Source organism: Cherax quadricarinatus, chromosome 33 (assembly GCF_038502225.1).
Source record: "Cherax quadricarinatus isolate ZL_2023a chromosome 33, ASM3850222v1, whole genome shotgun sequence".
Lineage (NCBI taxonomy): Eukaryota > Metazoa > Arthropoda > Malacostraca > Decapoda > Parastacidae > Cherax > Cherax quadricarinatus.
In genome coordinates, this window is record NC_091324.1 from 17,902,532 (window position 1) to 18,017,531 (window position 115,000).

At 39.2% G+C, this 115,000-nt stretch overlaps 2 protein-coding genes across 14 annotated transcripts; both read right to left on the reverse strand.

The window, feature by feature from the left end:
* Positions 1 to 17,570: 17,570 nt before the first annotated feature.
* Mettl2 (methyltransferase-like protein) lies at positions 17,571 to 36,568 on the reverse strand. 4 transcript variants are annotated; one of them, XM_070090879.1, is made up of 8 exons: positions 36,359 to 36,568; positions 34,532 to 34,907; positions 34,029 to 34,194; positions 31,225 to 31,377; positions 29,603 to 30,130; positions 27,383 to 27,496; positions 24,333 to 24,505; positions 17,571 to 23,147 (listed from the first exon to the last, which is right to left on the reverse strand). In XM_070090879.1, exons 3-8 carry the CDS (start codon positions 34,169 to 34,171, stop codon positions 22,987 to 22,989), a joined length of 1,272 nt encoding a protein of 423 aa, XP_069946980.1. In that variant the 5' UTR covers positions 34,172 to 34,194; positions 34,532 to 34,907; positions 36,359 to 36,568; the 3' UTR covers positions 17,571 to 22,986. The 4 variants fall into 4 exon arrangements, with proteins under 4 accessions (XP_069946980.1, XP_053639965.1, XP_069946981.1 ...); XM_053783990.2 differs by having other exon boundaries at positions 36,489 to 36,554; XM_070090880.1 differs by lacking the exon at positions 34,029 to 34,194.
* Positions 36,569 to 50,827: 14,259 nt separating this feature from the next.
* Positions 50,828 to 98,560, reverse strand: LOC128694014 (vacuolar protein-sorting-associated protein 36). Of its 10 annotated transcripts, none has more exons than XM_053783989.2 (4): positions 98,242 to 98,363; positions 71,975 to 72,161; positions 54,902 to 55,024; positions 50,828 to 51,279 (listed from the first exon to the last, which is right to left on the reverse strand). In XM_053783989.2, the coding sequence occupies exons 2-4, from the start codon at positions 72,146 to 72,148 to the stop codon at positions 51,259 to 51,261; spliced, it is 318 nt and encodes a 105-aa protein (XP_053639964.1). In that variant the 5' UTR covers positions 72,149 to 72,161; positions 98,242 to 98,363; the 3' UTR covers positions 50,828 to 51,258. The 10 variants fall into 10 exon arrangements, 8 of the variants coding, with proteins under 8 accessions (XP_053639964.1, XP_053639962.2, XP_053639963.2 ...); XM_053783987.2 differs by having other exon boundaries at positions 51,121 to 51,279; positions 98,155 to 98,283; XM_053783988.2 differs by lacking the exon at positions 98,242 to 98,363 and adding an exon at positions 97,804 to 97,950 and having other exon boundaries at positions 51,121 to 51,279.
* Between the last annotated feature and the right edge of the window lie 16,440 nt (positions 98,561 to 115,000).

Genomic DNA, 115,000 nt, shown 5'->3' on the forward strand with positions numbered 1-115,000 from the left:
TTACCATCATGGTGCCTAGAGACGATCATCATTTGCGTTTTCTCAGGTGCAAATGTTATTTGCCATCTATTTCCCCAAGCTGGTATAGCTCTCAGCTGGTGATTGATGTAGCTTAGAGCAACTGGCATTTCTTCTCTTGGATAAGTGAATGTCAGTGTACAGTCGTCTGCATATGCATGTGATTCTGGGATGAGATGAAGAAGGTCGTTGAAGTAGACATTCCATAACAATGGACCCAGCACGCTTCCTTGTGGAACACTTGCCCCAATAGGATGTCTTGCTGATTCCGTTCCATTGAAAACTACACTTAGAGATCTACCATGAAGGTAATCAATGAGGAGACATAGCGTAGAGCCTGCAATTCCCAGTGCTTGAAGTTTTGCTAAGAGGCCCTGGTGCCACACCCGGTCGAAAGCGTCAGCAATGTCCAGTGCTACCACACAGCTGACTTTGGATTCATCCAGTGACTGGTGCCACTTAGTGGAGAGGTTTAACAACAGATCAGCAGCAGAGTAACCTTTCCTGAAGCCATATTGACGATCACAAAGTAGTGAGTGGTAGTCAAAAAACTCTGTCATTTGTCTTGAGATTATTGTCTCAAGGACCTTACAAGTGATTGACAGGAGTGACACTGGTCTGTAGTTGCTGATTTCTGCTCTGCTCTTCTTTTTGTGAACAGAGACTACATTTGCCTCTTTCCATAGAGAGGGCCATTTACACTGTACTAGGCATATAAAAGAAAATTTCAGGAAGGACTTAATTTTAAATGAGTTCTTGCTGATTGACCAGTTTTACATATTCCCCTCTTTGGAGGCAAAGAGGGGAATGTATGAGAGTATAGTTTTACCAACGCTCTTATATGGGTGTGAAGCATGGGTGATGAATGTTGCAGCGAGGAGAAGGCTGGAGGCAGTGGAGATGTCATGTCTGAGGGCAATGTGTGGTGTGAATATAATGCAGAGAATTCGTAGTTTGGAAGTTAGGAGGAGGTGCGGGATTACCAAAACTGTTGTCCAGAGGGCTGAGGAAGGGTTGTTGAGGTGGTTCGGACATGTAGAGAGAATGGAGCGAAACAGAATGACTTCAAGAGTGTATCAGTCTGTAGTGGAAGGAAGGCGGGGTAGGGGTCGGCCTAGGAAAGTTTGGAGAGAGGGGGTAAAGGAGGTTTTGTGTGCGAGGGGCTTGAACTTCCAGCAGGCATGCGTGAGCGTGTTTGATAGGAGTGAATGGAGACAAATGGTTTTTAATACTTGACGTGCTGTTGGAGTGTGAGCAAAGTAACATTTATGAAGGGGTTCAGGGAAAACGGCAGGCCGGACTTGAGTCATGGAGATGGGAAGTGCAGTGCCTGCACTCTGAAGGAGGGGTGTTGCAGTTTAAAAACTGTAGTGTAAAGCACCCTTCTGGCAAGACAGTGATGGAGTGAATGATGGTGAAAGTTTTTCTTTTTTCGGGCCACCCTGCCTTGGTGGGAATCGGCCAGTGTGATAATAATAAAAAAAATATATATATGTCGTGCCGAATAGGCAGAACTTGCGATCTTGGCTTAAATAGCAACGCTCATCTTGCCATATAGGACAAGTGAAAATTTGTATATGCAATAATTTCGTCAAAATCATTCTGAACCTAACGAAAAAAAATATATTTCACTGTGTTTGTTTAGTATTAAATTATTGTAAACAAATCTAAAATATATTTAGTTGGGTTAGGCTAAAATAAATTGTTCTTGCTATAATAAGGTTAGGTAAGTTTTCTAAGTTCCTTTTGGTGCAAAATTATAAATTTGTACATCAATATTAATGAAAAAAAATATATCTTTAAACGTATAATAGAAAATTTTAGAAAGGACTTAATTTTAAATGAGTTCTTGCTAATTGACCAGTTTTACATATTCGGCACGACATATATATATATATATATATATATATATATATATATATATATATATATATATATATATATATATATATATATATATATATGTCGTGCCGAATATGTAAAACTGGTCAATTAGCAAGAACTCATTTAAAATTAAGTCCTTTCTGAAATTTTCTCTTATACGTTTAAAGATGTATTTTTTTCATTAAAGTTCATGTAAAAAAATTTAATTTCGCACCAAAAGAATCTTAGAAAACTTACCTAACCTTATTATAACAAGTACAATTTATTTTAGCCTAACCCAACTAAATATATTTTAAATACGTTTACAATAATTTAATACTAAACAAACACAATCAAATGTATTTTTTTCGTTAGGTTCAGAATGATTTTGGCGAAATTATTGCATACACAAATTTTCACTTGTCCTATATGGCAAGATGAGCGTTGCTATTTAAGCCAAGATGGCAAGTTCTGCCTATTCGGCACGACATATATATATATATATATATATATATATATATATATATATATATATATATATATATATATATATATATATATATATATATATAAACACATCGACAGTTTCCCACCGAAGCAAGGTGACCCAAAAAGAAAGAAAAATACTTTCATCATTCAACACTTTCACTATCACTCATACATAATCACTGTCTCTGCAGAGGCGCTCAGAGATGACAGTTTAGAAGTCCCTCCAAACTGCCAGTATCCTAACCTCCTCCTTAAAAGTGAAGGCATTGCACTTCCCATTTCCAGGAATCAAGTCCGGCTAACTGGTTTCCCTGAATCCCTTCACAAAATGTTACCCTGCTCACATTCCAACAGCTTGTCAGGTCCCAAAAACCATTCGTCTCCATTCACTATCTAAAACGCTTACGCATGCTTGCTGGAAGTCCAAGCCCCTCGCCCATAAAACCTACTTTACCCCCCCTCCCTCCAACCTTTTCAAGTACGACCCCTACCCCGCCTTCCTTCCCCTTACAGATTTATATGCTCTCCAAGTCACTCTACTTTGTTCCATTCTCTCTGACCAAACCACCTGAACAACCCCTCTTCAGCCCTCTAATACTTTTAGTAACTCCACACTTCCTAATTTCCACGTTCAAAATTCTCTGCATAATATTTACACCACACATTGCCCTTAGACAGGACATCTCCACTGCCTCCAGGCGCCTCCTCGCTGCCGCGTTTACAACCCAAGCTTCACACCCATATAAGAGTGTGGTACCACTATACTTTCGTACATTCCCTTCTTTCCCTCCATGAATAACGTTTTTTTGTCTCCACAGATACCTCAACGCACCACTCACTGGCTCCCTCTCTGTGATTGTAAATGGTCCATGTCGGACCGAAACGTCGTCGTAAACCTCTCTCTCTCCCCCATGTGCGGGTTGTGTATATATATAATGTATGTGTGTGTGTTATAATACTCCTAGAATTAATGACAATATTCACTTAAAAAATTTCTGTGAGTGTGGCAAGTCAATCAGTGGACGCTTTAACTAAACATAGTTTCGAAGAGATTAAAAAAATATAACATAAATGGTGTATTATCTATTATTGACAGGTACATAAATTAAGTTTGAAAATATTTCATTTGACGGCTTATGATTACTACCAACTCAGTCAAGTGTATTAATGATGAAGTGGACGCACTTAAAGCCTACTCTTTCAGATTCATCATTAGCATTACAGTGTACAAGTGAATCGCGCGCAATTATTCCGAAGTGTTTGAATATATTAACATTTCTCTTTAAGGTTCAACATCGCACTTAATATCTCAAAACTGATGGCGTGTGCATTGCTAGCAAAATATTATTTTTACTATGATTATTTTTATTTTATTTACGAGAAGCGCTAAATCCAAACGGTTTATACAACACATGAAAATTAAATGGATAAACATTATAAATAATTACATGCGGAAATGAATGGAATGAATTTTACTCCTTACATATCTGTAAACTATTATTTATTCACGGAGAAGCGCTAAACCTGTAGGAGTCACAGTTCATGGGGAATGGGAAGTAATCAGGTTTAACTGTGAGGGTAGCTCCAATTCCTTGGATGAAAAGCCCTTAACCCAATACATCTGCAAGGAATCCGTGGCTAACATATTCATTATCGTAGCGTCTGTTTAATGACTCCCAGGTATGACTGAGAAATGGGCCATCATATTACTCCACAATTTTGAGTGCGAGTGTGTCTATGTGTGTGTGTGTGAGAGATAGATATATAAATAGATAGATAGATAGATAGATAGATAGATAGATAGAGAGAGAGAGAGAGAGAGAGAGAGAGAGAGAGAGAGAGAGAGAGAGAGAGAGAGAGAGAGAGAGTGAGTGAGTTTATCATTGCATACAATTTTCTAATTTTGCTCCAAAACTAATTTAACATCCCACCCTAATTAAAATAAACTTGATATAATTTACATTAATCCAAGGAAGGGAAGGGTACATAAAGTTCACCAGCTGAAGAGGCTTTCACCATCAAGGAACTCCCTAGAATGATAGCCACCAATAGACTTGGCCACGGTGTCCCGTGGCCTGGTGGCAAAAACTCTTGCTTCACACGGTGAGGATCCGGGTTTGATCCCCGGCGAAGGGGTGGAAACATTTAATCAACTACAGAAACGCAAGACTTAACGCCAGAGAAAACAACACTCAATACCGAAGAATCCTGGAATCATCACCTATCTGTATATCCAACAACTTCAGCCAGAACAACGGCTTTACAACAAAGCTGAACCCCTTGCAAAGCAATTTCTTCATCGCTATCCCACATAAGTGTTCAGTGGTCAGTCGTCACGTGAGGTCACAGACCCTGAGCTGCTTTGGGGATTAGCGTGGACGGTTACAAAGCATGGCTTGCTTCTGCAGTGTTTTAAAATCTGAGGTTGGAGAGTTGAAGGAGGAGGTCTTGCTTCTCCAGGAGGAGATTAGGAGGCTGAAGGTCCACCTCAATGGGCCTGGGAGAGAGTGTGAGGTGGTTGGAGATGTGGGGAATGAGGCTTCTAGCAGTGAGGTGCAGTCTGTCTCTCACTGTGAGGAGGCTGTAGGTGGGGAGGTAGCAACGGCTACCAGCAGTGAGGTGCAGTCCAGCACCTGCTACAAGTGGCGAGTTGTTCACAGTAATGGGAGGCGCATCAGAGTAAGGAAAGTTAAGAGTGAAGATCTGAAGGTAGGAAATCGCTTCTCTGTTCTCCAGGATGAATGTACTTCAGTGGCCAGTGAAGGTAAGGGTACTACTGCCCCTGCTAATGAAGGTAAGCGCATTCTTGTGGTTGGTGACTCTCAGGTAAGATATGTTGACCGTGCTTTTTGTAATAGGAATAAGAAGATGAGAGATAGAGTGTGCTTCCCTGGAGCTGGTGTTGGGGACATTGTCAACAGGCTGGATAATATCATGTCAGGTAATGGGAACAAGCCCATTATCTGTCTCAGTGCTGGTGGAAATGATATTGGGAAGGGTAGGAGAGAAGAGCTGCTAGATAAGTACAGGTCAGCTATAGATTTCATTAAGTCTAAGGGAGGGATCCCAATCATATGTAGCATCTTGCCTAGAAGGGGAGTAGGAAATGAATGGTTGTCTAGGGCAATTGGTGTAAATTGCTGGCTAGACAGATACTGCAAGGAACTTGCAATCCCATTCATTGACAACTGGAACAACTTTTATGGCAAACATGATATGTATGCAAGGGATGGGGTACATCTCTCTGGGGCAGGGGTGGTAGCACTTGCAGACTCGACTGAGAAGGCCATTGGTGAAATGCCTATGATTTTAAACTGATGGAAGATAGAGGTATGGGTGTGTGTGGGAAACAAGCAGGTTGCAACACTAGGGTTGGAAACAGTAAATGTATAAAAGGCATTCAGCATGAAGTTATAAATAAAGACAATAGAACAGGTCAGCAAACAAAGGGGGACAGCAGAGGGCAGCAAGGGACTAGCTCCCTTAAGGTTTACTATACTAATAGCAGGAGTGTTCGAAATAAGATAGATGAGCTAAGATTAATTGCAAGTGCAGGAAACATAGATATTATTGCTATAACAGAGACCTGGCTCAATCTGAAAGATAGAGAGATGCCCTCTGAATGTCACATACAAGGCTATAAATTATTCCACACTGACAGGGTCAACAGGAAAGGTGGTGGAGTAGCGATGTATGTCAGAGACAATCTAAATTGTTGTGTTAGACAAGATATTAAATTAGAAGCGTCAGCCACTGAATCTGTTTGGTTACAGCTTCTCGAGGGCCGAGAAAAACTAATTTTGGGTGTGATTTACAGGGCCCCAAATCTTGATAGGGAGTGCAGTAAACTTCTATGGGACGAAATTCGTAAGGCATCTACACACGAAAATGTTGTGCTAATGGGAGATTTCAACTATAGACAGATTGACTGGAGCAATTTGACAGGAAATTTAGAGTCGGGTGACTTTCTTGATACGATCCAGGATTGTTTTTTAAAACAGTTTGTGACAGAGCCAACTAGGGGAAATAACCTCCTTGACTTGGTTCTTGCCAGTAGGGAAACACTAATTAATAATCTTGAGGTTAATGATGAGCTTGGGGAGAGTGATCACAAATCACTCAGTTTTAACATATCATGGAATTCCCCTAATAATGGCAATCAAGTCTCCGTCCCTGACTTTCGCTTGGCTGATTTCATAGGACTGAAAAATTACTTAGGTGGGCTGAACTGGAATGACCTGACTAAGGGTCAGGTAGGTGGTGATGGTTGCCGATATGATGCTTTCCAGGGCATAGTTCTAGCTGCTCAGTCAAATTATGTTCCAAATAGGGAAATCAGATCAAACAAAAATGATCCTAAATGGATGAACAATAGATTAAAATATCTGATTGGTCAAAAGAGAGGCATATATAGGCAAATCAAAAGAGGAGAGGGGCAATTAAGAAATCGATATATTCAGTTAAAGAGAGAAATAAAAAAGGGAATTAGAAAAGCAAAAAGAGATTATGAGGTTAAAGTTGCAAGAGAATCGAAGACTAACCCAAAAGGATTCTTTCAGGTATACAGAAGTAAGATCAGGGACAAGATAGGCCCACTCAAAAGTTCCTCGGGTCAGCTCACTGACAGTGATAAGGAAATGTGTAGAATTTTTAACACATACTTCCTCTCAGTTTTTACACAGGAGGATACCAGCGATATTCCAGTAATGACAAATTATGTAGAACAGGACGATAATAAACTGTGCACTATTAGGGTCACAAGTGACATGGTCCTTAGGCAAATAGATAAATTAAAACCTAACAAATCCCCAGGCCCTGATGAACTGTATGCAAGGGTTCTAAAGGAATGTAAAGAGGAGCTTAGCACACCTTTGGCTAATCTTTTCAACATATCACTACAAACTGGCATGGTGCCAGATAAGTGGAAAATGGCAAATGTGATACCTATTTTCAAAACAGGTGACAGGTCCTTAGCTTCGAACTATAGACCAATAAGCCTAACCTCCATAGTGGGAAAATTTATGGAATCAATAATTGCCGAGGCAGTTCGTAGCCACCTTGAAAAGCATAAATTAATCAACGAATCTCAGCATGGTTTTACAAAGGGGCGTTCCTGCCTTACAAATTTATTAACTTTTTTCACTAAGGTATTTGAGGAGGTAGATCATGGTAATGAATATGATATTGTGTATATGGACTTCAGTAAGGCTTTTGACAGGGTCCCACATCAGAGACTATTGAGGAAAATTAAAGCACATGGAATAGGAGGAGAAATTTTTTCCTGGATAGAGGCATGGTTGACAAATAGGCAGCAGAGAGTTTGCATAAATGGGGAGAAATCAGAGTGGGGAAGCGTCACGAGCGGTGTTCCACAGGGGTCAGTGTTGGGCCCCCTGCTGTTCACAATCTACATAAACGACATAGATGAGGGCATAAAGAGCGACATCGGCAAGTTTGCCGACGACACCAAAATAGGCCGTCGAATTCATTCTGACGAGGACATTCGAGCACTCCAGGAAGATTTGAATAGACTGATGCAGTGGTCGGAGAAGTGGCAGATGCAGTTTAATATAGACAAATGCAAAGTTCTAAATGTTGGACAGGACAATAACCATGCCACATATAAACTAAATAATGTAGATCTTAATATTACGGATTGCGAAAAAGATTTAGGAGTTCTGGTTAGCAGTAATCTGAAACCAAGACAACAGTGCATAAGTGTTCGCAATAAAGCTAATAGAATCCTTGGCTTCATATCAAGAAGCATAAATAACAGGAGTCCTCAGGTTGTTCTTCAACTCTATACATCCTTGGTTAGGCCTCATTTAGATTATGCTGCACAGTTTTGGTCACCGTATTACAGAATGGATATAAATTCTCTGGAAAATGTACAAAGGAGGATGACAAAGATGATCCCTTGTATCAGAAACCTTCCCTATGAGGATAGACTAAGGGCCCTGAAACTGCACTCTCTAGAAAGACGTAGAATTAGGGGGGATATGATTGAGGTGTATAAGTGGAAGACAGGAATAAATAAAGGGGATGTAAATAGTGTGCTGAAAATATCTAGCCTAGACAGGACTCGCAGCAATGGTTTTAAGTTGGAAAAATTCAGATTCAGGAAGGATATAGGAAAGTACTGGTTTGGTAATAGAGTTGTGGATGAGTGGAACAAACTCCCAAGTACCGTTATAGAGGCCAGAACGTTGTGTAGCTTTAAAAATAGGTTGGATAAATACATGAGTAGATGTGGGTGGGTGTGAGTTAGACCTGATAGCTTGTGCTAACAGGTCGGTTGCCGTGTTCCTCCCTTAAGTCAATGTGACCTGACCTGTCTAGGTTGGGTGCATTGGCTTAAGCCGGTAGGAGACTTGGACCTGCCTCGCATGGGCCAGTAGGCCTTCTGCAGTGTTCCTTCGTTCTTATGTTCTTATAAGAATGGAGGAACACTGCAGAAGGTCTGCTCACATACTTATCTAATCTCTCTTCAAAGCTACCCAAGGTATTAGTTTCTATGACCCTACTCGGTAGACTGTCACATGCAGCATTCTCCACCTGACCCAGCATTCTCAACCTGACTTCATCCTATAAATACTCACATACTTTCTATCCAGGAAGAGCTGTTTGTGACTTGATAAAGCCTTCTGTGTGGGCGAAACGTTGTCAAAGGATTGTGTTTATATTTCCATAAAGCACCCTAGTGGGCGAAGGTTTCTCAATGAAGATATCCAGGTGTCAACTTGTCAGTAAAATATACCCTTGATCTAAAGATCGGCAGTGGATTCCACCTCAGACGAGTGATTCCGCTAATCTCCCCCAAGAAGACAACTATCACAAGTGTGCGCTTGTTTCCTCCTTTATCTCTCGACTTTCCCCAACTTAAGGTTTGAGAAACCCTACTAAGCCCTTCACTCGACCCAGTGAGATGTGCTTCAATATCGTGAAGTGTATCTCAAAGAGGAGCATAAAATTGGTGCCAATTAAAAAAATACTTTTCCAGAGCCTCCCTTTCCCCTAATGCTGGCGTCCTTCGCCCAATGGGTTGCATCTGCCCTAACACCAAGGCTCGAAGGGAGAGAAAAAGAATAAAGCATTAAAAGCGTGATGTTGCTCAGTGTTACACAGAGGCAAGTACCTCACCCATGACACACCCATGCATTTCACACTATCTTTTAACTTTACAGCTGGGCGTTAATGTAGTCCTCCCTCCCTCTTCCCACCTCTCTCTTCTTCACTATCTTGCATCCCTTTCCTCCCTCACCACCTAACATATTATATTCCTTTGAAGCGCTAAACCCGTTGGGGTCATAGTGCCTGAGAGCAATGGGAAGCTATCAGCCCCTCATCAGCGATAAGGAACCTTCCTTGAAAGGACGACCTTGCATAGGGGTATCACGTAGGAAGGCCCCAGGTTCGATTCCTTGGCACGGAGAAATATATGGACTAGTTTCCTTACACTCCGTGCCACCTAGTAGTGAAAATGGGTACCTATGGGAAAGCCGATCGATAGCTCTAGTCCTTTTGGAATGTCGTATTTTATAGGAAATCAGATCAAACAAAAATTGTCCTAAATGGATGAACAATAGATTAAAACGTCTCACTGGTCAAAAGAGATATATAAAGGCGAATCAAAAGGAGAGGGGCAATTAAGAAATCAATATATTCAGTTAAAGAGAGAAATAAAAAAAGGAATAAGAAAAGCAAAAAGAGATTATGAGGTTAAAGTTGCAAGAGAATCGAAGACTAACCCAAAAGGATTCTTTCAGGTATACAGAAGTAAGATTAGGGACAAGATAGGCCCACTCAAAAGTTACTCGGGGCAGCTCACGGACAATGATAAGGAAATGTGTAGAATTCTTAACACATACTTCCTCTCAGTTTTTACACAGGAAGATACTAGCGATATTCCAGAAATAATAAATTATGTAGAACAGGACGATAGTAAACTAAGCACGATTAGGGTCACAAGTGACATAGTCCTTAGACAAATAGATCAATTAAAACCTAACAAATCTCCAGGCCCTGATGAATTGTATGCAAGGGTTCTAGAGGAATGTAATGAGGAGCTTAGCGAACCTTTTCAACATATCACTACAAACTGGCATGGTGCCAGATAAGTGGAAAATGGCAACTCTAATACCTATTTTCAAAGCAGGTGACAGGACCTTAGCTTCTAACTATAGACCAATATGCCTAACCTCCACAGTGGGAAAATTTATGGAATCAATAATTGCCGAGGCAATTCGTTGCCATCTTGAAAAGCATAAATTAATCAACGAATCTCAGCACGGTTTTACAAAAGGCCGTTCCTGCCTTGCAGTAATCTAAAACCAAGACAACAGTGCATATGTGTTTGCAATAAAGCGAACAGAATCCTCAGCTTCATATCAAGCATAAATAATAGGAGTCCTCAGGTTGTTCTTCAACTCTATACATGTATATCCTTGGTTAGGCCTCATCTGGATCGTGCTGCGCAGTTTTGGTCACCTTATTACAGAATGGATATAAATGCTCTGGAAAACGTACAAGGGGGATGACAAAGTTGATCCCAAGTATCAGAAATCTTGAACATTAAAATGTTTATAAGAAAGTACAGTACGTACGTAAATAGGTTTTCTGTAAGCTTAACGTACATTTGGAAATTTCTATGCGTAATGCCCCTTTGTAAGCTGCAAAAGTTAGCAAGTGATGCTGATGCAGAAGGCTCGAGCTGATTCTCCCAGGCTTACAAATGGCTCTTGCAATAAACTCCAATTGCTGCTGCTGACGTGAGAATGTACAAAACGTAGAATTAACTCACTTGGTGGCATGGAGTTCGATGATCTCTGACCCTCAGTACACCACATACGGAGAACGTCGGCCGATTAACAGATAGGATTATTATTATAATCAAAAAGAAGTGCCGGCTGTCTGGTTGTACACTCGTCGCGCCCACTCCGCATCGTGATTGAGTAACAACTGAACTATCCAGAGAATTCTGACAGTCCGAATTTTGAATCACTGGCTACTATCTATACCTACTATATTTTGACCTATTTCTAACTATCCTAGGTCCTATAACGATGTTATTATCTCACAAGTTTATTATCTACTCTGTGCAACTACTTAAATCTGTCTAAAATGTCAAATATTATATACAAGTGGTTATGTTAAGGGTTCCTTATGCTTACACTATAAAACGTTTCGTGGAATAAGTTTTCACAGTACATAACATATAAATTGTTAACAATGGTCTTCAGGGGATACAGATGTTATTGGCACATAAAAACATTAAAGGTGATTCAACCTAGGATAACCTAATAAAGGCAAGCAATAACTTATTTTTGATAGGAGGCATTCTCAAATTATTTAACAGAACCCAATTTGAATAATAAAATTGGCACATAATAAATCAGCATAAAAATTTATAGTTGACCAGAAATTGCATTTTCCAGTTATTGCGCAGAGTCCAACAAAATTTGTCAACACAAACTCATGAAACGTTCCATCCATTTCATACTATCCATCATCCATGGAAAATTGATACGGATTACAAGTATATTTTAATTAAAAAAAAAACGTTAAACTCTAAGCAAGAGTGATATAAGGCCAGTTCCTTGGATCAAGAGCCCCTCACCAACAAGGCAAAATAATAATAAGGTACAATAATACCCATGCAGTTAAATATTAGCACTTTAAATTAGAAGTGGCAAAATGGCATCTACACTCTCCGTTAAATATACCAATCTTTTAAGATTAAGACACTTATGCAACATGGGAATCTTTATTGAGGAAACGTTTCGCCACACAGTTTACCTGGAGAGTTTACCTGGAGAGAGTTCCGGGGGTCAACGCCCCCGCGGCCCGGTCTGAGACCAGGCCTCCTGGTGGATCAGAGCCTGATCAACCAGGCTGTTGCTGCTGGCTGCACGCAAACCAACATACGAGCCACAGCCCGGCTGATCCGGAACAAAGCCACTGTGTGGCGAAACGTTTCCTCAAAGATTCCCATATGTTGCATAAGTGTCTCAATCTTCAACTTGTCGGTTTTTTAAACCATTTATCACACCAGTCTTTTAAAGAGGATACACCAATGTTGAAATTTTGAAGCCGATAAAAGGAGCCTATCTCCACCTATCACACGGAAGCCAAGTTTGAGAATGGACTATGTAGCATTGCGCACAGAGCACGCACCCATGAAAATAGTCCCATGAATACTGCCTAAAATACATTACACAAGCGTTAGGAATACAAATTCAACACTATTTCACACATTTTTTTTGTTCAAATCTGTACCTATACATTTCAGTTTCACTCTCCACCGTCGTATAATTTTTTGGCACTTTTTTTTTTGATCTTTTGAAGACAGGATTTGGTTATCCGAGCCATACCAGGAGGATGGGAAGGGTTCAACTTGTTATAGGGCACGTGAATATGCCAGTTATTCCAAGAATTTGGCACTCGTTACTGTACACAAGTATTGAAAATCTGAGCTGATTGGATGAGACATTCTCTAGTTATAAGCAAAATAAAATCGGTAAGTTGGAGGAACAAGAAAATAAAAACTCAGCCATCTTAAAGATACCCTTTCGGGAATACTTTTAATAAGACACGAAAAAATAAGAACGCCAAGCTATTTTATCGATCATACTATATTTTTTTATTAAATTTCTACATCATTACTGGTTTCCATGTCTTCTGCCTGTTATACTTGATTAAACAAATTGAGAGAGTGAAATGAACCTTAATGATGGGCAGCCTTGCAGTATGGACTGTGGTCAGTAAGGGGCTACACAGGTGGACAAGGGGACAGAGGCATGCTGAGCCAGTTAACCCCGAGTCAATAGCGAGAGATCATGGCTGGCCATTACGGGGTTAATGAAAAGCTGGTCCACACGTCTGGTCAGCACCAAGATGAAACTCACGTCTGGCCAGCACCAAGATGAAATTCACGTCTGGCCAGCACCAAGATGAAATTCACGTCTGGTCAGCACCAAGATGAAATTCACGTCTGGCCAGCAACAAATAGGCACTTACGTCTGGTCAGCACCAAGATGAAACTCACGTCTGCTCAGCACCAAGCAGGCCATCACGAATAGTCAGCACACTACAGAATCACTAGACCCACTACAGAATCACCACAAACTTGCTACAGAGTCACTTCAGAACCACTACAAACCCACTACATAATCACTTTAAACCCCCTACAAAATCACTACAGAATCACTTCAGACCCACTACAGAATCACTACAGAAGCATTACAGACCCACTACTGAATCACTACAGACTCACTGCAGAATCACTACCGACCCACTACTGAATCACTTCAGACCCATTGCAGAATCACTACACGGTAGAGTCGGTAGACCCACCATGCACCTAGACTCACTACAAACCCACTACAGAACCATGCATTCCTTACCCAACAAAAACAGACCTACAGTATTACAGAATCACTACAGAATGGCTACAGAAGTTTCGAACCACTACAAATCTGCCACAACCAGCAGACCCTAACAGAACCCTTCAGAACCACCAGACCAACTACAGAAATACCAGAGATCCACTTCAGAACCACCAGTCTTGCTACAGAACCAGTAAAAACCCACTACAAAACTACTGATATTAAAAAGCCCTATAAAATTGGTAAAAAGCTCTACAAAACCTCTGAAGAGCCCTACAGTCCCATAACAGAATAAAGAATAATTACAATCCCACAACTTAATTACCCACCACAAAACCATTGCAGAACACTCGGACCACAACAGACCCACTACACTCGCTACAGAACCACCTACCCACTCCAAAACTACTGCAGTCTCACTACAGAACCACTACAGCCTCACTATAGAACCACAGGACTCGCTACAGAACCACCACAGAACTACTGAAAACCCACTAGACACTTCAGAATCACTACAGACCCGTTAAAAAACCACTACAGAAGCAACAGAACCACTCAGGCTCATCACAAAACCACTGTTGACCCACTACAATGGATCTACAACCCATTATAGATCCACTACAGAACCAGTGATGACTCACTACAGACCATCCATGGAACCAGTACAGACCCAATGAAGATCCACTACAGAACAATTACAAACCCACTACAGAGCCATTACATATCCAATACAGAAACCATTACAGTACTACCAAACCACTCAGACCCACTGCATATCAAGAGCCTTGTAATATAAAGGACTCCCCTTGAAGATTATTCATTATTTTTATCATTCACGGAACACTAAACCCAAATATCACTCCTGGAAAATGAGAGGCAATCTAAGTTTGATCCAAGAAAGGCAGAGCCTGGTCCAACTTTTTTGGATCAGAAATCCCTCACCAGCATCAGGCACCTGCCATGAGGAGTGTTGAAGGAGATTCATGGAAAATCTATCATTAAAAAAACATTCTTCTGAAAAAATCTAGCTGATATATGTAACATTTCATTACAATTACTGTATAGCCTAAATTAAATACCAAGCAATGACATTAAAAAAAGTGAGTGCCAAGGGAGTTGGCAGGTAGAAAGGATGTGGCTGGTTAGGGGGGGGGGGGGGGATAAAGGCTACTGACTACATGAGGGTCATTAAGATTCCATGTTATGTTCAAAATTAGATGATCATAACAGATGGATGGTGCGAACTATTTTTGGAGAAATTAAATTCTGTGAGAAATGATTTATAAATGAATTTAAGTATCTTGAGTCTCACTGCACTGACTTGAACTGAATTTCAGAAGCAAAAGTTCGAATTTGAAAGCATTCTAACTGTATTTATTTGGATAAAGCCACTCACAATGAGCCATCAAATCAATCTGGTAACTGAAGCAAGCAGTGCTACACTTCATGTTGAAGAGGAATCATATCAAAAGCGTCATCAATGACAATGAACAGATACGAGTTATTTTTTGTTATTAACATATTAGCCGTTTCCCACCAAGGCAAGGTGGCCAAAAAAAGAAAAACTTTCATCATCATTCACACCATCACTGTCTTGCCAGAGGCACACTTTTACTAGTTATAAAACTGCAATATTAACACCCCTCCTTCATTAACACCCATCCTTCAGAGTGCAGGCCCTGTACTTCCCACCTCCATGACTCAAGTCTGGCCTGCCAGTTTCCCTGAATTCCTTCATAAATTTACCCTGCTCACACTCCAACAGCACGTCCAGTCCTAAAAACCATTTGTCTCCATTTGCTCCTAACACGCTCATGCATGCTTGCTGGAAGTCCAATCCCCTCGGACACAAAGCCTCCTTTACCCCTCCTAATATTTCCTCAGAGTTGCAAATTACTTTGTAATGGATACCATGCAGCATTACAGAATTCATGTTTTCTTTGTCATCAATGATTTTATTCTTATATGTTGATTTGGACACCATATCCTTATTTTACTATAGTATTAACTTTCTTACAATGACGGTCCCAATAACAGTTTTTTAATGCTTGCTGTAAACTTAGATATGTTAAGTCACATTTGGTTGGTTTAGGTTACAAAAACCTACAAAACATATATCTAACAATAAGGAAATTAAAAAAAAAAGATAATACATCTGCCAACAAAGTGGCCAAAAATGTACAGAATATACTCAAATATGTATGACTATCACTTGCAGTGTGAGAATAGGCCAATTTGAATCACAACATTTAACCCTTAAACTGTAAAAGGATAGAAGCCACAACAGTTCTGCAGTGGGTAGTTAAAAAGAAAGCTTGCAATTATAGAGCTCTGAAAATGAGCTAACTACAAGAGGTATACTTTTGTGTGTTGAAGTTTGATATATTAAAGCCTGGTCATGATGGAAGACAAAAGCTAATTTTTTTTTCAATTTGTTTTCACTATGAATTTGCACTATTTACAAGTTTCACATATTAGATATGATTCAGTATGTGGTAATTCACAAAGCATGAACAAATACAGTGCAACATCCTACATCTTGCAGCATTGTTACAGCATTAGTGTGTGTTTGTGTTGTCTTGGTTTTCTGAATGAAAGACTGCACAAATAACATAGTTTATCTGGGCATTTTTCTCTCTCCTTTGATGCCAGATATGATACTGGACTTATGTCTCTCATGATGCATCGCAAAGATTTTCTTCTATGAGGAAACAGGATGCACTTGACATCAAGCTGTTTGAAGGCCTAAAATGATTTCTGTGTGAGCCAGTTAGACATCTACTGTATATATATGTACATTGATAACAGTTTAAGGGTTAATATGCATTCTTCTTAGGTTCCTCTAGCAGCTGAACATACTTATGAGTGGTATCCAGGTGACCATGAGAGGTATCCCTTGCCATTGATATATTCATGGGGAAGTGGTAATGCTGTCAGTCACACAAAGATTTGACACTAATAACCCCAGCCTCACAATATTCATTGTGCTATTGGCCAAGAAGCTGTCACTTAAAAAGACCCAGATATAACACATTCTAAAGTGGCCCATTAACTGCAGCGCAACACACTAGAGAGATCCAGTAGTTCTAGTTCAATATCCTCAAAAGGCCCAGGAGTTGTAGCTCAAAATTATTTTTTTTCAAATTCTCACTGCCAAACTCATGAAGAAGTTTTTTTAATTGTTTTTGTTCTTTTTCTGGAAGGGTTCACAGAATTCATTAAATCAGATTAAAAAAACAGACAGAATACAGCACCAAATATAAGGGTCACATCCTGGAAGCTAATAGGTTTTTCTGTATTAGAATTCATCACCTAAGGTTTTCTTAGCAAGTACAGAACAATTAATTTTAACATACAATAACTTTTGCTTTCTTACCTGTGAATATTTACTATTATCATCTTATGTTTCTTAGCAAGCTGCTACAGTAGCTGCTTACAACTCCAGCATTACTGTTATATTTACGGGGAAGAATGAAATCATAGGGGTAATACAGTGCCTAGGGGAGGCAATCAGGTTTGATTCAAGTGGAAAAGTAGTTATAATTCTGTGGATCAAGTGCCCTTCAGCATCAAGGCATCCCCATCAAGAGTAGAACTCAAGGAAAAGTTAACAAATGATAGAAAGTCGGATAAATCCCTTCCCTGCTCCTCTTCTAAGTATGCCCTGGTCACTGGTACCTAAGACCATCACTGACCAATTATCTATGGAAGATCCAGGAGATGCCACTATGGTCTGAAAAAATTTGTTTTGCTAGTATATTAAGAGGCTGTAAAATAATGACCAATTTTGATACTCAGTATCAATGAAACACAAGAAAAGCTGAAAATTTAATTTTACACTGAATAGTACATTTTTTTTATTGCTACAGTATATTCCTTAGAATAAAAAAATAGCTCTTTTAAGTGCTGTAACAGTAACATGATACAATTAATTTTTCCTTAACAGAATTAATACCAAATTTCTGCTTGTAAAACTACTTAAGATATACTGTACTATTTGAAATATCGTAAAAAATTCTTTTGCACCTTTGTATATTGACTTTCTTATTAAAAATTTTACTGTATATGTATATCATTTTTAAGTACGAAAAACTACTTTTTGTGTAAGGTTCGATGAACCACATATGATTACAACTTCTCTAGTTTTACTGCCCTTGTGTCAGTTTTGGTTCATTCTATCTCTTTTAGTTCAGTATGTGTTTTACCATTTTTTTAATTAAGGAACCTCATTTTCTTTCAATAACTTAACTCCAGTTCTCAAGCTGTGGATTCCCTTACAAACAAAAAAATCTGGAGAACTGACATAAAAGTTGGTGCTCCTTGTGGTTCAGCAAAACCAACATAGAAAATACCTTCTCACAGTGCACTTCAAAGTGATGTATGTATTCTCTGTCTGGATTCCCTTACTTGGAACAGATGTATCAGTACGCAGTGGCACATGATGTTTGGGAGGAGCAAACTGTGTAAGACCATCATCCATCACATGTCCTTGGCAATCAAACCCTTCATTATAATCTTTGAGGTGCAAAATTTCAGACATGACTATGCCGAAGGGACAAGTAGCACCATTAGAAGGCCTTATACATTAAACAAAACCTGTAGTTATCCTCGTCAACCAGCTTTGCAGAGCATAAAGGCTTGCTATGGGCTCTATTACTTTAAAAGATACAATCATCTTGAAAGACTGCCAACTCCTATTAGCAGTCTTGGAAGTTCTCATATTAAAAAAGAGAAACAAAATGCATGGGCACTCAAGAATCTAGTTGTTGACTGGTGCTCTTCAGCAGAGGACGCTGGAACTGTTATTGAATGAAAATGATTAATTTGATATTACAGTGGACCCCCGGTATTCGATATTAATCTGTTCCTGAGAGCTCATCGAATATCGAAAAGCGAATCAATTTTCCCCATAAGGAATAATGGAAATCAAATTAATCCGTGCAAGACACCCAAAAGTATGAAAAAAAAATTTTACCACATGAAATATTAAGTTTAATGCAATAGAATAATTACAATAACAAAAATATCAATAGAATAATAGCAATAGAATAACTGACACTTACCTTTAATGAAGATCTGGTGATGATTGATGGGATGGGAGGAGGGGAGAGTGTTGAAGTTCTTACTGTTTAGAAGGGGAATCCCCTTCCATTAGGACTTGAGGTAGCAAGTCCTTTTCTGGGGTTACTTCCCTTCTTTTAATGCCACTAGGACCAACTTGAGAGTCACTGGACTTCTGTCGCACAACATATCTGTCCATAGAGGCCTGTACCTCTCGTTCATTTATGACTTTCCTGAAGTGGTTCACAACATTGTCATTGTACAGGTTGCCAACACAGCTTGCAGTAGCTGTGTCAGGGTGATTTTCATCAAAAAAGGTTTGCACTTCAAGCCACTTTGCACACATTTCCTTGAATTCCTTCACATATTTTTCAGCTGCTTTTTGGTCCGAACTGGCAGCCTCACCATGCCTAATCACACTATGTATGCCACTACGATTCTTAAATCTTCCAAACCAACCTTTGCTAGCCTTAAATTCACTCACATCAGCACTCGTTGCAGGCAATTTCTTTACCAAATCGTCATGCAACTGCCTAGCCTTTTCACAAATGATCGCTTGAGAGATGCTATCTCCTGCTATCTGTTTTTCATTTATCAACACCAATAACAGTCTCTCAACATCTAACACTTGTGGTCGCTGTTTCGTAATCACAGTTGCACCTTTTGCAAGAACAGCTTCCTTGATTGCCGTTTTCCTGGTCACTATAGTAGAGATGGCTGATTGGGGTTTACTATACAACCTGGCCAGCTCCGACACAATCACTCCACTTTCGTACTTTGCAATTATCTCTTTCTTCATTTCAATAGTCATTAGCACCTTTTTTCTCGAAGGGTTGGCACTAGAAGCTTTCTTGGGGCCCATGGTGACTTATTTTGCAGAAACAAGCACCAAAAACAGCGATAATATGGAATGTACCGAGTGTATCCTTAGATGCGCGCACATTGCCTGGCTTGTAAACACTGGCACACACGGGGCAGTTCAGGCCACACGTGGACACGTCTCGTATGAATCGCATCGCATCGAATACTGGGTTTTCGATCGGATACCAAGGCGAAATTTTTGTGTTAAAATGCATCGAATACCGGATTTATCGGATACCGATGCCATCGAATACCGGGGGTCCACTGTATTAGAATTATTACTAAATGCTAAAATTCACTTGATAGAAAACAGAAGGTAGAGTGATACTGAGCTAAAAGTGGAAGGTTTATTCTGAACTGTTATCTTTTAACCCTTTGACTGTCGCGGCCGTACATATACGTCTTACGAGGTACCGTGTTTGACGTATATATACTCATAAATTCTAGCGGCTTCAAATCAAGCAGGAGAAAGCTGGTAGGCCCACATGTGAGAGAATGGGTCTGTGTGGTCAGTGTGCACCATATAAAAAAAATCCTGGAGCACACAGTGCATAATGAGAAAAAAAAAAACTCCGACCGTTCTTTTTAATTAAAATGCCGACTTTGTGGTCTATTTTCGTATAGTATTTATGGTTGTATTCTCGTTTTCTTGGTCTCATTTGATAGAATGGAAAACATATTGTAGAAATTGAGGTGATTTTGATTGATTTTACTATAAAAAGAACCTAGAAATGGAGCTCAAAGTAGGGGAAATGTTTGATTTTTGCCAATGTTCAAAAGTAAACAAATGATGCCATTGTCCAATAAATGTCCAACTAGCCATTCTAATATGCAGTCATGAATGGGTTGATGTTATTTATACAATTATTTCAGTATTGCAGTAGTCTGCATAATAGTAAGTCTTCTATTTTTTGTTTGAATAAAAATTCAAAATGGAAAGCAAGAGTAATATCAGAGGCGCCTGGAGACATGACTGATGAACAAAGAAAATGTTGTTTTAGAGCCAGGAATGTCTGCATTGTTCATTCTGGACCTTATTTTGAAATTGCCATATTTTTTAGTTTTTGTAAAATTGGCCAAATTGCAAATTTCTGACCACATTATTAGGTAGTTGTAATCGGTAAATGGGCAGTTTCTTATACTCAATCGATAGAAAACATGGAGTTCTAATGAAATAGCTATGAGTTTGGGCGACTGGAACAATGGAATTAGCCGAAAATAGGGCTCAAAGTGGGCGAAATCGCCGATTTGTAAAGAGCGCCGAAGTCGCTAACTTCGCAAGAGCATAATTCCGTCAGTTTTCCATCAAATTTCGTTTTTTGATGTCATTACAATCAGGAAAAGATTCTCTATCATTTTATAAGAATTTTTATTTTTTTTTTTTTTTAAATTTTGCGACACCAGGAGACACCTCAGGATTGAGGGTTGCGACAGTCAAAGGGTTAATCTTTCTAGAGATCATCACTGTGGCCTAGGCTTGAAACAAGCCTTCTAAACTTGATAGGAAACATTACAGAAATAAAAACTATTAAGATATACAGGAATATACAGAGTATGCTGAATTTTCATAACATTTACCTGCCTTCTTCATGTTTATGAAACACAAGAAGAGGTAAAAGCTCAGAACTTTTGTTTGAGATACATGAAAACATTTCTAATCTTATATAACCTGTCACTTCTGTCAGGCCTGGTTTTGTCAGAGAAGTGCAACATACGTAAGAGTAAGATAAACCTGTTCACTGGGATGATTTCACTGAAGACCGGGGTAGAAATTAGCCGATCTGTGGACCAGTATTCTTTTATATTATGCTTATAGACATGAGGCATAAGCATTATTGTTGCAAAAAGCAAATACATTTCTGCAACAGTTGTCTCTTTCCACCTGTGTAGTCTTGACTGTGGTGATATGATCGTATTTGCCATGGTGTACTCAAAATACTTATTACTTTCCCTGACAATAGTTTCCAACAATGGCTGGTCAAAGAATAATTCAAAGAATTCCAGTTCATTGGCCGTGGTTCCAAAGGGACAAGTAGGTAGAATTCCACTTTGAGAGTCATCAAAGTGGTGAGGCTTGGGAACAAAACTGGGATTTTGCTGCCAATCCCACATACGGTTTGCTGGTGGATACTGGACATCATAGGCTGGTTGTGCGGGTGGTTGTGGTTGTGGTGGGCTGGTGGCTGACGCTCCGCTTTGTCCTTGAACTGACGAGTCAGCAGCGTGGGTCCCAGCGTGGGCTGGTGAGTCACGCATGGCGGTGCCACTACCATCACCACTACCACCATCCACTGATGCCTGTGGTCTATCCATGCCAAGTGTAGCCACATCATCCTCACTATCACTACCTAAAACTGGTGTAGGGCCACAGGATGTACTCCGGGATGTACTCCGGGATGTACTCCGTCCCCTGGGCACAGCATAGGGTACACTACCCGAGCGCATGTGGCGGCGAACATACCGACGCTTCACTGGTGAATATGATTCCTCACTATCACTACTCGAATGATCGTCGAGCACAATAAAATCACAATCCACGTCACTATCATCATCATTACTGAAGTCAGAGGCCTGGCCACGCGAAAATATTAGTTTTCTCTTGTGTTGAAGCACAACCGACCGTGAGTCATGAGTGCACACACCAGAGGTAGAAGGTTGAGGATCGTCAGGGGTTTCTGCACTATTATCGATATCCTGGTCATTCCTTTCGGTCACTAACTGATCAAAGCCGTAGAATTCGTCTTCATTTCCACTTCCATCAGTGTCAGAACTATCAGATAGGAAGAGGAGAGTCCCAATTTTCCGGGGAGTGAGAGCTGACTTGCAACGAGGCATGGTGAACAAGGGTAACTGAGCCGGCGTTCCCACAATGCTATGCGGGCGCCTAGAATTTTTGTTTATGGTGCACACCCACCATGCAGACCCGTTCTCTCACATGTAGGCCTATGAGCGCTTTCGCGCTAAATTTGACAGCGGTAGAATTTTGGCGTAGATCTACGGTTTGGACACTCAATGTGAAGCCGTAGATCTACGGGATGGACCCTGAAAGGGTTAAAAAGACACGTGAGCAAATACTGTACTAGGAAATATTTATTAGAAAATGTTTCAGTCCTGAGACCTTGACTAAAACATTTTCTAATAAATATGCCCTAGTGTTTGCTCACATATCTTTAAAACAATTTATTGTATCAATTACCAAAGTTTACGAAAAGGAGTTAAACTGGGTTGATCAAAGGAATGGGTAGCTTCTTTCCTCGATTCAAGAGCCCTTCACCAGCAGTAAGACACCCTCTTCAAAGGGTAATAGGTTTCATGTAAGGGGTTGGTCAATGATGATTGGTTTGCGATATTTGGCTTGAACCCACACTCTATACATGGTCAGCTGCTTTCCTCTGTTTACCTGCAAGCGGCGATCTACCAGATTCTGAACTTCCTCCAATCCAGACTCAGTCATCAGATTTCGAACTTCCTCTGCAATTGTAAGTGTAAACAGGTTCTTGAGGATACGCAACAATTATCTAAAAGTTACTTTATTATAAACGACTCAAAAAAATTACAATACAGTGAACCCTTAATTTAATGGACTAATAGGGAAGAAGGGCTGTCCATTAAATCCAAATTATGAGATTTTTCCCATAATCAGAATAATGAATTTACTTAAAGAATCTCAATAACAGACAATTCTGGATTTAATGGACTTTGATGAAGATTAAGACACATGTGCAATTCCATGATGTTGCAGTGTCTGACAAGTCGTACAAGAATGGTATACAACACCGACAAGATGAAAATTAATGGACTTTGTTTGTTAAATCCAAAATCAGTTTACCTAGGGGATAGTAAAAATGACAATGCTGAACGTAACATACTCTGTCGATTTCCAGATGTACAGCCACAAAATTTGTCCCTTAAACCCAAAATATCTTAAAATCAGGGTCCACTACATCGAGGTATTACTTTTCACCTGAATTTCACAAAAATGGCTTATTTATTGGAAAATACCACAGGTCCATTTTATATCATTCATTTTCAAATACTGAAGCCATTACAATCTAAACACATTAAATGTAAATACTGTAAACTGTGGTGAGAAGAGCCCACACCCATATTTACTCCCCAATACTGAAATTTTCCCACCCAGTTTAGCTTTGTTTTGCTTACAGGTAGTCACCCAACTACTTTTCATTCATAATATTCACAATTAATTCTTTCTTCTCATCTGTACTACACCTACACACATTCAAACAACCCAACTTCCAAAATTTCCTTCTTTTTCTTTAGGTCATCTATTATGATACAAATTACTTATGGAGGAAGCATTCTACTCCACTTCCCCATGTATGTAAAAAAGAATAATGGAAGACTGCTATCATAGGGAATATACATCATGTTTACTCTACTCTCTATATTAGAAATTAAAATATTCTTGACTGGTGGTGTACAAGTTAGATGCAACCTATATGACAAGAAATTAGAGAAAGCTACTATGAAAATGTGCTTCCAGTTTTTAACACATTATCCATGTCCTACCAAGGCAGAGTGATGCCAAAAGGAAACATATTTACCATCATTCATTCTCTAGTTCTTCCATAAGTGCACAGACATCACATTAAATTATCTTGCAGAAAATGGCAAATCACAATTTTTTATATATACCTTGAGTAAAGAAGTAGCACCTTGTCCCATCTCCACGAACATAGAAATTGTCTGAAAGGCATCTTCCCTTCTTATATCGGAGTTGTGCCATATCATAGCGACCATAATCACGAAAAAGCAGAATCCCTCCAGGACGAAGATAATCTGACATATTCCTCACAACTTGTTGTAATCTGAAAAGAAAAGTGAAACAATATTATGACAAAAATCTGAGACAAATAATGAAAAATTAAAGCTGGCTAATACCCTCGTTTTTTGCTTCATGGGGCTAATTAATACGCTTAAAAAATGCATACCAGCACTGCTAACACCAAAGTGGTAAACTGAGTTTGCAATGCTTTGCTCAATTGCTAGCGCACTCACCTCACACAATGAGGTCTGGAGGTCGATCCCTGGTATGGCTGGGAAACATCAGGACATGTTTCTGTAAGATACCTGGGTGTCCATGTTCACCCATCAGTAAAATGGGTACCTGAGTGTTAGTTGACTGGTGTGGGTCACATCCTGGGACAAAATTGACCTAATTTGCCTGAAGTGCTCTGCATAACAAGAGGCTTTCTATTTTCTTTATTATTATGAAAAATAGGAAGGTTACATGAGTTCCATTTCTTCACACAAATTCTGAGTGTTCTTTTAAAGTTTAAGCAAACAGCTTCAAAAATAAACTAATGAATCATTTGATGTATTGCTTTGTGGCCCATGGAGAATATATTCGCCATTTTTTCCAGTTGAAATATACAGCATAGTTAGATTTTATTTGTCAGCCAACTTTAGTATTACACAGTACCATATCACACCTTACAGCAGTATACAAAACAGTATACTGTACATGGTATGGTTTTTCTTGTTACAGTAGCACAGTTATTACGGGGACAGAGCTATACAGTAAACCTTCAAATTAATTTAGTAATATGGGGAGGGGGAGGAGGATATACATTATTGCTGATTGTCTACTGTTTCAGAATTAAATGACCCACCAAATTTTGTCTCAGATTTCTGAAGTCCATTAACTCAAAGTCCACTAAAGTAAAGATTTATTGTATTTTTATTTTTTTATTAACACATCAGTTGATTCCCACCAAGGCAGGGTGGCCCGAAAAAGAAAAACTTTCACCAACATTCACTCCATCACTGTTTTGCCAGAGGGGTGCTTTACACTACAGTTACAAAACTGCAACATTAACACCCCTCCTTCAGAGTGTAGACACTGTACTTCCCATCTCCAGGACTCAAGTCCGGCCTCCTGGTTTCCCTGAATCCCAGACCCAATAAGCTGAGAAGAGGTTGACCTGCTACAGGTGGGGGCTGCCAGAATGTAAAGCAAGTCATACTTTATATTACATTACTCTAATTTTTAAGAAATTTTTTTATGAGGTGAGTTTACATTGATATTTTTAACCTAATTATATTTTCTCATTTGCTATTCACTTAATGGAATTAAATTTATGACATATGTGCATGTATATGTATGTGTGGGGGAAGAGGGGGGGTTCAGAATACAGTGGAACCTTGGTTTTCATGATTAATCCATTTGAAAAAGTCTGACGATAAATCAAATTGTATGAAAACAGAAGCAATATTTCCCATAAGAAATAATGTAAATCCAATTTCTCTGTTCCAGACACCCAAAAATACTAACAAGAAATATATTTTATAGAGAATAACTATAGTTTTACATACAAACTAGGGCATACAAAAACCGAGGTTCCACTGTATAACCATCACACTAAGTAAAGGCTGACTGTAGCTAATTAAAAAATAGCATAAGATAACTAAGCAATCACTGTACAGTGTATATTAACCAGTTTGTGGCTTGCTGCATTAAATGATCCACACAGGTTTAGCACTTCATGAAATACCCAGTACAATGCAAAGCATATTGTCATTTCTTCATCTGAGTGTCTTGGAACCTTTATGGGTCGCTTTCACAGGATTTTTCAAGAATGCAACCCATATGGAGAAAGAATAGATTTTCTACATTACCATTCATATTTTGTAAGGAAATAAATGATGAATAAAATGACACCATAATAATCTCTTCTATTTTTTACATGAAATATTTTGAGATGAGTCCCTCAAGCAAACTGGTAGTAAATATGCATGACACAGGCTTGCACACTGTAAAATTACACCCCAAACCCAAAACAAAACCAAAAACCAAAAAAGGAAACAATATAACATGCCACTGATAATGTTTGACACTACTGTTGCTCCATCAAACGGATGCTGTTTGTAACGGGTCGACAAAGCTCCTGAAGAGCGAAACGTTGCCACAATAAAATGTCACATTAGTTGCACTTGTGTCCTTTTACTTTACATACAAAATAAATACATACAAATATAGTGAAGTCTACATAAAGTTTTTCACCATCAAATGTCTTTTCATTTTTTCTTTATTTTTTACACATCAGTTTTACATGCTAAGAGCTGTTATTCTCTCAGTTCATTTCAAAGCCCAGTCCTATCTAAGGCATACTAACACTCCCCAGGACGTGAACCACAACAGTCGACTAACACCCTAGGTACCTACTTACTGCTAGGTGAACAGGAGCAGAAGGTGTAAGGAAACATGCCCAACGTTTCCACCCTTACTAAGAATGAACCCCAGATATGCAGTAGGTAAGCTGACTGCACTGCCAACCAAGCCATAGGTTACATTTTACTCAATCTTATGAAAGGCATTAAGGGCCACACATAAAGGATCACACACAGCTGGTGGACTGTTGGTTGTGTAAATATGGTGTACAGTATTGACTATTTACTGACTCTCCAGCTATTTTTTTTTTTTTTCAACAAGTCGGCCGTCTCCCACCGAGGCAGGGTGACCCAAAGAGAAAGAAAATCCCCAAAAAGAAAATACTTTCATCACCATTCAACACTTTCACCTAACTCATACATAATCACTGTTTTTGCAGAGGTGCCCAGAATACAACAGTTTAGAAGTATATATGTATAAAAATACACAATATATCTCTCCAAACTGCAACTCTCCAGCTATATACTAGTAAAATACTGAATATGCACAGAGCAAAGAATAGTACATAACTTACTTGTCAGGAAGAAGTGAAGAGAGGACAAATATACACACAATAACATCTAAGCTTGCCTTTGGGAAAGGTGTCTGCCACTCTTCACTTGTCACATCACATACAAAAGCATGGCATCTGACAACAGAAAGGTCTGTAATTAAAATTGCTTGTATAAGGAAAACATATTCTTGTGTAAAAAAGAGCTAGTATATCAGCTGAGGTAATTCTGACTGATGACAATTCATAGTAATATCCATCCTTTTAAATGACTATTATATTTCTTTACATCCACATTCCCCTTGTCATTACTGATTTCATTAGATAGGCAAGGGTAACACTATGCTAACAAGGATCATCCAGCACCTGAAGAATAAGAGGTAATCCAATGAAGAAAGGATATTCCTAATTTTTTGGAACAAGAGCCCTTTGCTAATATCAAGGAACCCCTTTTGAAAGGTATACTGCCCTTGATTATTGTTTTCATTCTTTTTATCCCTATTCTCCCTTTACCTGTGCCTGTCTGTCTTAATGAAAAAATCACAATACAACAACTGGAGCAACTCACTACTAACCCAAAATTTGGAGAGTAATCTTTAAAAGACATTTTTTTGTTTGTCATATAAAGTTTCCTTTCCAAATTGTGGTTTAGTTGCATCTTGTGTCTCTTCCTAGTTTTTCCAGAAATGGATTTATGGAGCACACAGGTGCACACACATTGCTCCCTTAAGCTGTGAGCTTCATTTCATAATGACACTACAAAATCATGCATTTCCACACATAATTACTTTCATTAACTAACAAATAAATGCAAGGAAAGTGTGTAGCACACAAAAAGACATATCACTATTTATAATTGTAGTATATTGCTCATTACACAATGTGATGAATCTCAGTGTGAAATGTTACTACTGCCCACATGCTGTTTCCACCATTAACAGAGAAAAATAATTAAACATACCATAAAATAGTTACAGAATTTTGGAAGTGTGCTTGTGTCTGTGTGAGAGATCCATTTTGAGGTTCATTGACAAGTATGGCAATTTAAGTAAAAGGATACAAGAGCAACTAATGAGACATTTAATACACAAATTGTTCACTCTCCAAGAGCTTTATCAAGGCTTGACAAAGTTCCTAGAGAATGATAAATGGCTGTAATTTCTCTTTAGTTGCTCTTGTGGATTTTTTTTTTTCAAGTCAGCCATCTCCCACCGAGGAAGGGTGACCCAAAAAGAAAGAAAATCCCCAAAAAGAAAATACTTTCATCATTCAACACTTTCACCGCACTCATACATAATCACTGTTTTTGCAGAGGTGCCCAGAACACAACAGTTTAGAAGCATATATGTATAAAGATATACTACATATCCCTCCAAACTGCCAATATCCCAACCCCTCCTTTAGAATGAAGGCATTGTACTTCCCATATCCAGTACTCAAGTCTGGCTATATAAAAATAACCGGTTTCCCTGACTCTCTTCACTAAATATTACCCTGCTCACACTCCAACAGCCTGTCAGGTCTCAAATAACATTCGTCTCCATTCACTCCTATCTAACACGCTCATGCATGCTTGCTGGAAGTCGAAGCCCCTTGCCCACAAAACCTCCTTTACCCCCTCCCTCCAACCTTTTCGAGGACGACCCCTAGCCCGTCTTCCTTCCCCTGCAGATTTATACACTCTCCATGTCATTCTACTTTGATCCATTCTATCTAAATGACCAAACCACCTCAACAACCCCTCTTCAGCCCTCTGACTAACACTTTTATTATCTCCACACCTTCTCCTGATGACGGTTAGTTTCTGAGATTGCTGCTTGTGTATGTCAGCAAACAAAGATGTGGAAAAATTATGTTTTCTTCCTGTTCGTCTTCCTTGAAATATAGAGTTAATAGCTGATGGGATGCTGATAAATCGTTTGCTGTTACTGTGCAATTTCTGAATAATAATGAGTCTGAATTTTATACAGAAAAATGTGTGTCTAAGTGGGTTGAAATAATTAGTTTTATTTGACTGGTGCAGTGGCATTAAAAAAAAATGCTAACAAAAAATCGAAGTATGTACTTGATAAAAAAAAATGGGGGTCGGGGAGGTTATTCAACTCAACAACACACACTGATGAATGTTCACAGCTGCTGAGTGATATCTGTAAAACAATTATTTTTGCAAATACTGTTGCTCATAACTTGAGGACTCTCCTGTACTTGTTACATGCTAATAATGACTACATTTACATCACCTACCTTTTTTCTTCATAATCTGGGGACTCTTTAATTAAGTCAATAGCTGTGCTAGAAAAATCACAGCAGTAGACAAACAGGCCTTCATTATTGTTAGTTTGAAGAATTGGAAAGACTGTATTGCCCACACCACATCCTACTTCAAGAATACGAAATGTAGCACTTTCTCCAGGGTATGCTTCCTCCATTTCTATATTTGCATTTGTAATATTTGTTCGGTATTTAAAATAAGTTTCATCTAATGCAAAATTTTCAACTTTTGTATCTTCTGATTCACTTCTTGTATTATCAATAGAGTGTTCTATTTCAAAAGAATTTTCTTTATCCATAAAATCTCTGTCCTCTCTTGTTATTACGGGTGTTTCAGACTGACTATTTGCACCTGCCTGCTGATGACAAACAGGAAGATGCTCCTTTTGTGCTATTTGTGTTGGTGCTTCAGATGAATTAAGCTTCACTGGGAAAGTATGTGCCAAATGTGGTGCCAACTCTGGAAATTCTGTGAATAGCCAGTGTCTATCTTTGAAGAACCTGAAACGACAAAGAACATTTTACATTTTATTATTACCAAAAATGTACACCCTACAACCAGAAAAACATCTTTATTTATTGTTGGTTCATTTGAAATATTTCTTCTTTCAACGCACCGGCCATATCCCACTGAGGCAGGGTGGCCCAAAAAGAAAAACAAAAGTTTCTCTTTTTAAATTTAGTAATGTATACAGGAGAAGGGGTTACTAGCCCCTTGCTCCTGGCATTTTAGTCACCACTTATGACATGCATGGCTTAAGGAAGAAGAATTCTGTTCCACTTCCCCATGGAGGTAAGAGGAAATGAACAAGAACTAGTAAGAAAAGGGAAGAAAACCCAGAGGGGTGTGTATATATATGCTTGTTCATGCATGTGCAAAGTGACCTAAGTGTAAGTAGAAGTAGCAAGACGTACCTGAAATCTTGCATGTTTAATAAACAGACTTATCTTTAGCTTTAAGCATTAACCTTAATTCAGTGAAAAAGCCACAGGGAGTAGACTTTTATTCTAGAAAACATTTGGACTTGCAGGACTTTTATCAGATAATGTTTACTCTATGTAATGTTTCCATTACATCACTGTCAGTATGTACTGTGTGCATTTGTCTACACAGCCTGACTGAACTGGAACTTGGACATAGTAATGGCTTAGTTTCCTCTTGAAAGCTTCCATTTGTTTTTTAGCATCTGCTAATAACAGGTTGAAATACCATTTGCCAATGATGTTCACATAGTGTTCTCTTAATGTACTATACAGTACAGTACTACTAATGGAACCCTTGCTTTTCACTGGGTTAATTCTACACTTCCTCCCCATATCATTCACTCAAGTTGTGGCAGTGTGTAGATTGGGGACCTTGTGTTGTTGGATTTTTAGTCAGGTATATACCCAAGAAAACAAGTGTTTCCTTAGAGAGGCCATTCCCAAGTGAGAGTCACTAAAACTTCACTGTGGTGTTTACAAGACCAAAAAAATGAGAAATTTTATCTGGGAGATTTTGGTTACTTACTTTACTTTAAGTGCCAAAAGCACCTTTGTTACAGTGCTTTTGAATTTGGAGCATTCAAAAATTTTAATTTCTTTCTCTACTTTACCTGTTTTGGTGAATACTGTAGAAACTGTTCCACTGCTCTGCTGCATTCTGCTCCAGCCTTGCAATTTCTTCAGCACTTAGTGTTACTTCAGAGTTCTCCAAAACCTTGGCTTGAGCAACAGCCTCTTGATTCTCATCCCAAACAACATTATCCCTAGAAAGTAGACAAAATGATGTATCTTTCAATTTTTTTTTACAAAAAGGCAGAGAACGTTGTCCCTTAATTTGTGTGATAGAGTAAAACATCGAAATCTCAGCTCTATCAGGGCTGAAGACTGTCTGAGACTTCCAAATGCCAAAGACCTGTAATGATAAAAAGTATATGGGGCAGTTTCAAGAAGAGAAAAAAATCTAAGTGTATAAAATAAAAATAGAAATCGATAATTGCTGTTATCTTTTTCCTCTTGTAATATGTCTATTGTAGAAAGTATATACAATGGAACTTCGGTTTTCATTACTTCGTTCCAGAAAGTCTGATGAAAACCGAATTTGACGATAACTGAAGCAATATTTCCCGTAAGAAATAATGTAAATCCAATTAATCTGTTCCAGACACCCAAAAGTATTAACAAAAATACATTTTATAGAGAATAACTATTGTTTTACACACAGAAAACATTGAGAAATAAATATAAAAGACTACTGAAATGGATAAATGAACACATAATATCACTTTTACCTTTATTGAAGACTTGTTGGCGTATGGAAGCGTATGGAAGAGGGAGGAGGAGAGGTTATTGGTTGGAAGGGGAATCCCCCTCCATAAGGACTTCAGGTATCAAGTCCCTATCCAGGGTTACTTCTTTTCTTTGTCTTTTACTGGCACTAAACCCCTGTCGCAAAAAAAAAATCTGTCCAGGGTGGTCTGTTTCTGGTATCTCTTTAAGATTTGCCTAAAATGGGACAAGGCATTGTCACTGAACATGTTGCAGACATGGCTTGCAACAGCTTTGTTAGGGTAATATTTCTCCACAAAACTCTGCAACTCACTCCACTGTGTACACATGTCCTTAATCACTGAAGAAGGCACATTCTCCCCTCTTTCTTCTTCCTCCTCTGAAGCAATTTCTTCAGCTGCAATCTGTTGCTGTTCCAGTTAAGATGTTGCAGCTCTTTGTCAGCACATTTACCCCTTTTGCAACATCAGATTCCTTGATTTCTCTTTTCTTCACCAGGATGGAACTGATCATTGATGAGGACTTCCCATACACCCTGGCGGGATCAACCACACTTATGCCACTTTCATATTTTGCTATGAGTTCTTTCTTGAATTCTATCATGTTTCTCGCCTTTTTTATCAAAGGGCTGGCACTCGGAACTTTCTTTGGCCCCATGGTGGCTTATTTAGCAGTCACACTCAATAAACAAGCACAAAAAGCAATGGATTATTATGAAATGTTTCAGATGAATGCTTAGGGTAATGCTCACTCGATGAGAAACAAAGCCAGATTGACTCAGAACGCGTGGGATACTTTGTGTGGGTGTGAGCAGGTGGACACGTTTGGTACAGCAGACTGATGAAAACCGAAAGCTGGGACAAAATTTTGATGAAAAAAGTTGTTGAAAACTGAAGTCAACGAAAACCAGGGCAAACAAAAACTCAGGTTCCACTGTATGTACATGATCTAAGCATCTTGCTCAGCTGAACATGATGCATCTGCATTATGGAGAGGAGAAATGGGGTGGGGTTCAGGCATTGCAGTGTGGGAGGGAACATGGGGTTGAGACAAGAAAGAAGGGAAAAGAGGGGTGGGATAGAAATGTGGGAAGGTAGTAGTGAGTACAACTGTGAGAGGGAGGGTGCAAGGTTAAGTCATGTATCTTTCATACTGAATATGTCCAGTACGCTGAAGCAGCTGCTACTACAGCCCAACCAACCAATGTAATTATTAAATATGTAATGTACTTAACTAATCTTTGCTCCCCCCCAGAGAAAACGTCCCAAAATATACATAAAGAATATGTTCAAAATAACAATGCATTTGGTAAAAAACTAACCAAGAAAAAAATATTTACAATTTAACCCAGTAATGCTTGACTGATCTTTACCCAACAAATATCAGCTCTTTATTCGTGCATAAAAACAACATTCACAAAGTGTGAATGCATTTGCAATGAAAAAATAGAGAAAAAATCAGATATGCAAACAAATGTGAGCTCTCTGTACACATAAAAAGATCATAAAAAACAAGAAAAAAAATTTATTCATTCATTTACAGTAAAACTAATTCTTAATCAGCAAGGACTGGATGTCTTCATGGAACATCAAGCATATTTTCTTCTTTAAAAATTTATGTCAGGACAGGAATTTTTTTTTTTTCAAAAAAACTTGTCTCATCTACATTTAATATTTAATGAGCACTGTAAGTACCCTGTATAATGTTGTCAAACTTTTTCACAAATGCATCTGTTGCTTGCACATTGGTACTAGTAAACTTGGCATGCAAAAACACAGTAAATATAAGGTAAGGAGTGAACAAAGGTAGGAAAATGTTTACTACTAGCTATAACTCCTCCTTCCGCCACCCACATCCTTTATGGCTCTGCCATTACAAGTAGTCTGCTGCTGTAAGGGCAAGTCCTCATTCCTAAGGAATTAACTGGTTCTAGGGTGCCAATATCATAAGTGTCATAAACTGGAATGTAATAAATTAGGCCCCCACCTTTATGTTCAATTAAATGGACAGTGTTGTTACCATAATATGTTTGTGGCAGTATTTAATAATCACAGTTTTATCTGCAAGAAAACATGCAAGTTACCACAACTCGCACTATACCCCAAGAGTTATTTACAGATTTCCTTACCAATTGTTATATTTGAAAACCATTTTCCAATCCTTCAGTTCCCTCCCTCCCCCCTGTGGCCGTTGTCGTCCAATTGCTTTAGTGGTCACACATCGACCCAGCAGATAAGAGGTTTTACTCCATAATTTTAACATCTTATTCATTGTGCCAACACCATGTCAAAGATCTGAAAAAGTGCAAAAGAGGTTTTTTTTTTTCCAGCATAATGCTGACAGTGTAATATGAATCCTCTTAACTTACAGTACAGAATTGCAGTATTTAAATACAAGAATAACCTGCAGGTACAGCTTAAAACATTGCACCAATTACTCATATACTTTCCAGTGTGAATGAAGTTCAGTGTACAGTACTAAAAATGCTTGCTGTAGAATTTTACTGGACAGTTTGTGTATCAGATAGGAAAAGCAGTTAATGCACATGTGACATAAAATAAAAGAGTGGTGAATATTGCCTTGGCAATATGTATATATCAATACTATTCTAATTTGGATAAAAACACTTACCAGGCATTATGTTCAAACATATTTTTCTTGTCTTTCAAGAACCTGGTTCCAAACTGTGGTCGTTTCCCCGGACAATCATGCCCACTTGTTTCTGACATCTTTGGTTCTCAATACTGTAGTACTGTTTATTACAGTCTGAGAGTAGCACCTCCTGTTTTATTTTGAATGACGGTCGAGGTTAATATTTTTCTCTTGTTCACTATCTCAATTATGGAATCTGCCTTATTGGTTCTTGTTTGAAGGTTTTAGTCCTGTAGCTTTTAGCCTATCATGGAAGAAAAGAAAGCTTCAGATCTGGTGTGATGTCTTGTTACACTGCCTAGAACTTTTCCGGTGATGAAATCCATCTAAAATATGTGATCTCCATGCTATAATCCTGTAAATAAAATAATAAATTATTCACTGGTCAAGGTGAAGTTTATTTAGTTGTAATAAATCTTTCCTACTACAGTATCCACCTTTCCAGTGATGATCTCTAGCTACAGACCAAGGTGTGCCACTGACATGCTGTCTGTAAAGGGTTCCTTAAATGTAAGTGGTAAAGCTATACAGGAATAACTGGCCCTAAATGTGCAAGCATATGAATTCAAGGTCACAGTGCTATACTAAAATACTGTAGATTAAGCAATGCCTTGTAGGCAGGAAACAGTGTCTCTACACAGGGATGAATCGGACTTGGCAACGTTTTAAGTAGGGTGCAACAAGGTTCCATTTTGGGACCTACTCTGTCTATGTAAAATAATGTACAGCATGGTATTTGTACTTGAATTTCAAGAAGAGGCAAATCCATGAATGGATAATTCAGCACAATGAATTGTGAAGGCTAAATCTTAAGTCCTATAATTGTTAAATGCAATACCCATGTGAAATGCAAGACTTTATGGTACAAGTATAGTACTCCGCTGAAAATAGTCCTTGAGGTATCCCCAGAAGAGGGATACCTAGAGTGGTTCACTGAGCAACTTACTCTTCTACCCATTTCCATGTGGTAACTTTATCAAGACTGCATCTTCAATTTAACCTGAAACTTTCAACATTTGCATACCTTGGTAAATCAAAGGTTAGTATTCTTATCAGACAGCTAGCTCACTAATTACCAATTTTGTAACTAATTTTTTGGTTCTATACTCATCCTTTTACAGCAACACAAAACAGCGGTAAATTAAACTCATGAAAGGTTTTCCTACCTGTACCAGACACTAATTGTTTGGCAATAGACTGGGTGATAATTCATACTGTCACTTTTTGTTGACTTATTATTGGCTTAAGGTGATTTGTTGTGGTGAATCCCGAGGCACAAACTGCATAGGTGAAGTAGGAACAGATTAAAGTAGTATAATACAAGCAGTAATGCTGATTCGACCTAGATTCAATCTAGGAAGGGAAGATATCCACTTCCATAGATCAAGAGCTCCTCACCAGCATCAAGACACACCACCCTTGAGATTAATAAGTTTATTCAGGTATATTACACAAATTTAGATTTTTGCAATGGAAATGTCTCCTTGTCTGATTTTATTTGGTTATCCTAGATAATTTACACTATGTATAACTGTACCTATCTGTACCTGTTCTTAAATAAACATACTTAAGAGTATGCATTATTATTATTATAATAAAAAAGAAGCGCTAAGCCACAAGGGCTATACAACGCTGATTAAGAGTATGCAAATAGCGTTAACTCCCCCCGGTGGTTGTTTTGCATAATTAAGAGTAAAATGCATGTATATTACCTAATTATTACATTCATAGCGAAGCGTTAAACCTCGTATGAGTCATACAGCACTTTGGTTTCAATCTAAGGAAGGGAAGCAGAAGGTAAATTACCTATAGTACAACAGTGGCATTTTCATTGGGAATTATGTACCATCAGGCTGGTTAGTTACACGCTGGGAGTCTATCTGTCCTATTATGCCAACATCTACGCTTCACCCATGCATCACTATCTTCTACCTACATCAAATATTTACGAAAATATTTTCAGACAGGTATAGGACAATGTGGGCATAATTTACACTCATTTTCTTTACCTTGTTGTTGTTGTTGATGTTTTAAAGGCTACCAAAGTTTTTGCCGTATCGAACCCGGCTTCCCGGTGGTCGGGAAATTATTACGGCCAAAGCTAGTCAAATTCAAATTCAAATTCAAGTCGATGAAAGGAAAGAATAAAGAAAAAGGATAAAGATTTTATTTCTTTGTAAAGGTTACAATGTGTAATTACAACTTTGGTTTGCTAAGTACAAAGAAAGCCATTATCATGCCGGGGCACTTCGGGCAGACTAAACCTAGTTCATAATAACCACTTAAATCTAGACAAGATAAGAGTGGTTAACTCTTATTAAAATCTTTATTTAATCTTAATACTAATGCGAGGTAGTCAAGGTGTAAGTAAGTTTACTCAGTTACACAGATTATCATACACAGCAGCATGTGTAGAGAACCTAGGGTAACCCAATAAAAAGTGACTGATTTCCATTGGGATGGAGGTTTATAAGAATAATAATCTTGAAGGGAACAGGAGTTTCCCTTGCAAACTAAAACAGGAACCAAAAGTTCTCAGTTAAGTCTGGTGTGCCTTTTCCCTTATAAGCCCCAGCAGTGCCTAACACCTACACCCTCGCGTGAGTTCAGCAACCAGTTTTCCACCAAAACCGTAAATTATACGCAGAAAGGAAACATGGAACTGATGAACAGTGGCCAGGATATTAATGTGCCTATCAGGTACAATAAAAAAACAAGCGTCCCAGTTAGAATGGCAAAAAAATTTCACCGATGCTCAGGCGAGAGGGTAACGTCTGCACACCACTAAGGTTGGTACTCACCTAGTTGTATTCACCTAGTTGTGGTTGCGGGGGTCGATTCACAGCTCCTGGCCCCGCCTCTTCACCTGGCCGCTACCCGGTTACTTCCCGCTCCGTGAGCTTTATCATACCTCTTCTTAAAGCTATGTATGGATCCTGCCTCCACTACATCACTACCCAGGCTATTCCACTTCCTAAAAACTCTGTGACTGAAGAAATACTTCCTAACATCCCTGTGGTTCATCTAAGTCTTCAGCTTCCAACTGTGACCCCTAGTTGCTGTGTCCCATTTCTGGAACATTCTGTCTCTGTCCAACTTGTCTATAGCTCTCAGTATTTTATATCTTTATCATATCCCCCCTAACTCTCATCTCTTCCATGTCGTCAGGTCGATTTCCCTTAACCTCTCTTCGTATGACATATCCCTTAGCTCCGGGAATAGTCTTGTTGCAAACCTTTACACTTTCTCTAGTTTCCTTACATGCTTGGCTAGGTGAGGGTTCCAACCTGGCGCTGCATATTCCAATATGGGCCTAACGTACACAGTGGTGGCTCAGAAGTAATGCTGCTGGGACTTTTGGGTTTCGAGGGCCACCACAGTTTACGACCTACTTCCTAGTTTCTGTGGTAGAGGCCAAAGTTAGCCGGGAATTGGGAAAATACAATTGTTCCCTTGTTGTTTCTATGCCCTTCTGGAATAGAAACGAGAACAAAAAGTTTGCATTAAGGTCAAGTGAACCCCGCGCCTAAAGCCCAGAAGAGCCAGATTCCCATACTCAACATGGTTGCTAATTGCCTTCCTCCATGCCTTAGAGATCCGTAGTACAGTTAAGTATGTTTATTGAGATATACACAAATACAGTTACATAGATTATCATACATAGCAGCATGTGTGTAGAGAACCTAGGATAACCCAAAAAAATCAGTGACTTATTTCCATTGGGGTCCTTGTGACAAGTATTATATACTTACTAAAAACAAGTATCTTAATTAACTAAGTAAAAGCAGTTACAATAAAATTATTATAAAAATCAAATAAAGTGCTAAACTGACAAGGGTCATATAGTACTGTGGGGCAGAAAGTAGTGCCGGGGCTATAAACAGCTAGGTGGAGAAGGGATCAGAGGTGAGGGAAGGAAAGGGCTGGAAGGGACGCTAGGGGCTGTGTGTCAGAGTACGTATAGTGAAGCAGCTGCTGACAAAAAGACGAAGTCAAAAAGTGATCGTTAAGTTAAAGGCAGGGCCGTCTGCAAGAAAGGAAGATAAGGTAAGACTAATAAAGTTGGTAGAATTACCGACAATATGTAAAGTAAAAGGACACAAGTGCAACTAATGTGACATTTTATTGTGGCAACGTTTCGCTCTCCAGGAGCTTTGTCAAGCCGTTACAAACAGTACATGGACACAGAGGGTATATATAGGCTCAGAGTGAGGTGCAATACTAGTGGTAGTAGTAATAGTAGTAATACAGTATGTTAGAACAATTAACTTGTACATGAGTACAAGTTACTACTACTACTACATGAGTACAAGTTAATTGTTCTATTATATTACTACTACTACTACTACTACCACCACCATTAGTATTGCTCCTCACTCTGAGCCTATATATACCCTCTGTGTCCATGTACTGTTTGTAACGGCTTGACAAAGCTCCTGGAGAGCGAAACGTTGCCACAATAAAATGTCACATTAGTTGCACTTGTGTCCTTTTACTTTACACAAGGTAAGACTGGTAGGGTGGCGGTGTAAGTGGAGGTAAATCCTGCGAGCTCGCTGGTAAACTGGACAATCCATAAGAAAGTGAAGAACTGAAATAAGGACCCGACAAACCTCACAGAGAGGAATAGGGCGTCGTTCCATGAGATACCTATGGGTAAGGTGAGTATGGCCGATTCAGACAGGAGAGTGCAGCCTAAGTACAGCCTCCCGAGTACAGCAATGGTGGTAAGAAGATGGCCACAAACCTAAAAGCAGTTTAATAGAGTGCAATTTGTTATGGTGCATGTCCAACCACTGTTGTTGCCAAAGGCTGCAAAGACGGGGCAGAGAGAACTGTAAAATAACCCCTGAACAGAATACCTCTGTAGGAAACCGGAAGATCACGTACCACTGACTGTGCAGCAGTATCTGCCTGTTCATTGCCCTGCACATCAACATGTCCAGGGACCCAACAGAAAACGACGTCTTTGTTTTTGCTAGCCACAAGGCACAACCATAGTCGAATACGAAGGACCAGTGGATGAGGGGAAACAAATTGTTGAATGGAACACCACCGCAAACCCAACACCATCAGATTTAGAACCGTCTGTATAAACAGTGATGGCATGAGCATGTGACCAGTAGTGATCAAGAAAAAGAGAGCGAGAAGCAGCCATAGGTAGAAGAGCTTTGACGCATGGCAGTAAGCTTCCCTACTGCCGTGCACCAAAGCTCTCCTACAGACACAAACCGTCGGAACCTCCCAAGGGGGAAGGGAAAAGGCAGACACTATATGAACATACAAGGGAGGCAACTGGAGAGAAGACCAGAGTGAGTGAAGAGAGAGAAAACGGTCGGAGTAAGCAGGAGCGCCGAACAAATAATGGGCTTCTACTAGAGTTTGAGACCAACCTATATGTAGAAGAAACACGAAGGTCATGAGAGCGGACAAAGTAACGAAGGCAATGAGCATCACGATGATCGGCTAAGGAACATTCGCCTCAGCATAGAGGCTTTCGTATCCTACAACGTACTCAACCCTTGTCAGTTTGGGTTCAGACGGAAAAAAAGTACTAATGATGCTATTATATATATATATGCTTGAACTAATATACTCTGCACTTGAGAAAAACGAATTTCCCCTGGGACTTTTCATAGACTTACGAAAAGCTTTTGATAAAGCTGACCATGACTCTCGATTACCTAAAATCTTATCTTAACAATAGAACCCAGTATGTATACACATATGGAGCCAGTTCCACTGCACAACCTGTTCTTGTTGGAGTCCTACAGGGGTGTTCTTGGGCCACTTCTCTTTCAATGACCTACCAGACACGTCTAATCTCCTAAATCCATTTTAATTGCAGATGACACAACTTATGCCTTTTCTCACCCAAACCCAACCATAAATAACAAAAAAGGCACAATACCGTGACTGGAACGATACAAACCCAAACCCAACCATAGTAACATACAGTAAATGTTAAACTGCTAAAAATATCTGCTTGGATGATTACCAACAAACTTACTCTCAATATAGACAAAACCTACTTCATATGCCTTTTTGAGATCAAAAAAGACTGCTAGTACGGAGTGTTTATTAGCAAAGGCATTTTGCACCTACGTATCTAAGTGGATCAAGGAGTCCAAAGTAGAGCGACCCTTGCGAAAGCCATATTGGCGAGGAGAAGAAAGACTTGAGTTTCCAAATACCATATCAGACATCTATTCGTAAATCATTCCATCACCTTGCAGACTACACTGGTCAGAGCAATGGGATGATAGTAATATAATATAATAATCTTTATTTACTACAAGTACATGTACAAGGTATACAGCCCTAGCTGACAACAATGACATACTACTACATAGAAAGCCACTTGTTATGTTAGGTAAGACACATATGCAACAGTTAGGTATCTTTATTTCGAAACGTTTCGCCTACACAGTAGGCTTCTTCAGTCGAGTACAGAAAAGTTGATAGAAGCAGAAGAGACTTGAAGACGATGTAATCAGTCCATCACCCTTAAAGTTTTGAGGTGGTCAGTCCCTCAGTCTGGAGAAGAGCATTGTTTCATAGTCTGAAACAATATGGAGTTGAAGTGACAGGATGGAGCCTTATATAGCGCCAGGAGGTGAGACGTAGGTCACTAGTGGAAGTAAGAACGCAGATGTTGGGAGGTCAGGTCCCTCTCAAATCCAGCCGTTCTCACTAGTAGAGGTTGTCGAAGTTGATTGCAGGTCTGTACCAAGATACCCTTGTGTTGCAGTGTCTGACAGATTGAACATTAAAATGGTATAAAATACACTGCAACACAAGGGTATCTTGGTACAGACCTGCAATCAACTTCGACAACCTCTACTAGTGAGAACGGCTGGATTTGAGAGGGACCTGACCTCCCAACATCTGCGTTCTTACTTCCACTAGTGACCTACGTCTCACCTCCTGGCGCTATATAAGGCTCCATCCTGTCACTTCAACTCCATAGACAGGATTCTGCTGTTGACTCTCGCCCTGGCAGGTCATAGCAGCTCTCCTTACTTGCACAGTATCCCTACGATCCCCGTTGGGGAGGGGAACCTCTACCATCTCCACGATGTCTCATCGTGTGAGAATTAAGCCCAAGTCTGCTGTCGTCGATGACGCCACGAAGCTTGAGCTTGCAGCTTCTCTCAACACTTGTCTGCATGCAAAGTTCTCCAAGATCACGTCACTGAAGGAAGCTTTCATCGTCACTTTTCTCGATGATACTGAAGCTGACAAGGTGCTTACACCTACTGCCATGAAGACCTTAGAAGACCGAGGCTTTACCATTTCTACGTCACCATACATGCTTGCAAAACGTTCAGTGTTTATGAAACGTCTTGACAAGCTGATCACGAACATGACCATCCAAGAAATTACTACATCACTTGAAGACCTCAACACCTAGGCCAAGATTGACACTGTAGTAAAGATTCCAAACGCTTCCTCAATGCTCAAGGTCACATTCCTGGACGTTACCATGGCGACCAGAGCACTGTCTGATGGCCTGGCCATCTCTTACTACTACATCAACCCTCGACAGATTGAACCTGAACGCTTCACGTACATAACACCTTGCTGGACATGTTACTCGTACAGTCACTCTACTGCCGACTGCCACGTGAAGAATAAGAAGATATGTTCCACCTGTGGGTCTGCAGGACACGATTTTCGTTCTTGCACTTTCACTGCTGCTCCCACTTGCATCAACTGTAAGAGTGATCACCATACTCTTGCAGCCAAGTGTCCAGTGCGAAAGGATATCCTTTCTAAGAAAATAAAGGACGAAACAAAGAAGTCATCTGGAACCTCTCCTACATACGCTGCAATTGCCAAGATTCAATCTACAACATCCAAGATTCTACAAGCTACTCAACGGTCGTCTCTACCACCTCTCACTACCCAGCCTCCACCTGATGATATTTCCACCAAATTCTATTACTGCATGATGTTTGCCCACATGCAAAACGCTGCAAAACCTGGCTCTTTCAACACGACTATCAATGAACTTCTTGCACTCAACAACATGCCATCATTTAACTTCCCTGCAAGTCCACCATCAGCTGAAATTTTGAAAATAATCCCGAAGATCGTCAGTTTTGACGCGCCAGATGACTTGAAGGAATTAATAATTGACAATGACGACGCATCCATTTTTGAATCCTCCAATCAACGTTCACCTGATAACATCCAAGTCAGAACTACGCCTCCTATTCGTCGATCGCCTCCTACTCGTCGATTGGCTCGTCGTGGCGGCGTACCTCCTTCACCTCCACTCACCACTACTCATATGGACCAATCAGAAGCCACGATTCTACCACAGTCTTCTACACACTCTCTAGCAGAGACACCAACATTGAAAGAACCTTCAATGCTGCACCCACCAACAAAAACCTCTCCAGCCATCACTCGACGTATTAATACAGAAGACCAACGTCGAGATCAATACCTGCACTGGAAGGATATAACTTTTTATACTACTCCTGACCAAGAACCCACCATGAATGTCGACACTTTGTACGAGAAAATACACGACAGAACAGTCAAGTTTACAAATCGTAAAGGATCCCACTGCTCCTTCACTACACTCAAGATGACCCTTGACCAGTTACAAGCCGACCCAGCATTTCGACCCAAGATTACAAGACTACTCATCGTTTCCTTCCAACAACTGCACAACATAAGGAATGCCTCCAACACTGAAGAACTGAAGTAACTTCTGACTCACACTTTAACGACACCTGACCAATCAAGAAGCTAGCCTCCCTTGACCACACCTCCAGCTTCTGCCAGCCGCCAATCAACATCAAGCTGCAGCAATCTTCCATCCAGCAAGTTGCAGTCAGCACCCGCAGAGTCCTGTTGTCTTCTATGTCGTCTTCGTTATTGTTTATCCAGGCTTAGCAGTTGGGTCTAGTCCAGACTCTTTTCTCTTCGACTCAAGACATTCTCTGTTGACCCCCGGAACTCTCTCCAGGTAAACTCCAGGTAAACTCACCGTCTATTCTTCGCACTGTCCCCACTTGCCCCTCGCCCCTCGTGGGTCCTTACCTGTGAGTCCGATCTGATCTGATCAACTCCATGTTGTTTCAGACTATGAAACAATGCTCTTCTCCAGACTGAGGGACTGACCACCTCAAAACTTTAAGGGTGATGGACTGATTACATCGTCTTCAAGTCTCTTCTGCTTCTATCAACTTTTCTGTACTCGACTGAAGAAGCCTACTGTGTAGGCGAAACGTTTCGAAATAAAGATACCTAACTGTTGCATATGTGTCTTACCTAACAACCTGTCGGTATTTTATACCATTTTAGTGTTCAGCCACTTGTTATGCTGAGCATGTCGGGCAAATTAGGTCAGTGTCCCAGGATGCGACCCACACCAGTCGACTAACACCCAGGTACCCATTTTACTGATGGGGAACATAGACAACAGGTGGAAAGAAACACGCCCAATGCTTCTACTCTGGCTGGGAATCGAACCCAGGCCCTCGCCGTGTGAAGCGAGAGCGTTAACCACCAGGCTCCGAGGTGCCTGGTTTGCAAAATGGTACTCCAGTGGCAGATTTCCATTGTTGAAGAAGAACTCCTCGTGTCCAAATAAGATTGAAAAGACGTGAAAGGACTGTAAGGGGTCGAGAATGCAGATGCTGTAGCATACGGATATGAATATCATCAGGCCCAGCTGCCGGTGACCGGCAAGCGGAAAGTGTGGACTCTAGTAGCTCTAGGAGAGTGAATGGTACGTTATACAGCTCCATTCCATTAGAAGAGAAATCCAAGGGCGATTACTACCTGGTAGATTTAGATGCAAGAAACGAGAGACAGAGGTGAAGCACTTGGGAGACACAGACAAGATAGTTCTCGATTTCCATGGTAACTTCAAGAGGTTCCACAACACTAACACTAGCAACCCGCAAAACGGGAGCTGGGTCCAGAGTGTACTTACTAGTTACAATAAAAGGCAGGGAGAGGTAAAATTAATTATGTATTTTCATACAAGAAATCACTCTCCTCCCTTTCTGTAGCCTTATTCATGAGGTACATTTTGGCTCTTTTTTTGAACTGGCTTGTGGAAAATTTCATAGGGGTGATTACCTTTATGTACCTCAACATTATATACATACAAGTAATCTCATTGGGAGACAACCATATATTGTTTATCGTAGTCACCCCGTGTAGATATGTGAGAAAACTTCACCACCTCTGGTCGCTGGAGGTGGGCCTTCGACCTCACAATCTTATCCATATCTATCCGAGACCAGTATAGATTGGATAGCACCCACAAGTACGGCGCTACTAATTAACTGTGGACTGTATAGATTATATTGGTGTAACTGAATGAAGGGGGGGGGGTAGGTTACACATGGATATATCCATCAAAGAAATACATTTGTATATAATCCCACCACTTACCAGATATTCTCTGGGGGTCACTTGATGTAGCTGGATCACCCATAACCTATCCAATTACAACATACCTAACTGGCCAGTATCAGTCTGCTATAACTAGAAGGGTTACTTAACTGTGGGTGATTGATACTCCTTATTTCCTCCATTCACCATCTCATTTCGATGTCCTGCTACACCGACACGGTTCTCATTCCAGCAGGACGAGGTATCCGTTGGTTTGTCCCGGTTTAGAAGTCGTGACTCAATGAACTTCACTTTCCTCGTGACGGGAACAACGTGGTCTAGCGTGTTCACTTGGAGCAAGGCGACTTATTTCACTTCACGCATTCTCTTAACTTAGCGCTATTATCATTAATTACATTACAATTCACAAGACGATTTAATGTCTCATAATTATTATACACATTAGAGATCGCTCCATTAAGATCTGAGACCGATGAGTCATGATTAAACCAAGGGTAATTTTCCCCGGGACACAGTCCATGGCGAAGCACCAGTCACCCGGTCCTACCCTTATTCACTCATTTTACCACTCTATTACGGTGGTTCCCGTAAATCACGTTCCCTCACTCTCCACCAGGAACAGTTACGACACTTCCTATTATGAAATGAGGCCTATATTAATCCTTAGGCCGCCGTGAATGCCAATTTCCTGGTTCCATGCTTTCCCAGCCTCCTCACTACATTCAAAACACTGCCGCCTCTCCCATGCCCCGAGTCGACCTCTACCCCCGCACATCCGCGCATGCGCAAAGGGAACTTTTGGTTCTATCCTATTGTCAAATACATTTTTGACTCATATCGACACATTAAACACCTATTAGGCGCTATAGCTACGGAAAATTAAAATATTTTCCACATGGCTCATGCTATGACAGGCTTTCACATGTGCAGGCAGTTTGTTCCACTCTTTAATGGCTGTACAGAAGCCTGACCACTGACTACTGTAATAACTACACCCTGCAGTTGCAACTGCATTAAGTCTACCCTGCAGTTGCTAATGTTTTAGCTATGCCCTGCAGTTACTACTGTATTAACTATGCCCTGCATTTACTACTGTATAACTACACCCTGTACTGCTACTGTATTAACTGCATCCAGCAGTTGCTAAAGTATTCACTACACCTTTCAGTTGCCGCTGGTCTATGGCCAGCCAGACCACTTACCCAAGATATCGTGTATAAGGAGATAAATGTCCTGGAAAGATAATGGGAAAATGTGTCACCAATTAAAATGACTGTTCAGAGCAATTAGTCCATACTCGACCAAGGCCATTGCAGGAATCCTTCTATATCTTTGTCCTTCTGGTTGGCGGGTTATAGGGCCACCAAGAAGGCTGATGCTGTACTGAACATACATACTCCAGGTATATTGAAAGGAAATACAGCATAAACCTGTATGGTAATAAAAAAAAGAAGTTATTATTAAGAATAAAACATTGCACAGTCATAGTCTTCGTCCTGTATGTCCGTATCTGCAGCAGTGAAATCCTTGAAGAATGTGATTTCACTGAACAAATATTTTCTAAGCCTCTCTATCCTCGTCACTTCATCAGAGATTGCTAATGCCAGGCATGTAAATATCTTCAACTCACCTGAATGTGATACAACCAAAAAAAGATGCATAATCCACCCTACAAACTTCATTGCTAAATGTCTCCAACGTTCTTTCCAAACTGAATTCCAAGTACTGTAACTACCACTGTATTCACTATAAACAAAGACATCACCAGTAAGGGGCACTAACAGTTTCAATCCTCTGCAGGGGAATACACAATCTCTTGAACTACTGTAACCAAATACATGTGAGTAAGACATCCAGAGACCTCCAAACATCTATTTCTGAACACCAATACACCAGCAGAGCGAACAACTTGAAAGAACACCAGTGTTTTACACCAAAACTCCCACAACCATTTTCTTACAGAACAGTAATTACAAAGATGAACAACTCATTGCCAAGGAGGAAGACACTCAGAGACTTAAGATCTTGGAAACATCACTTATCTGTATGCCCAACAATTTTAACCAGCACAACAGCTTCTAAAATATTGCTGAGGCTCTTGCCAGGGAACTTTTTCATTATCCAACATAGCAACAGGCATGTAGGAACACTGCAGCAGGCCTACTGGCCTGTGCTGGTTAGGTGTTTCTCGGTTATTGTTATAATCAAAACTAAGCACTAAATATCTTTCTCAAATCCAACTTTTTCTCAGTCACACATTTGTCCACCCTGTCATTAGTCTACCCAAGAAATTAACTTTATAATGCTTCCTATATATACACACATCCTCTCTCCCCAGATAGATGGTTGTGATGATAAAGCCCACTGTGTAGGTGAAATGTTGTAATTAAAAAATTGCATTATACTGCATTTCTTTTACTGTCATCTTGTTATTTTATGCCATTTGTCTCCTCTACTATACATGTTAACATTATTTGATAGAAACCATAAATCCCAATTTGCCAATTTTATTCAACACGTTGGGAAAGTTGCTGGAAAGTTTATACAGGTTTTTAATTATAAATTTGGAAAAATGCTGTGCTGCAGAATATTTTTTTTTTTTTTTTTTTGCACAGAGCTGCCATTTGTTTCATGAAGATCAGTCTACTGGTTTCTGTGATAATTATGAGTGAGACCTACATCCTTTGAAAACCATTACAATATTGTAATCTCTCTCTTCCTTAATGCAGTGCAAAACTCTATGGACATCACCCTAGTTTCATCTGACTGGTCTCATTTCAAGTTTCAAATCGATTATTGCATTCATTTTTCAATATTTATCGAAACCCTCAAGATGCTCAGCTCCTGGACTTCTTGAGGGTTTCAATAAATATTCTGTTGGTCTCATCTGTGATTGTATTTTACTCCCTCACCAATGAGAACTTGAACAATGACAGACAGAAAGTGGCACCTTCCCGAAACTACTCAAGATGGCAAGGGTTACACCAATACATAAAGGTGGTGACCCTACAGACTTAAACAACTATAGGCCAATATCAAACTTACCATTGCTATCCAAAATCTTTGAGAAACTCGTGCACAGGAGACTATATTCATTTACAACGGCACAAAACATACTCAACCCCTGCCAATTTGGATTCAGGAAAAATAAAAGCACTAATGATGCAATCATAAAAATGCTAGATCTGCTTTACACAGCATTGGAAAATAAGGAATATCCACTAGGAATTTTTATTGACCTAAGAAGAGCTTTCGACACAGTAGACCACGACATCCTACTCCACAAACTTGACCATTATGGTATAAGAGGCCATGCGCTTGCTTATTTCAAATCTTACCTTACTAATAGGTATCAGTATGTCACCATTAAAGACACAGCATCAACAGCATGGCCACTTGATACTGGAGTTCCGCAGGGAAGTGTCCTTGGTCCCCTGCTCTTCCTCATATACATCAATGATCTTCCAAACGTATCCCAACACCTGAAACCCATTCTCTTTGCTGACGACACAACTTATGTCATCTCTCACCCTAATCTTGCCACCCTCGACACCATTGTTAACGAGGAGCTGATCAAAATATCGACTTGGATGACAGCCAATAAACTTACGCTTAACACTGACAAAACCTACTATGTTTGGTAGCAGAGCAGGAGATGCACAAATTAACATTAAGATCGACAACACTCTAATTACCAGACATAATGAGGGCAAATTCCTAGGCCTATACCTTGACAACAACCTGAATTTCAGCACCCATATCCAACACATAACCAAAAAAGTATCCAAAACGATTGCGATCCTCTCCAAGATACGATACTACTTGCCGCAAAATGCCCTTCTCACACTATACCACTCATTTATCCATACCTCACCTATGCTATTTGTGCTTGGGGGATCAACTGCAGCAACACACCTAAAGCCAATAATAACCCAACAAAAAGCTGCAGTAAGAATAATCACTAAATCCCATCCCTGGCAACACACCCCCCCACTCTTCATAGATCTAAACTTACTCCCTGTTTAGTACATCCACACTTACTACTGTGCAATCTACATCTACAGGACCTTAAACTCCAATATCAACCTTGACCTAAAATGCTTTCTTGATAGTTGTGACAGAACCCACAGGTATAACACTAGACACAAACATCTCTACGACATTCCCCGTGTCCGACTAAACCTTTACAAAAATTCAATGTATGTCAAAGGCCCTAAAATCTGGAACACCCTACCTAAGAACTCTAGAACTGCAGATACATTCATCACCTTCAAAACTACCATTAGAAAACATCTTATCTCCCTGATACACCCCGTCAACTAACTACACAAATACCACCTGGTGGTTCACACTTTCACTCACCCATTTGACCATAAACAGAAATATTAATCTCAATCTTAAAATAATGAATCCTGTGATACTCCAATACTGAAACTATGTACTGTGCCAAAACAAAAGCATTCACATTGCTAAACTCACAAACTAGTATTTAGTCACTTAGCCATAATACCAACTTACCTCATAATTTGTAATATTTTAAAATTAAGAATTAAACTAAGTCTGCCTGAAATGCCTAGCCATGCTAGGTGTTCTAGTGGTACACTCTGTAATCATGTATTTTATTACATGTAAACCACACAATAACCAAATTCTGTAAACTCAGCATTGTAATCCTTATAGAGAATAAACTTTGAATTGAATATATGTACTGTACATACTTTATTTCTTTAAAGAAGGTAGAAATCATAATAATGCAATAGAGGTGATGTAAATATACATTGCTCACACTCCAACAACAAACAAAAATCTCAAAAACTACTCACTCAAGTCTAATACTTGCACATTCCTGCCAGATGCTCAAGCCCCTAACGTTGAAGACCTCATTCAGGCCCTTTCTTCCTGGGACAGTCCCTTCATCTACTCCAGATTCATACATCCTCTTGATTGACCTATCTTGCTTTTTAAATAATGATGAAAAAATCATCTTGTCATCCCCCTCCTTTGTTCACTGAATTTTAGTTTTCATTCCATTACATTGCCTCTAGTTTCTTCACTCCTGCAGCAGAAAGCACTGGCAGAAATTACTGTAAACCCCAGAACTGCAGACAGGGAATTCAGTAGACAGTCATCAGTACATAGGTAGGTGGTTAAACTGCCAGCACTGTCAAAACTGATGCAGAATTGGCTGTTAATAAATTAGACACATGTGCAACACTTGAGTATCTTTAATGAGGAAACGTTTCACCACACAGTGGCTTCATCAGTCCATACAAAGGAGAATGGTGAAGAACAGGAGTTTGAAGTAATCAGTCAGTCAGCCTTGAGTCAATGTGGTCAGTCCACATCGGCTCAAGGCTGAGGGACTGATTACCTCAAACTCCTCCTGTTCTTCACCATTCTCCTTTGTATGGACTGATGAAGCCACTGTGTGGCGAAATGTTTCTTCATTAAAGATACCCAAGTGTTGCACATGTGTCTAATTTATCAACTTGTTGGTTCTCTGAACCATTCAAATACAGAATTGGCTGTACATAGCTGGCAATGGCTAGTCCTTCAATATTCTGTTAATAAGAGGAACAGCACTCAACATGATCTTTTGCCATGATACTTGTACATAGCACTTGCAAACCATGAGAGGAAGAGGTCCAATGAAGCTCTCCACTTTAGAAACTGTCAGGTCTTCGAATGTAAGTTGATCATAAATATCTCCTGAGCACTACTCCATGAATTGTGTGTGGAACACCATTCAAGGAAGAGCAGCTGTCCTGCCATGCAAATTCAGCTGTGACCAGAATGTTATTACAAAATACAATTTCATATTCAGAAAGAAATTTATGCTAATCATGCAAAGTATAATGCAGTTAACTTAAGAGGTAAATAAATACAACTTGCTACCACATATACTGTATATTCCAATTTACATTTTAACCACCATGAAGGGTGGAAATAAAAAGTATATTATCATTTTCTTGTATCATATATTCTAACTGACCATGCAGCTCCCAATCAGCATCATTGATCAATACGAGAATTCCTGGTCGAACAGAATTACCTTGAAGAAATAGCTCTGGCCTATCTTGTATGAGGCTATCTTTAATCCACTGCAGCAGTCTGGCCATACTCCACTTCGAACCATCCAACTCCACCAAGTGTTGAGACACATTATTAACCAACAGTTCAGCACCACCTTTAAACTCTATGGTAACTTTCATTTTGTACCTCTACTGTTATTAAAGAGTGTAATAGAAGATCAAAATGATCTGTTTTCACTAAAAAATTCTTTAAGTACAGAAGACACTCAGAAATGAGATGATATGTGAAGATTAACGCTGCATATCCCTCACCTGTTGAGTGAAATAAATAAAAATATTAATTTAATTTCATCTGAATTTTATACAAAAATCATAAGAAAATATTATCTGGACTGAGTGCACTTGTGGATGTTTTGAAGAAAAAAAAAAAAAAAATAGGGACTCAAGAATTATAAAATACCAGTGTTCTTATTATTTTTTTTTTTCAAAATGTCAGCTGTCTCCCACCGAGGCAGGGTGACCCAAAAAAAAAAAAAAAAAAAAAAAAATTCACCAATTCGATTCAATTCAAGTTTATTCTCTATAAGGGTTACAATGTGGGGTTTACAGGTTTTGGGTATTGTGTGGTTTACATGTTATAAAATACTAATTACAGAGGGGGGCCACTAGGATGCCTAGCATGGCTAGGCATTTCGAGCAGACTTAGATTAATTCTCAACATTAAATCTTTACAGATTATGGTATTAAGGCTAAGTGACTACATCATAATTTGTGAGTTTAGCAATATGAATGCTTTTGTTTTGGCACAATACAAAGTGTCTATATTGGAGTACCATAGGCAAGCTTATGACTAGTTAGGATTTATTATTTTAAGATTAAGATTAGTATTTCTGGGTTTATAGTCAGTGGGTGAGTGAGTGTAATTGTGAACCACCAGGTGGTTATCATGTAGTTAGTTGTCGGGGTGGATCAGGGAGATAAGATGTTTTCTAACTGTAGTTTTGAAAGTGATGAATGTGTCTGCAGTTCTAGAGTTTTCAGGCAGGGTGTTCCAGATTTTAGGTCCTTTGAAATACATTGAATTTTTGTAAAGGTTTAGTCGAACACGGGGAATGTCATAGAGATGTTTGTGTCTGGTGTTATGCCTGTGGATCCTGTCACAACTATCAAGAAAGCATTTTAGGTCAAGGTTAATATTGGAATTTAAGGTCCTGTAGATATAGATTGCACAGTAGTAAGTGTGGATGTTCTGAACAGGGAGTAAGTTTAAATCTATGACAATCAGTGTCTTTACAGAGGAGCCCAGATATGACAGTTTAGATTTATTATTATTATACTACAGTATATAATACATTGTTAAAAGAGAAAATGTGATTAATCTCTCTTAAAGCTACTAAGCAACCACTTTTTTAATATGATAGCTTATGAGCATCAAAGTATCCCTGTTGCATTTGCCTAGTACTGTACCTCAATTAACTAAGTTGTATTGCAGTTATCTAGGAAATTGATTACAGCATTTATAATATTCTAAGCAAGTCTCACCAGAGTAAAATTTACTTAATCCTACAATTATGAGTAAAATGCCATGAGATCCTTGAACTTGATCCTGATAATGTCAAGGCTTGATAATGGCACTTGCTTGCCCAAGGGTTGAAAAATTAAGCAGCAGTGATGGTAAAATTAAAGCCATTTTTTTGATCCCTAATAAAAATAATACAGGACATAAATACATAATACAGTACATTAAAAAAGTAAAATAAATACACAGTACAGTGGACCCCCCAGTTTACGATATTATTTCATTCCAGAAGTATGTTCAGGTGCCAGTACTGAACGAATTTGTTCCCATAAGGAATATTGTGAATTAGATTAGTCCATTTCAGACCCCCAAACATACAGGTACAAACGAACTTACATAAATACACTTACATAATTGGTCGCATCGGGAGGTGATCGTAAAGCGGGGGTCCACTGTATATACAATACTTACCTTAACCCTTTGACTGTCACAGGCCCCTTTCTGAAACTGTCATTCTATGTCGATAAATTTTTTGGGAAAAAAAAAATTACTTTTTCTTGTGAAATGATAGAGAATCTTTTTCCGATGGTAATGACACCAAAAGTACGAAATTTGGTCGAAAACTCACGGAATTACGCTCCCACGAAGTTGGGGTCTCGGTGACATATAAGCATTGGCGATTTCGCCGACTTTGAGCCCTGTTTTTGGCCAATTCCGTTGTTCCAATTGACCAAACTCATAGCTATTTCTTTAGAACTCCATTTTTTCTATCAGTTGAGTACAAGAAACCGCCCATTTACCTATTTGAACTACTCAATAAAGTGGTCAGAATTTGTCAATTTGGCCAATTTCACGCAAATTAGAAAAGATGCCAATTTCAAAATAGGGTTCAGAATAAACAATGTAGACATTCTTGACACTAAAATAATATAACCTCTGTTCATTAGTCACATCTCTAGGCCCCTCTTATATTACTATTGCTTTCTATTTTTATTTTTTATTCATACAAAAAAATACAAAATTTACTGTTATGCAGACTACTGCATTATTGTAAAAATGGTATAAATAATATCAGTGCACTAGTGAAAGAATATTAGACTCCCCAGTTGACGTGTATTGAACGTGTGGTGTGATTTGCTTACTCTTGAGCATTGGTAAAAATCAAACATTTCCGCTACTTTGAGCTCAATTTCAAGGTCGTTTTCATCGTGAAAGTAATCAAAATCATCTCTATTTCTGTAATATGTTTTCCATTTTATCACCTGAGACCATGAAAACAAGAATACAACAATAAAAACTATATGACAATACACCTCAAAGTTGGCGTTTTAATAAAAAAAATGGTCATTTTTTTTTTCTCATTACGCACTGCATGCTGCAGGATTCTTTTTATGTGGTGCACACTCACCACACAGACCCATTCTCTCACATGTGGGCCTACCAGCTTTCTCCCACTTGATTTGAAGCCGCTAGAATTTACGCGTATAAATACGTCAGAAACAGTGGCGCGTAAGACGTATATATACGACTGAAATAGTCAAAGGGTTAAAATATAGTGTTGATGACTTCCCTTATGCAACTATTGTGTAAAAATGGTGGAAAAGCAGTAAAAGCACCAAACATAATGAACAATGGCTCAACTGAAAACCAATGAAAACGTGGAACACTTAAAAGAGGGTGCCAAATATGCGGGGCCCCCCTGTATTCATTAATTTCCCCCAACACATTAACACAGAGGTGATTGCACAAACAACAGAAAGATCAATTCAACACATATTTGCAAGCTCATAGCATCCACAAATGTTATGTCATAAATGTACAACTTATCATGGAGAGAGGCCTCTATTAGGCCCATCCCATCAAAAATCACCACAATATCCATGTCTTGCATAACATATAGTCTGACTCAGGATTTACTCTACTAGTGTACCATCTGGGTTGGGGGTTGATGCAACACCTGTGCCATCCACAGAATGAGAATGAAGCCAATCAGAGATCAGCTACCAGTAAATATAAGTTTTTTTTTTTTCTAAGATCACCAAGGAAGAGGAGGAAGTTTGTGGCTGCTGAGGAATGAGAAGAGGGAGGAAGTTACCTCAACAGATATACAATTTTTAAAGAATGAAAGACTACTTTTTATATCATCAATAATTCTTTGCTAAGTTTGTGCATGTGAGGTAAGCAAAATGACAAACTGAGTGAAAAAGCAATCCAAGTCTCTTTTGCTAGTAATATAGAGGTTATAATAACAGGTACTATTCCTAACATGGATTATGCAACCCAAACTCAAAATAAAGTAAGAGTAACTCAAAGAAAGCTTGCTAACATGAGCAGATAGATACACAGCAGTTGCAATATAAGACAAACCACAGCATACAAGAATATGACTTTCAATACAACATAACACTAATTTACCTGTTCTTTTACGTTCTCAAGGGCATAAACAGACCGTTGAATAGACTCCTGTTGATATCCAAGATGAGTTAAAAGCAGCATCAGCTTATGAAGATTTTCTTCAGAATTCCTTATAGCATGCTCCTGAAGGATAGGAAATTATAATTTAAGACAGTGTTAAAGCCTTAAGTCACCAATTTTAAGAGCTACTGCAGTTAAGAATTTGTAATAGTACTGTAACTCTAAGCCTCTAATTTTATAAAGACTATAGTCTTTATAAAATAGTGAATCTCTCACTTTCTCTGAAATTTATGATAATGAACAATAATAAGTACTAAGCAAGTTTATTTTAAAGCCAGTAATTAGGAATTGTGATGCATTTTTTAACAGTGGCCATTTTCCACAGTGGCAGGGTGACTTAAAGGACAAGCTAGGTTTACCATCACTTGCATCCTAGCTAGCTTTTCATTAGGACACCTCAGCACAACTTACAAAATGAAAATAAGTACAGTATCATAATTTCCAACTCTAAAGCTGGAAATCTGACCAAAGTAACCAGCTTACTTTCCAAGATAATTTTGCAACACATTAGCTGTCTCCCAACAAGGTATGGTATTCCCCCCACACTCCCCCCAAAAAGGTTAATACATTCATCATCATTCATTCAAGTGCTGTCTTGCCAGAAGTGTGCTGAGTTTCCCTGAATCCCTTCATAAATGTTACCTTACTCACAATCCAATAGTATGTCAAGTCACTAAAACCACTTGCCTCTACTCACTCCACTCTAACACATTCCCACAAACTTGTTAGATGCTAAAGCCCTAGCACTCAAAGCCTCTTTTATCCCCTCCCTCCTCCTCTTCTGGGATGATCCCTACTTCTTCTCTTCACCCCAGATTTATATATTGTACCCTCCTAATTATCCTATTTTGTTCCATCCTCTCTAAGTGCCAAAACCATCTCAACAACCACCCCTCATAGCCCTCTGAAGTATATTTTTTGGTAACCCTGCAAGGCTGCAACTACAGAAGGGCCCTGCACCCCCTTTTTGGGGTTCCACATTTTTGGTGGATTTCAGTTGAGCCATTGTTCATTATGTAAAGTGCTTTTACTGCTTTTCGCCATTTTTTGCACAACAGTTGCGTAAGGGAAGGACGTCTGATGCCATATTTTACGGAAAGTATCGTATATACTGTGTAATTATTTTACTTTTTTTTATGTTTTTTTATGCCTAGCAGTATTAAGCACTTAATGTGATAGTATAAACACATTTTCAGGCATTTGATGAAAAAAAACAGTTTTCCATCTGACGGATTTTCGCCTATCACACAGGATCAGGAACCTAAAAGACACAAACGGGGGCCCTCCTGCACAAAGTTTTTATTATATGCATGAGGAAGTGCTAAACTTATATGGGGTCACATAGCACATGGGAAACGATGTAGGCAGGTCTGATACAAGAGGAGGGTAGCTCCATTTCCTTGAATCAAGAATCCCTCACCAGCATCAAGGCTATGAAGAATTCCACAGATACATATTACTATGCTCATACAACATATCAAATCCAAAAGATCACTCACCTCCATTCACTTCAGTCTAACGTGTTCACATAAAGCTGCTGTATGTTCAAGCCTGTGCACCACCTTCCATCCATTCTAGGTTTATACACACTCCTAATCAAACCATTTCAACAACCCTGACTAGCTAGTTTTAGAGAATTCCTAAATAATAATAATAATAGTAATTATAATAAAAAAGTGAAGAAAATAGTAATAATAAATTATGATTGTGTTTAATATTACATAGTGGTACCATGACTTATGAGTGCCCCAACTTATGAGGTTTCCGAGTTATGAGCCGTCGCTTGGTTGAATTTTTGCTTTGAGTTGCAAGCCAAAATCTGAGTTAAGCGCGAGCTTCAGATACACCACCATTAATTGGCGAAGTATCTGAAGTCAAATCCAACTCTGTACCCAGAGGAATGTCAGGTACTTTGTCCCATCTCACATGCTCTTCCAAGACATAACTGGAAGGATAATACTCCCACACTAATCCCAGACTGGGGTGAGGCACCTCGTCCTTTGTTTGTTTCTCATATAAATCCGGGGAAGAGGGAACCTCCATTTCAACACTCAGAGTTTTTCCAGAAACATTAAGGTGGGTGGAGTACTAATAGTAGTGGGTGGAGTAGTGATGGTGGTCGATGGAGTAGTGATGGTGGTGGGTGCAGTGGTGATGGTGGTGGGTGGAGTACTGATAGTGGAGTAGAGATGGTAGTGGGTGGAGTACTGATAGCGGTGGGTGTAGTGACGGTGGAGGGTGTAGTAGTGATGGTGGTGAGTGGAGTACTGACAGTTGTGAGTGGAGCAGTGATGGTGGTGGGTAGAGTAGTGATGGTGGTGATTGGAGTAATGATGGTGGTGGGTGGAGTACTGATAGTGGTGGGTGGAGTAATGGTGGTGGGTGGAGTAATGATTGTGGTGGGTGGAATAATGATTGTGGTGGGTGGAGTACTGATAGTGGTAGGTAGAGTAGTGATGGTGGTCAGTGGAGTAGTGATGGTGGTGGGTGGAGTAGGGATGGTGGTGGGTGGAGTAGTGATGGTGGTGGGTGGAGTACTGATAGTGGTGGGTGGAGTAGTGATGGTGGTGGGTGGAGTAGTGATGGTGGTGGGTGGAGTGGTGATGGTGATGGGTGGAGTACTGATAGTGGTGGGTGGAGTAGTGATGGTGAGTGGAGTAGTGATGGTGGTGAGTGGAGTAGTGATGGTGGTGAGTGGAGTAGTGATGGTGGTGGGTGGAGTACTGATGGTGGTGGGAGTAATGATTGTGGTGGGTGGAGTACTGATAGTGGTGGGTGGAGTAGTCATGGTGGTGGGTGGAGTAGTGATGATGGTGGGTGGAGTACTGATAGTGGTGGGTGGAGTAGTAATGGTGGTGGGTGGAGTATTCATAGTGGTCAGTGGAGTACTGACAGTGGTGGGTGAAGTAGTGATGGTGGTGGGTAGAGTAGTGAAGGTGGTGGGTGGAGTAGAGATAGTGGTGGGTGGAGTAGTGAGGGTAGTGGATGGAGTAGTGAGGGTGGTGGGTGTAGTGGAGATGGTGGTGGGTGGAGTAATGAGGGTGGTGGATGGAGTAGAGATAGTTGTGATGAATGGTTTGAAAAACCAACAAGTTGAAGATTGAGACACTTATACAGCATATGGGAATCTTTATTCAGGAAACATTTCGCCACACAGTGGCTTCATCAGTCCAATACAAAGAGGAAGGCGTAAGGAGAGGAGGAGTATGAGGTAATCAGTCCCTCAGCCTGGAGTCGATGTGTTCAGTCCATCAATCTTGTAGAATGTCATTCTACAAGATTGATGGACTGAACACATCGACTCCAGGCTGAGGGACTGATTACCTCGTACTCCTCCTCTCTTTACGCCTTCCTCTTTGTATTGGACTGATGAAGCCACTGTGTGGCGAAACGTTTCCTAAATAAAGATTCCCATATGCTGTATAAGTGTCTCAATCTTCAGTAGAGATAGTGGTGGGTGGAGTAGTGAAGGTGTTGGATGGAGTAGAGGTGGTGGTGGGTGGAGTATACAATATTTCTTATTTATAAATACATTTTTCTTATTTAACCCTTTGACTGTCGCGGCCGTATATATACGTCTTACGAGGTACCGTGTTTGACGTATATATACTCATAAATTCTAGCGGCTTCAAATCAAGCAGGAGAAAGCTGGTAGGCCCACATGTGAGAGAATGGGTCTGTGTGATCAGTGTGCACCATATAAAAAAAATCCTGGAGCACGCAGTGCATAATGAGAAAAAAAAAACTCCGACCGTTTTTTTTAATTAAAATGCCGACTTTGCGGTCTATTTTCGTATAGTATTTATGGTTGCATTCTCGTTTTCTTGGTCTCATTTGATAGAATGGAAAACAAATTATAGAAATAGAGGTGATTTTGATTGATTTTACTACAAAAAGAACCTGGAAATGGAGCTCAAAGTAGGGGAAATGTTTGATTTTTGCCAATGTTCAAAAGTAAACAAATGATGTCATTGTCCAATAAATGTCCAACTAGCCATTCTAGTATGCAGTCATGAACGGGTTGATGTTATTTATACAATTATTACAGTATTGCAGCAGTCTGCATAATAGTAAGTCTTCTATTTTTTGTTTGAATACAAATTCAAAATAGAAAGCAAGAGTAATATCAGAGGGGCCTGGAGACATGACTGATGAACAAAGAAAATGTTATTTTAGAGCCAGGAATGTCTGCATTGTTTATTCTGGACCTTATTTTGAAATTGTCATATTTTTTAATTTTCGTGAAATTGGCCAAATTGCAAATTTGTGACCACATTATTGGGTAGTTGAAATCGGTAAATGGGCAGTTTCTCGTACTCAATCGATAGAAAAAATGGAGTTCTAAAGAAATAGCTATGAGTTTGGTCGACTGGTACAACGGAATTAGCCGAAAATAGGGCTCAAAGTGGGCGGAATCGCCGATTTGTAAATATCGCCGAGGTTGCTAACTTCGCGAGAGCATAATTCCGTCAGTTTTCCATCAAATTTCGTTTTTTTCGTGTCATTACAATCGGGAAAAGATTCTCTATCATTTCATAAGAAATAATAATTTTTTTTTTTTAAATTTTGCGACACCAGGAGACGCCTCAGGATTGGGGGTTGCGACAGTCAAGGGGTTAAAACCCCATAACAAAAAATCTGGGGTGGTTTTTTTGGGGGGCTGGAATGGATTAATGGCATTTCAATTAACTTGAAGGAGGAAAATTGATTTGATATATGAGCAAATTGAGTTATGAGCTGGGTCATGAAACGAATTAAACTCTTAAGCCAAGGTACCATTGTACTACTGAAGTGCAATGCCATTATAGTATGAGCGGTGGGGAATCCAAGAATTGAACTCATGCTAAAAGAATTCGAGCATGGATGCATATATTTTTCCTCGGGACTGTACTGTATTTTTTTAATAAATGTAATTTTCATGTACATTGCCATTAGGAGCACATATGGTATGCTCCTATTATTTGGGTAAATATGTCAAGATATGTTAATTATTTTCCTGACTGTAGAGGTGTTGATTAAATGTAGTGGAATAATTACTGAACTATGGATATTATTTTTTCTTGCAATGCTGCAAGACTAGCAACAGATAGTAGGAGGAACATTCTCTCTGAGACAAGGAAGAAGCATAAAGTACCAGGCCAGTTGCACTAACATTACATCACATAAAAATCATTGAGAGTGCACTAAGAAGCAAATTACCCATTTTATTGAAAAGCACTAACTTCACAACTCGGGAGAACATGATTTTAGAGCAGGGCAGTTTTGCCTGTTATGAATAGTAGACCACTGAGAAAATCAAAAGGCAGTGGAAAACAGTGTAATAAAAATGAAGATGGTGTGTTCATGAAATAGCCTATAAAATGAAGTCAATAGGTATGTAATTTATAACATGTAAAGTAAGAGGGAAACAGATACCCAGATTTCTGAATTTTTTTTTTCAGAAATCTGGCAAACAGTGGTTGTAAGCCAAACAAAATTCACTCTTAGTAAATTAAAAGTTCACTGATTTTGTGTGTGTATTCATAATTATCACAATCCCCTATATCTCGCTTTTGAATGTGTTTGCAGAAGCTACAAACACATTCATGTCCCCAGCAGGACATGACGACAGTTGCATTTTGCCACGTCTTTGTCATAGGATCAATGGCACCTACGCTATTTATCATTTGGCCAAGACCTCCATTATGTGATTTTTTCCTGGTGAACTGAATAAAACAGCAAACTGCTTGTATGCATATACGTATCTAATAATTTTGTGCTGTCTTTAGACATTACTCAACCATCATGATTTCTAAGAATGGTTGGGTGTGAGGACCTGCTTAGCATGGGCCAGTAGTTTTACTGCAGTGCTCCTCTATTCTTGCATTAATATAAAAGTATACTGGGAAAATGAATCTAAGAGAATGAGGAGTGTAATGAAGAAAACTGAGAAAGTGAGATTGTTGAATTTGCTCACTATTGTGGACTTACAATACAATACAATTCTTCATTGGTACCTTTTCTCCTGCCCACCTCCGTCACTCTAAAGACTTCATCGAACGGATTCGCTCTCTCCGGACCTGTAAGATGTTTAGTCTCGACACTGAGTCCCTCTTGATGTCCTTGATTTTCTTAGAGAGAAGGCCAATGAAGGGTTTCTTCACCTCTCTATACCTACTGATGTCTTTCTTGATCTTATCCACCTTTGTGTGGACTCTAATTAATTTTTATTCCAAGGGAAATATTATTCTCAAACCTTCGGTGTCACTATGGGCTCTCCTCTTTCTCCTGTCCTTGCTAATCTTTACGTGGAATACTTCAAGACTGTTCTTCCTACTATCGATGTGTGCCCTTCACTCTGGTTCCGCTATGTAGATGACATCTTTGCTCTGTGACCTCATGACTCTAGTCTCTTCCAACCATTTCTTCATGCTCTTAATAACCTTGCCCCTCAATTAAGTTTAAAGCTGAATGGAAATCTAGTTCCTTGCTTCCTTTCCTTGATGTCCATGTCCACCGCTCAGATACAGGTTTTGCTTTTTCCGTTTACCACAAGCCTATGCACAGTGGTATGTACATTCACTACTTTTCTTATCATGCTTCCTCTATCAAGAAAAGTGTTCTTATATCCCTCTTTCTCCGTGCTATCCACATTTGTGATCCTCAGTTCCTTGAATCAGAAATCTCCACTTCACAATTCATTTTCCCATCTTGGCTACCCTTCCCATTTCATAGACTCTGCCTTCTCACATGCTAAACGTAATTTCTTCTCTCCCAAACTCACTACTCCTGGGAACTCTTCTGTCCTCTGCCTTCCCTACATTTCTGGTCTTTCTAATCTCAACAACTCTCTCTGTTCCTTAGACATCAAACTTACTTTCCGCCAGACTAGCACTCTTCGCACTAATCTAGTCCATATCTCTCCTCCCTCTATATATGCTCCAGGTGTCTACTCTTTCTTATTCTTCCTGTCCTCTTCAGTACTTCAAGGAAACTGGCCAATCTCTTTCTGACGGACTTAGAGAGCACAAAAGTAGTGTTAGGCTTGCTGATACTAAAAATGCTCTTTTCTGTCACTTCAGAGATCACAGTCAACCTATTGACTGGTCTTCTGCTAAAACTGCCTTCCCTACTTCAAACTTTAACAGTTGCTGTTTGGTTGAATGCCCCCTTATACATAACTTTCCTTGTATGAATCTTAGTCCTGGCTTCGTCTCTTTAGATGCCTTCCTCTCCCACTACATTGTAAAATGCTCCAAACTTCAGAACACCCGTGACTTAGTGATTCCTTATTCTTCTTCTCCCTCTTCCCCTTTCCTCTTTCTCCTTTGGGTTGTCCTTCTTCTGCCTTGGGCATTTGTTCCTTCATTATTTATTTTTCCCCCCTCTGTGTTCTTGCTTCTACCCTCTGTGGGCCCCTAGCTCCCTTGCAGTGCTCTCTTTCTTAGTGTTTGACTGCCTCCACCTCCACCATACTACCTCCCCCACTACCACCTCCTGGCCTATACATGTACAGTGGAACCTCAAAAATCGAACTGCTCCCAACTCAACCAATTATGTAAGTGTATTTTTGTAAGTGCTTTTATAAGTGTATTTTTGAGGGTTTGAAATGGACTAATCTAATTTACATTATTCCTGATGGGAATAAATTCATTCAGTAACGGCACTTGGACAGCCTTCTGGTCTGAAGAAAGTTCGATATTTGAGGTTCCACTGTATATACTTCCTCTTTCTCTCCTTTTCATTAGTGTGACTTTGTAAATGGTCCAAGTTGGACCGAAACATCGCCGTAAGTTCTTCTCTTCTATGTGTGGGTTATTTGTGTAATGTTTATTTTTATTTTTTTTATTAACACATCGGCCGTTTCCCACCATGGCAGAGTGGCCTGAAATAGAAAAACTTTTATCATTTCCATCACTGTTTTGCCAGAGGCGCGCTTACACTACAGTTATAAAACTGCAACATTAACACCCCTCCGGCACTGTACTTCTCATCTCCAGGAATCAAGTCTGGCCTGCTGGTTCCCCTGAATCCATTCATAAATGTTACCTTGCTTACACTCCAACAGCACGTCAACTTTTAAAAACCATTTGTCTTCATTTGCGTCTATCTAACACGCTCACATATGCTTGCTGAAAGTCCAAGCCCCTTGCACACAAAACCTCCTTAACCCCTTGACTGTTGTAACCCCAAATCCTGAGGTGTCTCCTGGTGTCACAAAATTCCCCCCCCCCCCAAAAAAAAAAAAAAAAAAATTCTTATGAAATGATAATCTTTTCCCAATTGTAACGACGCCAAAAGAACAAAATTTGATGGAAAACTGACGGAATTAAGCTCTCATGAAGTTAGCGTCCTCGGTGATATTTACGAATCGGCAATTTCGCCCACTTTGAGTCTAATTCCGTTGTTCCAGTCGACCAAACTCACAGCTATTTCTTTAAATTCTATTTTTTCTATTGATTGAGTACAAGAAACTGCCCATTTACCGATTTCAACTACTCAATAACACGGTCAGAAATTTGCAATTTGACCAATTTCACGAAAATTAAAACATACGACAATTTCAAAATAGGGTCCAGTATGAACAATGCAGACATTCCTGGCTCTAAAATAACATTTTCTTTGTTCATCAGTCACTTTCTATTTTGAATTTTTATTCAAACAAAAAATAGAAGACTTACTGTTACGCAGACTACTGCAATATTGTAATAAATGTATAAATAATGTCAACCCATTCGTGACTGCATATTAGAATGGCTACTTGGACATTTATTGGAAAATGACATCATTTGTTTACTTTTGAACATCGGCAAAAATCAAACATTTCCCCTACTTTGAGCTCCATCTCAAGGTTCTTTTCATAGCAAAACCAATCAAAACCACCCCTAGTTCTATAATATGTTTTCCATTCTATCAAATGAGACCAAGAAAACGCGATTACAACCATAAATAGTATACGAAAATAGACCACAAAGTCGGCATTTTAATTTAAAAAAAAAAACTCAGTTTTTTTTTCTCATTACATATGCATTTCATGCCGCAGGATTTTTTTTATATGGTGCACGCTGACCACACAGACCCATTCTCTCACATGTGGGCCTACCAGCTTTCTCCTGGTTGATTTGAAGCTGCTAGAATTTATGAGTATGTATATACACGTACAGTGGACCCCTGGCTTACGATATTATTTCATTCCAGAAGTATGTTCAAGTGGACCCCTGGCTTACGATATTATTTCATTCCAGAAGTATGTTCAGGTGCCATTACTGAAAGAATTTGTTCCCATAAGGAATATTGTGAATTAGATTAGTCCATTTCAGACCCCCAAACATACACATACAAACGCACTTACATAAATACACTTACATAATTGGTCGCATTGGGAGCTGATCGTAAAGCGGGGGTCCACTGTATATGTCAAACACGGTGGCTCGTAAGATGTATATATACGACTGAAACAGTCGAAGGGTTAACCTCCTCCCTCCAACCTTTCCTAGGCCGACCCCTACCCCACCTTCCCTCCACTACAGATTTATACACTCTTGAAGTCATTCTATTTCGTTCCAAAATTAATGTACAATTAATATTTTCATAATAAACAACGATGCACTGCATTAAGAAAAAAATCCTTGTCAGATTAGGGGAAAAATGTGGCAAGCTGTAGTTAAGGTAGTGCTGAAGTGTTTTTTAACTTCACTGTTTGTGGAAACTTTTTACACCTGTCTTGCTATCATTATGACCATCTCTACATCTTTACCTCATTATTACATGTACAGTATACAGTTTTATTATATTAGAAAATACTAAACCCATAAGAGTCATACAGTGCTTCAGGAAAAGGAAGTAATCAGAGGAGAGTGAGTTGACACCCCTTGAAACCCCAACGAAGACCATCGAAAACGTCACTACGAACTCCACCAGTGAAGGTAAGAACATTGTTTTAGTTGGGGACAGTCAAGTGAAATTTATGGATAGGGCATTTTGTCTTAGGGACAGGAAGAGGAGGCAGAGGGTATGTTTTCCTGGGACTGGGAGGGGGGATATTGTTAGCCATCTGGACGACATCATGAAAGGTAATGGGAGCAATCCTATTATCTGACTCAGTGCGGGAGGCAACGATGTTGGCAGACGTAGGAGTGAAGACCTGATTAGCAAGTATAGGACAGCAATAGAGATAATTAGGAAGAAGGGTGGGAACACTGTGATATGTGGCATTTTGCCCAGGAGAGGAGTTGGAAATGAATGGTTGTCCAGGGCAATTGGTGTCAAATGCTGGCTGGACAAACACTGTAAGGAAAATGCAGTGACATTCATAGGCAACTGGGACCTCTTCTATGGCAGAAATGACATGTATGCCAGGGATGGGGTTCATTTATCTAGGTTTGGGGTGGGAGCACTGGCCAACACAGTGGAGGGAGCTGTTAGGTCTTTAAACTAGAAATAGATAGTGGTATGGGTTTTCGTGGAAAATCAATATATTCTGAGTGTAGCGACAGTGTGAGTTTTAAGGAAACCAGTTATAGGAAGAATGAGGAAGAATTATTGGTGAACATAGGAAAGCCAATGGCATTAGGTGATAAGGAGAGTAACAGGCATAGTGGAGGAACAGAAATCAGCAGGAAGAAAAAAGAGAAGGGAGGGTTTCTGAAAATATATTATACTAACAGTCGTAGTGCGAGAAATAAGATGGACGAATTGAGATTAGTTGCAAGTGTGGGTAACATTGATGTTTTTGCCATAACTGAGACGTGGTTTAATATGAAAAATAGGGACATGCCTGCTGAATCTCACATTCAGGGTTTTAAATTGTTCCAAGTAGACAGAAATGTTGGAAAGGGGGTGGGGTGGCACTCCATGTCTGAGATCATTTAAATTGTTGCATAAAAACTGGTATAAAGTCCAAAACACATACTGAGTCTGTTTGGGTAGAATTTTCAGAGGGGCATGAAAAATTTATTTTAGGTGTGATATACCATCCCCCAAACTTGGGTAGAGACCAAGGAAGACTACTGTGGGAGGAAATTGTTAAGGCCACAAGGCATGATAACATTGTAATTCTAGGAGACTTTAACTTTAGTCAGATTGACTGGAATTTTTTGACAGGGAATTTAGAATCTAATGACTTTTTAATAGTAGTTCAGGATTGTTTTTTGAGGCAGTTTGTGACAGAACCTACAAGGGGTAATAACCTCCTTGACTTGGTTCTGGCAAACAAGGAATCACTTGTTAATAATTTAGAAATTTCAGAGGAACTTGGCACAACTGACCACAAATCAATTACCTTTAGCATTGAATGGAAGTATGATATTAGGGATAACTCAATAACAGTCCCAGATTTTCGCTTAGCAGATTGACTGGGGTAACGAAGAGAGTTATCAATATGAGAGTTTTCTAAACACTATACATGCTGCCCAGAGAACATTTATCCTGTATAAAGAAATTAGATAGAACAGAAATGACCCAAAATCGATGAATAATAGGCTCAAATACCTTTTAGGACAGAAAAAAAGAATTTATAGGTGCATCAAAAGAGGTGAGGGTCATCTTATGAATCATTATATTGACATTAAGAGGGACATTAAAAAGGGGATAAGAAAAGCTAAACAGGAAAGTTGCTAGGGATTCGAAAACTAACCCGAAAAGTTTTTTCCAGGTTTATAGAACAAAAGTTAGAGATAAGATAGGTCCCCTTAAAGATAACTCTGGGCATCTTACTGACAAGGAGAATGAAATGTGCTCTATTCTTAATACTAATTATTTTCTCTCAGTTTTCACTCAGGAGGACACTAACAATATCCCAGTAATAAATTTTTATAGTGGGCTTGAAGACAATAAATTATGCAATATCATAGTCACTAGCGAAATGGTTATCAAACAGACAGACCGACTGAAGCAAAATAAATCCCTGGGCCCTGATGAGCTTTTTTCTAGGGTTCTTAAAGAGTGTAAAATGGAACTTTGTGAACCATTGATTAATATTTTTAATATTTCTCTTCAAGCAGGTGTAGTGTTTGATATGTGGAAGATTGCTAATGTAATTCCTATTTTTAAAGCAGGGAACAAGTCGTTACCGTCAAATTACCGCCCAATAAGCCTAACCTCAATTGTAGGCAAATTACTAGAGTCAATTATAGCTGATATTATAAGAAGCCATCTGGATAAGCATAGCCTGATTAATGATACTCAGCATGGATTCACAAGGGGCCATTCCTGCCTAACTAATTTATTAACCTTCTTCAGTAAAGCTGTTGAGGCCGTTGATCATGATAAAGAATTCGATATTGTTTATTTAGATTTTAGTAAGGCTTTTGATAAAGTACCACACCAGAGACTGTTAAAAAAAGTGGCAGCTCATGGCACTGGGGGAAAAGTGCTCTCATGGATCGAGTCATGGCTCACTAATAGAAAGCAGAGAGTATGCTTAAATGGGGTTAAATCCGAGTGGGGATCTGTAACAAGTGGCGTACCACAGGGATCAGTCTTAGGCCCGTTGTTGTTTATAATATACGTATATCAATGACCTTGATGAGGGGTATTACTAGTGATGTGAGCAAATTCGCTGATGACACAAAGATAGGATAATTGATTCAAACGTAGATGTTAGGGAACTTTATGAGGATTTAGACAAACACTATTCTTGGTCAGAAAAGTGGCAGATGCAGTTCAATGTAGATAAATGCAAGGTTCTGAAGCTCAGGAGTGTCCATAACCCTAGCACTTATAAGTTAAATAATGTAGAACTTAGCCATACAGACTGCAAAAAGGACTTGGGGGTTATGGTGAGCAGCAACCTTAAACCAAGACAGCAATCCCTAAGAGTACATAATAAGGCAAATAGATTATTGGGATTTATATCAAGAAGTGTAAGCAACAGAAGTCCAGAGGTCATACTGCAGCTTTATACATCATTAGAAAGGCCTAATCTAGATTATGCAGCTCAGTTCTGGTCTCCACATTACCGAATGGACATAAGTTCGTTAGAAAAAATTCAGCGTAGAATGACTAAATTAATACATAGCATTAGAAATCTTCCTTATGAAGAAAGACTGAAGACTCTTAAATTACATTCACTTGTTAGACGAAGAATGAGGGAAGACATGATTGAAGTTTATAAGTGGAAGTCAAAAAACATTATCTATGGAGGCAAAGAAGGGAATGTATGAAAGTATAGTAGTACCAACACTCTTATATGGAATTGAAGCTTGGGTGGTAAATGCAGCAGCGAGGAGACAGTTGGAGGCAGTGGAGATGTCCTGTCTGAGGGCAATGTGTGGTGTACATATTATGCAGAAAATTCGGAGTGTGGAAATTAGGAGAAGGTGTGGAGTTAATAAAGGCATTAGTCAGAGGGCAGAAGAGGGGTTGTTGAGGAGGTTTGGTCATTTAGAGAGAATGGATCAAAGTAGAATGACATGGAAAGCATATAAATCTATAGGGGAAGGAAAGAGGGGTAGGGGTCGTCCTCGAAAGGGTTGGAAAAAGGGGGTAAAGGAGGTTTTGTGGGCGAGGGGCTTGGACTTCCAGCAAGCGTGCATGAGCGTGTTAGATAGGAGTGAATGGAGACGAATGATACTTGGGACCTGACGATCTGTTGGAGTGTGAGCAGGGTAATATTTAGTGAAGGGATTCAGGGAAACCGGTTATTTTCATATAGTCGGACTTGAGTCCTGGAAATGGGAGGTACAATGCCTGCACTTTAAAGGAGGGGTTTGGGATATTGGCAGTTTGGAGGGATATGTTGTGTATCTTTATACGTATATGCTTCTAAACTGTTGTATTCTGAGCACCTCTGCAAAAGCAGTGATAATGTGTGAGTGTGGTGAAAGTGTTGAATGATGATGAAAGTATTTTCTTTTTGGGGATTTTCTTTCTTTTTTGGGTCATCCTGCCTCGGTGGGAGACGACCGACGTGTTGAAAAAAAAAAAAAAAAGTGGAAGATGGGTATTAATAAAGGGGATATTAATAATATCTTGAGGATATCTCTCCAATTATTATTATAATCAAGGGGGAAGCGCTAAACCCGGAGGATTATACAGCACCTGGGGGGGATGTGGAAGGCATTCAGGCTTAATTCGGGGAACTGGAGCACAGATCCAATTTCCTAAATCAAGAGCCCCTCACCAACATCAAGGAACCTTCCTTGAGGGGTATATATATCTCTCCAAGAGAGAACCTGCAGTAACGGATTTAAATTAGACAAGTTTAGATTTAGAAAGGACATAAGAAAGTATTGGTTTGGAAATAGGGTAGCTGATGAGTGGAACAATCTACCTAGTTTGGTTATTGAGGCTGGGACTTTGGGTAGTTTCAAATTTAGGTTGGATAAAAACATGATTGAGAGGGGTTGGATTTGAGTGGGACTTGCATATGAGTGGATAGAGTTATCAGAGCTTATTCCTTGGGTAGCATTGAAAACTGGGTTGGACAAATGTTTTGTTAGTGGGATGAATTGTAAAGGACCTGCCTAGTATGGGCCAACAGGCCTGCTGCAATGTTCCTCCTTTCTTATGTTCTTATGTTTGATCTGAGGAATCCACCAGCATCAAGGCATATTAAAAAAAAAAAAAAAAAAAGGAAAACAGAAAGGTTTGGAGTGTTAATGTTAACTAAAATTGAATTTTTACATGTACAGTATCATGACAACCCCAATAACATAACTGCAATTTTTAAAATAAGGCTTGAGATTGAGAGGTCATTATCCTAAATTATCTGCAGTTACATTGTTAGCCATATACTGCCATAAATAAAATTATATTTCCAGCCTACACGCAAAAGGGTACAGGACAGCCTCTCCTCACTTAGTAACATACTCGTTTACTGACTGCTCGGAGTTACGACCAGCTCTCCAACCAGTATGCAAACCCAAGTACAGTGGACCCCCGAGTTTTGTGATTAATCCGTTCCAGAGAGCCCGCTGAAGGTCGAAATTCACAAAACTCAAAACCATTTTCCCCAAAAGAAATAATGAAAATAAAATTAATCTGTTCCAGACACCCAAAAATATCAAAATAAAATATTTTTTTTCAAATTAAATAAAGATTTACATAATGAAAACAATTAGAAATCAAGTACATGCATTTAAAAAAATAATAATATTACACTTACCTTTACTGAAGACTTCTGTGTGGATGGAAGACGCGAGGAGGGATAGGAGGAAGGTGTACACTATTGTCTGGAAGGAAAATCTCCTTCCATTAGGACTTTAGGTAGCAAGTCCTTATCTGGGGTTACTTCCCATCTTCTTTTAATGCCACTGGGAACAACTTGAGAGTCACTGGACCCCTGTCGCACAAAATATCTGTCTAGAGAGGTCTTTTTCTGGCGTTTCTTTAAGATTTCAGTGAAGTGGGACACAACACTGTCATTGTACATGTTGCAGATATGGCTTGTTTAAGCTTGGTCAGGGTGATACTTTTCAACAAAACTTTGCAACTCATTCCACATCCCACACATGTCCTTAATCACTGAAGAAGGCACCTCATCCACTCCCTCTTCCTCCTCCTCTGAAGCAAGTTCCTCGGCTGTGGTCTGATGCTGTTCCAGTTGAAGCTCTTGCAGTTCGTCAGTGGTTAACTCTTCCCTGTGGTCCTCCACCAACTCTCCTACATCCCCGTCACTCACTTTATTTACCAAAGGGCTTGCACTAGCTTTCCTTGGGTCCATGATGACTTATTTAGCAGTTGCAAGCACAAAAAACAATGGATTATTATGAAATATATTGTATGAACCCGCAGGGTAATGGTCACGTGTTGGTAAACAATGGCACACTGAGCATGAATGGCGTGGGAGACTGGCTTGGTGTGCGCGGTGACGGGCGGACGGGTACCAGACAGTCGCTGAAACACGAGTCTTTTCATGAAACTCGAGGCCAAATTTTTCCAAAAGAAAAAAACTCACCGAAGGTCGAATTTCACGAAAGTCGAGGCTGCCAAAACTCGGGGGTCCACTGTAATATATTAGAGCTGATTTCCTCTATTCTGTTTATTACAGTACACAGTACACTACTGTATAAACATTTAAAAATATAATAAAAAATGCTATAAATGGTGCAAAGGTGACTAAAAAGATATCTAAAGACTATTGCCACAAACCCACTACCATTAGAGTATGCTCCTCGCTTAATGACCAATTCGCTTGCTGACCTACTCTTAGGAATGGAACCCTGTCGTTAAGTGAGGAGAGGCTGTATAATATTCAGTGTAAACTATTCAACAAAGGTTTTGTGAGCAACTTTCCATGAGAGAAGCAAAGTAAAGATACAGACACAAAAATATAGTGGTAAGATAAAACATGCAAGTCCTCATATTCTATAAGGCGGGGGATATGTTCTGAAAAGGTAGCTGAAATTAGAAAGAATTCATGAATTAGAAATATACAATGGTCTGATAAATTCATAGAGCATACTGCACATTTCGAAAAAATTCTGTGGCTCAATTTTATTTTAATTTTAAGCCATAAGCAAGTATTACCAAGGCATCCACAACTTCATCTCACTCTGTGCCAGACTGTCAAACTGCAACCAATATTGTATGAATTTTTGGAATACATAAAATGTGCCAGAGCAAATTTGAATACTGTATGCAAGGGCCAAGTGTATTCACTGAAAGGGTAATGTGAAGGTGAGATAAATGATCAGACCACCAAGTGATTTAACAATAAGTTCCTCAACAAAGAGGATCAATTAATGGAAAGATGAGAACTTCAATTGATTTCCAACAGTAACTTTTTTTTTGGGGTCACATTTACTTTTCATTGGAGGGAAGTGCTAAATCCCTAGGGGTCATATAGCATCTAAGGAATGGGAAGCATTCAGGTTGGATCCAAGGAGAGGAAGATATGTATGGTCCCTTGGATCAAGATTCCCTCACCAGTGAAAAATAAGTCAAATTATCAGTACCACAGAGCAAAACCTTAAAACAGAGAAACAGAACCAACTAACAATGAAAATGACAGCAATCCTCAATTTCACATCAACACTATGCCAATACAGTTAACCCCTAATTTTTATGCAGCTACTGGTAACCAATTCTAACCTGTAAAGCCATATTCCTGGCAGAATGAGTGAGCATATCAGCAGATTGTGATCCCCTGTTAACCTGTCTGCAGATGGAGCCCATGTTGTTAACGTTCACTTGAACACGCTCAGCCAAGCGATTTTTGGAGTCCACAAACAGATTCTTAGCGCTGGTACTCGATGCAGATGCCATAGCAGACTGGAACCTGTATACACCAAAAACGATAGCATCCCTTTTCATACAAAGCATTGTAGATAAATATGTATTTCTGATAAGAAAAACATCTGATCTACACAATAAGCACTGAAACTTATGAAGCAAATACGTATTATAATACTGATGGTACACTATTCCGACATGTTGATGAATAAGACTCATCTGCAACACTTTGGGTACCTTTATTGCTGAAACATTGCACCTACATGATAGGTGTCTTCACCAGAATATACAACTGAAGACAGTAAAAGTAATTTTGAGGTCATCACCCCCTCAGCTTTGGTAGGTGAGACTGACCACCTTCTACTGACCTCCTCCTATGCACTTGTGCTGCGACTCTTTTTCTTCCACCAACACTTCAAGCATAATGGCCAGACTTCAGTGGTACCACCTGGGTGACCTGTTTCTCTCTCACTTCTTTCCCAGTTTGACCTAAAACAACATTTCCTCCTTTCTTGGCACTCCTTGGAGCCTTGAAACCTTGCTCCCATTATCATATACATACTGTGTATCTTTACATTAAATATAAGAGTAACACTGCTGCATTTACCTTCAAGCCAACTATAGAGGCATCTATATTTAACTTAATTATTGAGTACTGTAGGAATATTCTGGTGGTATTACTACCACAAGAAATATATATCAATGGATGAGCAGAGACAAGTTACACTGAGATTTACCTTACTGAGATCGAGAGTCGAGTATTTTGCATGAAAGCGAGTGTTGCAGATTCCAAGTGGGCTCCCAGGGCCCTTGTGTAGAAATCTATCTCCCATACTTAAAAAAAATTTAAATATACAGTAGGGCTCCAGGGTCAACAGGAAGGGTGGTGGTGTGGCGATGTATGTCAGAGAAAATTTAAATTGTTGTCTTAGACATGATATAAGATTAGAAACATCAAACACAGAATCAGTTTGGCTTCAGTTTCTCGGGGGTCGTGACAAATTAATTTTGGGTGTGATTTATAGGCCCCCAAACCTTGATAGGGAGTGCAGTAAGCTGTTATGGGACGAAATTCATAAGGCATCTAGATATGAAAATGTTGTGATAATGGAAGATTTTAACTTTAGACAAATTGATTGGAACAATATGACAGGAAATCTTGAGTCTAGTGACTTTCTTGATACGGTTCAGGATTGCTTTTTAGAACAGGTTGTGACAGAACCAACTAGAGGAAACAATCTGCTTGACTTGGTTCTTGCCAACAAAGATTCACTAATTAATAATCTTGAGGTTAATGATGAGCTTGGGGAAAGTGATCACAAATCACTTAGTTTCAATATATCATGGAATTACCCAGATAATTGCAATCAAATCTCTGTCCCAGATTTTTGCTTGGCTGACTTCATGGGAATGAAAAATTACTTGGGTGGGCTAAATTTGGATGTCCTAACTATGGGTCAGGTAGGTGATCTTGGTTGCCAATATGACGTTTTTCAGAGCATAGTTCTAGCTGCCCAGACAACTTTTGTTCCGAGTAGGGAAATTAGATCTAACAAAAATGATCCCAAATGGATGAACAATAGATTAAAACATCTCATTGGTCAAGAGAGAGGCATATATAGGTGTATCAAAAGAGGGAATGGGCAGTTAAGAAATCAATATATTCAATTAAAGAGAGAAATAAAGAAAGGAATAAGAAAAGCAAAAAGAGATTATGAGGCTAAGGTCGAAAGGGATTCAAAGACTAACCCAAAAGGGTTCTTTCAGGTATACAGAAGTAAGATTAGGGACAAGATTGGCTCACTTAAGAGTAACTCTGGTCAGATCACTGACAGTGATAAGGATGTGTGTGAAATTCTAAATACCTACTTCCTCTCAGTTTTCACCCAGGAAAATACTAGCGATATTCCTGAAATAAGAGATTACGTAGAACAGGATGATAATAAACTATGTACGATTGTGGTAACTAGTGACATGGTCCTCAGACAAATAGAGAAACTAAAACATAACAAATCCCCAGGTCCTGATGAACTGTTTGCAAGGGTGTTAAAGGAATGTAAAGAGGAACTTAGCATACCTTTGGCTAATCTTTTTAACATAGCACTACAAACTTGCATAGTGCCTGATAAGTGGAAAATGGCAAATGTAATACCTATTTACAAGGCAGGTGACGGGTCCTTGGCTTCGAACTATAGACCAATATGCCTTACCTCCATAGTGGGAAAAATTATGGAATCAATAATTGCCGAAGCAATTCGTAGCCATCTTGACAGGCACAGATTGATTAATGATTCTCAACACGGTTTTACAATGGGGTGTTCCTGTCTTGTGAATTTACTAACTTTTTTCACTAAGGTGTTTGAGGAGGTAGATCATGGTAATGAATATGATATTGTGTATATGGGCTTCAGTAAGGCTTTCGATAGAGTTCCACACCAGAGGCTATTGAGGAAACTTAGGGCACACAGAATAGGAGGAGAAATTTTTTCCTGGGTAGAGGCATGGCTGACAAATAGACAGCAGAGAGTTTGCATAAATGGGGAGAAATCAGAATGGGGGCACGTCACAAGCGGTGTTCCTCAGGGGTCAGTGTTGGGCCCGTTGTTGTTCACAATTTAAATAAATGACATAGATGAGGGAATAAATAGCGACATAAGCAAATTTGCTGACGACACCAAAATAGGCCGTCCAATTCATTCTAATGAGGACATTAGAGCACTCCAGGATGATTTGAATAGACTGACGCAATGGTCGGAGAAGTGGCAGATGCAGTTTAATATTGACAAATGCAAAGTTCTAAATGTTGGACAGTTAAATAACCATGCCACATATAAACTAAATAATGTAGATCTTAATACTACCGATTGCGAAAAGGATTTAGGAGTTCTGGTTAGCAGTAACCTAAAACCAAGACAACAGTGCATTAGTGTTCGCAATAAAGCTAACAGAATTTTTGGCTTCATATCTAGAAGTATAAATAATAGAAGTCCTCTGGTTGTTCTTCAACTCTATATATCCTTGGTTAGGCCTCATTTAGACTATGCTGCTCAGTTCTGGTCACCATATTACAGAATGGATATAAATGCTCTGGAAAACGTACAAAGGAGGATGACAAAGATGATCCCATGTATCAGAAATCTTCCCTATGAGGATAGACTGAAGGCCCTGAATCTGCACTCTCTCGAAAGGCGTAGAATTAGGGGGGATATGATCAAGGTGTATAAATGGGAAACAGGAATAAATAAAGGGGATGTAAATAGTGTGCTGAAAATTTCCAGCCAGGACAGGACTCGCAGCAATGGTTTCAAGTTGGAAAAATTCAGATTCAGGAAGGATATAGGAAAGTACTGGTTTGGTAATAGAGTTGTGAATGAGTGGAGCAAGCTCCCGAGTACAGTTATTGAGGCTAAAACGTTGTGTAGTTTTAAAAATAGGTTAGATAAATACATGAGTGGGTGTGGGTGGGTGTAAGTTGTACCTTACTAGCTTGTGCTGCTGGGTCTGGTACAGTGCTCCATCCTTGAGTGGGGATGACCAGACTGGGTGGGTCATTGGGATAATCCGGGGGGTGGGTCATTGGGATAATCCGGGGGGTGGGTCATTGGACTAATCCGGGGGTGGGGGGGGACATGGACCTGCTCCGCATGGGTCAGTAGGCTTGTTGCAGTGTTCCTTCTTTCTTATGTTCTTATGTTCTTATATAGCAGGTTAGGTTCCAGGCTACCGCCTTAAAGTGGAATGCCATTTTTTCGTTTATAAATGCATGTAAGTGCCAGACAACAAGTTTACACTAAGTTATATTAAGTTAGTAATTGAAATAAGCATTAAAAACAAAATAAAAAGTAAAATACATACACAGCACACCCATTACTTAAAATATTTGTAGTCTTAATGTATGGTGTGAGGTGGCTCATATTTATTTGTAGGAAGTTAGGTATGGGAAGTATGGTGGCCAGCCAGGGCAACTTAACCTCCCACCCCCACCTGACACCACACCACCCACACATAATGTAAACAAACAGACGTGTTTGCTTTTGGTTGATGCACATTCATTCCCATGTCTGTGAATCTTATACATTTTATTTGTTATATGTTACATGTTCATATGTAGCGTGTTTATTGTATAATTTTGAAAAAAATATCATAGATGGATTAATGGAAATGTCTAGCATTACTAAATTCCTTACATGCCAATATGTCCATCATTACACTAACTGAAACCTGGCTAAAGCCTGATAGTACAGATGTCTATGCCATTCCTGGTTACACAGCCATACACAACTGTAGGCCAGACCAACAAGGGGGTGGCACAGCCATATACTACTCAGACCAACTAGAATGTATCACTAATACTTGCACAAGGGATGAACATGGGGAATATATAATAGCCAAATTCAAATCCAAATACCTACAAAAACCTCTCACATTGATGAACATCTACAGAGTTCCACAGTCAAACATTAGCCAATTTAGTCAAAACCTAGGAAGTATGATAACTGATGCACGCATGAACAAAGATCACTTACTACTCTCAGGTGACTTCAATATAAATCTCCTGCAAGACCAGGACCCACACGTTACTGAATTCACAAACACAATGAGTAACTGTATGTTGCTACCAACAGTAACAAAACCTACAAGAGTTACAGAGACTAGTGTTTCCCTACTTGACCACATCTGGACCAACACCATATCCCCTTTAAAATCAGGCATAATTACAGATAATACCACAGACCACTACCCGACTTTCCTCATAACAACTCTTGGTAAATTACCCCAAGACACTACTAAAGTCACCTTCAGACTTCACAATGAGGCAGCCATTAATAACTTCACAACAGCAGTAGCAAACATTGACTGGCACACTGAGCTAGAAATCTATACAGATATTGACGAATGTATTAATAATTTTCTAAAAAAGACCCAATACCTCTATAACAAGCACTGCCCTAAAAAAACTAAACAGATGACAGCTAAGAGACTGAACAGTCCCTGGCTAACACCCAGCATTCTCAAATCCATAAATACAAAACACCAATATGAAAAACAGTACAGAATGGGTCACATAACCAGAGACCAAACAAAACGTTACTCGTCAATCCTAACCAGCCTGATAAGAAGGGCAAAAAAATTGTATTATGAGAACAGATTATCCAACTTACGAGGTGATATAAAAAAGACCTGGAAAACCCTATCAGAAATTCTAGGAACAAAAAAGATATCACGAAATAGCGAAATAAAATTAGCAAAATCAGATGAACCCCAACTCCCACCAACAGAAACAGCAAACAGACTCAATGATTTCTTCTCCACTATAGGACAAAACCTTGCCAATAAAATCCCAAGCTCAGATACCCCACCAAATGACTACCTCACCGGCAACTACCCGAACACACTGTTCCTAGCTCCGACTAACCCATACGAAGTCTCCCTTATTATCAACACACTAAAAAACAAGGCAGGAGATTTAAATACCTTACCACCCTTTATATACAAAAAAGTGTCACAAGTGCTATCACCAATCATTGCAACACTCTTTAACAAATCCATTGAATCCTCCACCTTCCCTACAGTACTCAAAATAGCAAGGGTCACCCCGATCCACAAAGGAGGAGACCAAACAGAGTTGAATAACTATAGGCCAATATCCAACTTACACCCTCTCTCAAAAATCTTCGAAAAATTAATTCATAAACGAATCTACTCCTACCTTATCTCCCAAAACATACTCAACCCCTGCCAATTTGGATTCAGGCCTAATAAAAATACTAATGATGCTATTATACACATGCTAGAACATATATACACTGCAATAGAGAAAAAAGAAGTCCCACTGGGGATCTTCATTGACTTACGTAAAGCTTTTGATACAGTTGACCATGACTTGCTCCACGTAAAATTGTCACACTATGGTATAAGAGGGCACTCCCTCAACTACCTCAAGTCATACCTCAGCAACAGAAGCCAATATGTGTATGCAAATGGGGCAAACTCCTCTGCACAACCAATTACAGTTGGTGTCCCACAGGGAAGTGTCCTTGGCCCTCTTCTCTTTCTCCTATACATAAATGACCTACCAAATGCTTCGCAATTACTCAAACCCACACTATTTGCAGATGACACTACATACGTCTTCTCCCACCCGAGCCCAGTCACGCTAGCCAATACTGTAAATACCGAATTGCAGAAAATATCTACCTGGATGAGAACTAACAAACTTACACTAAACATTGACAAAACCTACTTCATTCAGTTTGGTAACAGAGCTACAGATGTCCCTCTTAACATAATGATAAACGGATCACCTATCACAAAGCTAACAGAGGGAAAATTCTTAGGAATCCACCTTGATAATAGACTCAAATTTCATACACATATACAACAAATTTCTAAGAAAATTTCCAAGACTGTAGGCATACTATCGAAGATACGGTACTATGTTCCACAGTCAGCCCTCCTGGCCCTTTATCACTCTCTTATTTACCCCTATCTCACCTATGGAATTTGTGCATGGGGCTCAACAACAATTAACCATCTCAGACCACTAATTACCCAACAAAAGGCTGCAGTTAGAATGATAACAAATTCTCACTACAGGCAGCACACTCCACCAATATTCAATACACTAAACCTCCTCACCATACAAAACATCCATACTTACTACTGCACCTATTACATACATAGAACACTTAACTCTGATATTAACCCTTCCCTCAAACATCTCCTTGCCAACCTCAACAGAACACATGACCATAACACAAGGCACAGATCACTCTTTGATGTTCCCCGTGTCCATCTCACACTATGTAAAAACTCAATGCACATAAAAGGCCCTAAAATCTGGAATTCATTACCTGTAAATATAAAAGAAACACTACCTGTTTATAAATTCAAGTCTCTTCTCAAAGATCACTTACTCACCCAAAACCAAATAAATACTGAATAACTGAACCTTATAAATTGTATATCTTAAATGTTTCTTACAATTATATCACATAAATGTTAAACCTAAAACCCAATCTAACTTTAGTATTTTTTAAATACACTACCTAACAGGATACTCCATTCTACTGAATGTACAACAATGCATACAACCATATGACCTGTCTTTGTAATACTCACTTGTGCGTTATAGTAACCTGTTTACATTAATGTTTTATCACTGATTTCATCATTGCTTAGTTAATCTTAAGTTAATTTTAAGCCAGCCCGTAATGCTATGCATAGTATAAGTGGCTTTGGCATACTGCTCTTACCTGTATTTGTTGTACCTCTGTATGTGTGCTCAAATTTTTAAATAAATAAATAAATAAATAAATAGATGGATTAATGGAAATGTCTATATGTATTAATGTAATATAAGACATTTAATGCACTCAAGAGAGTATTGTTATTAGTATGGCATCAAGAGTAGAGACTCTTAATGATTTTAATGTGTACCTGCACACCAGCACAGTCTGTAAGTACGTATATTAGGTACAGCTACACATAAGTATAATTATCAGAGTACTGTACATATAAAATATGCAATAACTTTAAAACACTTGAAATTTTGAAAAGTTTCCAGACATAATAGAATGTGCTCACAGAGAATGTCAACAAACTGGGTGGGGCGCACCATATTAGAAAGACGGGTTGCCGTAAAGTGAGTTTTGGTCATAATTTGAAATTACCATATTAGCAGAATGACATAAGGTGAAATGCCATAAAGCGGGGCCCTACTGTAATCCTCAAATGCTTGAAGCTCGCTTCTATGACTTCTGATCATCGGTGAGAGTACAGCATGCAACAGACAAAGGTACTTATGGTGCACCATATAAACAATCATTACAAAAAATGAAAGAAAACATAAAAGATTTTAAAAGTTTATTAAGATAATGACTTAAAATAAAGGATTGTCAGCAAGAAAGTTGATGCTCCTTCTGTTGGCAGCATCAAGGACTCCAGAAAAAGGATCTATGAATTAATAATGCACTTTTGTATACAATATTGACATTTATCAACTCTAAAGGGTATAGGGGTCACAGAACACCTGGGAAATGGGATGCATTCATGTTTAATCCAAGGAGAGGTTAAGTTCAGTTCCTTGGATCAAGAGCCCCCTCACTAGCATTAAGGCACCTCTCCTGAGGTATCAACCCTAAACAGAACTTGCATGTACTCCACAAGTTTTTCATATTTTATTCAGGGGAATCACTAAGCCCATTTAGGTCATAGAGCACCTACTCCACAGGTCTGCTTAGACACTTATGAAATTAAAAAAAATTATTATTACAAATACTGTACAGCATTAAAAACTTACCATTACAAGTAAATCACAAAGGCATGTGAATAATTTTGTCAAACTTTGTAGTTCTTTTGTTTTCAATTGTTGTACAAAATAAGCAGTTTCAAGCTTGTACAGAACTATATTCCCTGAATAAAAATGTTATTGTAATGCCTAAATTTAAACAGTACACTCTGAGAACGCTTTATTTTCCTTCACAACCTTACACATGCTGATATATAACTTCCATCACAGAACATTCAAATGTCCTACATACTAACAACTATATATATTAAGGAAGTTCATATTTGAATATTTTCTAACAGCATTCTAACCCTTCACAGATAAGGTCAACGAAAGGTTCCTAATCCAAGATACTGAACCTACTTCCCCCTGATGAATATGTGCACGCACATATATATTGTACATACATGCATACACAAACATAACATTAAATATGCTTTTATATATGGCAACCACTTTTCCATTATTCTTTGTAAGGAAAATTTTTTTAACTCTTGCAAACTTTGTGAACCAATATTAATAATAAAAAACAAATAATAATAATAATAATAATAATAATAATAATAATAATAATAATAATAATAATAATAATAATACAGCAATATCAATACTGTATGTATTATGATAATTGTAATTTTTATATTTTTATTTACATCGACTATCTCCCAGGAAAGGAAATATTCACCATTATTCACTTAATAGCTGTCTTGCCAGAAATGCACACCCATCACAATTATATTCATGGGGAAGCACTAAACCTCCAAGGAAATGAGAGGCAATCAGGTTTAATCAAAAAGAGAGGAAGGGTATCTTCAGTTCTTTGGATCAAACACCCTTGAGAATATCAAGATTCCCCCCCTTCCTTGACTGGGAGTGAATCAACAGAATCATTTTAAATTATAAATAGGAGGTACTCTAACAAGACAAAAAGCCTAGACGACATTCCATAAAACAGATTCACAATATCAAGACATCTATCTGTTTTAAGCTTAACAGGTTCAAGCTTCTTAAAATAATTAAACTTCAGGTGATTGATAAAGTTTTGAAAAACTTGAAAATCATAGCTTGTACAAAACCTAAGAACGTGAAAAGAAAAGATTTGGGAAAAAACGTAAACCTTCACTTGATTCATCTCTTACAGCTTTAGCACACTGTTCAGCCTGTAAAAGCCTTTCCTGAGCCAAGAGAAGGGGCATGCCACAATCCCTTGCTAAGTCTCCAGCTGATACTCCATCAACCTCATGACAATTCAGTACCTCAACAGTTGCCTCCACTACCTTCTCTTGATCAAGTCCAGTTATCTGTACTACCTGAACACCTGATTCAAATGTGTGAAGATTAAGTGAGAGGCCCAATTTTTTCATTACATGACATGCATGCATAACATCTTCTGGAGATAGCAACTGGAGTCCCCTAGCACGATTAATGCGGCAATAAACCTCTGAAAGCAGCATCACACCTCCTGCTTCTTTCACTGGGTCTTCTAAGGCCTGGGTAATTTCTTTAGCCAGATTATGATGATATTGTGTTTCCGAGCCAAAAGCTTCTCTTGTAACCGGGTCATCAATACCAAGACTTAGAAGATAAGATCTGAATTGTGTTGTATCATCTGCTGATACGTCTCCAGATCGCTCTTTAATTTTGTTTGAGATACTTTTTGAAAGAGACACCATATCCTTGGCAAGGCCCATTAGATTCTTCAGATCTTCAAAGGCATGACTTATATTCTGGTTGGTCTCCTCTTGTTTGGCCTGGATTGCACGTTCAATACCTAGAATGCCAGTGTGAATTGCCTTTCCTCCAGGCTGTTTTCCATAGTTACATGGAAGGGAAGGTGCTTTTTCCCATCCATGATTATCAATCGCTTTTTGTAGTACCTGGTGAAAACTACTATATCCACCATGTTTAAATGACAATTTTATAAAAGAATTTGAACTAGCAGCTACAGGACCTGCTGGTTGACTATGTGGTGGCTGAGCTAGGTGAAGCAATAATTTTGGACTTGAAGTAAAACTGCCTGCTTCTTCTTCAACTAATACTACAAGACTAAGGTGTAATCCTAATGAAGAAGACTGAGTTTCATGCCGCCAAAGTAGTCGGTGATTTGTTAAAGTTAGACGCCCATCATCATAGCCAGTTTTCTTGTCACCATCATACAGTCGAATTCCATTCACTGTTGTGCTAACCACTTCACCTGATGTTAAGCTGGAGTTGCACCAATACCATCGATCCATTGCTGAGTTTCCTATTGAGTTATTTTCTGCATGTGCTTAATAGCAATTACAGTACTACACAAATCCCTAATTCTTTCTACCAAAATAATCCAGAAGTGACAACCCTTCTGACATATGGTTCTCCTGCCACCTCCTGAAAAAGGGAAAAAATAAATAAATCAGAATTTGCTAAAGATGAAATAAATGGGTTCCAGCTTCAGTTGATGTGGCAGGAAACCAACAGTCTTTCTAGCAAAGTAACAGAATTTAAGATAAACTCAAAATAACTATTTGGCACATATATAGTGATAAAACATCAACGAACTTGCTACGAGTCTCAGCATTTTAAACAGTTTTATTCAGCCTGTTAGCAGGAATGTTTTTCATAAGTTGTACAACTTTACCTGTACTGTAACAGAATGAGAGGAAGTGTCTTCCTACTGTATAAAGAAGGTAGAATAATTTTAATTTTTTTTTTAACATGGCCGTTTCCCACTGAAGCAGGGTAACCCAAAAAGAAAGAAAACCCCAAAAAGAAAGAAAAAACTTTCATCATCATTCAACACTCTCAGCATCATTCATACATAATCACTGTCATTGCAGAGGCACTCAAACTTCTGCTCCATTTATTTTTACTACCTGGTCAGTTCCTACAAAGGTAGGGTGACTAAAAAATTAAACATTCACTATCATTTCCTAAACAGCTCTTGCTAGAAGTGTGCATATGTCAAAATTCAAATGACTCTCCAAACTGCAGAATTCCCACCCTTCCAGTGTGCAGACACTATATACTTTCCAACCCGAGGACTCAAGTCTGGCTAACTAGTTTTCCCTGAATCCCTTTGTAAGTTACCCTGATCATGCTCCAACAGCATGTCAAACCTTAAAATAACTTCTCTCCTCTCACCCCAATCTAATATGCTCTCACACACCTGCTGAATGCTCAAGCCTTAAAACGTCTTTCGCACTTTCCCTCCAACTCTTCCTGGTATGATTCCTATTCCTTTTTCCTTCTACCCTGGGTTTACACAACCATACTCTGGTTCATTCCCCTTTTCAGTCTCCATAGAAAACTTCTTTCCACAGATGACTTTACACACCACATACTTTTTTCCCTTCATCTATTCTATGGCTCACCTTATTTTTCATAGCCCTATCTGCTGACATGTCCACTCTCAGATATCTAAATACATTTACTTCCTCAAATCATGTATCCAATTTCTCTTTGCCTAAACATTTTTGTTACTCTCATCACCTTACTCTGTTTTATGTATGCCTTTAATTTCATTATTTTACAATCTCAAACTCCTCCACCAACCTTTGCAACTTCTTTTTAGTCTCTCCCAAATGAACTGTATCATTGGCTATGAGCCGCTATGACAAATCCAACTCATCAGATTCATTATCTCTTAATCCCACAATCTCCCCAACATCCTAGCATTCACATGTCTTACAATCCCATCTGTTAATATATTAAACAACAGTAACATCCCTAAGGTCTAGTTTTTAAAAGAAAATATTACTCTTCTCTCTTACATACTCTAACCTGAGCTTCACTCTGCTTAAAAACTTTTAATGCTTTTAGTAACCTACTAACTATTCCATCCATTTTCAACATCTGCCACATTGCTTCTCTATCCACTCTATTACAGTGGTACCTCAAGTTATGAACTTAATTCGTTCCAGAGGGCTGTTTGAGTACCGATACTGAACGAATCTGTTCCCATAAGGAATAATGTAAATTAGATTAGTCCGTTTCAGACCCCCAAAAATACACTTAGAAAATTATTTATTATTATAATCAAAAAGAAGCGCTAAGCCACAAGGACTATAAAGCTACACTTAGAAAAGCACTTACAAAAACACACTTACATAATTGTCTGAGTTGGGAGCTGTTCAAAACTTGAGGTACCACTGTATATACTTTTTTTTTTAATCCACTTTGTCTAAACCTTTGCGATCCTACTTTGTCATTACCCCTAACTCTTTCAATAATAATTCTACTGTACACTTTATCTGGTACACTTAACAGCCTTATGCTCTATAATTATCCTCTGTACAAAGGAACTATGCATGCTCTCTGCAAATCCTTGTGTACCTCTCCTGCTTTCATGCATATATTAAACAAATACACCATTCATGACAAGCATGGTTTTCCCACTCAAATTCACTTTGATATGGGTTATGTTTGTCATGTTTTTCCATAATATCAAGTTGGCATATCACCCTTTCCAAGACTTTTATGATGTATGATATTAGTGATACTGGTTTTCATTTTTTTGCCAATGCTCTACTATCTCCTTTGTGCAGAGGATATATGTCTCTATTTTATAAGGCATCTAGAAACCATACCCCTGGCCGGGATTGAACCCGCGGTCATAGAGTCTCAAAACTCCAGCCCGTCGCGTTAGCCACTAGACCAGCTAGCCACAATAAGATTCATCCAACTAGGTATATTTCTACACCATAGGAAGGCTAGCACAGGCACCACTGTGACCACAAATGCAAGTTTTTACAGACAAATCTCCAGCTAGCGTGGCCGTGACAAACTCTAGCTCAAGTCCCTTCACTGCCGTCAATATGACTCAAGAAATCGTAATGACACGATTGCAAACAAACCATACCCCTAGCCGGGATTGAACCTGCGGTCATAGAGTCTCAAAACTCCAGCCCGTTGCGTTAGCCACTAGACCAGCTAGCCACAATAAGATTCATCCAACTAGGTATATTTCTACACCAGTGGTGTAGAAATATACCTTCCTATGGTGTAGAAATATACCTAGTTGGATGAATCTTATTGTGGCTAGCTGGTCTAGTGGCTAACGCGACGGGCTGGAGTTTTGAGACTCTATGACCGCAGGTTCAATCCCGGCTAGGGGTATGGTTTGTTTGCAATCGTGTCATTACGATTTCTTGAGTCAAGGCATCTAGGATTTCACCTAGATTTAATTTCTTTCTCCAAAGAATAATGAGTACATACTCATGCTAATGGTAACGTGCACTTATTTATAAAGTTCCAAGAATCTGGCTCAGGTGCTGTATGTGTGTGGGCATATTATTTCTTTTTCGAATTCTGAAGGATTTATGCTTGTATCAGGTGCTATACTATACGATTTGCCAGGTGGGAAGAGGTACTGCACTGAAGAAAGTGTCTGGATCATCGATTCTCTAAGTCATTTTTGTAACTGTTGAACATTCTCCAAGGATTTTCCTCATTTCATTTACTTCACCTGTGAATGAACCTACCGTGATAAATAAATAAAGAAATTTGGTAATAGGTAATACGTATTTAACCCTTAAATGGTCCAAACGTATATATATGTTTTTTTCAACATCTGCAAGTATGTAAAAAAATGTAGATCTTCTTTCTTGTTTTACATTTGAAAACTTGTAAAAAAACTTTTAACTACATTTTGTTTTTGTTATATTTGAAAATATGTAAAAAAAAGTAGATCCACTTTTGGAGCACTACGAATTTGAACATCGATCTGTTTGGACCGTTCAAGGGTTAAAATAAGTATACGTGATATGACGTAAGGCATAACGAAGGTTCAGGTCCTTGGCTTCGAACTATAGACCAACAAGCCTTACCTCCATAGTGGGAAAATTTATGGAATCAATAATTGCCGAAGCAATTCGTAGCCATCTTGACAGGCACAGATTGATTAATGATTCTCAACACGGTTTTACAAAGGGGCGTTCCTGTCTTACGAATTTACTAACTTTTTTCACCAAGGTGTTTGAGGAGGTAGACCATGGTAATGAATATGACATTGTGTATATGGACTTCAGTAAGGCTTTCGATAGAGTTCCACACCAGAGGCTATTGAGGAAACTTAGGGCACACGGAATAGGAGGAGAAATTTTTTCCTGGGTAGAGGCATGGCTGACAAATAGACAGCAGAGAGTTTGCATAAATGGGGAGAAATCAGAATGGGGGCACGTCACAAGCGGTGTTCCTCAGGGGTCAGTGTTGGGCCCGTTGTTGTTCACAATTTAAATAAATGACATAGATGAGGGAATAAATAGCGACATAAGCAAATTTGCTGATGACACCAAAATAGGCCGTCCAATTCATTCTAATGAGGACATTAGAGCACTCCAGGATGATTTGAATAGACTGACGCAATGGTCGGAGAAGTGGCAGATGCAGTTTAATATTGACAAATGCAAAGTTCTAAATGTTGGACAGTTAAATAACCATGCCACATATAAACTAAATAATGTAGATCTTAATACTACCGATTGCGAAAAGGATTTAGGAGTTCTGGTTAGCAGTAACCTAAAACCAAGACAACAGTGCATTAGTGTTTGCAATAAAGCTAACAGAATTCTTGGCTTCATATCTTGAAGTATAAATAATAGAAGTCCTCAGGTTGTTCTTCAACTTTATATATCCTTGGTTAGGCCTCATTTAGTCTATGCTGCTCAGTTCTGGTCACCATATTACAGAATGGATATAAATGCTCTGGAAAACGTACAAAGGAAGATGACAAAGATGATCCCATGTATCAGAAATCTTCCCTATGAGGATAGACTGAAGGCCCTGAATCTGCACTCGCTTGAAAGGCGTAGAATTAGGGGGGATATGATCGAGGTGTATAAATGGAAAGCAGGAATAAATAAAGGGGATGTAAATAGTGTGCTGAAAATTTCCAGCCAAGACAGGACTCGCAGCAATGGTTTCAAGTTGGAAAAATTCAGATTCAGGAAGGATACAGGAAAGCATTGGTTTGGTAATAGAGTTGTGGATGAGTGGAACAAGCTCCTGAGTACAGTTATTGAGGCTAATAAAATGTTGTGTAGTTTTAAAAATAGGTTAGATAAATACATGAGTGGGTGTGGGTGGGTGTGAGTTGGACCTGACCAGCTTGTGCTGCTGGGTCTGGTACAGTGCTCCATCCTTGAGTGGGGATGACCAGACTGGGTGGGTCATTGGTCTAATCCAGGGGGGGGGGGTCATTGGTCTAATCCGGGGGGGGGGGGACATGGACCTGCTCTGCATGGGTCAGTAGGCCTGTTGCAGTGTTCCTTCTTTCTTATGTTCTTATGTATTAGTAGATAAATGGTTGATGGGTAGACTGCTGGAAGTGCATGCTTTTAGAGGGGCAACAGATATATCAGACCATTATTTAGTTGTAGCTACAGTGAGAGTAAGAGGTAGATGGAGGTACAAGGAGAATGTCATCAGTAAGAAAGAAGCAACAGTTTATAAATTGGAGGAGGCAGTTGGGACAGATTGAGTATAGAGAGTATAGGTAATGAAGAGAAGGTTGAAGAGGTATGGGAAAAATTTTAGAATGCATTGTTAGAGTGTGCAGCAGAAGATTGTGGATATAGGAGGATTGGTATGGAGGGAGAGGAGTGATTGGAAAATGACAAAGTAGAGAGTGGTAAGGGAGAAAATGTTAGCACATGAGAGATTTTTACAAGGCCAAAGTGATATAAGGAGAGTGGAGCATATGGAGATTAAGAGTGGTTAAGAGAGGGGCAAGGGAGTGTAATGGAGAGCAAGTGAGAGGTGGGGATGAAGTCTGGTCAAAAAATTCTGCTGAGAAGAAAAAGTTTTGGAGTTAGAGCTAATAGACTGAGGAAGCCTAGGGAATGAATGGACTTAACAGCTAACCCATTCACTGTCTCATCTGTAGATCTGTTACATACACCAGGGTGGCTTATGTAGAACTATGTTTTGAGTTCAGTTTCCTCAAAAAAGCAGTGAGTGGTAAATTTTGGCCTAGACATGGGAGAATGGGTCTATGTGGTGAGTGTGCACAGTATAAAAAAAAATCCTACCCTATCCAATGTATGATGGGAAAAGCAAAACTCTGACTTTGATGCGTTTTCTAAGATTGCTTTTTTGGCCGTTTCTTAGTACTGTATTATTTAATAAAATGGAAAATGTACTATTGAAATAAAAATGAATTTGGCTGGAAGTAGCTCTAAATCATGCTCAGATTAAATTACTGGATGCCATAAACCATGACCAATCATTCCTGGTTATTTTTCATTATTCAAGATATAGGGTAAAATTTTTATTGTTTATTTTTTTTTTTTTTTGGGTAACAAATTCAATATGGAGGGCAAGTGTAATAGAAGAGAGGCCTAAGGATGTGATTAATGAATAGAGGAAATGCTACTCAAGTGCCTTGAATGTTTATGGTGCTATTTTGAACTCTGTAAATTGGATTTTTTAATTTTGTGTAAAATTAGCCAAATTATCAGCTTCTGTGCATTTTATAGTTAAGTTCTGATAATTAAACAGGAGGGGGCTTCTTGTGCTCAGTTAATAGAACACAAGGCATACTAGAGAAATAGCTATGAATCTGGTTGAACTGGCTTAAAATAGCACTCAAAGTGGACAAAAGTGGCAATGCATAAATTGTGCCCAGACTGCTAACTTTGGTCACACATAATTCCATATGTTTTCCATCAAATTTCATATTCTTTCTGTCATTGCCTTTAGTAAAACATTTTTTACAAGATTTTTTTTTAACCCTTGCAAGGTTTCGGCCGTACTAGTATGGCTTACGCACCAGGGTTTTTGACGTACTAGTATGCATAAATTCTAGCACCCTCAAATCTAGCAAGAGAAAGCTGGTAGGCCTACATATGAAAGAATGGGTCTATGTGGTCAGTGTGCACAATATAAAAAAAATCCTGCAACACACAGTGCACAATGAGAAAAAAAAAACTTTGTGTTTTTGGTTTAAAACAGCGACTTTGCACTGTATTTTTGTATGGTATTTATTGTTGTATTCTAGTTTTCCTGGTCTCATTGTATAGAATGTTAGACATATTACAGAAATTGAGATGATTTTGACTGGTTTTACAAAGAAAAGTACCTTGAAATTGAGCTCAAAGCAGCAGAAATGTTCGATTTTTACCAAAGTTCAAAAGTAAATAAATCATGCCAAGCGTCCAATACATGTCAACTGGTGAGTCTAATAATCTTTCACAAGTGCGCCGATATCATTTATACCATTTCTACACTAATGCAGTAGTCTGCATAACAGTAAATCTTATTTTTTTTGTGAGAATAAAAAATCAAAGTGGAAAGCAAAAGAAATGTAAGAGGGGCCTGGGGATGTGACCAATGAACAGAGGAAATGTTATTTTAGTGCCAGTAATGTCTTTCCTGTTTATTCTGGACCCTATTTGGAAATTGGCATCTTTTGAAATTTGTGTGAAATTGGCAAAATTGCTAAATTCTGACCACTTTACTGGATAGTTGAAATCAGTAAATGGGTGGTTTCTTGTACTCATTTGATAGAAAAAACGAAGTTCTAGTGAAATAGTTATGATTTTTGTCGACTAATACACTGGAATTGGCCGAAAATAGGGCTCAAAGTGGGCAAAATCGCCGATGAGTAAACATCGTCGAGACCGCTAACTTCACAAGAGCATAATTCCGTAAGTTTTCCATCAAATTTCATACTTTTGGTGTCATTATGACCAGGAAAAGATTCTCTATCTTTTCATAAGAAATTTTTTTTTTTTAAATTTTGGCAACCCTGAGAACAAGTCTCTGAGAGGGCCTGGCGACCCTCAAAGGGTTAATACTGGCAATGAGTAATTTTAATTTGGGGAGACCCAACAGTGAAAGGGCTAAAAACAAAAGAGGGGAGTTATTAAATAGGGAGGTAAAACCATTTGAATGTTATTTAACAAAAATTATAGTTGAATAGGGTAAACCAGTCTGGGAATACATGGAAAAGGGCTACCTGTGGTGAAAAAAAGAAATAAATCTGACAGAGACAATGAGAAAAAAACATAAGATCAGTAGGACAACAAAATGTTCAAATAATTTAACACTAAAGATCAAATATTAGGACATAAGTACAGAGGTACCTCGAGTTACGAGCTTAATTCACTCCAGAAGGCTGTCCGAGTGCCAATACCGAACAAATTTGTTCCCATGAGGAATAATGTAAATTAGATTAGTCTGTTTCAGACCCCCATAAATACACTTACAAAAGAACTTACAAAAATACACTTGCATAACTGTTCGAGTTGGGAGCTGTTCGAAACTTGAGGTACCGCTGTAGTATATTGGAAAATAAGAGATATACAAATGGATCAAAATGATTACACATAAGGAAGAGCTGCTGAAAAGTCAGGGACATAAGGAAACTTCAAGACTGCAACATATCACCTAGACCAGACCTTTCCAGAGAGAAAAGGTCAAAAATAAAAGAACATATAGAAATAGGGTAACCAAAACTCTGTATGACACAAGAACCACAGCCATTCACCTTAACCCAGTAGGCCAAGATCAACCCTATCCACACTTCAAAATGAACAACTATACTATAGCAGAATCATAAGTAAATTCTGTACTGTGTAAATTTTTACTTAGTGTGTACAATAGTAGAAATTTTGGTTGGTCAATTTTAAGGCATCTGCACATTACAGCCTCTCCTCACTTAGCGACGTACTCATTTACCAACAACTCAGGCTTATGATGGGCTCTCTGACCAATATGCATACCTAAATAATGCATATCAGAGCTGATTTCCTCAATTCTGTTTATTACAATATATACAGTACACTACTGTATCAACATTTAAAAGTATACATGTACCAGAAATGTTATAAATGGTGAAAGGGTGACATAAAACAATATCAAAGATAGTTGACACAAACCCACTACCATTATAGTATGCTCCTCACTTAGCGACAAATTCGTTTTCCGACAAGGTCTTAAGAACGGAACTCCGTCGTTAAGTGACGAGAGGCTGTACTTTACATTTTCCTGTGATCTTTACTTCATGTAATACTATTTTACCTTAAACTTAAATTTTCAGGATATAACCCCTGTTAAAAGAGGGTTTATGGTATTTGGAAATTATTTAAATGTATAGAAATTTTAAACTGACAGATATGAAAGAGTAGGAATAATTAAGGGTGGTACAGTATTTAGCAATATAGCTGCAATTGATAATGGTAAACGAGGCACTGAAACACTGTCAAGAGATTCCTTCTGAAGTTTGAGTTATTTGTAAATATTATATTAATTAAATTCAATTAAATAATTTCAGAAAGAATACAAACAGATCAAAACTAATGGAACTTATATCAAAGACAAGATATTCTTGACCCTGTCAGCAATTTTGTACAGTTTATGAATAGGACACACATGTAAAATTTGGGTATCTTTACTGTAAAAATGTTTTGCCTCCATAGCAGGCTTTTTCAGTTGAATACAGAGAAAACTCATACTGGAGACAGCTAAAGCGGAAAGGTAATTTAAGGTGTTTAATCCCTTAGCCTTGATAGAAGGTTTTTCAGTGTCTCAGATTTGATAAATGGCATTCGGTCCCTTGTAATTACACATTGTAACCTTTGTAGGGAAATAAAATCTTTATCTTTTAGCCTTGACTGAAGGTGTTCAGTCCCTTAGCCTAAACCAGATGCACGAGGATAGACTCTTTTTACTGGAGCAAACGTAAGGTACAGCAGTTGGAGATAGTGTCATAGGTGGGTGGTATCCATAACAAGTGAGCAGGAGATGTCATAGGGATACCCACTAGTGGAAGGTCATGCCAGTAAGTTGTTTAATAACAGAGTTGTAGAAGATATCCTCTGTACGAAGACATCATGGTGGTGGTGTTGTGTGAAACAAATATCCTAGGGACTAAACACATATCTAGTGATTAACACCTATCTAGGGACTGAACACCTTAAATTATCTCTCCACTACTTCCACTGTCTCCTGATAGCATACATTATACACAAAACTGGAATTTATATTTCTGCCCACTAATCTGTATTCATTTTTGAATGAGCAGCTGCCATCCTTAGGGTTATTCACTCCTTTGTAACCCAACACTTTAAGTAGTATTAATTTATTATTATTTTTTTTTTATTAACACACTGGCCGATTCCCACCAAGGCAGGGTGGCCCGAAAAAGAAAAACTTTCACCATCATTCACTCCATCACTGTCTTGTCAGAAGGGTGCTTTACACTACAGTTTTTAAACTGCAACATTAACACCCCTCCTTCAGAGTGCAGGCACTGTACTTCCCATCTCCGGGACTCAAGTCGGCCTGCCGGTTTCCCTGAATCCCTTCATAAATGTTATTTTGCTCACACTCCAACAGCACGTCAAGTATTAAAAATCATTTGTCTCCATTCACTCCTATCAAACACGCTCACGCATGCCTGCTGGAAGTCCAATCCCCTCGCACACAAAACCTCCTTTACCCCCTCCCTCCAACCTTTCCTAGGCCGACCCCTACCCCGCCTTCCTTCCACTACAGACTGATACACTCTTGAAGTCATTCTGTTTCGCTCCATTCTCTCTACATGTCCGAACCACCTCAACAACCCTTCCTCAGCCCTCTGGACAACAGTTTTGGTAATCTTAAGTAAATGGACAACAGATATAAGAAGAATTGCTCATATGTCTCACCTTATCCAGTGGTAGAGAGTCTGGTTGGCAAAACTATACTATGGAATCTTACACAGGCATCCACCCTTCACATTAATTACAGGAGGGTCCCATTTGTACAGCTCTGAGGTTCCCAACCCAGTACAGTAAGTGAAAATCACTGGTGGGTTTTTTCATTACTGAATGCATCTAAAACGCCTGATAACATGTTCATGCTATCGTATATTGGGTGCTCAATACAGTGGACCCCCGCCTTATGAACGCATCGCGTTACGTTAAATCCGCCATACGAAGCATTTAAATGCAAAAAATTTTGCCTTGCCTCACAATAAAATACTCACCTTACGTGATTCGTCCGGGACGCGTCCCACGTGTGGCCTCATCGCCAGTGTTTACAAGCCAGCCAGTGCGGTCACATCTATGCATACATTCGGTACATTTCACATTATCCCAGTGTTTTTTAGTGCTTGTAACTGCAAAATAAGTCACCATGGACCCCAAGAAAGCTTCTAGTGCCATCCCTGTGGTAAAAAGGGCGAGAATTAGTATGGAATTGAAAAGAGTGATTAAGGAAATGTGTGCAAAGTGGGTTGAACTGCAAACCTTTACGGATGAAAATCACCCTGACACAGCTACTGCAAGCCGTGTTGGCAACCTGTACAATGACAATGTTATGGCCCATTTTAGGAAAGTCTTAAAGGAACGGGAGGTACAGAGCTCGATGGACAGATTTGTTGTGCGACAGAGGTCCAGTGACTCTCAAGCTGGTCCTAGTGGCATTAAAAGAAGGGAAGTAACCCCAGAAAAGGACTTGCTACCTCAAGTCCTAATGGAAGGGGATTCCCCTTCCAAGCAATAACTTCCACTCTCCCCTCCTCCCATCCCATCAATCATCACCAGATCTTCAATAAAGGTAAGTGTCATGTATTCTATTCTTAGTAGAGTAGTAATTGTGCATGTCTTCTTCAGTTTGTGTGTATTAAAATTAATATTTCATGTGGTAAAAAAAAAAAAAAAAAATTTCATACTTCAGGGTGTCAGGAACGGATTAATTTGATTTCCATTATTTCTAATGGGGGAAATTAATTTGGCTAACGATAATTTCGGCTTACGATGAGCTCTCAGGAACGAATTAATATCGTAAGGCGGGGGTCCACTGTACAGCTAGGCATGAAAAACAGATAAAAAAGTACACGATACTTACCTTAAAATACGGCACTGGTTGCCTTTCCCTTATGCAACCGTTGTATGAAAATGGCGGAAAAGTGGTAAAAGCACCAAACATAATGAACACTGGCTCAACTGAAAGCCAACAAAAACATGGAACACTGAAAAGAGAGTGCTGTATATGTGGGGGCCTCCTGTATACTGCATGGCATTCAAATACAGTGGTACCTCGGGATATGAACTTATTTCGTTCCAGAAGGCTGGTCGAGTGCTGATACCGAATGAATTTGTTCCCATAATGAATAATGTAAATTAGATTAATCCGTTTCAGACCCCCAAAAATACACTTACAAAAGGACTTATATAGCTGTTCACGTTTTGAGCTGTTCGTATCCCAAGGTACCACTGTATTTGTGTTAGCAGAGACTGAGCCTCAGCTCCTGCCTTTTTCTCTTAACTAGCCATTACCAGGCTGACACAGTACCTGGGTGTTAGCTGACTGGTGTGTGTAACATCCTGGGAAAATGGATTAAGGGTCCCATTGAATAAAAGCAAAATCTGTCTGATGGCTCTGACTCTACTAGGTTATCCTGGGTTACTAACCCTCCAGGTTAATATCCCAAACAAAATCACCATCTTCTTTCCTACTTATATCCTTATCAATTTGTCTAGTATTTTGTGTCATTATTATGTCTACCATGGTGGGAATAAAGACACTGGTAGCTGGGAAACCTTTTATTACTACATTTCACTGTAGTCTACAATACAATTAGGTTAGGCTTTCCTCAGTTCATTCCCCTTAACTCTGAGGCTAGGCTTATTATGAACCTCTGCACTTCATCTATTTTTGCAATATGCTTTATCAGCTGTTGGTTTCAAGCTGATGCTGCATACTCCAAAGTGGGCCTGATACATGTCATACATAATGCCAGGAATGACTTTGTTGGGGCTCATGAATGCAAATCTTAAATTTGCCAAATACGTATTTACTGCAAAGGCTATTTAGGCACTGTAAGCCTTAGTGTTATGTTGCTACTATGCTCACCCTGAGGTCCTTCTCCACGATAGGTTTGCAACCTTTGTTACTTGAGCCATACTCTGTTTCCTATCATTTTCTTCCTTCCCAAATTTTTGTAACCTTGCATTTGATGTCAAATTCCAGTAACCATTCAGATCAATCCTGCAGTATCTCCAGGTCTATTTGCAGCCTTTCTGTGTCCCCTCCTATTTTTATTTCCCTCACCAATTTTGCATCAAACATGAACATAGATACATCGTACTCTCTTTTTCTTTTATCTCCCCTAGTCTGACTGCTAGCACACTCAGCTCACCCACTGAGGTCTGGGGTTTGATCCTTGGTATGGGTGAAAACATCAGGACGTGTTTCCTTAAGACACCCGCTGTTCCTGTTCACCCATCAGTAAAATAGGAACCTGGATGTTAGTTGACTGGTGTTGGCCATACCTTAGGAACCTAATTTGCCTGAAATGCTCTGCATAACTAAGGGCTTTCTGTAGAGTAGTATGTCACTGATGTCAGCTAGGCCTGTATACATTGTACATGTACCTGCAGAATTATTATTATTATAGATATTATCATCTTCCCCAGTATAGGGGACATGGGTCATCCCAGAGTCGATAAAAACAACAGATATAGCCCCACTCCACAAAGGTGACAGTAAAGCAATTGCAAAGAATTACTTACCGATAGCACTAACATCTCACATCATAGAAATCTTTGAAAGGGTTCTAAGAAGCAAGATTGCCAACCACTTGGATACCCATCGTTTGCACAACCCAGGGTAGCATGGGTTTAGAGAGGTCGCTTCTGTTTCTCACAACTACTGGATCGCTATGACGTGGTCTTGGATGCACGGGTGGACAAACATAATGCAGATGTAGTATACACAGATTCTGCAGAAGCCTTCAACACGTGCAATCATGGTGTAATAGATCACAAAATGCGTAATAAAGGACTAATAGGAAAAGTTGGTAGATGGATCTATAAACTTCATAAACTTTCTTCATCTTCATATCTGATACAGACAGAGATGTAAGCCACAGCACCGTGTCCTTTACTGATGACAGCAGAAGCTGCATGACTAAGTCATCCACCGAGAACACTGCAAATCTCCAAGCGGACATTAACCAAGTCTTTAAGTGGGCATCAGAAAACAATGTGAAGTTCAATGAAGACAAATTTCAATTATTCTGCTAAGGAAAACTCGAGGAAATAAAAACTGGACTGGAGTATAAAACAAATTCCAACCACACAACAGAGTGAAATACTAATGTGAATGAGCTGGGAGTGGTAATGTCAAATAATCTCACTTTCAAAGATCACAACAATGTATCTACCACATCTGCTAGGCCCCTGGCTATCTTCAAGAAGGAGATGGAGACACCTAAAGTCAGTACCAGACCAGCTGGGCTTTGGTTCGAATGTCGGTTTGCACGAGGCCAACAGCAACAAGCCTGGTTGATTAAGCATTGGTCCACTATGAGGCCTGGTCATGGACGGGGCTGCGAGGGCAGTGTCCCTCAGAACACTTTCCAGGTATACTCCAGAACATAGGAAATGGATGTTTTTTCTCAACTTTGAATTATATACTATGGATATTACCCAAGAAGGGTAAAAATAATGTTTTTGGGAATTGATTTGTATGCATTTTACCGATGGTGTAGTGTTGCCACATTTTACTGGTGTTAGCCATTTGATATGTTTATCGAGTCTGGCTAAGGTTACCAACCATTATTTGGTGGAACTCACGTACTAGTTTACATTTTACAATACGTACAACCTATGTACCCCACAGAATAAGTATTTTTGAGCAAATTACTTTTGTTGATATTAGTGAAAACAGTAGATTAATTTTGGTTGCATAGTACATTTGAGTTCATCAATGCTTAGTACTGACTCACGTTATGCACTGCCCGAATATAAAGGAAGACATACCAAGCCGATGCTGGAGGTTAGGTTAAGCTATGTTAGGTTATTTTAGGTTGGGTTTGGTGAGTTGCATTAGGTTTAGTTATATTTTTTACCATTTATGCAACAAAATACTATCTCTGTTGCAATACCAACAGGCAATCTGAATTAAGTTTATTTAGGTGCAGGTACACAAACAATTATCATATATAGCAACATATGTGTAAATTAACTAGGATAGCCCAAAAAAGTCATATATTACTTAGTCTCAGGAAAAATATCCACTACTTTGCAAAAACTAACATCAATTTCAATACTTATTGGACAATGACAAGTGGAAATATTGCTTTGTTTGATTATATATTATTCTTGGTTAATTTCTAAAAAAAGTTACTACCTAAGCCAACTGTAAACAATTATATGGTGCTGGATTTGGATAAAAGCTTTCTTAATGGCAATGTAAAAAACATATTGAATATATTGATATTAATTTTTTTGTAAAATAAACATGGTATTAATTACGATTGAAAACATACACATAAGGATCAATGTACATATACAGTACATAATGCCTAGGCATAATAGACGCTCTTTTTGCATTGCAACCCATTATTGTAAATACATAATCTCAATGTACTATTTGCAAAGATATAAATAAATAAATAAATAAATATGAGAAACAACAAATATATTCTTACCATTGTTTTACACTCGCCATTATCCACACACCAACAATAATACAGAACTAACTGTATTTCATTATTACTGATTATGGTGAAATAGAGTAGATTTCGTTTTTATCATATCTTATCTGAACCTCATGTTTGTCCATTCAAGAAAAAAAGATAAGCAGTATTAAAAAAAATAAAATGATTTTGTAGACAATAGTATAAATTAGTACAACTGTTCTCAAGATACAGATGCAGCTGTCATACATCACAAGTGAATTACGATAATTTATCCTAGTAAAATCCTACCGAGTCCAATTAACATTACCACAAGCACAAACATAATCAACTTATACTGTGGTATTGACGTCTTGTACTTACGTATGTCCCTCAAGGATCTGCATGTCACCATGAAATGCTGCATGTAATATGGGGTTTACGAAATATATGCATCTTGGTGTCACTTACCTACGTAACGTTATTTGTTAGTAAAAAAATTCCCGAGGCTGAACTGTTGTTGTTAAGGGCTTCAACTACTCCTTCCACTGAGCCCAGTCTTAAGTAAATTTATGTCGTGTCTTAAAGATTCATTATTCCAGTATGATACATTAATAATAATATCTTTATTTACTACAAGTACATGTACAAGGTATACAGTCCTAGCTGACAACAACGACATATTACTATATAGAAAGCCGCTTGTTATGCTGTGCATTTCGGGCAAATTAGGTCAGTGTCCCAGGATGCGACCCACACCAGTCGACTAACACCCAGGTACCCATTTTACTGATGGGGAACATAGACAACAGGTGGAAAGAAACACGCCCTATGTTTCTACTCTGGCTGGGAATCGAACCCAGACCCTCGCCATGTGAAGCGAAAGCGTTAGCCACCAGGCCTAATTAATTGACTAAGTAATTAAATTTATTAGTTAGTTTAAGTTAGTTTAATATGTGTATTATGCACCCCATACCCATCCTGTGGGCGGTAGTCAAAAGATTACAGAGGTACATAATGGGTCCAGGGACTGGGCCTCAAAGTTTTGATGGCTGAGCAAGTTACAGAGGTAATGAATTCACAATTATACAATTTGGGTTTGCCCCGTCTTAGGTAAGTTTATTTAGGTACTGTTACTCAATTTTCGGATTAGTACGATTATTTTATATAGTAGAATATGTGTAAATTGCCTAGAATAATCCAAAAAACGCCAGTAACTTGTTTCCACTGGAGTCCATTGAAATATACCCCAGAACTATTTAGGAATTATTGAGGAAACAAGAAAAATAACACGTTTTTCCAGACAGAACTACACTGCCTTTGTTTTTACAGCAGTCTTCAGGCACACTTTTTTTTTTATTTTGCCGAGGAAAGGACTCTTTTATTGTGCCCCTATAACTACCTTGTGAACGATAGGTCAAGAGCATATGGATACATAAAAGGCCTAGAAACTAACAGTTAACACGAGCACATCTTTTTATATATCTACAATTTGCTCAACACATTTGATATTTTATTTTCAATGATAAAGTACCTTGGCATATCACATATTTTATTATACTATCTGTCTCTATATGTTTCAAAACGGGCAATGAAGTCCATAGCGATAATAATAATCATAAGGGAGCAGCCCCGAACTCTTCCAGAAAAAATCACCAGCGATTTCTGTGTCAGTCTTCGTCGATTATGGGCGTCTCGCTTTTGCCTGAGCATCAGTAACAATTTCTCTCCGTTCTCTCTGTGATGCTTATCTTCGCCCGCTGGGTACTGAGTACGATGCAGGAGAGGCACCTTTCATCGGCACAATTTTAGCCAGCTCCATTTTTTTCCGCTCTGCGGATATTTCTTTAACGGATTTGGTGGGAAGCCGGTTGCTGTACTCAGGTGAGGGTGTAGGTGTCACGCTCCGCTGGGGCATGGTGAGGGGTAAAAGGGATCAATTTGGGAACTTCTAGTTTCTGTTTGTATTTACAAAGGGATTCCTGTTCCTTTTTATTTCATTGCCCGGTTTTGGGCAATATCTCTTCCCCGCACATTGAGAAGTAGGGCTCGATACAAACCCAAGAACATAAGTAAGGAGGAACAGCGCAGTAAGCCAGTTGGCCCACACTAGGCAGCAGGTCCTTGAAGTATAACCATAAGCCTGACCACATGTTTTTATTTAGTTTGAACATAGTGTGATTGCCAACGTGCCATTACTACTTGTAACCATGCTTAAGCCTGGCTACTAAAATAATCTACATTGCAAAATGATTCATGTACTCACTCACCTATTTGTGGTTGCAGGGGTCGAGTCTTAGCTCCTGGCCCCGCCTCTTCACCGGTTGCTACTGGGCCCTCTCTCTCCCCGCTCCATGAGCTTTATCAAACCTCGTCTTAAAACTATGTATGGTTCCTGCCTCCACTACATCACTTTCTAGGCTATTCCACTGCCTGATAACTCTATGACTGAAGAAATACTTCCTAATATCTCTCTGACTCATCTGTGTCTTCAACTTCCAAGTGTGACCTCTTGTTTCTGTGTCCCCTCCCTGGAACATCCTGTCTTTGTCCACCTTGTCTATTCCGCGCAGTATTTTGTGTCGTTAATATGTCTCCTCTGACCATCCTGTCCTCTAGTGTCGTCAGGCCGATTTCCCTTAACCTTTCTTCATAGGACATTCCCCTTAGCTCTGGAACTAACCTTGTCGCAAACCTTTGCACTTTCTCTAGTTTCTTGACGTGCTTTATCAAGTGCGGGTTCCAAACAGATGCTGCATACTCCAGTATGGGCCTGACATACACGGTGACTTACAAACCTACTAAAGCTTCTAACTGCATTCCCTTGGACATTCAGATTCACAATTTACTTCTCTCCTGTTATTACTGCTAATACTTGACACACACACATATACCCGTTATAGTCTACTTTTTTCTTCGAAGCGCTTTTTTTGACTATTTTATCACGATTAAAAGTACATTATGTCGATAATAATAATAACAACAACAACAACAACAACAACAACAACAACAACAATAATAATAATAATAATAATAATAATAATAATAATAATAATAATAATAATAATATTATTATTATTATTATTATTATTATTATTATTATTATTACTATCACTAGTAATAATAGTAATAATAGTACCGAACTTGCACACGAAAATCACTCACTACGAAAGCAAAAGACTTGGCAGACGATGCAACATCCCCCCAATGAAAAGCAGGGGTCTCACTAGCACGTTAAGAGACCATACAATAAGTGTCAGGGGCCTGAGACTGTTCAACTGCCTCCCAGCATACACAAGGGGGATTACCAACAAACCCCTGGCAGTTTTCAAGCTGGCACTGGACAAGCACCTAAAGTCGGTTCCTGACCAGCCGGGCTGTGGCTCTTACGTTGGTTTGCGTGCAGCCAGCAGCAACAGCCTGGTTGATCAGGCTCTGATCCACCAGGAGGCCTGGTCACAGACCGGGCCGCGGGGGCGTTGACCCCCGGAACTCTCTCCAGGTAAACTCCAGGTATTATTATTATTATTATTATTATTATTATTATTATTATTATTATTATTATTATTATTATTATCATTATTATTATTATTATTATTTCCTGTTATGTTTATGAAGCATTAAAACCCGTGTGGGTCATTCAGCGTAGGAGTGGTGGGGAGTTGGTCCTCCGTCCGAACCCCCGTAACAATAGTGGAAGAATTTTGAGGTTCGGGAAGCAGCCGACTCCGAAGTTCTGGCGGTGGTTCCCTTACTTCTCCTCCACCTGTTGCCACCCTTAACAACAACATTTTTCATCTCTGATAAGAACCTTTCCTGTCTTGATAGTATGCGAGTACCCTTTTCTGCCCTGAGCATCAGTAACTAATTTTCTCTGTTTTCTTCCTGGGATATTTGTCCTCATTATTTTTGGCTGTTGGACACATAGGTTGAGGCGCCCCAAAGGCAGTAAGTCAAAGTACGAGGAACCCCCAGTGGAAATAAGTCACTTCGTCGGACTTTTTTTTTTTTATCCAGGGCAATTTGCACTTATGTTACTATGTATGATAATTGCAATCATCTAAATTTGTATAACTGTACTTATGTGTATCTGTACCTAAATAAATTTACTTTGTTATTTGATTTTATTGGGTTACCCTAATAATAATAATAAAATAATAATAATGAGATGAAAAAAATGGTCTAAGTAATATCCTTGTGGGAAATTGATAAGCCGAGATTAGCTGACCAAGAGGCTGTCTGCTTGTCCATTGCCTTGAACACGGGAAAAAAGAAAAAGCTTTCTTTGGGTTTATTAGAAATGCGACGTAGCTAAAGTTTTGTAAGATGGACGATGAGATGAGGAAAATCAAATTTCTTGATAGCTTGTAATGTATTTTGGGAGTCCGAAACAACAAGGAATGAGGCGGAGATGGTCGTAGTATGTATAATAGTATTACATATAACTCTGCCGACTTTAATATATGACCTTGAATTAAAATTTCCAGGAAAGTAGATATGTACCCGACGCCATCAATGTGCACAACTACAGTACAGAATGAGACAATGAGAATGTGCAAGGGTGGAAATATCTGGGAGTGTTTCCTTAAGACACCTGTTGTTCCTCTTCACCTAGCAGCAAGTAGGTGTCTGGGTGTTAGTCGACTAGTGTAGGTCGTATCCTGGGGAGAAAATTAACCTAATTTGCCCGAAATGTTCTGCATAACCAGGGGCTTCTATATAGCCAGAAATCAGCGAAGCCAATCAGTGTTTTAAAAGAGGGGCACAAACACAGCTGGATGAGTACAACTATGTGAGTACACACACTCGCGTGTAACAGCAATATAACTGTCGGGGAGACAACTGTCGGAAGAGATGGGTACACTGGTGACCTCCAGTGCAACAAACACTAGGGCAAAGTTTACCCATCTATGATAAAAAAAACAATGAAGCATTACCCAATGAGCAACTTGTTTGAGGCGACAGATAGCAAGTTGTCTGCGTGAGATAAGACTGCTTGCGGAGGTCGTGGAGGTCGTGGAGGTCGTGGATGTCGTGGTGGTTGTGTGTGTGTGTGTGTGATAAGACTACTTGTGTGTGCAGTTGTGGTGGTGTATTGGAGTTGTGGAGGTCGTGCTGTAGAGGTTATGTAGAGATTGTGTTGTGCAGGTAGTGCTGCACAGGTCTTGTTGTGGAGGTCGTGTTGTTGGGGTCGTGTTGTGGAGGTCGCACTGTAGAGGTCGTGCTGTAGGGGTCGTATTGTGTAGGTCGTGCTGTAGAAGTCGTGTTGTGAAGGTCGTGCTGTAGAGGTCGTGTTGTGAGAGGTCGTGTTGAGAAGGTTGTATTGTGAAGGTCGTGCTGCAGAGGTCGTGTTGTGGAGATCGTGCTGTAGAGGTCGTGTTGTGAAGGCCGTGCTTCAGAGGTCGTGTTGTGGAGATCGTGCTGTAGAGGTCGTGTTGTGAAGGTCGTGCTGCAGAGGTCGTGTTGTGAAGGTCGTGCTGTAGAGGTCGTGTTGTGAAGGTCGTGCTGCAGAGGTCGTGTTGTGAAGGTCGTGCTGCAGAGGTCGTGCTGTGGAGGTCGTGCTGTAGAGGTCGTGTCTGAGAGCCTCACACAGGCCTCTCCTCACATTTTTCCTCGACCGTTGTTACGTCTCCTTGTCAAAAATAAAAAAAATAAAAAGATTTATACCCTTAAAATAGAAGTTGGTATATTTCTACACCTAAAATAATTATTGTTAAAATTTGTACACGTGTGGTCTTTTAACGCATTTTTGGGGAAGCGTTAAACCCGTGTGGGGTCATTCAGCTCAAGGAGTGGCGGAGACTCGATCCTCCGTCCGCTGATAGAGGCCAGGTCTCTGACCAACCAGACTGTTGGTGACAACACCAGTGCCAGACAATCATGACAGTAACAATATCCCTAAGTAACTCCAGTTCCCTGGATCAAGAGCCCTTCACCAGAACCGATTTACTCATCGTTTTCATCTGTTTGATTTGATTTTAATGATTTTTTGAACTATTGTATTATGATGCATCTGTAAGACACCTGCAACAGCTGCAGCTAACACCTGCAGCCCTCAGACGCCATTAAGAAAGTCATTAAACACCTGCAGGCTGCAGCCAGTACCTACAGGCTTCAGCCAACACCCGCAGACTTCAGCCAATTCCTGCAGGCTTCAGTCAACACATGCAAGCTACAGCCAACACCTTAAGGGTTCAACCAACACCTACAAGCTTTAGTCAACACCTGCAAGCTTCAGCCAACCTCCCTTGAGGCGCTTCAAGAACCCATCATTTTAAACTGCATGTGCAGATATCATCTCTCACTGTAAGATGAGCGCTATCATCATCCCAGGATGAGCTCGTGTAGGTACACCAGCTTATCCATGGATGATGACAGTGATGATAACGGTATGATGATGACGTTATACATGAATGGTATACAGTACCACATGAGAGAGATGTAAAGAAAGGATAAGTGAGAGATATGAAGGAAGGAGAAGTGAGAGATATGAAGGAAGGAGAAGTGAGAGATGTGAAGGAAGGAGAAATGAGAGATATGAAGGAGAAGTGAGAGATATGAAGGAAGGAGAAGTGAGAGATGTGAAGGAAGGAGAAATGAGAGATATAAAGGAAGGAGGAGTGAGAGATATGAAGGAAGGAGAAGTGAGAGATGTGAAGAAAGGAGAAGTGAGAGATATGAAGGAAGGAGAAGTGAGAGACATGAAGGAAGGAGAAGTGAGAGATGTGAAGGAAGGAGAAGTGAGAGATGTGAAGGAAGGAGAAGTGAGAGATGTGAAGGAAGGAGAAGTGAGGGATATGAAGGAATGAGAAGTGAGAGATATGAAGGAAGGAGAAGTGAAAGACGTGAAGGAAGGAGAATTGAGGGACGTGAAGGAAGGAGAAGTGAAAAATATGAAGGAAGGAGAAGTGAGAGACGTGAAGGAAGGAGAAGTGAGAGACTTGTGGAGGTGAAGAAAACACTGAAAGTGACTTTTCATAAGAGATTTTTAAATTAGTTACAATTTTTCTCTTAACATCTGCACTTTCCTCTTCCAGTACATTGAGAGAAAAAAAATCATTGCCCGACATTAAAAATAAAAATTCATAGTGAATAAAAGAAAGACGACCACTGCGCTACCTTGTTAAGTCTCCAGTACGAAGTCGAAGATTCATTTCCTTGTTTACACAGAAATGGCTGACAGTTTGTTTATGCGTCCATGTTTATGTAGATCATTTCGGGTAGACTTAAGCTTAACTTAAGACTATAATGGCAATAATTATTATATGTTAATATATATAAGGACCTTAAATGTACAGCAATTTATGTACCTCTTGCTCCAGCATAATATTGTCTTCCTGTATATGAAATATGTAACTAATATTAATTAGGTGTCCTAAATGTTACTGAGTTTCAAAGAAATTAAATACAAAAAATTATTTATATGTAAACATAGCATAATTTTAGAAAAAAATATAATTAATAATTATGAAGCTTCGACATGTAAAGTGTCCCATGCCCCGTGCCCCGTGCATCGTGCCCCATGCCCCGTGCTCCGTGCCTCGTAGCCTGATCGCTAAGGCTATCGCTTCGCATAGCAAAGGTCTGCGTTCGATTCCCAGCGAGGGTAGAAACATTAGGCGTATTTCTTTACACTGTTTGTCTATGTTCATCCATCAGTAAAATACGTACCTGGGTGTTAGTCGACTGGTGTGGGTCGCATCCTGGGACAAGGACCTAATTTGCCCAAAATTCTCAGCATAACAAGGGGCTTTCTATATAATAGTATGTCATTGATGTCAGCTAGGACTGTATACCATGTACATGTAATTGTAGTAAATAAAGATATTATTATTATTATTATTATTATTATTATTATTATTATTATTATTATTATTATTATTATTATTATTATAAAGCGCCAGACTCTCGACTGTCACTCTCACAATCATACCAACAATAACACAAGACAAACTAAAAATTATGTGCTCTCCCAAGGTACCTGTATGTGTCTTTTATAAACTCGAGTTTAGTAAATTATTTAGTCACAGGTACACATAAGCACAATTATCATACATAGTATAAATTACTTAGGACAGCCCCAGAAAAGTAACTTATTTCCATTGGGATCCTCACTGATTTTAAACATGAAATCAAAATGGATCCAGCCCCCAAATTATTATTTTTCAGCCATAGTTATTAGAAAATTTAATATAATATTGATCCTCTGGGAGGAGTCTTCATATTAAACTGAAATTTTATTTAATCGCCAGAGTAATAAGTAAAGATGGAGGGACCTTGAGTGATAATAAATAATAATTGTAATAATTGTACGACTACCACAAGTAATATTATTACTAAGTCTAATAATAATAATGAGAATTATAAGCATAATAATGAAAGTAAAAATAATAATATGTTCACAAGACCATTTATAATCATATATTAATATTTATACTAATTGTAATTATAATAATGATTATAATACTATTAACAATAATTATAATAATAGTACGACTACTACAAGAATTATTACTACAAATAATAATGAAAATAATAGTGATACTAATTATTTATAATTCCATTTATAATATGCTTTTAATAATAATAATAATAATAATAATAATAATAATAATAATAATAATAATAATAATAATAATAATAATAATGCCATTTATATATTATAATTTATAATAATAACATTAATATCATTAACACACCGGCCGTCTCCTACCGAAGTAGGATGTGACCCGATAAAGACGAAGCACTTTCACCATCACTCACTCTATCACTATCTTGCCAGTGGCGAATATCCAAACATCAAGTATGTCCAGCCCTCCTTCAGAAAGCAGGCACTGTACTAATAACCTCCGGCTAACCGGTTTCCCTGAGTCCCTTCATAAATGTAACTTAAGAAGAAGAAGATAGAAAGAATGCACTCATGGGAAGCTGGACCTCGATAGCAATAGCACCAACATATACTATGTTGCTTCCTCCTTTATAGCTTTCTTTTGCAACAGTTCAAGTAGAAAGTATAAGTAATAAATAAAAAAAAAAACAATATTCTCCATCACTGCAAGAATCTGCAATTTCTTACATGAAAAAAGGATCTTTTCCCAGTAGCGATCTCGACGTGATGTTCTTGATGACATCAGCAGTCACCATCTCTGTCAGGCTGTAAGTGGTCCTGGTAAATGAAGGTTTTGAGACTCATATATACTTCCGTGTCAGGTGGTGGTCAGTAGGAGATAAATGGTAGAAAATACTGACACTCTGGAAACGTAGACACAGATGCTGTGAACTTTTATTGACTACGTTTCTATGTTCCTTATATATAAACATGTACTCTCTGCTCGGGTAGATCTGTTTGTGACTTTATAAAGCCCACTGTGTAGGAGAAACATAGTCAATAAAGTATCGCATTATGTCTATTTTTACATGGTGGTCAGTAGGTTGGTTCATGGCACCAACAAACATTTAAGAAACTACCAATGTGTCATTATGATTCAACTTGATGGATGGATTAATTAAACTGTCTCAGCTATCTGGTAAACACTTCAGTTTATGTATTTACTTCAGCTGTTTCTCACAATTATCTCTTCGTACTCTGCTCAAGCATCGTTGCACGGTTGTCATCGTTGTATTTAATTATTCTCGAATTTATTCATAGGAATGTGTGTCACGGTGGATAATCTGGACACTGACCTCCAGTCCCCGACTTTTGTGGGTGCTAAGATCCTCTGGGTAGTTAATTCTGAACAATGTGTGCAACATTCCATGAAGAACAAGTGGAAAAATGTTACTCGTGAACATAACAAATATTTTGGATTATTTTGGATTAGATGATTACCCTCACTTCGACTACATAACAAAATATTGCTTTTAACATAGCTGCCGTTTCCGTGCAAGGTATAGTGAACCAAAGAAGTGAAGACATTCACCAACACCCATTCCATAGATCTCTGGCCAGAGGAGCAAAATAATTGTAGTTTAAGGTTTTCTCTGAATCGAAAATTTGTTTTATTTATTCCATTTTACTCTGACCAAATCAACGTCTTTGTAAACCTAATCTTGTCTAGCTGGTCTACGATGAGGACTGTCCAGGTGGGTGAAATTACAAGAAGGGACACGCAAAAATTTGCGTCAGGAGGGGGATACAGAAATTTGCGTCAGGAGGGGGGACACAGGAATTTGTGCCCTTTAATAGTACCCACGAAGAGAACTGCACACATAGGTACTCGGATAGCTTTACCGCAATGAAAATTTTAGACTGACGATGCGGGAATCTATCTGTCCACCTCCATGAAAATTTTACTACATACATACATACATAGGTAAACAAAGAAAATCTATTATATAAAGTAGTAAATGGGGTCAAAGCTGGAAATGTAGTAGTGGTAGATGGAATAAGACTGAAATATTGAAAAGATATCGAGTTTACAACACTTGTTTGTACACAAGGACTGTCAGCGAGCGCGTGTACTTCCTGTTTATAAGGCAACTAGGGACAAGAAAGTATAGAAATTCCAGGAATTCCAGGCAGTGTTATGAGCCGAACTGTAATTAGCAAGAGAAAAACAGATTTAGAAAAGGACGGGGGTATTTGGATCAACTTAAAATAGGACATTAGCGAGCAATAAAGGAGAATGTTACGATGCTCTGGATGCACCAATTCACAACTGATTCACAAATCTGAGAGAAAACATTATACGACGTTGTACTCCAAAGTGTAAGTAATGAACGACTGGAGTTCAGTAACGGGTGACGAGGATGATGAAAGGGTGACCAGGATGATGAATGGGTGACCAGGATGGTGGGTGAGTGACAAGGATGGGCTGAAATTATAATGTACGAATACAAGGGTGATGGGTACGTGTGACGAGGGTGATGAACCTATGACGAGGATGATGAACCTGTGGCGAGGATGATGAACGACTAACGATTGTGATGGACTGGTGGTGAGGGTGATGGGCCTGTGACGATTGTGATGAACGACTGACGATTGTGATGAACGACTGACGATTGTGACGAACGATTGACGACTGCGATGAACGATTGACGATTGTGATGAACGATTGACGATTGTGATGAACGACTGGCGATTGTGATGAACGATTGACGACTGCGATGAACGACTGACTATTGTGATGAACGGTTGACGATTGTGATGAACCTGTGGCGAGGGTGATGGACTGGTGGTGAGGGTGATGGACTGGTGGTGAGGGTGATGGACTGATGGTGAGGGTGATGGACTGATGGTGAGTGTGATGGACTGATGGTGAGGGTGATGGACTGATGGTGAGGGTGATGGACTGGTGGTGACAGTAATGGACTGGTGGTGACAGTGATGGACTGGTGGTGACAGTAATGGACTGGTGGTAAGGGTGATGAACTGGTGGTGAGTGTGATGGACTGATGGTGAGGGTGATGGACTGATGGGGAGGGTGATGGATCGGGGGTGAGGGTGATGGACTGGTGGTGAGTGTGATGGACTGGTGGTGAGTGTGATGGACTGATGGTGAGTATGATGGGCTGATGGTGAGGGTGATGGATCGGGGGTGAGGGTGATGGACTGGTGGTGAGGGTGATGGACTGGTGGTGAGTATGATGGACTGATGGTGAGGGTGATGGATCGGGGGTGAGGGTGATGGACGTGTAGCAGACGAAGTGTGTAAAGCGAGAGCTTCATACACTTCGTCTGCTGCACGTCCCTCATCTGATGCCAGTATATAAGAGCCAATCTTTCTGCCAGTGCTTCAGATTCTTCAAGACCACGGTGCTCTTCACCAACTCCAAGGCTGAGGGACTGATCACCTCGTCCTTTGTATACAGTTCTACAATCTTCACATTATGTCCTTGCATTGTATTGCTAAAGATGTTGCATATGTGTCTAATACTTCGTGATAATGAAGGTACGATAATCGTATCTATCAATCAAATTAACTTAATATTTTCAAACACTTGGAAAATAATATATTGTTGATCCTCGAATCAAACCTTTATGAGCCTTGCGGGTTTAGCGCTTCCCATAATATTATACGTGTGTATATATATTTGGTGGCTTGGTATACTCATGTATGTGTATAATGGTTGTTTAGTGTACATGTGTAGGTGTATACTTGACATGGTATACTCGTATGTGAATACTGGTTCCTTAGTATACACGTGTATATGTCTAGTGATGGCCTGGTACACTCTTGTATGTGTATTCCTGTGGTTCAGTATAAGTGTGTGTGTATACTGGTGGCTTCGTATACTCGTGTAAATATGCCCAGCAGAGCGTCCGGGATACCAAGGGATGAGCGGTGGGATTGAGAGCCCCATTAGAGGATTCCCAATCGGTTCACTACGGGCTTAAATGAGCTCTCGCGTGCTGTTCAGAATCCATCAGAACATCAGCACCCTCATTCACGAGCCTCTCCTTTGCGTACGGAGGATCGAGTCTCCAGCACCGTTGGCGCTGAGTCACTTCCACGGGTTTTACAGTTTCGTGATGTAATAATGTAATCCCTAGGTCGAGCCTTCCAGTCCTACACCTGGGTGCACGTAAAATGGGACTCCCACACCTGGGTGCACGTAAAATGGGACTCCCACACCTGGGTGCACGTAAAATGGGACTCCCACACACCTATGTGCACATAAAATATACTCTAATATATTTTTGCGCCATAGTTCACCATACAACTGCTAGAGATATACTCACCTTTTACACGGCTATATTTTAAGTTATATTCTTAAACACTTATGAATTGTTATTCACTGATATACTCGTATACTGTTATGTACTATTATACATTGTTAAGTGCTGTTATTCACTTATATATTGTTATACTCTTTTAAAAATCAAGATTAAATCAGGTGCATAAAACCTACAAACTCCTTAAGACGTTTATTGTACTTTGTCCTCTTAAGAAGTTTTTGTAAAATTTTCCCGCCTGCTATGAATTATTAGTTGAAGAATTGAGACACTTATGCAACATATGGGAATCTTTATTAAAGATTCCCATATGTTGCATAAGTGTCTCAATTCTTTATGAATTATTATACACCGTTGTAAACTGCCTGCTCCGTAGAAGGATCTGTTGACTTAGATGAAGGATGGACCTGACATAATTGTTTATCTATCAGCTTAAAGGTTCACATCGGGAGAATGGTCCAGTGTTATTGTTTCAGGGAAGCTGCAGCAATCGATCATCCGAAATTCAAGATGAGGATCGATCATTGTAGCGGTAATGGTAATAGCATCAGTAATATAGCATAGCAGTAGCAGCACTAGCAGCAGTAGCAGTAGTAGCAGTAGTAGCAGTAGCAGCAGTAGCAGCACTAGCAGCAGTAGCAGCAGCAGCAGCAGCAGCAGCAGCAGCAGCAGCAGCAGCAGCAGCAGTAGCAGTAGTAGCAGTAGTAGCAGTAGTAGCAGTAGTAGTAGCAGCAGCAGCAGCAGCAGCAGCAGCAGCAGCAGCAGCAGCAGCAGCAGCAGCAGCAGCAGCAGCAGCAGCAGCAGCAGCAGCAGCAGCAGCAGCAGCAGCAGCAGCAGCAGCAGCAAAAGCATACTTACAAGAAAGGGCTATGTCTAAAGGGGCCTTACAGCACTAGCGGATCCTCTTAAAAAGTACCAAAACACGGAAAGAACACAACAGGTGGAGGCAGGAGCTGAGTATTCCTAGTGGAATACTCAGCTTTCTGCATACTGGCAATACGATAGAACGTATCCAAGCATTACAGAACAAAACGTGACAGGATGTATCCCAGATACAAATGTGTACTGCCGAAAGCAATGAAGGAGAGTCACAGGTGCAAAGCAAGATTTTTATTGTGATAAAGTTCCCTTCCTGAAGAGCTTTGTCTAGTTAAACACTTCGTGAAATACTACACGGAGCTAAAGGTTGCCACAATAAATCTTGCAAGCAAGGAGCTTCAACGCACCAGCTGAAGCGTCGACTGTTGATTTTCGATATTTCTTGTTTCGTGTTCAGACAAAAACACTTGATTCGCCTTGCTAAGTGTCTTTATTAGTGTCCCTGTGATTTTTGTTTGCTAAACTCTATTTGTCTACAGCTTTGCTGCCATCTCATATATTGTTTTGCTGGGAACAAGATGGACAACAAAAAAGGCCGGACACTGGTTCAAATCCCATTGTCAATACTCAGACAAAAATATTTCAAGGACATTCAAGAGCATTTAATAGTATGAATATCTGTATATAATTAGTGAAGAAATTAATGCGGAAAATAATATCCTAATTTATTACATCCTACATGTATGGAAACAATGGTTCCTCTTTTCAACAGTCATAATAAAAATATGGTTCCTTTCTCCCATAGTCATAACAAAAATGGTTCTCCTCACATTCATAAATGCAATAGTTCGTCTCTTCCACAGTTATAATAACAATGGTTTCTGTCTCTCACAGCCAGGACAACAATGATTCCTCTCACTCACAGTCAGAACATCTATTCCCTCTGCCACAGTCAGGCATCATTAGCCAAACCATACCACGGGTAGGGTTAGAACTCGCGATCAGTCATAAAATTCCAGACCATCGCGTGGTATGGTTTGTTTGCAATCGTGTCATTACGATTTCGTGAGTCAGGCATAATTAGCTTTTCAATGAAACTTTGAGATCCAGAAGCGCATGAAGGAAAAGACACAAATGAGTAGATCACTTTGTAAGAATCCTCGCCGCAAATCTTCTGAACATGGCCGTGGGACAACGTCTCTCACACATCTAGGGTTCGCATCTCTGATGTCTTTACCGAGTGTTCTGGCACACTAGCGAATTAGCGACGAGGAAGCACAACTGTTGATAGCGTACTAAACTATAGATGCAGATAGGATTCATACAGGATCCAGTGTGAACCGACAGCAAGTGTTTGGGTGCAAGGAGATTCACACTAGGTCCAGCGTGGACACACCAAATGGTGAATGTTTTGGCATTCACAAATGGGCCTTTGGAGGTGGATCCAGCAGAATTCTCACAGAAGCGGCAGAGCTGAGCGTGAAATATTAACATACATAACCCGCGAGAGTCAGGGACGTATCACTCTGGACTTCCTGATCAAGTGACCTACCACCACTACTTGTGCATGACCCCAAAATGCATGAATTTCTTTTCTATATCTCATATTGTTAGTGAGATATTGGCTTCACGAATAATATATTCACCTCTTTTCCCCTCATGTGCTAATGTCTCGGATGATGCATGTAAAATAATTAAAATGAAATGTCTAAATTAGTTTAAAAAAATTAGTCTGATTTTTGCAAAGTTGGAAAGAAAATATTCACAGATGCTTGTGGATGGATGAAAAATTTAATTAGGCCTCTCTTAAGCCAACCTCTGTCTCTAATTCAATACAGGATCGATTGTAGCTACTCTCAAGTTTCATAAAACATAAGATAAAGTATGTGAAATCGTTTCCAATGCTTAAGTGTGAGAGAAGGAAGGAAAGAAAGATGGGGAAGGAAGGTAGGAAACGAAAAGAATGTTTCCGAATAAGACACATCATGCTGTTAAGGCACTTGTCCACAATGCCGCTTGTGTACTCACCTAATTGTGGTTGTAGGGGTCGAGACTCAGCTCCTGTCCCCGTCCTCTCTCTCCCCCTGCTCCATGAGCTTTATCATACTTCATCTTAAAGCTATGTATGGTTCCTGCCTCCACTACCTCACTTGCTAAGCTGTTCCACTTCCTGACTACTCTGTGACTGAAGAAATACTTCCTAACATTTCTTTGACTCATCTGGGTCTTCAACTTCCAATTGTGACCCCTTCTTTCTGTGTCCCCTCTCTGGAACATCCTGTCTCTGTCCACCTTTTCTATTCCACGCAGTATTTTGTATGTTGTTATCATGTCTCCCCTGACCCTCCTGTCCTCCAGTGTCGTCAGGCCAACAGAATGGATGTTCAATGGAAAAATATACCGACAAGTAAAAAATGAAAGCGATTTAATCAGACCGCTTCTTGCTCAGTGGTGGACAGGGTGCGAGAAGTTGATGCCAGGACTCTCGACGCTCCTCCACGAGCTGTTGTCGTAGAGTGATAGCAGCTTTCTCGAGAGCCAGATTTTTTATTGTACTTTAGGTATGGTGACTTTACTTTGGATACGCTGTTGTAATTGGGTTAATAAGTGGGACAGTTGCTTTCACAAGATGTGAGTTGTGGGCTAATTCTTTTGCCTGGGCAGAGAGGTCGGCTGCACTTTCTTGTAGAGACTGTTGGAGTGTGGGAGAGAAAGGGTGTTTCAAGTTCTTGAAGTGTGAAGGAGTAGCCCTCAGGTTGACATTCTCTTCTAAGCATTCCACCAGGAAGGAGTGTCTGTTTCTGAAGCTGTGTCTTTAGTAGGTCAAGGCATGATCTATGTAAGATGTCCGTAATGACGCTTGTGTCTGACAGAATGAACATCAATTGTAAAATATTCCAACAAGTATGTGAATAAGACAGCATGCAGTTTATGATATTTAATGAGAAGACGGTTCGTCCGCCAAAGATTTTATCAATCCATATAGAAACAGAAGAATATATATATATATATATATATATATATATATATATATATATATATATATATATATATATATATATATATATATATATATATATATATATATATATATATATATATATATATATATATATATATATATATATATATATATATATATATATATATATATATATATATATATATATATATATATATATATACATATATATATATATATATATATATATATATATATATATATATATATATATATATATATATATATATATATATATATATATATATATATATATTCTGTATATATATTATAAATACTTATTTAGTGAGGTGGATGATGAGTTGGTCATATTAATTATCTCTTGCAATGAGCACAACCAAATAGAATCAAAGAAACATATACACACATTATATACATAATTACCCCTTTTTGGGCATATTTTGCCATTGATATTCAAAGAATGCTAAGTTTTTGAGGAAAGTAGGGAAGGCAGGAGGCCGAAAAAGGGAGATTTTTTTCAAGATTAGGTACATCCTTAATATATAGCTGCCCTATTTTATAATACAGGTTGATGACACTACCATATTAGTGGGATGATGACACCTGTCATAGTCATGATACAAGACTCGTGAGTCACACGCATCACATTACCCTTCAAGATGGCTTCACTTCTCTGAAGTAATTTGTAATAATATTGGTAGAATTACCGACAATATGTTAAGTATTGCATTTGTGTCCTTTTATTTAACATA

Excerpts from the sequence above, each read along its gene's own strand:
- Mettl2 (XM_070090879.1), bottom strand. The coding sequence starts at position 34,171 with ATGAATAAGATGTTAAAATTATGGAGTAAAACCTCTTATCTGCTGGGT. Across the intron at positions 31,378-34,028 it reads GTTTTCAAATATAACAATTG|GGATAATGTTGTTTGGGATG; the intron begins GTAAGGAAATCT and ends TCTACTTTCTAG. Across the intron at positions 30,131-31,224 it reads TACAGTATTCACCAAAACAG|GTTCTTCAAAGATAGACACT; the intron begins GTAAAGTAGAGA and ends TTGTCGTTTCAG.
- LOC128694014 (XM_053783983.2), bottom strand. The coding sequence starts at position 82,639 with ATGGATCGATGGTATTGGTGCAACTCCAGCTTAACATCAGGTGAAGTG.